The 144179-nt window shown below is 32.2% G+C and overlaps 11 protein-coding genes, 1 long non-coding RNA gene, 1 other non-coding gene and 1 pseudogene across 18 annotated transcripts in view; 8 read left to right on the plus strand and 6 right to left on the minus strand.

Moving 5' to 3' along the window:
* Positions 1-12, minus strand: part of LOC112942131 (gibberellin 20 oxidase 1-like) — a 550-nt pseudogene extending 538 nt beyond the window's left edge.
* Positions 13-2989: 2977 nt separating this feature from the next.
* LOC101244024 (polyadenylation and cleavage factor homolog 4) lies at positions 2990-11501 on the plus strand. Of its 2 annotated transcripts, XR_003248250.2 has the most exons (8): positions 3125-3805; positions 5636-5737; positions 6110-6364; positions 7028-7144; positions 7248-7652; positions 8307-10187; positions 10828-10870; positions 11049-11501. XR_003248250.2 is itself a non-coding variant. In XM_004246516.5 (7 exons), exons 1-6 carry the CDS (start codon positions 3431-3433, stop codon positions 10173-10175), a joined length of 3123 nt encoding a protein of 1040 aa, XP_004246564.1. In that variant the 5' UTR covers positions 2990-3430; the 3' UTR covers positions 10176-10187; positions 10828-11313. The 2 variants fall into 2 exon arrangements, 1 of the variants encoding a protein (XP_004246564.1); XM_004246516.5 differs by having other exon boundaries at positions 2990-3805; positions 10828-11313.
* Positions 11502-13658: 2157 nt separating this feature from the next.
* Positions 13659-14992, minus strand: PSK1 (putative phytosulfokine peptide). Its single transcript, NM_001247868.2, has 3 exons — positions 14792-14992; positions 14622-14683; positions 13659-13984 (listed from the first exon to the last, which is right to left on the minus strand). Exons 1-3 carry the CDS (start codon positions 14889-14891, stop codon positions 13874-13876), a joined length of 273 nt encoding a protein of 90 aa, NP_001234797.1. The 5' UTR covers positions 14892-14992; the 3' UTR covers positions 13659-13873.
* Positions 14993-26777: 11785 nt separating this feature from the next.
* Positions 26778-26858, plus strand: TRNAL-AAG (transfer RNA leucine (anticodon AAG)). Its single transcript has one exon. It is a non-coding gene; the product is annotated as a tRNA-Leu (tRNA).
* A 2073-nt stretch (positions 26859-28931) lies between these two features.
* LOC101243735 (gamma-tubulin complex component 3) lies at positions 28932-32621 on the plus strand. Its single transcript, XM_010327635.4, has 2 exons — positions 28932-31561; positions 31667-32621. The coding sequence occupies exons 1-2, from the start codon at positions 29064-29066 to the stop codon at positions 31974-31976; spliced, it is 2808 nt and encodes a 935-aa protein (XP_010325937.1). The 5' UTR covers positions 28932-29063; the 3' UTR covers positions 31977-32621.
* A 3421-nt stretch (positions 32622-36042) lies between these two features.
* Positions 36043-38407, plus strand: LOC101263453 (PAN domain-containing protein At5g03700). The gene has a single exon (XM_004246850.5). The coding sequence runs from the start codon at positions 36441-36443 to the stop codon at positions 37947-37949; it is 1509 nt and encodes a 502-aa protein (XP_004246898.2). The 5' UTR covers positions 36043-36440; the 3' UTR covers positions 37950-38407.
* Positions 38408-40643: 2236 nt separating this feature from the next.
* Positions 40644-45350, plus strand: LOC104649076 (uncharacterized). Its single transcript, XM_010327634.4, has 5 exons — positions 40644-40784; positions 41869-43491; positions 43794-43903; positions 44107-44283; positions 44355-45350. Exons 2-5 carry the CDS (start codon positions 41886-41888, stop codon positions 45189-45191), a joined length of 2730 nt encoding a protein of 909 aa, XP_010325936.1. The 5' UTR covers positions 40644-40784; positions 41869-41885; the 3' UTR covers positions 45192-45350.
* Positions 45351-47004: 1654 nt separating this feature from the next.
* Positions 47005-50252, plus strand: ACI14 (protein). Its single transcript, NM_001247848.2, has 4 exons — positions 47005-47541; positions 49357-49424; positions 49593-49772; positions 50003-50252. Exons 1-4 carry the CDS (start codon positions 47013-47015, stop codon positions 50171-50173), a joined length of 948 nt encoding a protein of 315 aa, NP_001234777.2. The 5' UTR covers positions 47005-47012; the 3' UTR covers positions 50174-50252.
* On the minus strand, positions 48728-68734 carry LOC112942192 (uncharacterized). Its single transcript, XR_011211755.1, has 10 exons — positions 68659-68734; positions 67939-68540; positions 65082-67851; positions 64905-64989; positions 64732-64798; positions 64011-64615; positions 63827-63923; positions 63286-63359; positions 63105-63163; positions 48728-49242 (listed from the first exon to the last, which is right to left on the minus strand). It is a non-coding gene; the product is annotated as an uncharacterized lncRNA (long non-coding RNA).
* Positions 68735-70662: 1928 nt separating this feature from the next.
* Positions 70663-80488, minus strand: LOC101268712 (dnaJ protein ERDJ2). Of its 4 annotated transcripts, none has more exons than XM_010327632.4 (12): positions 80271-80411; positions 79336-79412; positions 79026-79243; positions 78841-78936; positions 78146-78266; positions 77941-78047; positions 76687-76904; positions 76239-76416; positions 76008-76127; positions 73620-73706; positions 72917-73027; positions 70663-71801 (listed from the first exon to the last, which is right to left on the minus strand). In XM_010327632.4, the coding sequence occupies exons 3-12, from the start codon at positions 79209-79211 to the stop codon at positions 70965-70967; spliced, it is 2061 nt and encodes a 686-aa protein (XP_010325934.1). In that variant the 5' UTR covers positions 79212-79243; positions 79336-79412; positions 80271-80411; the 3' UTR covers positions 70663-70964. The 4 variants fall into 4 exon arrangements, with proteins under 4 accessions (XP_010325934.1, XP_010325933.1, XP_010325935.1 ...); XM_010327631.4 differs by having other exon boundaries at positions 79329-79412; XM_010327633.4 differs by having other exon boundaries at positions 79341-79412; positions 80271-80408.
* A 5396-nt stretch (positions 80489-85884) lies between these two features.
* LOC101268420 (1,4-alpha-glucan-branching enzyme 1, chloroplastic/amyloplastic) lies at positions 85885-104259 on the plus strand. 2 transcript variants are annotated; one of them, XM_004246513.5, is made up of 22 exons: positions 85885-86247; positions 89227-89384; positions 89589-89878; positions 91668-91766; positions 92714-92756; positions 94036-94095; positions 94427-94507; positions 94769-94885; positions 95458-95541; positions 96395-96516; positions 96670-96789; positions 97020-97149; positions 97236-97346; positions 97526-97654; positions 98509-98612; positions 99551-99695; positions 100158-100305; positions 100424-100524; positions 101008-101085; positions 102879-103034; positions 103551-103625; positions 103724-104259. In XM_004246513.5, the coding sequence occupies exons 1-22, from the start codon at positions 86115-86117 to the stop codon at positions 103868-103870; spliced, it is 2631 nt and encodes an 876-aa protein (XP_004246561.1). In that variant the 5' UTR covers positions 85885-86114; the 3' UTR covers positions 103871-104259. The 2 variants fall into 2 exon arrangements, with proteins under 2 accessions (XP_004246561.1, XP_010325932.1); XM_010327630.4 differs by having other exon boundaries at positions 85903-86247; positions 89232-89384.
* A 439-nt stretch (positions 104260-104698) lies between these two features.
* LOC101268132 (growth-regulating factor 3-like) lies at positions 104699-109133 on the minus strand. The gene is made up of 4 exons (XM_004246512.5): positions 108728-109133; positions 107344-107529; positions 106556-106889; positions 104699-105255 (listed from the first exon to the last, which is right to left on the minus strand). The coding sequence occupies exons 1-4, from the start codon at positions 108948-108950 to the stop codon at positions 104853-104855; spliced, it is 1146 nt and encodes a 381-aa protein (XP_004246560.1). The 5' UTR covers positions 108951-109133; the 3' UTR covers positions 104699-104852.
* Positions 109134-123464: 14331 nt separating this feature from the next.
* On the plus strand, positions 123465-126510 carry LOC101267639 (uncharacterized). The gene is made up of 4 exons (XM_004246511.5): positions 123465-123879; positions 125219-125329; positions 125964-126044; positions 126154-126510. Exons 1-4 carry the CDS (start codon positions 123646-123648, stop codon positions 126226-126228), a joined length of 501 nt encoding a protein of 166 aa, XP_004246559.1. The 5' UTR covers positions 123465-123645; the 3' UTR covers positions 126229-126510.
* Positions 126511-141392: 14882 nt separating this feature from the next.
* The window catches only part of TRM27/28A (TONNEAU1 recruiting motif 27/28a), a 5042-nt gene continuing 2255 nt past the window's right edge, over positions 141393-144179 (minus strand). The window contains exons 2-3 of the mRNA XM_004246509.4: positions 143661-143853; positions 141393-142231 (exon numbers count right to left, since the gene is read on the minus strand). Of these exons, the coding sequence (XP_004246557.1) occupies positions 141732-142231; positions 143661-143853 (693 nt within the window). The 3' untranslated portion in view covers positions 141393-141731. The remainder of the gene's footprint in view (positions 142232-143660; positions 143854-144179) is intronic.

Raw genomic sequence — 144179 nt, forward strand, 5'->3', positions numbered from 1 at the left:
ATTAGTGGTCATTGTAAGCAAGGATTTGACTTTTTCTTTTGTTGTGTAATATGTCACAATGGGGAAAAGAAAATAGAAGTTGTTCACTGTGAGGAGCCAAAATGAAGAATTGTATAGTGCTTAAGACACTTAAAATTTGGATAGAAATTCATATGTTATTTGACTCAGATTTTTAAAAAAGGAAATACTATCAAATGTATGTTTAACTATACAAGCATTTTGAATTTTTTTCCTTAAAAAGTTCCAAGTACCAAAAACTGGTCAGAATAGTATGTTGAGAAGGGCTTAACACTGCTTCAGTTAGTGGTAGAAGAATTTTCTTATATTTTGAATCAAAATTAAAAAAGGAAATACATTTGAGCATAGATTTCAATTTTGAGTTTGAAATTTTTTTCCTTAAAAGATTTTGAAGTATCAAAAATAGGTCTAAATAGTTTGCTAAAAATGGCTTAATAATGCTTTAAATTGGGGTGTCATACAATGTACATATATATATCTACTCATAATATATCATAATCATAGGTAGAGATATTTAAAGAATTTTTTCAATTGATTTTCTCTAAATAGATTTTCTTATTTTCCTACAAATAACTTCTATTCTTAAAATAATACTATAGTAAAACCATACCAAATAAATATTGGTGAGACTACACAATATTATTAGTGTATAGATGTATTAATTAAAATAGAAATTAATATTTATTAATTTAAAGAACTAATTGAGATTCAATAAACGTTAATTTATATTACATCAAAATTATTGTAGCTTACTAATTTATGTATCATATTTATTGAATTTACAAGAAACAATAATTTATTGTACATAAAGGATAATGAATATATCAAAACATTGTATCTTATTAAATTATGTATCTTATTTATTGAATTCGTATGAAAAAATAGCATTTATTATACGTAAAATACAATGTGCTCGAATGATTTCATTGTAATTTTTTATTATATGATTCATTGTAAAATAAATTTAAGAATACAATGAGTTATTGTAAAATAAATTTATCATACACAATGTTCATTGTTTCTTAATAATTAAATATTATTCACTAAAATTTACCAAAAAAGTTCAATGTATGATAGTGAGACACATGAAATTTCTTGAAACTATAACCAAAAATGACTTCTTTACAAAAAGTGTCACTAAATCAATAATGACATATAATATACTTAAAACATTATGTGAATACAAAATAAATCATTTCATAAGCACTTCAAAAAGTTTAGTCATGGTAACACCGAAATTTTTGAATGTATTAAGAAAAGTTAGAGATGAGCATTAACTAGTATATGTATAAAGAGAAGGGAAAATTGTATATAATAGCAAACTAATAACCTAAAATAAATGGAATAGCTAGGGTTTGATTTAATTGTGCTCCATAGCAAACGTTAGCTAAAATTTGCCAGCGTTTCTCTCCCAAAAATCTCGCTCGCCACTCTCTATTCTCGCTCGCATCTCTCGCTTTATACACAGAAGTGTATAATTCTGTTTCTGTTTTGTATAAAGCGAGAGAAAATTGTATATACACATGCAAAAATATATATCTTCGTGTTATACACTTAATTATAAAATTTCAAACATTTTACTTCAAATATTGCAGAGAAAAAGACCAACGAATTATACAATTGCGAATTATACAATTTTTTCTAGCTTTATACAACAGAAGTGTATATATTGTGTTTCTATTTTTGTATAAAGCGAGAGAAAAACATATATCTTCTTGCTATACACTTATAATTATGCAATATACATACATTTTAATTCGATTCAACTGTATGCAAAACAAATTATACAATTAAGCGAAATAGGCCAGCGAATTATACAATTTAGGCCAGCGAATTATACAATTGTATATGTATAGCAAATTATACAGTTTTATGTTTGCTATGGAGCGCAATTATGCAAACTTTGCTATAGCATACAAATATGAATTTTTTGTTTGCTATATGTGAAAGTTGTCTTAAAGAGAATCCTAGGCCCACTTACGTGGCCCCACCTTTCAAAACTAGTCTTTCATTTCATGAAAAATTGTGATTTTTATGAAAAATTGTGAATTTTATAAAGAGTTGTCACTTTTATAGAAAGTTATGACCTTTTCGAAGGGTTGTTACTTTTTCAAAGTTGTAACATTTTCGATAAGACACGATAATTATTTCTTCACACTACCCTTTGTTGTCTACAAATAAATGACTTTTCTCTCATTTTAAAACAACAAAAAATTTAAACTTCATCTTCTTCTTCTGGATAATTAAATATTTGTGTACTTTTCTCTTGTTGAATGACTCACTCACACCATTGTTTTTGTGTCAATACACTGGTGAATAGATATGTTCTATCTTGAGAGGATCTATTCCTTTAAACATCTGGTATTAGAGGAGAATAATTTTCTTAGGGGACACTGTGCATTCAATTTACTCATTTTTTCATTTTGTTTCATTTTATTTTTTGAAGATTCAGATATATATTTTTTACAATCATTAATTTATGCTTATATTATTAATTATTATTTTTGAGTATATGCTTTAAGCTTTACTGTTTATGTTGATGCAAAGTTATAGTTATAAGTATTCGTTAGTACAAATTAAATAACAAGCGTTAATTGAGTATTCAAACAACTGAAATTGTTGAAGGTACAGTAAAAGAACTCGTACAAATTTCTAATTTCTTCATCAATATTTGTGTTATTTTGAAAATTCTCTAATAATTAATAACTTTGCATGTCCATATTGACACAATACATAAACATGACGAAGGATATTTACATGCAAATTCGATAATTGAGGAGAAATATTTATCTTGTTTCCCTATTTTATATACAAATAATTTTTTTTATCCTAAGAATAATTATATAAGACAAGATTACGAAGATCAACAAAAATAAGAGAATGGTTTGGAGAGGTGTAAGGATAAGAATTGTGTAATCAAAACGATTCTTTAACGATGATAAATAGATGTTGATCCAATTCACCTAGCTATGTCAGTTCAAACTAGACGGGTCGCCAAGAAAAATAGCCCAACTCAACTCATGGGCTCGAACAAGGCCCATATCTTTTACCCCTTTCTCTCTTCCAATTTCTTCAAATAGCACACCACCCCCAATTGCCCCGACCCATATATATAGGAGCTACACTTTTACCCAAATCAATCAAAAACCCTATCTCCTATTCCAATTTACAGCTGAAAATCCCCAATTGAAGCTCACAATTTCAGTTCTGTATATATATAACGATCAGATTTAGTCTCTTTGATTCGAGTTGTTCTTGAAATTTACATGAAATTAGTAATAAGCAGTGATTTTGTTGTTTGTTTTGATTTTGCGTTTTTTTTAATAGCAATTTTGGATGTAACCGATGTAAAATAGTTTGAATTTAGGGTTAGTTTTTTCTTTTATTATTTGATGATTGTTTGGATAAAGTGATGGAAATGGAGGGTTCTCGTAGACCATTTGATAGATCAAGATTGGAGCCAGGACCTAAGAAACCAAGATTAGTCGAAGCCCCAATTGGAACTGAGCGAGGTTCTAATGGGAGAAGCTTTATTCCTCAACGGGGAGCTGGGAATTCGAGGATTCGAGCTAGTGATAAAGGGGGAGACTCGGAAAACAGTGATTCGATTCGCGGGTCTTTTCAACAGCAGACGCAGCATCAGGAGCTAGTGAGTCAATATAAGACGGCTTTAGCTGAACTAACATTTAATTCAAAGCCGATAATTACAAACTTGACTATTATTGCTGGTGAGAATTTGCAAGCGGCCAAGGCAATTGCTGCTACTATCTGCAACAACATTATTGAGGTGATATTCCGGTTTTAAATGCTACTGTGTCAATGTTGTTGATTTTGTTTAATTTAGTGTGTTTTATTACTTGGTTGTACAGAAGTGAAATCTGATAAAGAAGGCAAAGTTAGATTTATGATATTTTAGATTAGTGCAGCTGGTGTAATGAGTGTTGTAGCTGAAAATAGAATTAAGATTTTGTAAATGATTTCTTGGTTAGTGAGAAAGTTGGTGAATTTGGAACAAATTTAGTCTCTTTATGAAATTATATAAGTTGCTTTGCTATGGTGATGGTGATGTCATGATTATAACTTTAACTGTTAGAATTTTCCATTCAAAGTTATCCGAATAGCGCTGTGAAACAATTCCAAAGTGCAATCACAGTTTCTCCACTGCATTGATGAGAATGATTATATGTGAGACGTTGGGCAAAAAAGTACTTGTATTTCCAATTTCTAAGCTTTCCTCCTGGATGTATCGCAAAGTATCATAGTTCTTTAATTAAAAAATGATTCGTGCAGTTTCTATATGTGACTGGTTAATGTCTGGCCAATACAGACTCAATTCATTTTGCCTTTTAGGTTCCCAAAAGGCCAACACCGATTATGCTCTAACTTTAATGGTGAGGATGATCCAATTCCTTTATTGCTAGGCAGTTTGAAAACATGCACCTTACATATACTTATGATTTGTCGGGCTCACGTCTTTGGCGTAAATCAGATACTCAGCATCGTTGAGGTTCACTATTTAGCATTTGTTGTCAGATGAAGGATGTATCCTGTTATTTAGTTGTATTCTCTGCAAAATTTAGTATGCAAGACATGTCAAGTTCAATCCTTTAAAAAAAACCGAAGACATGTCTTCAAGATGTGCTGTTATATAGAATCTTGCTTCCTGTAGTTTCACAATTTTTGGAAATTTGGATATACTGATCTTGAGCCTTTGCTTTTGGATCAGACATTGAAGGTCTGGCAACTTCTTGATTCAAGTAACTTGTCTGGATTGTGCTTCTTTAACTAGTGGATGCTGTGATTGACATAAACAAATTGCGATTAATTCCAAAATGATAGAGAAAGAATCATCCAGACTCCACTTGTGGGGTTACATCGTGTATGTTGTTGTTGATACAGAAAGAATCACATTCACTCTATGTTGTGTAAATTGTGAATTTCATACCAGAAACATTTTTTAAGTCCAAATTAGATTCTGATTGAAGTTGCAGATGCTTTTGTTTAAATGGATAAAGGAAAGACATCTCTTTGAAAGTCTTCCATCCTTTGATCCGAGTGGTTTTGTTATCTGTACAATATAAAATTTTGCTGTGCTAATATGAAGGATGTCCATGGTTATATTTGTTTTTATGATATCAATTGATGCGATACAGGTATAAGTAAATTTCTGTCTAGATTTTGTTGAATAAATTTTGCTTGTATAAAGAGAAGGTGAAATGAGAGTGCAGTGCAGAGCTGCGGGCAGATCTGGTCATCCCATGTTAACAGCTCCCTTCCCTTAACTGGTTTATTCTATTTTGAAATTGTTCTCTAGCTTTGCCAAAGATGATTTTTATGTTGATACTTCTGCGGCCCAGTTTGCTATTCAGTTTGTCTGCTGAATATTTAAGTAAGTACTCCAGAGCTGTATTGCATGTGCTATCATGGTTTGCAAAGATGTCGGATATAATGGTGCTTATAGTCTTTGCTTTGCTCCTTTGATTAATGTTTCTCTGTCTATTTCTTTTCCCTTTAGGAGTTTCGTGTTTTTGCTTTTACCCCTTGGCATACGATATGCATCAGTCAGTGTCAATGGATTTTACGAACTGATTTTAATATAGCTGGAAATCATTTGCAGGTTCCTACTGAGCAAAAGTTGCCATCTCTATATCTTTTGGACAGTATTGTGAAGAACATCGGGCGGGATTATATCAAGTATTTTGCCACCAGGCTGCCTGAGGTCAGATTTGGATTTATATGTAGTTTGTTGTGATCATGATTCTTGCAACCGTTGCATTTTCTCATCTATCAACTTTTTTCTAGAGGAAAAAGAAACTTTGTAACATACTTTGCTCAGCTGTTGTTACCATTGCCATTCATTTGATGAGATCTTCTCATTTTACTTGGAAAAAAAACACTGTTACGAATTCTTAGTTTTTCCTGTGTCCTGTGAATGTGACATCCATCTGAGTGGATGATGATGTCGAGCACTGTGAATCCTATCTTACCTTGAGTAATCAATTGTAGTTGGGTTGATGTTTCTAGTATAGGGACATAGCTGCATTACTACGAGCTAATACATACTTCATCATCTTTTTTTCGTGTGTTTTAGGTTTTCTCCAAAGCTTATAGACAGGTTGAACCTTCAGTACATCCTGGGATGCGACATCTTTTTGGAACTTGGAAAGGAGTATTCCCCCCTCAACAACTACAATTAATTGAGAAGGAGCTCGGATTTACTACCGGTGTCAACGGCTCATCATCAGGGACATCTAGGCCTGATCCACAGGCTCAACGACCTGCACATAGCATTCATGTAAATCCAAAATATCTGGAGGCACGGCAACGTCTACAGCAATCAACCAGGGTAAGTGAGAGTAGCCATTATGGTGCTCTCTTTGGAATCTATTTTCTCGAGCACGTTATGTGGTGCTGCTACTGTGTCACATGTCCCTAACTTTTCATCATCTCAAATGCTGAGTTTATCCCAGTTCTTGCTCTGCTGTTGAATGAGATTTTGATAGCTGGAGGTTTAGGCACTGTTGTTACCTTCATACAAAACACATACAATACTGCCCTTCGTTTTAAACTTAGCCATGGTAGGGGATACCACAATACCTGAATGGTCTCTCTATCAGAGACTTCTCAGTATTGGGTGAATGCTCATGTAATGGGTTAAGACACTACCTGCCATGTCAACTGGTTCTCAGGAATTAGTGTTAGTGCCTTGGGTTTCCAAAATCCTTCTCTTGAACTGACGCGAACTGTCGCTTCATCTAAAAGCATGTCCAGAGAAGGACACTTATATTTTTCAATTATCTTTTATCAATATTTTTAGTTATTGTGCAACCCCCCCACCCCCACCACCACACACACAAAATCTTGAATTTTGTTTTCTTGGGTCAATTTGTGAAATATTTTGTTGATGGGTGATGGTGGGAACTTGAATGTCAAATGTTTTGTTCAATTGTAAAACACATCTTTCCTGCAAAATACTCTTTATGTTTATAATGTTCTTGTTATAATGAAGGCAAAAGGAGCAGCTAGTGACATCAGCAGTACTGTTAATGTAAATGAGGACGCAGAGAGACCAGAGAGAACGACCAGTGTTAGTTCTGGAAGATCATGGATTGATCCCTCCATTAAGGTAGGGATATGGAGTATGTTTTAACTATTGAACGTCTGCAGATATGCTTGCTTGAACTTTTAAAGTTAAGGAATCTAAGCCAGTTAATATTGCAATATTGTAGCGTGCTCAGAAAGAAAAGTTGAATGAGCATGTTCCTGAGAAAACTATCAGTGCAGCATATGGGGATTCGGATTATGCTTCTGATCTGCCAAGTCGTGCTGCCTTTGGAGTAGGAAGAGGAGGTGAAAGATTTAAAGAACAGGGGTTCGATAAACCTTGGTATGATTCGGGGGCTGGTAAAATATTGAGCCAAAGAAGCAGCTTGGACACTAAGCATGATTTCCAAAGTATACCCCAAAAATCTGCAACCTCTGATGCACATCCACAACTAATACCGTCCTTACCAAATAGAACCAGTACTTTAACGGATAGGAGCTGGAAGAATTCCGAGGAAGAGGAGTACATGTGGGATGATGTAAATAATGCAGCTAAAGACCGGTGGGCATCTGAGGATTCAGATAAATCTGTAAGAGAATGCTTAACCAACATTTATTCATATTAGTACTGGATTCCTTTCTAAAAGGATTACATGCATTTTGCCCACTGTAGTTCTAGTTCTGGACAGATAGTCCAACTTAATAAGAAAATGCAGTAATGATCTCCTTAAAGTTAATAGTGTCTAACCCATGAACTTTTTGTCTAATCATTTTCTTGCAATCTAAATTTTTTGTTTCTAACGCTTGTTAAAATTCTCATGAAACCAGCAGGCTTACTGCTCATCAAGGTCACTTTTTGCTTTTGATAGAAATCACTATTTGTGCACCAACTTCTAGCCCTTCAACATGGATCAGCATATTCTGCCGCTTCTAGCTGCTACTCTCTCTTATATATATAACCTTTTTCTCGACAGCTGAGAGCCCCTTTGGCAAATTTGTCTATCGTACCGATCTATTCTATTTATCATTGTAACTATGAGCTTGCTTTATGATGCCTTAAGTACTGAAAAGTCATTTGTATGTTACTTTGTAATATGCTTACACTAGGTTTGTTAAATTTATGATTCCTAATGCTTTTGTCTCTTTGTTGATTGAGCTAGTTTCATAGTTTCTTCTAGTAGCTACTTTTTAAATGTTTATGCTGTTTTTGACAGACCAACCTTGTTATTTTCCTGAATCTGCAGGACTTAGAAAATCAACTACGGAGACCACAAAGCATAAGGGAGGTCGGGTTAAGGGCTGATAGTGAAGCCTCAGCTGATTCTCCTTCTGCCGAAGAAAGAGGGCCAGCTTCTTTTGGGAATCAAATGTCAGCAATGTGGTCCAGGGGATCACATGCTTTAGATGGAGCTAGGCATTCAGCTTCTGTTCAAGGTGCTCCAGTTCATTCAGAAGGCTATCAAACTTCTTTCAGTGGGTTGTCAAAAGTTGCAAATTCAGTAAGTAGGGCATCTTACAAGTTACAGACAGGTTCAGTCCATGTTGGAACGCAAAATATTGGGCCGATGAATGCAACTCTGGAATCCAGGGGATCCATAGTGCAACAGGGAGAGACTCTCAGAGCTGCCTCTCCCTCTGCTCAGTCACCAATGCATCACCTTCCTCCATCCCCATCACTTATAACAAGCAACAGTAATCAAGTAATTAACAGTCCCGCTGAGCAGTACCAGATGCAAACCAGTTCTCGTTCTGATCCAAGACTATCCCAAATCTCAAGGAGGTCAAATCTAGATCCTCGTAACCAGTATGCCCAGGAATCTCTGACAATGCCATCTCGGAATACCATTTCAGTTAATTCACAAAGACAACACCCTCCAAGTTTGCAGAATTCGTCTGCCTTGTCTTCTTCTCATCAGTTGAGACAGAAGGTTCAGCGGGAAAGCCTGGAATCTGAATATTCTGTACAAACCAAGAATTCAACAGTTCCTGAGATTTCAGGTTTTCCTGATCCCTCTAGCACTAGCAGTTTGTTGGCTGCTGTTTTGAAGAGTGGAGTCATTGGTAATAAATCGAGTTCTGGTACTACGTCAAGTTCTCTTGATAAGGGTGCTCTCTCATCCCAAGCCAGTGCACAGCCTCATCCCGCCCAGTTTTCCACATCTGGGCCTAGGATACCGCCGGCCTCTGTCACTAGTCTATCAATGGACAGAAATGCTTCGAACTCTCCAAATTATTCCCAGAGAAATGTAGAACAGCCACCATTGCCACCTGGTCTGCCTCCAACTCTTGCAGGTACTGCATCATCGCAGACGCCGAATGCACCAAATATTGCTTCCAGTCCTCTTTCAAGTATTTTGAGTACATTGGTGGCGAAGGGGTTAATATCCGCATCAAAGAAGGACCCTCCTATTTATACTCCTTCAGATACACCTCCTCAAACTCAGAACCTTATTCCACCTGCAAGTTCCATTTCAACTCCTGCTTTATCTGCTCCAACATCTTCATCTGTTCCTTCTTCAGCTCATAAGGATGAACTTTCACACTCGAAACCTTCTGCTGAAACTCCTGAGGTCTTACTTCAGTCCATGAAAGAAGAGGCAAAAAGTCTCATTGGGCTTGTATTTAAGCCAGATGTGATTCGGAATTCTCATCCTGCTGTGATCAGTGACCTTGTTGATGATGTTCCACTTCAGTGTGGAATATGCGGTTTTGGATTTAAATTCCAAGTGAAACTTGATAGACACTTGGAATGGCACTCATTGAGAAATCCAGATGTCAAACTGTTGAATAATTCAAGAAAGTGGTATTTAAATTCTGGGGAATGGATTGCTGCATTTGGTGGCCTCCCTTGTGGCGATAAATCTGAAGGGCCAGCTGGAGGTTCTAGTGAGACATCAGAATGTACTGAGACCATGGTTCCTGCAGATGAATGTCAATGTGTGTGTGTTTTGTGTGGTGAGTTTTTTGAAGACTTCTACAATGAAGAAAGTGATGAATGGATGTTCAAAGATGCTGTTTACATGAGTATTCCAAGTGAAAGTGATTGTCAGGGTCCGATAGTCCACAAGAACTGTATTTCAGAAAGTTCTTGTCAAGAGTTGGGGTTTGCCTAGGATATAAAACTGGTAAGTGATATGATGTTAAAGTTGATTTTAGATATTTTAAATACTTCACTAGATACTAATAATTATGAAAGAAGCCTTTTCATGTGGTTTGCTGGTAAATGGGTGGGATCTGTTTTTCATAGATAAGAATCTGCCATCGATTCTTAATGGAAAAACAAATATGTGGTACTTTTCATTGAAATTTTTCCCCAAATAAACTGAACACAAGTTACTTGTCGGCACCTTGAGTAAATTATGGATCTAATTGTCTGACAGCCCCATTTTGGAGTGCGTTGCTCTTAAGAATTAAATGCTTTTCAGAAGAGAGCACTTCCTAAAGTTCTTAAATTCTCGAAGTGCTTTGAATTCAAATTGGTTTTGTGCTGGCAATAAAATGGTTAGACAAGTTATGCTGCCCGTCAGAATTGTTAGTTGAAACTTTTGGACTGGCAATAAAATGGAGGAAGCTTAACTTTTGAAATACAATTTATGGATGCATTATTCTTTTTGATCTTCTTTTGGACTTGTGTACGTGCTTTTAATCTTGCCATCCTTCGTAGTTTGTAATTTGGTATTTATTCGTTCCTTGCAGTTCCTTTATTTCATTAGTAGCCACTGCTGACTTGTATTGTATCATATTGTCCATGGTTTCATTTCTCAGGTGTTGGATGCTTGATTTTTGTCTCTTAATCGAAGACAACCAGGTTCATTTTGAATTACTTGTAATGATTATACATCTTCTTGCTTAGTAAGCCTCTTCCATGCTTTTGTTTGAAACGACAATGAAATGGAAATTCTAGATACTAGAACAGTTTGCGCATCATATCTTCCTCAATTTGATACTTTCTGTCCACTTACAATTGTCCTCAGTGACGTTTTCAGTTTCAGTTATTGATGCTATTGAACAAACTATTGAACAAAAATCATCCAGCTGCAATTCTGTTCAAGATCCAACTTATACTTAAGCAAGCTACTGAGTGTGCATTCACTTTGTTAGAACATTAAGGGCTTAAAACTTTTACTAATTGTCTAGAGCCTCGGCAACTTTGTCCCTTTTAAGTTCTCGGACACTTGGACTATCATTGCAACCATATTGTTGGTTTTAGATAATGGATATTCCCAGATTATGATAGAAGTTCTTTGTTTATTGGGATGTAATTTCATTGCCTGTATGTTTATTGCAAGTCCTTGGTTTTTACTTCTAGTAGAAAGTAGGAGGTTCTTGAAGCTGTCGACTGAATGTTCGTTCACATTAGTTGCTGCTCAAGCTGATGAGAACCTTTACATACACAAACATCTGTGGAATTGTTCATTGTGAATTTTTTTTGTGCTCAACATCACAATCCTCATTTTAGTCTCTCTTACTGCATATTAACTGACGCGAATATGACAGGAGTGCTTTCGAGATTGGGCATAAGAATATGAATATGCTTTGCTCTAACAGTTTTTCCTCTGATGTTCTTGCAAAAAGGGGGGATTAAACTCATGTTACACAATTTTCCAGCTGCAGTTTTCTTCTTTTGTTGCAAATTTTTAGATTTATTTGTTTTACTTCTGTTCATGTTATCCACTTGATCCAAGCATTTCTTCCCTGATTCTCCTATGAACAAAAAAATGGTGTGCTTAGATTGCAAAACATTTAATTTAAACTTCTCATTTCATTGCAACGTACTAGCGTAGTTTCATAGGTGGAGTCTAAGGAAGGTGTGAAGTATCTACTCAATACTCAGGAGTCGTTTGATGTGAAGTATAAGGTATAATAGTCTTATATTATTGTATCTTACGTTTGGTTGAAGTTATTAGACAATCTTGAGATTATTTATCCCATCAAGGGATAAGTTATCTCATATATATAATAGTTTCCGAATAATTTGTTTCTAATCAAACGACCCTTTAAACATCGACTAAAAGGGTAAACTAGTTGCACAATGCTCGAGGCGCTGCCATTTGCTATGATGGCTAACCAACACAATATTCGAAGCACTGTCATTTGTCACATTGCAACTCAAGTGCATCGACTGAGTCAATCATAAAAGCTAGTAATTATGAAACTATTTTTAGCGAGTTTTAATATTATTCATGAATAGGCATTTCTTATGAAATAAGTATTCAAAACTCTACATGTTTAAGATTATATTCTAGAACTAGAAGTCATGGTACCACATAAAATTAGAGTACTATGGTATATTTAGATTCACAAATAATTGTTTTTTCAATAATTAAACCTAAAAATCTCCAAATAATGTGTGAAATGCATAGTATATATTGAACAAGTATGGCTCAATCATACAGCTGTGTTAAAAGACAAGACACTAATACCAATGAATGATTTGTTACATTTGGACTTAAAAAGTAAGAAAAGAGACAAAGGTGCAATAATTGAAGGAATCTGTTAAAGGTCAACTCTGGGTCTACCAATTTTCTTTTAATTGGAATTTGAAATTGATCCCTTTACTCATGCTGTTGTCCCCTTATCAAAGAAACTTCATCATTCGCATACTTTTACTTGTCATTTATTTTTAAAATAAATTTTTATTTAATAGAGATAATTTAATAAAATATCTGTTTTAATAATTATTTTTTTAATACATGTACTAAATCAAACAATAACAAGTAAAATTGAACGAAAGAAATATGTTCTTTCTTTTCGCCAAATAAGTAGTATTTTTCTAATCCACCCCAAATAAAAAGGACATCGGGAATTGAACCTTTGTGGTTAGTTAATTTTTAAAATATATAGAGAGAGAGTGTGCTGAAAGGGCTTCTCGCTCAATGAATCAAAGACACACTAAAATTTTTCCGAAAGCTTTTAGCTTCAACACCTTGTTATCGACTCCGTCACTTTGGGAAAAAAATATTTAACCCTAACTATTTTATCTGGGATACCTCCCAAAAAAATTGATTTAAAAAAGTTCAGTACTTATTACTAAATAATTCGAATTAATAGGACTCATACTCAACAGATTATTGTATAAGTTGAATAAAATAAAATGATTACTTTATTTATATCACAAAAATACAATTTTCGACGGTGTAAAAGTATAATTTAAAGATAACATTTATTTAAAAAATTGGGGTTATCAATTCAAAGTATTGCTGATAGGGAACATATAGTATAACCGACGATTTCTTTTTAATTATTTTTTGTTTTTTTTTCATGTTGATAGCTTTTTAAAATCTGATTAAATTTGAATTTGCGTATTGCGAGATCTACTATTACGCTCTTCTCATAATTTTTTTCATTTTAGTTCTATCCTTTTGTTTCATATTAATTGTTCATGTAATTAACAATAATCATTCCAAATTACTTGTCAACTTATAAAATTAAGATAGAATTAATTTATCTTTTCCTATTTTACCCTTACAATTTATTCCTTTTAAAAGGATAAAACAAGCTCGTCAAGTTTCAAGAAAATTCTTTTAGGAAGTACGTTAATAATATTACCCTTCTTAAAATAAAAATAAATTACTAATATGAAACGAAGAAAATAATAAACAAAGATCAAGACTCAAAGAGTAATAATTAAACTTTTGGCTATCTTTATAATTCTCACAAAACATAGTACTACAATCTTATGATACATCGAAATACAAGTTTTAATAAATTAAAGTTTCTTTTAGTACGTTGTACTATAATTTAAAGTATAGAAAAGAACATTACTAATTAACCATCCTTAAGAAAAAAAATAATATTAATATAAACTTGTTCAATGTTTTGGCTTGTGTTGAGTATAAATATAATCTAAATGAGCCTCTGCAGTCATTCTTCTCTTGAAACAAATTTCATCTTTTTCTTCACATTCTTCTATTCCCATGAGCTATTTCAATAAAAAAAATCAATTCGAAGTTAGAGTCGTATATATGAATTTTTAAAATCGGAGCTCAAAAATTATAATAAGTGTATTAAAGAAAATACAAAAAAAAATTTTATTACTCTATATATATTCTTAGAAGTTATATGTAATATCTAGACGATTCAACAATTTATATATGTACAAAAAAAATTATTTTTGCCATACTTTTTGGAAGAAAATATTTAAATTGAACCCCTTTTTATCTCTTAACTCCGAAATAAATGAAAGGTGATCAACTGAATATTTTTTTTAAAAAAATTATATCGTATATATAAAAAATTACTTTTCCATAAAAAAGAAAAATTCAAATACGAGCTAGCTAAAATCAATAGGCTAAAAAATTACTAGGCCTAAACACAAAAACAAATTGAAATTATTGCTTTATTATTCATAGCAAACAAAATATTTTGATAATTTATCGCTAAATAGAATTAACAAAGAATTTTTTTTACTAATTACAAAATCTTCTCACTAGCTAATTTTTTTTTGTTTTTGAAAGAAGTGAAATCTCAAATCGATAATATGAATTTTCACTGATCATATCGATTCGGATAAGCTCATATACCGTATATAAGGGTGGAAAATAAGAGAAAGAACTTACATCATTGAAATCTTCTTGTACTTGTGAGGAAATTGGATTATTACTAATAATCCCATTAGATTCTGTGAAAAAAATAATAATTAATTAATTAATTACTATTCAACAATAATTTAATTTTTGAAGCTCTATAGAAATTCATTAAAAAATTTAAAATAAAAAAAAATCAATACCTTGAGAATTAATTGTTGGCAATAAACGAGCTGTTGTTGTGTAGGAAATTAGTAGTAAAACCATAAGAGAAAGAAGAAAAAAAATATTTTTTTGCTCCATTTTTTTGCCTTTGATTTATTGATTTTTTTTTTTGCTTAAAATTCTTCTTTTTATTGTCTTTGTGAGGATGAGAGAGAGAGAGAAAAAGAGAGATGAGAGATAGAAGAATAGAGCTGTTGGGAGTTGTATAAATAGCAAGAATTTTAAGAGAATGCCAGCAAAATATTGTGAGTCAAAAGAAGTGTCGTTGTCAAATGAACGGGTTGAGTTGAATTTGAACAGATCAAAATAAGTTGAGTTAATAAACGAATGAAGTAATTTACAACAATGACATTGGAGATTTATGAAGTATTGTCATTGTCGAATGAATGGATTGAGTTAAATTTGAACAGATCAAAATAAGTTGAGTTAATAAACGAATGAAGTAATTTACAACAACGATATCGGAGATTTATGAACTATTGTCATTATCGAATGAATGGATAAAGTTAATTTGAAGAGATCTAAGATGAGTTGATAAACGCATGAAGTAATTTACAATAATGACATTGCAAATAGAATGATTATGAACTTTTGACTATGTTTGCTTCAAGCTAGGTTAAAAATCGAGTTGTTAAACATGAACGTTTTATTTATTGACTGAGTTAGTATAGTATGAAGTTCAAAATTGTGATTAAAGTGAATAGAATTATAGGTCATAAAAAATTTTTAATAGCTCAGTTGATTAAATATCTTAATTGTTATTTTATTTATTACTGTTCAATTTACTAGAAAATCTCCTATGAAAAAAAATCAAAATAATCAGAAAAATCTCCGATAAAAAAAATCAAAATAATCAGGGATTATAACATGACTCGTCCAACTCTATTGAGTTCTTTTTTTGTTTGTAGTTAATAATTAAATAAATTACAAAAATATCAGCAAATTAAATTATATTTTTATGAATTAATTTTATCATCCATAAAAAAACGACAAAAGTCACGTGAATAAATTAAAAGAAATGAAAAGAACTTAAAACCACTCATTTTCTCATTAGTTATTAGTTGCTATCTAATAATGTACGTGATGAACTTCGATACACCACATATATACATCGATCTGAATATATACCTGTAAAAATTTGACACGTATACTATGCACTAGCCAAATCTCATGCAAAAGAAGAAGAATTGGTTGACCATCTTTCGATGAAAAATTATATTTTAAAATTTAAAAAGACGTCTTTCATTTGAGTATAATAAGCTTATGAGGTTGGTCTTATTTCATCGTCGAGAAATGAAAGAAAACTTCCATCTCCAAATTTAACTCAGTCGTAGCTCCCTTCTTTTTTGAGGGGAGTAAAGCATTGTCAAACCAAAATACCCAACAAACATTAGCTCTCCCTAAAAAGGAGGTGATCCAGCCGCACTTCTAGTACGGCTACCTTGTTACGACTTCACTCCAGTCGCTAGCCTTGCTTTGAGCATCTCCCTCCCTGCATTTAAGGCAACGACTCGAGCATGCCCAATGCGTGTACAAGGCTCGAAAACGAATTCACCACTGTATAACTAACCGATTTTTACTAACGATTCCAACTTCGAAAAATTTTATTCTATTAAAAAGATTTAAGTTCAAATTTTATTTCTCTTTTTCTTTTTCTTTTTATCTTCTTATCGTACAAGACCATAACTATATGACTATATATGTATATACCTAGTCTTAATTAATTATTTATTTTTAAAAAAGATAATGCTAAATGATCAGAAAATTTGATCAAAAATTTATAAAGTTAATAATATTTTATTTTTGTTAAATAAATTGATAATTTTTCTTTTTTTAATTAAAATATATTAAATCTAAAATGATAAAAATATTCAAAAATAAAATAAAATAATAGAAAGTATATTATTTTATCATCTCAATCAAAATATAATCAAAATGACTTTTTCTTATTTTAATTATAAATACTTTTGGAAAATGTGGTAAATTTTGAAAGGCCCAAACAAACAGCACCAAAATTGTTTTATAGAATCATGTGAACACACTGCAAGGTCATAGAAAACAGTAATTTACAGATTGTCATAAACAGTGGTCCATATTATGGTTTTTTCTCTTTTTTTCATAAAAAAACAAAGTTTATTGTGGGTCTTTTGAAAAAAAAAAAACAAAAAAACATATAATTAGAATATTGGGATCAAATATTTACTGTAGTAATTACAGAAATGAAGTCAACTAGTCAAAACTTTGGACTTAGGCCAATAGCTCTTTTCAACTAACCTAGTTAATCTCCACAAGACTGTTTTTTTTCGATTTCTACTATATGTTCGATATTCATTTCTTTTTTATAACGATGTTACGAAATTATTTAATTCTATCAAATGTATAAGTTTAATTTTTTTATTAATATTAGTTATCTTATACAAAAGATTGAATTATTTTATAATCTTAGTATAATTTTGGATGATTTGCTTAAAAATAACGAGATTAAAAATATAAATATTATTTCAATAACATTTATATATTATAATTAAGTGGAATATGAAGTTGGTGGTGGGGTGGGAGAGTGTCCGGTGAAAGGAATGCAATCATTTTGCGCTGTTATTTATGAAATTTATTTATTTATATATTTATCGAATAAATTCTCTCTATGCAATTGATTAGGAAATTACTTTTTCTAAAATATATTTTTTAAAAAGACCTCCATAAATATTATCTAGTCCTAACATTTTTTTTTCTATATATATAATGTTTGTATGCATGTGTGTGGAATATAAAAAAACAAAAAAAAAATATTCAAAGAACTTTAATTTTGACTTACACATTAAGGTAGACGTATAATTTATTTTAATTCCACTAGAAAGTTATACATACTTCTGATATTAATAATCATGGTTTATATGATGATTTGTCTTTTTATTTTGTTTTTAACTATTTAACTCTATCTAGAAAAGTATATATTTTGTATTCTTATCTATTTATCAAATATTTTTACATTTTATTTTTTATTTACTTGTTATATTCAACAAATCAAGATCCTAAAAGAATTTTTATTATATGGTCAATTTATTAAAATTGAGTTAATATTTTTTTATCATAATAAAAAAATATAATTATCAATTAATATTGATAAAATGATTAATTTTTATTGTTTATTATTTTTTAATAAATTTTTCATATAAAGTTAAATTTGCCAAGTAAAAAGAATCAAAAGAATATATACTATTTTCTCCGTGCGGTATTGTTTGTCGTGTTGTGCTTTTCGAAAGTTAATTTGACTAATTTTTAAAGTTAAATTAGATTACATTAATTCGATATTTTAAACAAAAAAAATTAGATATTCTAAAACTATATGAAAAGTACTATAAATTGCAATTTTTTGCATATTAATATGATAAAATAATACATCTTCAAATATTAATCAAAATTTTTACAATTTAACTCTAAAATAGAAATTATGACAAATAATACTGAATCGACTATTCAAATCATATAAAAATATTATGTTTGCCGACTTTCTAACCACTAGCATGCCAGAATACTCTATTAAATATTTAAGCAATAAAGTGTAAATGCTATTAATTAACCAAATAATACATAATAAAACAAAAACACACGTTTAGGTTCTATGCATTGTATTAATTATATACAATCAAAACACTTCATTGTTATAAAAATAAAAAAATAAGTAAATTTTTTAAAAATTAATTATTTGATTTTAAAAATAAAATTATAATAAAAAAAATTATAAATCCAAGCATAAAACAGAGAATTGATATTTGAAGATTAATCCTTTTCACACCTCTTTAAAAATATTAATTAAAAAGAGGGGTTTTAGAATTATTTTATATCTATTGATATGTGAAGATTAATCCGCACATCACCTCATAATTAATATAGTAACCATCAGAGTGAAATGAAAAAATAAATATAAAATTGTAAAATGATAAATACTTCCCTCATTCTTTTTTGCTTATATAATTTGAAATTTTTTATCCATAAGATAGTGATTAATATAAATATTTTATAAAAATATTCATATTAATTATTAATTGATATATGATCTTAGGTTTTGAAAAACAATTCAAAAAATAAATAATTAATGTAAAATAGAAAAAAGAAATTCTTTATATGTTAATAGTGTAAATAAAAATAAAAATCTGACTTTAATAAATAAAAATATTTGTTTATTTTGATGTAATTATTTTTTTAAAAATAATAGATAATTTAAGGGGGGAAGGTAATAATCCTGTTCTAGTCCCAAGTTGATATTTGTAGTACTTGTCCATTATTAAAGTGCATAAATTGAATAAATTTTCGAGAATATTTGGTTTGAGTATTAGATATAATAATTCTAAGAATAAAAATGCACTATTATTTTATTTTGTCTTTAATTGAAGATACTAAATTACCCTAAATTATTTATATTTTAGTGACAAATAACTCATCTTATTTCTCTCTATATAATTAATTTAAAATAATTTGTTCCAATAAAACATAGCTTTGACTTTTCATGAGAAGAGCCACCCCATGTATATTATTTTATTAATTATATATATTTAGTAATATCGAAAAACACATCTTAATTGTTTTACTCCAAAAAAATAAAAATAAAACAACACAATCAATTCCTTGATTCTGTAAATTTGTGTCGATAAGATCAAACTATATAGTATATATATCCTTCATTATATATATATATATATATATATATATATATATAGAAGAATTAAAGAACTTTTAAAAGTATTTGCCAAAAAGTCCAACATTGGACCATGAATAATTTATAGAAGAGCCGTACGAACTCTATCTTCTAATTCATATTTAAAAAAAAAAAAAAAACTTGATAAGTCGGTTCATCTACACATTTTATTATTATTAATTTTCTTTTCATAAAATGTATTTTTTTTAATTATGTGATTTTAGATCACTATCTTATTCTCTTTTATCAAAAATCTTTTCTTATCCTAGTTTCGCATTCAAGCGTTTTATTGTCGTGTTTTCATGTTTATGTCTTTTTATTTTAACTGTTTATATGTGAGTAAAAATGTAAGTGGTGCAGTCAAATCACTAACTTGGTGTCTCGTTCAATTTCATCCGACTTAAAAATTTATCAATTGAACATATTGATTATCCATTTGTAGACATGTTTCCATTAAGAGAAAAAGGCCCAAATTATTAAAAATCGATAACATGATAATAAAAAAATCAAAATCATATTCATGTTATGACGAATAAACGTATAACTTATATCATTTAAATATTACTTTAGCTTGTCTCATTTTGACAATTTTTTAAGCTATAGTAAGAACTTTTTAAATTGAAGTATTTTTTATTATAATGTATTTTATTAACGAAAGATTATTTAAACAAACAAAATTATTATTAAAAAATAAAATAAAAATAACTGTATAAATTATAATCCTTGTGTAATTTATTTAATTGGTGTCAATCTTTTCCATTAATTCTGGGAGTTGAGTTGACCTATCATGCAGTACAGTTAAACCTTGTTTGTAATAATTAGATATATTAATAAATATTGAAGTTTCTATTGATGTTATTAATTTTTAATAAATTTAATATTGTTATAAGCTTTAACAATATTTACAAATTCTGCTAAAATATAGTTATTAGTAATTATTTCTACACATATATATATATTACAAACAATTAAACCAGCCGATAAATAATTGACACTAAAAGTGATATAATATGATTGGTACATGTATAAACAATAATATTTTTGCTAAAATTAAGTTGACTTGGAAGAAATATGTAACTTTTCATATTAAGTCCGATACAATTATTAACCTCGAAAACTAAGTATGAAAGTGATTATACTTTATTCATTTCTTTTCAATTGTCATAATATATTTTTTGAGAGTCAGCTTGATTTACTTTTAAAATTAAATTAGATCATATTAAATTGATATTTTAAAATAATATAAATTATAATTTTTTTCATATCAATAAAATTAAAAGAAAATATAATTAATCTTATCGTCTGTATAAAACATTTTTTATTGACCTATATAAAAAGAAAACTATGACAAATTAAAAAAAAAACGAATAATATATTGCTATCATGGATTTTTTTTTAATCTTTTTTGTGGGAATTTACATGAAAGTGTCAAATTAGTAAATTATTAATTATTACTCTACAAAGAATTAGATTTGAGTACTGCAAATATTCTTGTTTAGTGGGTTGGTTGTTAAAATATTGTAATTATTTGCTTGGAAGTGTTTCATTTGTCAAAGAAAAGAATTTTACAATAAAGTATCAACGTGACTACGCGTGGAAAAATTAGGAATTATTAGTACCTTCACATATAACCATAGCATAAAAAATAAAAAATAAAAAATAAAGCATGATGGATATTGTTTTTTTGAATTTACTCATGCACAAAAATCAAACTCCGTATGTGTGAGCTAGATTATTCTTTTCATTATTTTTAATAAAAGCTGAATTAATTTGATACTCAATATAAAACTTATTAAATTATAATAAATTATCATCATATCGATTTTATTAGGCTTTGTTCATGTCGTAAAGACATGAATAGAACTTAAACATGTTAAAGAATGACAAAAAGTCTCACATCGGACTCTTATAAGGCTTGAGCAATCCTCCTCTCTTTGAGCTAGCTTTTGGGGTGTGAGTTAGGCCTAAGACCTAATTTCACATGGTATCAGAGCAGAGTCCGTCTTACCCAATGTTGGGGTCCCCAAAATCAAAATTGCCCATCAAAATTGCCCACGCACCAGATGCTAAGCACTGGGCGTGAGTGGGGCGTTAAAGATTGACAAAAAGTCCCACATCGGTGATTAATGAGATGGGTGGACTCTTTATAAGGCTTGGACACCCCAAAATCAAAATTGCCCACGCACCAGTTGTCAAAATTGCCCATCAAAATTGCCCACGCACCAGATGCTAAGCACTGGGCGTGAGTGGGGTGTTAAAGATTGACAAAAAGTCCCACATCGGTGATTAATGAGATGGGTGGACTCTTTATAAGGCTTGGACAATCCTCCTCCCCTTAAGCTAGCTTTTGGGGTGTGAGTTAGGCTTTTGGGGTGTGAGTTAGGCCTAAGAACTAATTTCACAAAACAGAATAAAAAAGTTTGATATAATCGATTCAACTAATTTAGAATTGAAATATAGTTATTTATTTGTTATACACTCAAATATATATATATATATATATATATATATATATATGAAATTTAATACACTAATTTTTTAGGTTATTATTTCAAGTTTGCAAATGAATTAGATTTTTTAAAACTTCTTTTTAATATATATATTTAGTACTATTAATTTCTATAGATTCTAATGAATTAAATGTCATCAAATCATCAGTTACCTCATCAACTTTGGAAATATTTTCCAAAGTCAAAAAGTAAGACCCCTTTATTTCATGCAAATATTATAAAAAAAATACAATACTGATAGGTCTTCCTCTTAATTTTCTTTGTGAAAAATGTGAACATGTAGTCTTTTCAAAAAGCTTTATTTGACATAGGTAATAGATATATCTATATCTATATCATTCTAATATGATAAGGACAAGAAAAATAACTATTCTAAAGTTTGAAAATAAGAAATGCTTTTGAAAATTAAAAGAGATAAGACATATATAGGGCCGTGTCTCATTCTTTTCACACCACACATGCCTTATCAAATGTTATTATAGTTCATTTAATTCCCTTTTTTGTTATAGTGAATTAAGGAATTAAATATGGAACACTAAAATTTGATCCTATATATAAAAAAGAGGTAACATGATCCACTTGTCGAGTTCTATTTTGATGGTTGTACGTTTTAAAAATTTAATATCTTTCGTTTTAATTTATTTGTTATCCTAGTATTTTGCAATACTTCAGATCTAGGAGGAAGAGACAGAGTTGAAGTACGTACATTTAAATGATCGATTAAAAATTCATATGTCCAAAAGATAAGAATAACAAAAAAAGGTTGTTGAGAAAGATGGACATACTAGGAGAGATGTGTATGAACAAGAATGAAACTATTCATAGCAAGGTATAAGTGATCTCTATCATGGACAAGATGAGAAAGGTGAAAGTAAATAAATTAGTAGATGTGATCGAGGAAAAGATACACATATGCCCCCACGAGGTGTGGGAGATTGGTTATAGTGAGAATGAGAGGAGGTAAAGTTAGATAGGTTGAAGAAGTCTCGGGTATGTGTAATTAGACAGGACATGAGACATGACACATTCAACTTATTGAGAATATGGTTCTAAATATAAAGATACGAAAGTTGGAGATTAAGATAAAGTATTTGTAATAAATTGAACTTATCTAGATATTTCTTTAATTTTCAAGTTTTGTCGGTACTAATCTCCTACAATCTTATGATTTCATTTTAGTATTTCATGTTGTTTCTTTCGATTCGATTATTTATATTGTTTGTGTTGCTAATTCTCATCACTTATGTATTTATTTTATATATTCATTGTTTGATATATTTTATTCGAGCAAATAGTTTATCAATTTTACCTTCGCAGATTAAAAATAAGACTTGGTGTACCCACCTTCCTTAATGGATTATGCTAGATTGGTTGTTATAGTACTCACAAATGAGTGATATTATTATATTAACTTTTAATAGTTTTTCATGTTTTAAATAATAATGATATTCTATATATTAATTACTACCTACCAAATCAAGAGATGCAATATTTTTCAACAAACACCACACATGCCTTATCAAATGATACGTACATCTATTTTCCTTCTATATTTTTTTAAAAATAAATAAATAAATATGAAACACTAAATTTTAAACCTAAAATAAAAATCAAGTGGATTTAGTCTAAATATTATACTACTATTCCAAAGGATCATAATTAAACGTGCCATGAGAAGCTTCTTCCTTAATTTTAGCTTTAAAATCTTTCTTTTTTAAATAGAAAATGTTTTGTCTTTTAAAATTATTAGGACGTTTGCATGACACAATTTTGTGCTTGTATTTTTTTATCTATAGATATTTGAAAATTCATGGTATATATCGTTATACAAATATTTATATATATTATAAAACAGGTAGAGATAGAATCAAAATTTAAAACGTATGTAAATTTTAATTTCTAAAATAGTAATATAAGGTATTAATATTGAGTTATGAATTTAGTTTTTTTTTGTGTAGATTCAGTGACATTCTTAATACATATTCAGAGTTTCAACTGAAATCATTAATTTGAATCGAAATATAGTCATAGAATAATTTTCTGACTTCGTCACTGCTGATAGTTTATCAAGATTTTTCATATCCCTCTTACGCATTCTTGGAGTTTTTTTGCCTTTGTATAGTAGAGATATTAGAGAATATATAGATCTTGAGTTACATTCAATGATTATTTTTGATTTTTTATATTATAATAAGATGAGCTTTAATTGTATAATATGATCATTTAGTAAGTCATAATCTTTTATTGTGAATCACAATTTGAAACATCAATTTCAACATGTCAAAATCATTAATCTTGAATTATAATTCTTTTTTTTTCAAACTTCTAAAGTAATTGTACTCAATTTTGAACCATGGAAAATTAGATCTTCAATTAATATTCCATTCTCTCAAAAATGTCTATATATATATATAGACAATACAAGAGTGATCCTTAAAATTATAGCCACAATTAGGAATGAATATAGAAGAGGGCAAGGGCAACTTAGGTTTCCTCAATTTTTTGTGAAAAGGATGCAACATAAAAAAAATCTTTTCTAAATAAAAATCTTTAATTAATACTTCAGTATTGATTTGACACTCATTTAACAATTAATAAATAGAATTATAATTTTATCACTTTACAATATTAGGTCTCCTCAATTTTTGTGAAAAGGATGCAACATAAATAAAATCTTTTCTAAATAAAAATCTTTAATTAATACTTCAGTATTGATTTGACACTCATTAACAATTAATAAATAGAATTATAATTTTATCACTTTACAATATTAGGTCTCCTCAATTTTTGTGAAAAGGATGCAACATAAATAAAATCTTTTCTAAATAAAAATCTTTAGTTAATACTTCAGTATTGATTTGACACTCATTAACAATTAATAAATAGAATTATAATTTTATCACATTATCATAAAATTGCTTTCTCCGTTAATTTTTACTTGTCCGATTTATTAAAATGAATACTCACTTTTAATACATCAAGAGAAATATATATATATATATATATATATAATTGATTTTTACTTTCAATACTAATTACTTATTTTTTAAATTATTTTTAAGACCTAAGACTACAATTGATATATGTATTATGATTTTAAAAAATTGCTCATAGTATTAAGTCATCTAGTTTAGGGAAATATAATGAAGTGAGAGAAAATCAAAACATCGATAACAAGAGTAACACTAGTCTAATTTTTTTTTTAAAAAAATACCTCTAAATTAAATTGAATAAATAAAAGTAAATGGAGAGAAAAATAGATCTTTTCAAATTGTTATTGTTGTTATTAATTTGTTTGACCATAAAATATGTGAAAACACATTGTCAGTGACATGTGTTGTAATGTCCACATGCATGACAGTGAAAGTCAATTACTTTGGAGGTGAAAAGGTATATATTTCCTTAAAATTTATATCGGAAAGTTAGTTATATGTTTTAATTATGACGATGATTATTCAACACACCTATTTTGATTTTCAACTTAATTTAGCAAATTAAATTACTTGCATTCCATTAGGAAAAATTGTTTATCAATTGATGATTATGCACAAATTATTAGGATGATAAAGTTTGAAGATTTTTATATCATGATCGGAGATTTATTGTGATAATTTATACGAGATTTACACTCAAGAATTCGATGCACAACGTATTTCATTATAAGGTCATATGCATGCCATACAAACACAATATTTTGTTACATTTCAAGGAAGTTTGAATTTCAACATGTTTTTCTTCCATCATTACATATTGGACTTTTATAATAGTTCTATGGTCAGAATATGCTAAACATGCTATATCTTGGGTGGTTTATACAGTAATATATACATTATATATAATTATTATTATTTTGGTATGAGAGAAAATTCAGTGCTAATTAGACTAACTTAGAATTTAGCTTTATTGAGAAATATAGAAAATGATGGCCCCAAAATGGAGATTTGGCTTTATTCATGATTATTTCCATATATAGTGGATTGGTCAATAATTGACATAAATTAGGAGGTATTCCAAGAATTTTATGTTAGACTCTTCGAGTAAGAGTAAAATTATCTTTATATATGATATATAAAAACATAAATTTGAATCGTGAAATTAATTATTACTAATTATATCAAGATAACATACAGTCTTCGTTATATTTCCTTAAAAAATATAAATATGATTCTTCTCAAATTTTTATATGAACGTGAAATGTTTAATTGGTATTACCCAAATTGGTGAAGTTCAAACCACAAATAAGAAAGAAAAATCATAATTCTCCTAACCCACTTAGATGAAATGTCATTGTTCTTCATCATCTTTTGTGGTCTTGGATAAGCCTAAAATAGCTGTTTCTCCTTTTATTGCATCTCTTCATGATTAATGCTGAAATTTAAATAATATCTTTTGACTTGTTATACTTTACCTAAAAAATATAATAATATTTAACTACAAATTTATTATTAAATAATTTTTAATTAATAAATATTTTTTCCGAGTCATTGTACCTATAATTTGAATCAATCGTGATAATTCGAGTCTTTTTTTTATTAAAAGATAAATAAATTATCACCAATAGAAATTAAAGTACTTCTCTATCAGTAATTAGATGTCTTAGAATGTGAATGATTTACCCTCCGACACAAACTTTTCTGCATGTATTCAAATTTAATTGATAACCAAGGAGGTACTGGACACCGGATGAGAAATCGAGGAAAAAATAATTTTTACATAATCAAAGTACATATAAAATGTATAAAGAATAGTAAATGTTAAGTTGAGATGGCCGAGTTGGTCTAAGGCGCCAGATTAAGGTTCTGGTCCGAAAGGGCGTGGGTTCAAATCCCACTCTCAACATTATTATAACTTTTAAATTTTTTAATAAAAAAGCCCAGCCCAATATGCAACTGGATAGGTTTAACTTTGGGCCCAAGTTTTCTTTAGAAAAAGCCCAGCCCAATCTGCAACTTGATAGGTTTAACTTTGGGCCCAAAAAAATTTCGGTTGTGTAGCCCATTATATAATTCAAAATTTGTATAACTTTTGTATAATGTAATTTTGTATAATATAATTTGTATAATTGTCGAAAGTTTAGATGTTTGTGTTTGTATAAATTTTTGTTTGTAGTTTAGGCAAAAATAATACAATTATTGAAATGTACATGCGAATTATACAAACTCATCAGTGAATTAAATAAACTCACAAATTATACAAATGAGGTAGTTAAAACAATAGCTACAATCCGTGAATATTTGAGTTTGTATAAATTGTTATTTCGAGTTTATACAAAAATAACTTAAGCCTACAAACATAAACATGAATTATACAAACTCACCCACGAATAATATGACCGAGACAACTTAAATAGTAGCTACAACTGGTAGATATGCAAATTATAGCTATACCCATGTACTATTTCAAAAGGTTTAAAAATATCCTCTGTTCACCTATTAAGTTTAAAATATCCCTCAGTCAATCTTTTTAGTCTATTATTATATACCCTTTAAACTAACAACTTATATTTTTAAAATAATTTTTATGATTACCCTTTTTGGTCTATCACTTGTGAAGGCATTATCTAAAATATAACTTATTTTTTTTATAATTATTTAAAAGTTGGCTAGTGTTGCTACTTCTTCACTTCTTTTTCTTCTTTGCAACTTCACACAAAATACTTGTATAATTCATATTTAATGTGTTCCTGAATTATTTGTGCATAATCTAAAAGGAAATTTGATTTTCAATTGAAGTGTATATTATAATCTTTAAGTAATTTTTTATTTTAATAACTATCTTTTCCAACTAAAAAAATATTCAATTTCAAAGATAAATTTTAAAGTTGATCTACATTTAAATTTAATTCAACTTCAAATATGAAATCAAAAGCTAATAATTTTTTTTAGAATTAACTTAGTCATTGCAAGACTTTATTCTATATAGTTGTACTTCTATCATCATTACAGATCAAGTTTAATTAAATTGAATTCTAGATACTTCTATTATATCCATCTTTATTAGAGAAATATCTCTGATTAAATCATGATATATTTTGATAGATCAAAGTAAAAAAGTGTATATAGAATTTAAAAAGCAATTACTTATACGCATCTTGAGTGAAAAAAATACTTCATTCATAAATGCAGTAAAAATAACTCAGTAACATATAAAATATGATCATGATATATAATAACATGTCATCAAAGTCGATAATATGTGAAACGTATGACTCACTAAGATTAACCTATCAATCTATCTTTTTAGTATTTATATACATATGTTACAGTAATCAGCTAATTAGCCTTACTATTGGTCATGTCAGCAAATTCTGTTTTAACTGTCAGTTAGTTAGGTACAATTACTGTTGGTCATAGAGTTGGTTAGTTGATCATGAAGTTAGTTGAGAATTAGACTGAATAAGTTAGTACTACAGTTGTACATAAACACATCTCATATGTACACATCAGATCAATCAACATACAAATCATTGTTCTCTTATTTAAATCTCTCTTCTTCTCTAATTCTCCTCTTCTTTTCTAATTGTTCTTAAGCTGTTCTTCAATAGTTGATCTCAATCCAAAAATCTTCACTGATTCTTGCAATTGAGCTAATAAAATATGAAAAAGAACTAAGATAAAGAAAAGAAGAAGAAATCGAAAGCACTTGACTTTAAAAAATGGAAGCTAAATTATACAAATAAAGAAGATATACGATACTATCCTTTCTAGACTAGAATTTCTTGTAATTGAAAGCAAATATATCAAATTTAGCAATAGAGCATTAAAATTCAAAAGTACGCTAAGAGGAAAACTAAGAATTTCAATTTATAATACATAAAAATATCATAATTCCATACTAATGAATTTTTCATCTTTTAAAGTTTCAAACAAATATTTCAATTGATTTATATAAATAAAAAATATAAAGGGAAATATCATTTCCGCGCCCATATTAAATCAAAATTAAAAAAAGAAAAATAAAAATAAAAACTGTTCCTTTAGGCATATTCACCAACTTCTCTCACTTAACTTCACCATCTCCGCCGCCGGCCACCGCAGATCCACCATGGACGACGGCGACCGAAGAGCACTAGATCTAGTGAAAGAGCTAGTACACCGCTTACTTTCCACTTCTACGCCGCCCTCCACCGCCGACTCCCACCAGTCCACTATCTTAAACCCTAACCCTGTCATACCTTCCGATCAACAGTATCACCAAGCGCTAAGATACGCCATTCGCATACTCTCCAGTCGAATGACACCTTCAATTGCTGCGGATGAGTCCGCAATGGTGGAATCCATTAAGCGACGGTTAGCTACTCAAGGTAAATCGTCTGATGCCTTAACTTTTGCTGATGTATATACCAAATTCTCGTTGAAAACAGGACAGGGTAGTGTAAGAAACAAATGGGCTGTTCTTTATTTGCTTAAAACCGTCTCCGAAGATCGGAAAATTCAAAAACACCAGTCTGCTTCTGTAGCACCTAACGGGTTTCTTAGCTCTGCATTGTCGGGTGGTTTACCGGAATTGGTTGGTAGTGAATCGAATCGTAATTTCGGGCTCAGAAATGATAGTTCTAAGGTTTTGAATAATGTGCAGGGTAACATGGATAATAGTAAGGATTCTAGGGGTTTGGTGGGTAAATTGGGTAAAATGGAGAAAGGCTATAGTGATCGTAGTCTGAGTGATGATTTTCAGAGTTTGAATTGTGTAGGTGATAATTCGAGAGTTTTGAGGGGTAAAGGTGAAGTAGGGAAGGGATGGAGTGGAGGGGTTTTGATGGTTTCCAAGGATCCGGAGAACTTACGTGATATGGCGTATAAGGAGTTTGTAAACTTGTCGAAGGAAGAAAATGAGGTATCTGAGGATGTTTTAGTGAGGGATGTGCTATATGCTTGTCAAGGGATTGACGGGAAGTATGTAAAGTATGATAAGAATGAGGATGGTTATGTGTTGCCTGATTGGATGAAAGTTCCAAGGGCTACGAGAAGTGTTGTTAGGAAGCTTTGTGAGCTTGGCTGGTTGTTTAGGAAAGTTAAAGGATACATCTCAGATAGTATGAATCAGTTCCCTGCTCAAGATGTAGGCACAGTTGGACAAGCATTTTGTGCTGCATTGCAAGATGAGCTTTCAGAGTACTATAAATTGTTAGCGGTGCTCGAAGGGCAGGCAATGAATCCAATACCATTGGGTTCAGAGGGTGCATGTTCAGGGAATTATATTTCTCTAAGAAGACTGACAGTTTGGTTTGCTGAGCCAATTGTGAAGATGAGATTGATGGCTGTTTTAGTTGATAACTGTAAGAGCTTAAAGGGTGGGGCAATGGCTGGTGCAATTCACATGCATGCTCAGCATGGTGATCCACTCGTTAATGATTTTATGAAGAGGTTATTGCGTCGGGTGTGTTCCCCTCTTTTTGAGATGGTGAGGAGATGGGTGCTTGAAGGAGAACTTGAAGATATATTTGCTGAGTTTTTCATTGTGAGTCAACCTGTAAAAGACGAGTCTCTTTGGAGAGAAGGTTACCGGCTTCATGCTGCCATGCTTCCTGCTTTTATTTCCCAGTCTCTTGCCAAACAGATATTAAGGACTGGTAAATCAATTAACTTTCTCAGAGTTTGTTGTGATGATCGTGGTTGGGCTGATGCTGCAACAGAAGCAGCAGCAGCTGTTGGAACTACAACCACGAGAGGAAGTCTTGGGTATGGCGAAACTGATGCGCTTGAATCTCTGGTTACAGAAGCAGCAAAAAGAATCGATAAACATTTACTTGAACTTATGCACAAAAGGTACAAGTTCAAGGAACATTGTCTTGCCATTAAGCGCTATTTGCTTCTTGGTCAAGGTGATTTTGTACAATATCTAATGGATATTGTTGGTCCTGAGCTATCTGAGCCAGCTAATACTATCAGCTCATTTAAGCTGGCAACTTTGTTGGAGAGTGCTATCACCTCATCTAATGCGCAGTATGATGGTTGTGATATACGCGCTAGATTAAGAGTTAAGATGATGCCACATAAAACTGGAGATAGAGGGTGGGATGTCTTTTCTCTGGAATATGATGCTGGTGTTCCTTTGAATACAATTTTTACAGAGTCTGTAATGACAAGATATATAAGAGTCTTCAATTTTTTGTGGAAGCTCAGAAGAGTAGAACACGCGTTAACTGGTACTTGGAAGACAATGAAACCAAATTGTATCACTTCCCACTTCTTTTCTAAGTTGCCACAGGCTGTTAAGTCGCAGTTGATTTTGACATCAAGAAAGTGTCAAGTTCTTTGGGATGAGATGAATCACTTTGTTTCTAATTTGCAGTACTACATCATGTTTGAAGTTTTGGAGGTCTCATGGTCTAATCTTGTGAAAGAAATGGAATTATCGAAAGACCTTGATGATCTTCTTGCAGCACATGAAAAGTATTTGTTTGCAATTTTAGAGAAGTCTTTGCTTGGAGAACGTTCTCAGGAGCTTAACAAGACACTCTTTGTTTTATTTGACCTGATATTGCGCTTCCGAAGTTTGGCAGATCGACTATATGAAGGCATTAATGAGCTGCAATCAAGGTATTGATCTTTTTTCTCCATCTCTAAATGAAATTTGGATCCCCCCCCCCCCCCCCCCCAGTATTTCGATGTTTCTAACAGTTTGTATCTCCTTATAAATTACAGGACTTCAGATACATCAATTAACTCTCGTGATAAAGTCAAGTCACGGGGAAAATCAAATGATAAAACTTCAGAACCAGGTTCATGGCTTGGTGAAGGCAGAAAAGCTTTAACTCAACGCGCTGGAGAGTTCCTCAAAAATATGGGAAATGATATGGACGTGATTGGAAAGGATTATACAACCATTTTTGAGGGGTTCATTTCTCAGTTGCCCGTGCAGCAGCACGTTGATCTGAAGTTTCTTATGTTTAGGCTCAACTTCACTGAGTTTTATAGTCAGATACAGCCAATTACAAGAGGGAAACTTTTCTAGAGTCGTGTCTATTTTACACTTACTGATTTGCAGTGCTCTTTCATCACCCGCATCCAGTTTTAGGGAAGAAAACTATGGGGACCTGCATCTGTCGCAGATGTTTCACTGGCTTCTGGAAGTGTTCAGCATGTTTTCATTTGTCGAATCTCTACCATGCACACGATGAAAGTCAGCTTCTTGGCCACCCTAATGCAGGTCTACCAGTTTGCTAGTTATTGTTTCGGTTTAGGTGTCATGTGGACTTCCGTTGAGAGTTTTTCTACATAAAATTCTCTCCAATGCCAGTTCACATCATTCATCGGTATGTTTCTTCCTCTTCAGAAGGGCCTTTTCAGCTTCCAAGACGGGTACTGGATGTTACTAACCATCACGATGCTACATCGTAGTTCTGTTTGGGTTCGATTGATTTTTTTTTTGTTCGTTCTTTTTTGGCTGCTATATCAAGCAGCTCGAAGCTTGTATATCTGTAATATAGTGTTTGTTCTTCAATTGGTAAAATTTTGAATTTCCTTTTCAATGTTTGTACTGTCTTAGTGATTAGAAGATAATGTGTTGCTTCATTTGCCATTGCTTTTGTTGAAATAGACAATTTTGAGTTTTATCTCTTTTATGTAACAGTATATAGAAGCTCTTAAATTCTTGTTATTTTCATTTTTTCAAGCTGCTTGAGACGAGGGTATATTAGAAACAACCTCATCATCACTAGGTAGAGGTAAAATCTGTATATATATATACTATCTTCTCCAAACTCTAATTGTGAGATGATATTGGGTATGTTGTTGTTGTATATAAGCCTCTTAAAGCTAATATGACTTCACTTCTAACAGAAAAAATGGATGATTTGGTCGAATTTTAGGATAACTATTTAGTAAATGATGTTATTTTTATCTTGCAACTTATGTTTTTTTCATAGTCTAGATCCCCTTTGAACAAACTAAAATTATATGATAAAATGTTAATCATGATCTAATGTTTGTATGTTATTGCAAATATTATTATGTATTAGCAGTTTTTTTTTATTTTAAAAAAAACATGTTGAGATGGCCAAGTTGGTCTAAGGCGCCAGCGTAATGTTCTGGTCCGAAAAGGGTAAGGCAGTAGCATACTGTTATGGAACATAATGGATTAATGTCTATTAATCAAATAAATAATTCTTAATAAGCATAATTAAGCATTTTTATTGGAAACCCAAAAATATTTAGTGCTGACCCTAAAAAGTTAGAATTAAATACTAACTTCAAAATCAAATATCACAACAATTACTAAAACTTTTGGGCAACTGGCATAATTTGTTAACATGCATTAATTAAATAAAATAGTCAACAACCACTTGTGAGATAGCCAAGTTGAGCTTTATTGAGTAGAACTATAATATGAATAACACTATTGGTGGGAGATATTTATTACACCATAGTAGGTGAGTCAAATAACACAAACTTAAAAAGATAAACTTTAGGATATATATATTTTAATAAAATATTTCACCATACAATTATTATCTAAAATTATAATACTAATATGAAATATTATAGGACGTGTTAAAATTGCATAATCCGGAGTAGGGCCGTTAACATGGGCTAGGTCTGTTGGGTCAGTCTGGTATAACTCGGAATTTAATAGGGTTGGGCTACGATTTTTGAAGCGCATTTAATAAAAGGACTTTTTAGCCCGGCCTGAACAAGCTTGTTGATTTGTGATGCTTGAGAAGTATCGGCCCGTGGGCCAATAAAAATTAATTAATAAATATTATATAATTTTAAAATTTTAAAATTAAAGAGAGTACAAACTCAAAACAATTAGGTTAATATTTCTATTTAGATATTTATACTTTACGAAGATAATTTATTTGTGAATTTGATTAAAAAGTAATAACATTAACATCATGTAATATTATTTTGCTAATATTTATGATAATATTTTTAAATTATAATTTATAATTTAATTTAATAATTCCAAAAATATTATAATTTTTAAATAAAGTGGGCTGAACCACATACTTGTGGGTTGGGTCGACCGTTTTCTAGCCCACACTAAAAATGAGCTAGCCCGGTCTGGTCCCTATAATGTTGAAACCTGTATGAGCTAACCTATATTGACAGCTCTAATCTGGAGAAAGTGATGTATATGCAGTTAGCTTTATCTCTAATTTTTTTTTAAAATAAGAAAATAATCTAGGCTTAAGTAAAGCATAAGAAAACAAGAAGGAAAAGAGAATATGATAGAAAATACTAGTATCAACAAATAATACGATAGCTGGAATAAGAGAAATAGCATATAATAATAAACTTGGAGTAGAAGAAATAGGAGAAACCAAATTAATAATAATAATAATAATAATAAGGAAAATTAGATAGCGAGATTATCTATTAATCTTTTATCATAATTTCCAATCTCCATACCCTTCTATCTAAGGTCATATTTTCGATAAATTTGACATTTCAAATCTAATTTAAAATTACAAAAATCTCCCTCGTAAAAAAACATCTTGTAAAGTTAAAATCAAACTATCTACTCAAAAAACTTTTAAAAATAAATATTCCAATTCAAGTTTAACGGCTGATTAATTAAATTAAAATTGTTTAAAAAGTCAATTACCACAAATTTTAGGTTAGAAGCTTTGTCCAATTTTTGATCTTTTTTTTTTTCTAGAGTAACACTAATCTCTTTTCAGGTTAACCAAAATCAACAAGATGTGTAAAGATATATATTTACGTAGAAATTAAATGAGCTAGAAAACTAAATTATCATGGTTGACTTTTTACTATATATTCATAATATATTAATAGATATTGTGATGTTCAAAAAAAAAAATATCTTTAAATTATTTAAAATAGATCAATTTTGTTTGATATAATTTCACAAGTGAGATTTAAAAAAGATGATATGTAAATTGTTTTATTTCTATTTTGATTAGACAGTAAAGATCAAATTATTTTTTATACTCTTGAATTAGAAAAGCATATAAATTCGATTTGGGATCCGCATATTCTAATCCTTGCCAATTAAACAGGTACATCCTCGAATAAAAAATCAAGTGTGTAAAGAAAATATATTCGTAAAGAATAAAAAACAACAATAACAAATCACCGAAGTCAAGAAAATAATAACATAAAAAATTATAAAATAGTACGAAATTTATAAAAGAAAATACTAAATGAACAACAAAAATTAAATAATACGCAATAATCAACTAATCTTCGACTTCTTCAATCTGCAAATCTTTCCTTTTTAAAACCATATCCTTTATAATCTCACACGTATAAATTGACTATGCTGTTCATACATATAAAATTATTAATAATAATAGTATTGCTCACACTTAAATCTAACTATTACCTTTATATCAATACATATTTAATTGTACCAAAAAATAAATAATACATATTTAATGTTCAACTATATATCTACCAAAAAAAGGTGATCATAATTATGAGACACGATACATAAATGATGGAGAGAATAAATATTAACGTGATTGTTTGACTTTATAAAATTTTTGACTTTTTAGGAAATCATATTGTTTGTTGAGTAGAATTTAATTCCCAAAAAGAAAAAATCTATGTTCACATTTATGACATTATATATATATATATATTTTGCCTTTATTCATTTTTCTTTCAATTATTTTGTATTCATAATTTAGTCATTCAAATAAATTGGACTTATACTGTGAAGAGCTTAATTGAAATTGAAATTAAATAATTATTATCATTTCATCACTTCAACCTTTAAATTATCAAATACATGGGCTAGTCATAGGTGCGAACTTTTTTGAATAAAGATTAAAATATTAAAAATGACATGATAAACATAAAAAGAAAATGCTAAATGATCGAAAATTTGATCAGAATTTAATCAAAAAATTAAAAAAGCTAAAATATTTTATTTTATCTTAAAACAACTCGATTTTTAATCCATTATATAAAGAAAAATTATCTTAGAAGACATATTATTTGAAATTTACACAAATTTAGTGGCAAATAGGGCATAAATGTAAATCATATAAACGAAAATTATCTTTAGAAATATTTAAGTTACTTGAAATTCATGCAAATTCAAATAGAGCTCAAAACAAAGTTTATATAGACGATACAAATTAGCTAATTAGGGTTATTATTTAATAATTTACAAATCACACATAAATATATAAAAATTATATTACACAAATTTAATACAATGAATTTCACACGAAAAAGATTATATTTAATTTCTATAATATTATATCATTTGCTACACCTACTCAGTTACTCGACTCATTAAACTATATATATTCATTTTGTTGCTTCGAGATCTTCATGATACTCTCTCACAATATAATATTAATCTTTTTCGACCCATTCGCAATTCGATAAGCTTTTTGCTTCTTATTTAAACCCTTTCTTTTTATAGCAAAACATAAAAATTCAAACAATTTTCAAAAAATTTCTTCATGCGTATTTCATTTTTCATACAATTTTCATTTTCATGGACTTAGTTAACTCAATGACTCCATTGAAATTAACTCAATTTTTCATCTTTTTCTCAATATTTTTTCAAATTAAAGTTGAATCTGAAACACCCAAACAGTTTCTCAAAGGATTTAAAGCAAACCCAGATCCCCAAATTTCGAATTTTCAGCCCCTTCTTACTGATTCTACTGGAAATTATTCACTGAGTTTTCTTCGAATGGATGAAAATCAACTCAATCTTGCTATTATCCATGTTAAATCTTTCGAAACGATATGGGTTGCTAATTTGACCCGTTTAGCTAAATGGGCTGACCCGACTGAGCTCCACTTCAATGGCAGCCTTGTTCTGTCTGATTCACGTTCAGGGGTATTTTGGTCAACTTACACTGATGGAGACCGTGTTTGGCTTTCGAATACATCAAATTTACAAGTTCAGAAGGTTGATAATGGAGTGACGTCACCTTCTGTTTTATGGCAAAGTTTTGATTTTCCCTCAAATACCCTTGTGGAAAATCAAAACTTCACTAGTGCCATGACTTTAGTTTCATCAAATGGGCTTTATTCTATGAGATTGGGCTTTGATTTTTTCGGGTTGTATTTTAAAGGTGAATCGGGTTTGGGTTCGGGTTCGGATACGGGTCGGATCTATTGGAGGCACAAGGCATTAGAAGCTAAAGCTGATGTAATGGAAGATCAAGGACATATTTATGTTGTACTAAAATCAAATGGATTTTTGGGTATGTACCAAAATGAGTCAGTCCCTGTTGATATTGAATCATTTAACAGCTTTCAACAACCCGTATCCGGTGTCCGTCGGATCCGGATCGAACCGGATGGTAACTTAAAAGGGTATTTTTGGGACGGGTCGAGTTGGGTATTAGACTATCAAGCGATAAAGGAGACATGTGAATTGCCTAGCCCCTGTGGGGCGTACGGGCTCTGTCATCCAGGCAAGGGTTGCTCTTGCCTGGACAACAGCACGAACTACAGTATTGGCGGGTGTAGCCCGCCGAACAGTGGGGAGCCCCGCGATTTATGCGGGGCCACCTATGATCTTGATCACAAGAGGTACAAGGGGTTATCAAGAAACGGTGTTGAGTTGTCTAACACTGAGTTAATGGACTATAAACATATGGTTTCTTTTGAAGAATGTCAAAGTGCATGTGAAGGAAATTGCACATGTTGGGGTGCGGTGTACACTAACACATCTGGATTTTGCTACATACTAAATTACCCCATACAAAGTTTAGTAGGGGTGAGGGATGAATCCAAGATGGGGTTTTTCAAAATGAGGGAGGGTGTAGGAAAAGATAAGAGGGGGGTGGGGTTTGGGGTAGGGGTAGGGTTATTATGTGGGGCCATATTGGTATTAGGTGGGGTCATAGGTTTAGGGTATTATAGATATATGAAAAGAAAAAGAGAAAGAGGAGTTAGTGGTTATGTTGATGATGATGGAGTAGTAGTTGGACCATATAAAGATTTGGGAAATGCAAGTTTTAGGTCAATTGAACTAATTGAAAGATGAGGTAAGGGATGACATCTTTTGAGATAAAGACCTCATCATCATTACAATATAAAAACTTTTACAATATGGTGGAAGTGGGACACATTTTGAGCTTTTGGCTAGTGGGGCCTACTTTATATTATCATACTATATAGTATTTTTTTTACTATATGGTGGGAGTGGGGCCCTTTTGGGAGGGTTTTTGGCAAAGGAAGAAGATTGATGTGGTCAAAGGACAAAAAGATAGGCTAAATTTGGCAAAATGATATTTATATTATATTCTATGGAATTGGTGAAAGACTACTTGTTTTATATTTTTTTATATTATAGTTAGTTAAAAATGACAATGACTTGTAAATTGTACTTATTTTCTTAGTGATCACTTTCTTATCTACATGGCCAAAGTAGCCAAACTTTTTTTGGAGCTTTGTAAAGAAATTAGAGTGTGATTTTCTTTATACAAAGTATATTCCATATTACATAGCTCTTTCTCCTTGGAGATATGTCACATTTGTCAATATTTTAATGTTTTTTTTTCTTAATGTATCACACTATTGACTTTTATTCTAATCTTCTTCTTTTTCTTTTTTTTTTCTATCTATGTATTTAACCTTTTATTAGTGAACATGAATCTAAATGGAACTTTTTAAAAACATTTATGGGATAGTATTTAGACCCAAAAAAGATATAGAATTTGAAAAAAAAACATGTAAAAAAATAGGAGAATTAATATAGTTAACTTCACTATCATATATACAATTATTATTTGTAATTTTAAAATATTGTGTATCTCATCACTAATTAACTGATTTCTATCATATATTGAGAAAGATACACTAAAATAGGGAAAGAGACTAGCAAAACGTGAGGGAGGCGAACAAGATACTGTATGCATATACATGTATTTGCATGTACCTAGCGTGATTCGCATATATCTAGGATACCAGATACATAGAAGAGTGACGAGCGAGATGGAAGAAAGGTGAAGAAAACTTGTTATATATCCAAGAACATGTGAATACGCTTGGATGCAATGTATATAAAAGAAATTTGTTACCTGTATTTTAAGATATACGCATCTAGATGCACCAAATTTGATAAAATACGTAATATTACAAACTAAAATATACCTAAATAATTATCTCCTAAACTAATGAAATTTATGTAAATTTCCTAAAAAAAAAAAAACTAAACAATAGAATTGGGCTGGGCCACATTACCTCAAGGAAATTGGAGATGGGGAGGGCTTCGTAGCCCTTCACAAATAATCACTTCACTGTTGTCGTTTAAAAAAAAAGACTAAATTTTTGATTTAGCAAACATAAAAAGTATATTTGTATGTTATAATTATAATTTGCATAATTATGTTTCATAATAAATTTTAATATTTGTTATAGAACATTATATTTATATAATTTGCAGGTAAGCATTCATTTGTATTAAAGCGCAATGATTGTATATGTATATCGATTAGATAATTTATATGTAATTATTATGTGTATGTATCAATAATTGTGTTTGTATATCTGCATAAAATTTGAATTTGTATACAATTCAATTGAAATAGAATATTTGTGTATCAAATCCCCCTCGATCGCTTTATACTGCACAAATTATACATTGTAATTTATATAGTTAGTTTTTGTATAAAGCGAGAAAGAGAGAAAGGCAAAAGAGAACTATAGGGGAAAATTTGTATTTGTATAATTATAAGTGTATAAGACAAAAATAAATATATTTGTATTTGTATATACATTTTTCTCTCGCTTTATATCAACATAAACACAATTTATACATTTGTGTCTGTATAAAGACAGAGAGGCGAGAGAAAGTAGCGAGCGAGATCAAAGAGAGTGCCGAGCGTGATTCTGTGGAGAGAGAGTCAAATGACAAGTGTTTGCTATGGATTACAATTAGATAAAAGTGTGGTTATCACATTTAGTTTGAATTAATAATTTGCTATTTTATACACTTTTCAAAAAGCTCAAAATAATCAAAAGTTAATTAAAAAATAATTGACATGTTTCAATCCTCTCTCCACATACTTAAAAAAGAAAAAAAAGTAAAGGAGTAATTACATAAATACACATTTTATTTTATCATAATCTCTAAAAAATTTTACTATATATATATAAATAAAAAAATTCTTCTAGGATACATCACTCTCCTCTCACTGACACGTAACAATCCTCTAGCTGATACATCCATACCTCTCTCTAGGTTACATCCCTCTCCTCTCTAATAATTTTCTCCCCTATGTATCCAGACGTTCTATCTCTGTCTGATACATCTCTCTCCCTGTGTATCCAGATATCCTATACATTCTCTGATACATCTTCCCCTCTAATATACATTCTTTCGCTATTCGGAAGTCCAGTAATATATTCGGAAGTCCAAGTGTAATGTATTCGAAATTCATAAATTTTAATTTTTTTTATAATTTTTTTTAAAAAATAATATAATTAGCTCTTTTAACACTATATTTCAAATATAAATTAATTTCTTATCAATTAAACATTAGCTAAGTGAAGCATGTAGTTTTTTTTTTAATTGAACATTTTTGAACATCAATATGTACTCGTATTTATTTATTTAAAATAATAATATATTCTTTAATAATTAAGTTATTTATTTTTCATTGTATAAAAGTTCCTCAGTGCAGTAAAACTGAGCCCATTTAATGGACACGTGTATACATGCAATCATCTTCTTATACTTCACTTGTAATTACTCTGTGACAACAATTTTTGTCACTTTTGGATCATACACTCACACAAAAAAAAAATAAAAAATAGAGCTCTAATTTTCAAGAACTTGAAATTTCAATTATGAAAATCTAGTTACTCATCAATTGGGGTAAGTTCTTTTTTTTTTTCTCCAATTCTAATTTCCAATTTTTGTTTCACATTATGTATATTGTACTTGAGTTGATGTAATTTATGTTAATTCAAGTGTAAATTAATTTGGTGGACTTCAAATTGAATTTATGGTTTTCTTGATCTTGCCCTTCAACTTGAATCTTGTATGAAGCATGACTTCTTTGCTACTGTACTTTCCTTTTGTTCCATGTTTTTAAAAATTATATGTCTCAATTGAGTCGAGGGTCTATAGGAAACAGTCTCTAGCTTAGGTTAAGGTTGCGTACACACCAACCTCTCTGGACCCCACATATGAGATTATACTGAGTATGTTATTGGTTGTCGCATGAAGATTGTTGCTTTGTTTGTACTATGGTTCTTGAGGGAGGAAATGTATTAGATAATTATGTAATCATGTCATCTAAAAGTTTAATCGGTTAGAGATAATGCATTTTTGTCTACTTATAATATTAAAACCTATACGTTGCTCAAAACTCTTCAGAAATGTTGTGGTGCATTTTAAAATTATCTGATACGAGTGTGGCAACATTAATTTTGGGAAGTTGAGGCAACATAGCTTTAAACACATCTACTCACACAGGCGTTTGATTCTTTTTCGTGAGTCCAAACACTTGGAAGGTTAGAATTTAAATTCAGGACCTCTGTCTACTCTGATACATTGATACCATGTTAAGAAAATGAACCTTAGGCGTAGCTCGACCCTAAAAGCTAGCTCATGATGTGAGGGTTGTTTGCAACAATGAAAGACGACAGTTACTTAATCCATCAACCAATGTAAGAATATTTAATAGTAGCTTGGAACAGAGGAATAATCATTTAGCAAAAACTAAATGAATGAAGGTTGTTAAAAAATGAGTTAAACAAGGCCGAAATCATGTATTTGCTGCTGAGTTTCAGAATTTTGAAGATTATATAAATGATCAGTGTTTTTTTTGTTTTTCTCGGACAAGCATATAGTACTCGATTGTTTAATGTGTAAACAGATAACGTGGTATACAAGTTTTGTGAACAGACGATTTGAATTAAGTGTTTTTTTTTCTTTCCGTGTTAACTTGCTCTAGTGGAGAAAAACTTAGAAATGGCCGAAGATAAAGTTGCAAGCTTGAGGACTGAAGTTTCCGAGTCGGAGAAAAAGTTGGCTGAGAAAATGCAAGGGTTGAAAAGAAAGTTGATCGTTGACGAGATATTTGTTCGTACTCGTCGATTGCCCACAAAAATTATATTAGGCCCGTGTTTTAAGAATATGTTCACTACGGAGCTGTCTCCTCATTACCCGTTGGCTGAAGGAGAAAAGCTACTTCTACACTCGGCGGAACCTGATTGGTTCAAAGATAAGACTCTGAGATCATGGCCTAATGTAAGTGGAATGTGGATTGATTGGGTAGATAGAGTTGAGAAGGCAAAATGGGAGGTGTGGAAATCAGCTGATATATACGACGCCATTCAGTTGTCGAAACATGATATTCCGCTGGACAAAAATCTTCTTTATGGTGCCTTGTGCTATTGGTCGATCTCCACAAACTCGTTTCATTTCAGATTTGGTATGATGGGGCCAACAGTACTAGATATTGTTGCCTTGACAGGACTTAGGCCACATGGTGAGGATGTTAGCGTCCCTCTCGGGGTGGCTAAATCGGCTCGTGATCTTCCCGAGTATACAAAAATTAAAGAATGCTTGACTTACTGCAAGTTTCTCGACGTGTCAATGGGAGCAATGGCAGTGACAGAGGAAGAACATATATCCTTTCTGGTTATGTGGCTCTGCAGATATCTCTTTTGTAATTCTTCGATTACCATGATCGAGCAATGTACAAAACTGGCTCTTGCTCTTTCGAAGGGTAGAAAGCTTGCTTTGGCACCTTTTGTCTTGTCGAATTTGTATCATGCCTGCACAGACATCGTTACGGGGGGATTTGATGATGCACGTGGTCCATTCTGGATCTTGCAACTCTGGCTACAGGCTTACTTTCCAGAACATCAACCTTCAACCTTGGATGACGGTAGCCCTCTCACCTACGGGCATGCTTTGGTTGATGGTGTTTTGAGACCTAAAACATTCAGCCAATATTTTCTCTTCTTCAATAAATGCTCATCTCGAACAGCCAGCCAATTCACGCCTTTTTCGTCTAGGAAGTTTGGGCCTGAATGGTTTAAGAGGTCACTTGATCCTTACTTCCAAAAACTCAACAGAACAGAATTAAAAGACATTTGGGCTAGTTATCTTATTGCTCGAGACCTCCCTTATAGTATCTGCATGGACGAATCTTCGAAGTGCAAATGCATGGTCGAACATTACTCTCCAAATCAGTTTGCTCGACAGTTTGGCATGACACAAGCTATACCCTTCTACCAATCAGCAAATGACTCAATCAGTAAAGAAAATTTTCGGGATGACAGTGAAGAAACTGAATCAAGGTTCTCCCAATTAAAAAGGGAGTTCTCGTTTGTTCCATTTAATGTTAATCCGAGCTCTACTGATTTCTTCGATTTCTGGTGGTCAACTTATATGAACAATCGGGATAAAACTACTACTGCTACTGATGTCCTCAGGAAGATCTCACTGTACGTTACGCCTCTCGGTTCATCAGAAAAGCAAGAAGTTGCTGCTCATAGGTCCAACGGTATTAAAGGCAATTCTCAGTCTGCAGGAAAATTTGTCCGGAATATGAAGAGGAAATATGAAGGTATGATAACCTTCTTGGTAGAACAAATTTTAAATCCCTCTTTGGCTGGTATACTCATAGAATACCTTATTTGTGTTGGTTAAGGAGGACAAAAAATATTGTCCTTCAAAAATGCTGCCAAGCGTGCATCGAATCCTTCAAAAGTAATGCACTTTTTTGGAGGATCCGAGACTGGTGCGTATTTTTGGATAGCTATCAGTGTTCTCTATGCTTCTTATCTTTCCGTTTGATTTGTTTCTTTTTTTTTCCCTGCATTGTGATATCTAGTATTGCTCCCTTATTCATGCCTTAAATGCTTTTAGGGTATAGTATTCCATCACGATCGTTTGTACAGCAAAATGACGAGTCCGGACAACAAAAGAACTCGTATGAGGTGGCTGAAAAGATATCTATAAAAAGTACAATATGCAAGGTAAGACTTTCCCTGCACCTCCCAAACAAAGGTGGATCTGTAGATTTTTATAACATGTTTAGAGAATCTGAGCCGAATGTACTAGGTTCAGCCGAACCTGTAACTTCTACTGTGCATCCGGTCACGACCAAACAGGCTTCTGAGATTGTAAGGGGATTAGCTTGTCCTGATTCCTTCACTTTACTGTTGTTTCATCATTTCAGAAGATGAAGACTTCCGCAATGAAAATGCCGCTACTGAGGACAACTTCTAGCGTACCTTTTGCATCAGCCTTCCTGACAAGCCGTGCTTCTGCTGATGAAGATGAGACTAAGGCTGACGAGCAAGTTTCTGATGCTAATGATACGTCAACCTCCGCCTTATCCTCCACTTCTGAAAAAGTAAGTTCTCGTCTTACTCGTGGCGTTAAGTTTGATTACTCTATCTAAGTTTGGGATCTTTTTGTTTTTAGGAAGGCGAAAAGTGTACAGTTTCCCCATCATTAGCTGAGACTGAAAGCAAGGCATCTGATGTTAGTGAACCACCCGACTGTCCTGTGAAATTTGACAATCTAGAAGACTTCTTTGCTCGAGTTAGCGGACAAATTAAACAAGCTCAATCTCTTGGATTTTCTGCTGATCATTCTTCTCCCATAGACGAAAACACATCCGCCATGCAAAAGTCTACACCGTCAGCAGAAATGCTTGCCACAGCGAAAGAAGACATTGAGAGATTACTAATCATGCCTTCTCAAGACTTGCTTCAACCCGAAAACTGTTCAAAACTAACTGCAGCACTGTCAGTATACATTGCATCATCAGATTTATCGGTTGAGAGAGCACTCGCGTTTGAGAAACTCAAAGAGAACCTTCCGCACCTTTCCTCAACGTACCATAGAGCTAAGAAGGACAGAGAGGATTATTACAAGAAGGCTGCCAAGAAAGTGATCCTCATCGACGAGCTCACAAAGGGTCAAGAACACTACGCCAACCTCAAAGACTACAGCGACAAACTTGAATGTACAACTGATTCCATCAGAAACCAAATCCGCAAGTTGAAAGCAAGTTTGAAGGATGCAAAGACGAAACGAAAAGCCATCCAGGACCAAAAATTGAGTTTGGCTAAAAAGTGTTTTGAAAAGTCTAATGCACTTGATGAAATGGAAGCTGAGTCTCCTGAGATGAAGGAGATAGCCGACTCAGACATAGCCCGAGTGGAAGAGATCTTGACAGAGTTGAAGAGTAAGATAAAATCGAATCGCGTGTGTAAATCGCTCTTTCATGTGAATTTGCTGTCTAGTGATCCGTAGTATAAGAGCATGTAAATGTCATTTTTGTGATGTGTAAAATCTCTGTTTTTGAATGGCATCCTAATGTATTGACTTGTTGGTCCAAACTTGTAAATTGAAACAACAAATGTCCCAAAACATGGTTTTTGGTGAACATGGATAATTCAACATAGCACTAATTTTGGCATGATGACACGGTAAAAATGAATAAGTGTATTATGAATATATTGAAACTAATGCATATAATTAAAATTTGTGCAAACGAATATCATATATTATTATAAGCATGAAGCTCAAAACTTAAAAGTTGAATTACCATTTTACCCCTCTAATAAATTAAAACTTTTATAACTTTTATATATATATATATATAATCTTCTTATTCTCATTTCATAATCTTGTCCTTTCAAATTTCTAACATAAATGTAAATAAAAATAAAAATGAGTAATTATCAAGAAATTAAAGTAGATTCATGTATCTTTAAAATTAAATTTCATCTCTATCTTTTTTATATTTATTTGAACAATAATTCATATGACTTTTCATGTTTCCATAATTTTGTTCTATAAATTTAACTTTTTCAAGAAGGACTTTTATTTACCACTCCTACAATTTTTGTATGTAGGAACTCTAAACATGTGAAATAATGTCACAATTTGAGGTGAAAGTTGTGAGATTCTCTTATGCAGTTACGAGAATAGTTAAGAATTTAATTACTGAAGCATCGGAGCTTGATGTGTTAGTTTTATACTTATTTGTAGTAAGAATTATAATAAGTTTTTTTTGTCTCTCTTCATATAGTTGAATTCTTGTTTTATTAGCAAGTTGCTCTAAATTCATATTTGTATATGCTCAAATGTTAAGTTTCACTATAGAGACAAACAAAATGAAATGCCTAATTATCTTGCTCATGTGTACCTTTTTTTTTCTTTCTTTTCTCCGTACTTATAATTTTTACATATACATTAATTTTCATCTTTAAGAATGAATGTGATAAAATAGGATGTTTACTCTTTTCTTTTCTTTTTATGGAAAAAAAAGGTGAAACATATAATATTAGATTAATGGTGGATAAGTTATGTATGACAGAATTAAATTATATAAAAATAGTAGTTATTCATAAATATCCTGATTTTTAAAATATAAATGATATAACTTTTTACATCTTAGTTTTAAATATTTATAGTTAACTAATTAGTTTAAAGTGTTTGTGGATAAAAAATTAATACAATACTTAAAACACATTCATTAAAAAAGTTGAAAGATTTTGTTTTCATTTACTCAAAGTTAATCTTACACTATCTAGCATTATTCTACCAATAAAATGGAACTATCAAGAAATTTAATTTAGATAGTTGTTATTTTTCCTCTTAGCTTTGCAAACTTATTTTTTGAATTACAAACAAAGTTTATTTTATTAATTTCTCATATTATTATCTCGATGCATTCACTTGGAGGTAAGAAAATTGGAGTGTCACAATTAGTAGTAAAACAAAGTAAGAAATCTCAATTAGACATATTTTATTATTTAATAGTATTATCTTTTAAGAAATAATACACTCATGGATTACACGCGAAATTAGTATATAAAATAAATAGAAACACTTAACATGATATATTTTCTTAGAAAATGGGAAAAATGGTTGAAACTAGTGGTATTAATATTAGTTTGCACATCGGTACATTCACAATAATAGCCCCTTAAGTAATGCCTTAAGCAATTTTAGTCCTCTAAATTTGTAAAATATAGCAAATTCAACCCAAAAAAAATCAGTGAATCAAATTAATCAAGCATCTCCAATCCTCCCATTTTTATAAACACAAAAACATCAAACAAAACAATGGAGGACAATAACCCACCCCCCACAAAACCCAGGGTGGTGTGTTGTATAGGTGATATCCATGGCTACATAACAAAGCTCCAAAATCTATGGTCAAATCTTGAATCTTGCGTTAACCCATCTGATTTTGAGACTGCCCTTATCATTTTCTTGGGTGATTACTGTGATAGAGGTCCAGAAACAAGTAAAGTTGTAGACTTTCTGATTTCTTTGCCATCAAAATACCCAAAACAATCTCATGTTTTTCTTTGTGGGAATCATGATTTTGCGTTTGGGGCATTCTTGGGTGTACTTCCAAGTCCACCTGATGGGTCTGAATTTTGTGAGACATGGAAAGAGTATGAAATGAATGAGGAAAGAGAAGGGTGGTATAAAGGTGAAAGCTTTGAGAATATGCATTTACAAGGGAGGAGATGGGCTGGGAATCATACTGTCAAGTTTAATGCTGTAAAGGGCATTGATTATAAAGGATCTATTTATGATGCTGCTCCTACTTTTCAGTCTTATGGTGTTCCTCATGGTTCTGCTGGTATGATTCTTTAATTTTTACTTTTTGTTGGTAAGTTGAGCTGGTTCTTACGAAGGACGTTACCTTAGATAGGAGGGTTTGGTGATTAGGATAGAAGGTTAGTTGGTAGTCGAGACTTACTTGTTTATCAATAATATTAGCAATGTTTTCATATTTTCTAGTCCTTTGATTTCAATTATCACCTGTGCCTTTTTGTGCTTTATTTCGCATTATTTAGTTGTTGTTACTGCTTTTTTCCCCCTATATACCCTTTTTCGAACTGTTTTATGCTTTCTAAGCCGAGGGTCTATCAGAAATAATCACTCTATCTCCACGAGGCAGCGGTTAGGTTTGCGTATACTCTATCCTCTCCATTAGGTTTGATATTTTCCGGGAGGCTTCTTAGTTTCTTATTATAGTTACACTTATATGTCCATGTAGAAATAATAAGTGTGAGATTTAGAAACTCTTTAATTTCAGAGAACTATCAATTTACTTTAAAGTACAAATCATCTAGTATCGGGAATGAAATGAGTTTTTATTGAGCACAATGAATACATAGGAATAATATGACTGACTCTAAGTTGGGATGGCAGCATATGTCAGTTACTGATTGATTGACTATCATAATATTCTATTTCGATTCTGTATCAGTGAATTATTTGTATTGATTCCTTTTTGGATCACCTACTCCGGTTCTGTATCAGCGCATATGTCAGTTATCGATTGATTGACTATCATAATGTTCTATTCCAATTCTATGTCAGCGGATTATTTGTATTGATTCTTTGTTGGATCACCTACTCTGATTTTGGTGGTGATAACTCAACTTTTTTGATAACTGTGGTGTCCAGGCTAGCTTTCGCGCATCTCAACTAATTCCATGAGATACCTGCCACCTCCCACTAGCAATAGGTACTCTGTAACTCTATCCAGCAAGGCGGACAACTCTGTCCACCATTGCTAGAATAGACGGGAAGAAATCACCTAGTGTTTTGTCTGTGCTGGGATCTGAACCTTGGACCCTCATAGTGCTCAGCCCGAACACTTGGCTACACCCTTGGGTTCGGTGATCACTCAGTTGTTTATCATTGTAATGTGATATATAGTTGTTAATATCAGTAATAAATGTGTAGTAATTTTTTGTTTTCCTCCAATTAAAAAACAGGGGTGTAGTGTGACATGCAGCTCTTTTTGAGTAGGAATGTTCATCTAATACAGGGTTATTCCTTCCTGTCATGCTCAAGATTGTCCCTTTTTTCATATGGTGTTGGGTGGACCTCCAGAGAACTTTTGCTGATAGTCCATTCTGGAGTTCTATTACAACAACATACCCAGTTTAGTCCCACATGGGGGCTTCCCATGACGGTAGTGTGTATGCAAATCTTACCCCTACCTTGGAAGGTGGAGAGTCTGTTTCTGATAGAAAATATCAGGAGTGAAGAAAACAAAACAAAATACTACACAAGGCATGACAAAGCATACTGAATAAGGAACAGGAACTACAACAAAATAATATGATAAACGAATTACAAGGGAAAATATATAGTAATAGAAATCAAAGGAACAAGAACCTACAAGAGTAGTAATATGAGCACTAATATGAAAAGATAAGTGAGAGTGTGAGACTACCTACTAACGTTATACCCTAATCCGTATCTTCCATAATCTGCTGTCTACGGTCTTGTCATCGTAAGCTGAAGTTGCACTTCGTTCTATTGCCTTTTACCAAAACAAAAAAAAAAAAAACTATGAGAATTCTTAGTTCTGCCTATTGCAATATTACATAATCACTTTATATTCCTTCTGTTAACAGTAAGGTTTTACTCTTTACAGATCTTATGAAGGCAGTTCCTGATGAGCACAAGAAATTCCTTGCCAATTTGGTTTGGATCCATGAAGAGGTAATCCGCCCCTTCACTTTTCCGCGGGCACTTTAAGCCAATTTGATTTTTGCTTTATAAATGAACTCAAGAATGCTCTTATATTAATTATGTCATTGAATAGCCAACATGCAACACTAGCAGAGGATTCAAGATTTAAAAAGTTTGTCTCATTCTTTGGCTTTCTAGGACGATGTTACCATAAAAACCGAGGAAGGAATTAAAAGGTGCAAACTAATTGCTGTTCATGCCGGCTTGGAGAAAAACAAATCTGTTGAGCAGCAGATTAACACCTTGAAAGCAAAGGACACGAGGATTCCTAAAGTTGCTGCCCTCAGTGGAAGGAAGGACGTATGGGAAATCCCTCAGGTCACTTCTCTTTAGTACTTCATTCACAAAATTTTCATTGCGACTCCTAGTCTATGTTGCATGGACTCTTCAAAAGTATCCGATATAGGTGCAACAACATTTTTGAAGAGTCTGAGCAACATAGTTTGACGCTAAATATTAATTATATCATGTCTTGTGCTTTCTAAGAAGATCATGCTAAACCGATTCTCCAACTAAATTTGATTGTTCTTGCATTATTTTGTTAATAGGAACTGACTAAAACTCCAACGATTATCGTAAGTGGCCACCATGCAAAATTACATATTGAAGGCCTAAGACTTGTAATAGATCAAGGTGGTGGATTTGAAGATCAGCCAGTGGCTGCAATAGTGCTTCCTTCACTGGAAATTGTAAGGGATACTGACCATTTGGTGAAGTAGATTATGTCTTTTTTGTATATGTTATTGACCCAATAATCAAATTAAATTGCAAAAATAAAGATGACTTTTGAACCAGCTACTAAAGTCTCTAGCACCATAATCAGTTATATTGGCTGTGTGTGTTTAAATCTTTTATTGATGATTATTTGGCTAGACTTTTGTTGAAAGCAAGGTCAAAGATTCAATAGAGAATCATATTATGTTGTTTGGTTGTTGCTCTAAACCATTTGTATAATCCTGAAATTTAGTGGCAGTCTGGCAGATAAATGAAATCAGCTCTATTACCTCATTTCTCTAGGGATTTCCATCTATATAATTTTTATTAGAAGGCTACTCCACTGTCCCAAATGCATCTAGAAATGTGGACACTCAAGGTTAGAACATTTTCAGAAGACAATTCAATGACTTGGAAGTACAAAAAATTGTTGATTTCTTTAGCACACTCGAGCAATTTAGGGCTAGAAATAAGGGAAGATGTTTTTGGTGGTTAAGCAACAACAAAGGATTATGCAAGATTGATACAACTTACAATAAATAGCACCCCTTACAGATCATCTTGAATCAACAACATAAATTACTTCAACTCAAGAATAACTTGCAATCTAAAACTAATGGAGAGTACTATTAGAAGAAGACCAAAAGAGAAAAAACAACTTATCCTGATGAATGAGTAGAAGCGTCTTTAGGGTTTACCTCACAAATAAAATTGCTTGTGAGCACTTTTTTCACGGTATATATATTCAATAGAGACGAAAATGGGCCGGGCCCAGCAAGTACGATCTGGAAATAGTCATCCTCCAATGCAGGTATCCAACATCAAGTTTCTCTTCATTAAATTGTGATTAAAAATTAATTGTACATGCTTGTAATATTTTCACTTCTACATCCCAACTTGTTGAAGCTACCAAAATCTTTTGATATTTTTCCTAAACCGAAACCATTATTGAATGCAACACAAATATCATCAACAAAAAATTTGGCAAAAATGACGTGGGGATTCTGGATCACCAAAAATCTATTGACTATAGTACATGAAAATCGGTAAAATGGGATTTACCTTCTTCGGGGCTCGTTTGGCTTTGAAAATGGACCGTTTTGAATGTCAGAGCCAACTGGCTCCATAATGAACGTCTTATATGACGTCTACGAAAAATTTGTGCAAAATAGACTGCAAAATTTTGGATCACACACGAAAATTGTCAAAAATGGTGTGCTTATAGCACACGAAAATCGTCGAAATGAGGGGTATGCTCGCTTCGGGGCTCGTTTGACCTTCCAAATGGGTCGGACAAGCCGTGATGGCCAACCGTATGCATAGACAAGGTCTTGACGGACGTCCACGAAAAAATTTGGCATTTTTGACGTCGGAATCCAGATCACCCAAAAAATGGTGTGCTATGGCACACGAAGATCATCGAAATAAGGGGTATGCTCGCTTCGGGGCTCGTTTGACCTTCCAAATGGGTCGGACAAGCTGTGATGGCCAACCGTATGCATAGACAAGGTCTTGACGGACGTCCACGAAAAAATTTGGCATTTTTGACGTCGGAATCCGGATCACCCAAAAAATGGTGTGCTATAGCACACGAAAATCGTCGAAATGAGGGGTATGCTCGCTTCAGAGCTCATTTAACCTTCCAAATGGGTCGAATAGCCGTGATGACCAACTGTATGCATAGACAAGGTCTTGACGGATGTCCACGAAAAAATTTGACATTTTTGACGTCGGAATCCGGATCACCCAAAAAATGGTGTGCTATAGCACACGAAAATCGTCGAAATGAGGGGTATGCTCACTTCGGGGCTCGTTTGACCTTCCAAATGGGTCGTACAAGCCGTGATGGCCAACCGTATGCATAGAAAAGGTCATGACGGACGTCCACGAAAAAATTTGGCATTTTTGACGCCGGAATCCGGATCACCCAAAATATTGTGTGCTATAGCACACGAAAATCGTCAAAATGAGGGGTATGCTCGCTTCGGGGCTCGTTTGACCTTCCAAATGGGTCGGACAAGCCGTATGCATAGACAAGGTCTTGACGGACGTCCACGAAAAAATTTGGCATTTTTGACATCGGAATCCGGATCACCCAAAAAATGGTGTGCTATAGCACACGAAAATCGTCAAAATTAGGGGTATGCTCGCTTCGGGGCTCGTTTGACCTTCCAAATGGGTCGGACAAGACGTGATGGCCAACCGTATGCATAGACAAGGTCTTGACGGACGTCCACGAAAAAAATTGGCATTTTTGACGTCGGAATCCGGATCACCCAAAAAATGGTGTGCTATAGCACACGAAAATCATCGAAATGAGGGGTATGCTCGCTTCGAGGCTCGTTTGACCTTCCAAATTGGTCGGACAAGCCGTGATGGCCAACCGTATGCATAGACAAGGTCTTGACGGACGTCCACAAAAATTTTTTGCATTTTTGATGTCCGAATCCGGATCACCCAAAAAATGGTGTGCTATAGCACACGAAAATCGTCGAAATGAGGGGTATGCTCGCTTCGGGGCTCGTTTGACCTTCCAAATGGGTCAGACAAGTCGTGATGGCCAACCGTATGCATAGACAAGGTCTTGACGGACGTCCACATAAAAATTTGGCATTTTTGACGTCGGAATCCGGATTACCCAAAAAATTGTGTGCTATAGCACACGAAAATCGACGAAATGAGGGGTATGCTCGCTTCGGGGCTCGTTTGACCTTCCAAATGGATCAGACAAGCCGTGATGGCCAACCTTATGCATAGACAAGGTCTTCACGGACGTCCACAAAAAAATTTGGCATTTTTGACGTCGAAATCCGGATCACCAAAAAAATGGTGTGCTATAGCACACGAAAATTGTCGAAATGAGAAGTATGCTCGCTTCGGGGCTCGTTTGACCTTCCAAATGGGTCGGACAAGCCGTGATGGCCAATCGTATGCATAGACAAGGTCTTGACGGACAACCACGAAAAAATTAAGCATTTTTGACGTCGGAATCTGGATCACCCAAAAAATGGTGTGCTATAGCACACGAAAATTGTCGAAATGAGGGGTATGCTCGCTTCGGGGCTCGTTTGACCTTCCAAATGGGTCGGACAAGCCGTGATGGCCAACCATATGCATACACAAGGTCTTGACGGACGTTCACGAAAAACTTTGGCATTTTTGGTGTCGGAATCTGGATCACCCAAAATATGGTGTGCTATAGCACACGAAAATCGTCGAAATGAGGGGTACGCTCGCTTCGGGGCTCGTTTGACCTTCAAATGGGTCGGACAAGCCGTGATGGCTAACCGTATGCATAGACAAGGTCTTGACAGACGTCCACAAAAAAATTTGGCATTTTTGACATCGGAATCCGGATCACCCAAAAAATGGTGTGCTATAGCACACGAAAATCGTCGAAATGAGGGTTATGCTCGCTTCGGGGCTCGTTTGACCTTCCAAATGGGTCGGACAAGCCGTGATGGCCAACCGTATGCATAGAAAAGGTCTTGACGGACGTCCACATAAAAATTTGGCATTTTTGACGTCGGAATCCGGATTACCCAGAAAATAGTGTGCTATAGCACACGAAAATCGACGAAATGAGGGGTATGCTCGCTTCGGGGCTCGTTTGACCTTCCAAATGGATCGGACAAGCCGTGATGGCCAATCGTATGCATAGACAAGGTCTTGACGGACAACCACAAAAAAATTTGACATTTTTGACGTCAGAATCCGGATCACCCAAAAAATGGTGTGCTATAGCACACAAAAATCATCGAAATGAGGGGTATGCTCGCTTCGGGGCTCGTTTGACCTTCCAAATGGGTAGGACAAGCCGTGATGGCCAACCGTATGCATAGACAAGGTCTTGACGGACGTCCACGAAAAAATTGGCATTTTTGACATCGGAATCTGGATCACCCAAAAAATGGTGTGCTATAGCACACAAAAATCGTCGAAATGAGGGGTATGCTCACTTCGGGGCTCGTTTGACCTTCCAAATGGGTCGGACAAGCCGTGATGGCCAACCGTATGCATACACAAGGTCTTGACGGACGTTCACGAAAAACTTTGGCATTTTTGGTGTCGAAATCCGGATCAACCAAAAAATGGTGTGCTATAGCACACGAAAATCATCGAAATGAGGGGTATGCTCGCTTCGGGGCTCGTTTGACCTTCCAAATGGGTTGGACAAGCCGTGATGGCCAACCGTATGCATATACAAGGTCTTGACGGACGTCCACGAAAAAATTTGGCATTTTTGACATCGGAATCCGGATCACCCAAAAAATGGTGTGCTATAGCACACGAAAATCGTCGAAATGAGGGGTATGCTCACTTCGGGGCTCTTTTGACCTTCCAAAAGGGTCGTACAAGCCATGATGACCAACCGTATGCATAGACAAGCTCTTGACGGACGTCCACGAAAAAATTTGGCATTTTTGACATCGGAATCTGGATCACCCAAAAAATGGTGTGCAATAGCGCACGAAAATCGTCGAAATGAGGGGTATGCTCGCTTCGGGGCTCGTTTGACCTTCCAAATGGGTCGGACAAGCCGTGATGGCCAACCGTATGCATAGACAAGGTCTTGACGGACGTCCACGAAAAAATTTGGCACTTTTGACGCCGGAATCTGGATCACCCAAAATATTGTGTGCCATAGCACACGAAAATCGTCGAAATGAGGGGTATGCTCGCTTCGGGGCTCGTTTGACCTTCTAAATGGGTCGGACAAGCCGTGATGGCCAACCGTATGCATAGACAAGGTCTTGACGGACGTCCACGAAAAAATTTGGCATTTTTGACATCGGAATCCGGATCACCCAAAAAATGGTGTGCTATAGCACACGAAAATCGTCGAAATGAGGGGTATGCTCGCTTCGGGGCTTGTTTGACCTTCCAAATGGGTCGGACAAGCCGTGATGGCCAACCGTATGCATACACAAGGTCTTGACGGACGTTCACGAAAAACTTTGGCATTTTTGGTGTCGAAATCCGGATCAACCAAAAAATGGTGTGCTATAGCACACGAAAATCATCGAAATGAGGGGTATGCTCGCTTCGGGGCTCGTTTGACCTTCCAAATGGGTTGGACAAGCCGTGATGGCCAACCGTATGCATATACAAGGTCTTGACGGACGTCCACGAAAAAATTTGACATTTTTGACGTCGGAATTCGGATCACCCAAAAAATGGTGTGCTATAGCACACGAAAATCGTCGAAATGAGGGGTATGCTCGCTTCAGGGCTCATTTGACCTTCCAAATGGGTCGAATAGCCGAGATGGCCAACTGTATGCATAGACAAGGTCTTGACGGATGTCCAAGAAAAAATTTGGCATTTTTGACATCGGAATTCGGATCACCCAAAAAATGGTTTGCTATAGCACACGAAAAACGTCAAAATAAGGGTATGCTCGCTTCGGGGCTCGTTTGAACTTCCAAATGGGTCGGACAAGCCGTGATGGAAAACCGTATGCATAGACAAGGTCTTGACGAACGTCCACGAAAAAATTTGGCATTTTTGACGCCGGAATCCGGATCACCCAAAATATAGTGTGCTATAGCACACGAAAATCGTCGAAATAAGGGGTATGCTCGCTTCGGGGCTCGTTTGACCTTCTAAATGGGTCGGACAAGCCGTGATGGCCAACCGTATGCATAGACAAGGTCTTGACGGACGTCCACGAAAAAATTTTGCCTTTTTAACGTCGAAATTCGGATCACCCAAAAAATGGTGTGCTATAGCACACGAAAATCGTCGAAATGAGGGGTATTCTCGCTTCAGGGCTCATTTGACCTTCCAAATGGGTCGAATAGCCGTGATGGCCATTTGTATGCATAGACAAGGTCTTGACGGATGTCCACGAAAAAATTTGATATTTTTGACGTCGGAATCCGGATCACCCAAAAAATGGTGTGCTATAGCACACGAAAATCGTCGAAATGAGGGGTATGCTCACTTCGGGGCTCGTTTGACCTTTCAAATGGGTCGTACAAGCCGTGATGGCCAACCGTATGCATCGACAAGGTCTTGACGGACGTCCACGAAAAAATTTGGCATTTTTGACGCCGAAATCCGGATCACCCAAAATATTGTGTGGTATAGCACACGAAAATCGTCGAAATGAGGGGTATGCTCGCTTCGGGCTCGTTTAACCTTCCAAATGGGTCGGACAAGCCGTATGCATAGACAAGGTCTTGACGGACGTCCATGAAAAAATTTGGCATTTTTGACATCGGAATCCGGATCACCCAAAAAATGGTGTGCTATAGCACACGAAAATCGTCAAAATTAGGGGTATGCTCGCTTCGGGGCTCGTTTGACCTTCCAAATGGGTCGGACAAGCCGTGATGGCCAACCGTATGCATAGACAAGGTCTTGACGGACGTCCACGAAAATATTTGGCATTTTTGACGCCAGAATCCGGATAACCCAAAATATTGTGTGCTATAGCACACAAAAACCGTCGAAATAAGGGGTATGCTCACTTCGGGGCTCGTTTGACCTTCTAAATGGGTCGGACAAGCCATGATGGCCAACCGTATGCATAGACAAGGTCTTGATGGACGTCCACGAAAAAATATGGCATTTTTGACGTCGGAATCCGGATCACCCAAAAAATGGTGTGTTATAGCACACGAAAATCGTCGAAATGAGGGGTATGCTCGCTTCGGGGCTCGTTTGACCTTCCAAATGGGTCGGACAAGCCGTGATAGCCAACCGTATGCATACACAAGGTCTTGACGGACGTTCACGAAAAACTTTGGCATTTTTGACGTCGGAATCCGGATCACCCAAAAAATGGTGTGCTATAGCACACGAAAATCGTCGAAATGAGGCGTATGCTCGCTTCGGAGCTCGTTTGACCCTCCAAATGGGTTGGACAAGCCGTGATGGCCAACCGCATGCAAAGACAAGGTCTTGACGGACGTCCACGAAAAAATTTAGCATTTTTGACGTCGGAATTCTGATCACCCAAAAAATGGTGTGCAATAGCACACGAAAATCATCGAAATGAGGGGTATGCTCGCTTCGGGGCTCGTTTGACCTTCTAAATGGGTCGGACAAGCCGTGATGGAAAACCGTATGCATAGACAAGGATTTTACGGACGTCCACGAAAAAATTTTACATTTTTAACGTCGGAATCAAGATCATCCAAAACATGGTGTGCTATAGCACACGAAAATCGTCGAAATGAGGGGTATGCTCGCTTCGGGGCTCGTTTGACCTTCCAAATGGGTCGGACAAGACGTGATGGCCAACCGTATGCATAGACAAGGTCTTGAAGGACGTCCACGAAAAATTTGGCATTTTTGACGTCGAAATCTGGATCACCCAAAAAATGGTATGCTATAGCACACGAAAATCGTCGAAATGAGGGGTATGCTCGCTTCGGGGCTCGTTTGACCTTCCAAATGGGTCAGACAAGCTGTGATGGCCAACCGTATGCATAGACAAGGTCTAAACGGACGTACACAAAAAAATTCGGCATTTTTGACGTCGGAATCCGGATCACCCAAAAAATGGTGTGCTATAGCACACGAAAAGCGTCGAAATGAGGGGTATGCTCGCTTCGGGGCTCGTTTGACCTTCCAAATGGGTTGGACAAGCCGTGATGGCCAATCGTATGCATAGACAAGGTCTTGAAGGATGTCCACGAAAAAATTTGGCATTTTTGACGTCGGAATCCGGATCACCCAAAAAATGGTGTGCTATATAGCACACAAAAATCATCGAAACGAGGGGTATGCTCGCTTCGGGGCTCGTTTGACCTTCCAAATGGGTCAGACAAGCCGTGATGGCCAACCGTATGCATAGACAATGTCTTGACGGACGTCCATGAAAAAAATTGGCATTTTTGACGTCGAAATCCGGATCACCCAAAAAATGGTGTGCTATAGCACACGAAAATCGTCAAAATGAGGGGTATGCTCACTTCGGGGCTCGTTTGACCTTCCAAATGGGTCGTACAAGCCGTGATGGCCAACCGTATGCATAGACAAGGTCTTGACGGACGTCCACGAAAAAATTTGGCATTTTTGACGTCGGAATCTGGATCACCAAGAAAATGGTGTGCTATAGCACACGAAAATCGTCGAAATGAGGGGTATGCTCGCTTCGGGGCTCGTTTGACCTTCCAAATGGGACGTACAAGCATTGATAGTTAATCGTATGCATAGAATAGGTCTTGAAGGACGTCCACGAAAAAATTTGACATTTTTGACATCGGAATCCGGATCACCCAAAAATGGTGTGCTATAGCACACGAAAATCGTCGAAATGAGGGGTATGCTCGCTTAAGGGCTTGTTTGACCTTCCAAATGGGTCGGACAAGCCGTGATAGCACACCGTATGCATATACAAGGTCTTGATGGACGTCCACGAAAAAATTTGGCATTTTTGACGTCGGAATCCGGATCACCCAAAAATGGTGTGCTATAGCACACGAAAATCGTGGAAATGAGGGGTATGCTCGCTTCGAGGCTCGTTTGACCTTCCAAATGGGTCGTACAAGCCGTGATGGCCAACCGTATGCATAGACAAAGTCTTGACGGACGTCCACAAAAAAATTTGGCATTTTTGATGTCGGAATCCGGATCACCCAAAAAATGGTGTGCTATAGCACACGAAAATCGTCGAAATGAGGGGTATGCTCGCTTCGGGGCTCGTTTGACCTTCCAAATGGGACGTACAAGCAGTGATGGCTAATCGTATGCATAGAATAGGTCTTAAAGGACGTGCACGAAAAAATTTGACATTTTTGACGTCGGAATCTGGATCACCCAAAAATGGTGTGCTATAGCACACGAAAATTATCGAAATGAGGGGTATGCTCGCTTCAGGGCTTGTTTGACCTTCCAAATGGGTCGGACAAGCCGTGATGGCACACCGTATGCATATACAAGGTCTTGATGGACGTCCACGAAAAAATTTGGCATTTTTGACGTCGGAATCCGGATCACCCAAAAATGGTGTGCTATAGCACACGAAAATCGTGGAAATGAGGGGTATGCTCGCTTCGAGGCTCGTTTGACCTTCCAAATGGGTCGTACAAGCCGTGATGGCCAACCGTATGCATAGACAAAGTCTTGACGGACGTCCACAAAAAAATTTGGCATTTTTGATGTCGGAATCCGGATCACCCAAAAAATGGTGTGCTATAGCACACGAAAATCATCGAAATGAGTGGTATGCTCACTTCGGGGCTCGTTTGACCCTCTAAATGGGTCGTACAAGCCGTGATGTCCTACCGTATGCATAGATAAGGTCTTGACGGACGTCCACGAACAAATTTGGCATTTTTGACGTCGGAATCCGGATCACCCAAAAAATTGTGTGCTATAGCACACGAAAATCGTCGAAATGAGGGGTATGCTCGCTTCGGGCTCGTTTGACCTTCCAAATGGGACGTACAAGCAGTGATGGCTAATCGTATGCATAGAATAGGTCTTGAAGGACGTCCACGAAAAAATTTAACATTTTTTACGTTGAAATCCGGATCACCCAAAAATGGTGTGCTATAGCACACGAAAATCGTCGAAATGAGGGGTATGCTCGCTTCAGGGCTTGTTTGACCTTCCAAATGGGTCGGACAAGCCGTGATGGCACACCGTATGCATATACAAGGTTTTGATAGACGTCCACGAAAAAATTTGGCATTTTTGACGACGGAATCCGGACCACCCAAAAATGGTGTGCTATAGCACACGAAAATCGTGGAAATGAGGGGTATGCTCGCTTCGAGGCTCGTTTGACCTTCCAAATGGGTCGTACAAGCCGTGATGGCCAACCGTATGCATAGACAAAGTCTTGACGGACGTCCACAAAAAAATTTGGCATTTTTGATGTCGGAATCCGAATCACCCAAAAAATGGTGTGCTATAGCACACGAAAATCGTCGAAATGATGGGTATGCTCGCTTCGGGGCTCGTTTGACCTTCCAAATGGGTCGGACAAGCCGTGATGGCCAACTGTATTCATAGACAAGGTCTTGATGGACGTCCACGAAAAAATTTAGAATTTTTGACGTCGGAATCCGGATCAACCAAAAAATGGTGTGCTATAGCACACGAAAATCGATAAAATGGGGATTTATCTGCTCCGAAGCTCATTTGACCATCAAAATAGGTCATTTTGGCCGTCTACGTAGCTAACGTATTAACGGACGTCCACAAAAAAATTAGCAAAAAAAGACATCAGAATTCTAGATCACCAAAAAAGATTGCAAATTATAGCACATGAAAATTGGCAAAATGGGGGGTTTACCTACTCCGGATTTTGTTTGACCTTCAAAATGAGTCGTTTTGACTGTCAAGGCCAGCTGGCTCTATAGATAACATTTTAACGAATGTCCACAAAAAAATTGGGCCAAAAATTCATGGACTATAGTACACGAAAATAGGCAAAATGGGGTTCACCTACTTCGGGGCTCGTTTGACATTGAAAATGGATCGTTTTAGCCGTCAGAGCAATATGGCTTCATACCTAACGTCTTAAAGGACGTCCAGGAAAAATTCAGCAAGAAAGATGTCAAAATTCTTGATCACCAAAAATTCATGGACTATATAGCATACGAAAATCGACAAAATAGGGGGTTTTGCTACAACACTCGTTTGACCTTCAAAATTAGTGTTTTGACTGTTAGGGCCAATTTACTCCATAATTAACGTCTTTACGGACGTCCACAAAAAGTTTGGACAAATAAGACGTCGAAATTATGAATCACCATAAAAAGATTGTGGAATATAGCACATGAAAATCAGTAAAATGAGGTGATTACCTGTTTTGGGACTAGTTTGACTTTCAAAATGGGCTCTTTTTGCCGTTTGGAAGAACTAGCCCCATAGATAACATATTAACGGACGTCCACAAAAAATTTGGACTAAATAGACGTCAGATTTCTGGATCACCAAAAATTCATGCACAATAGTACATGAATATTGGAAAAATGGTATTTACTTGCTTCGGAGCTCGTTTAACCTTGAAAATTGGTTGTTTTAACCTTCAGGGTCAACTGACTCTATATGTAATGTCTTAACGTACGTCTACGAAAAATTTGAGCAAAAAAATGTTGGAATTCTGGATCACTGAAGATCCACGGAATATAGCTCGGGAAAATTGATAAAATATGGGATTTACCTGCTTCGGGCCTCGTTTGACCTTCACAATGGGTCATTTTAACCGTCAGGGTCAACTGACTCTATAGCTAACGTCAGACGTCCAAAAAAAATTAGGCAAAAACAATGTCAAATTTCTGGTTCACAAAAAAGGTCATGGACTAAAGCACACGAAAATCGGCAAAATGAGAGGTTTACCTATTTCGGGATCGTTTGACTTTCAAAATGGATCAGTTTGACCGTCAGGGACAACTAGATCCATAGACATCCACAAAAATTTAATACAAAAAAGTCGTCGAAATTCCCGATCACCAAAAATTCATGGACTATATTACACGAAAAGTAATAAAAGGGGGTTTATTTGCTTCGGGGCTAGTTTGCCCTAGGAAATGGGATATTTTGACCATCAAGGCCAATTGGCTCCATAGCTAACGTCTTAACGAATGTCCACCAAAAATTTGAGCATTGAAGACGTTGAAATTCTAGATCACCAAAAATTCAAGGACCATAGCACACGAAAATATGTAAAATTGGGGGTTTACCTGATTTGAGGTTTGTTTGACCTTCAAAATGGGTCGTTTGAGCCAAATCTCTCCATAGTTACTGTCTTAACGGACGTCCCAAAAATTTTTATTCATAAGGACGTCGAATTCTAGATCATCAAAAAAGATTATGGACTATGAACTCGAAAGTCGACAAAATAAGGGGTTTACCTGCTCTGGACTCATTTGACCTTCAAAATGGATCGTTTTAGCCGTTAGATATAACTGGATCCATAGAAACATCTTAATAAACGTCCACAAAAAAATTGGACAAATAAAACGTCAAAACAGACGTTAGGGCCAAATGGTTCCATTAAAAACGTCATAATAGATGTCTACAAAAAATTAGGTAAAAAATACGTTGAAATTCTGGATCACCAAAAAAGATTGTGGACTATATATAGCAATGAAAATTGACAAAATGAGTAGTTTACATGCTTCGGGACTCGTTTGACCTTCAAAATGAGTCTTTTTGACCATCAGGGCCAACTAGCTTCATAGATAACTTCTTAACGTATGTCCATAAAAAGATTGAGCGAAAAAGACGTCAAATATTTGGATCACCAAAAATCAATGGACTATCATACACAAAAATGGCAAATGGGGTTTACCTGCTTCGAGGCTCGTTTGACCTACAAAATGGATCATTTTTTGCCATCACGAGCCAACTGAATCTATAGATAACGTCTTAACGGACGCCCAGGAAAAGTTTTGGAAAAAAATAAGTTAGAATTTCAAATCACCAAAAATTCATGGACTATTGTACATGAAAATCGGCAAGATAGGGGTTTACCCACTCGTGAGCTCATTTGACCTTCAAAATGGGTCGTTTTAGCCGACTAATTGTCTCCAAAACTAACATCGTAACGCACATCCACAAAAAGTTTGGGCAAAAAAAAACATCGAAATTCAGGATAACCAAAGAAGATCATGGACTATAGCACATGAAAATCAGCAAAATAAGGGGTTTACCTTCTCTGAAGCTCGTTTGACCTTAAAAATGGGACGTTTTGACCGTAAGGGCCAACTGACTCCATGATAATTTTTTAACTGATGCCACAAAAAATTTGGAAAAAAAAGACGTCGGCATTCTAAATAACCAAAAATCTATGGACTATAGTACATAAAAATTGGCAAAATGGGGTTTAACTGCTTCGGGGCTCGTTTGACCTTGAAAATGGTCCGTTCTGGCTGTCGGGACAAATAGCTCCGTAGGTAACGTATTAACTGACATCCACCAAAAATTAATCGACTATTGTACATGAAAATTGGAAAGATGGAGGTTTACCTGCTCATGAGCTTGTTTGACCTTCAAAATGGATCGTTTTAGCCGTCAAGACTAATTGGCTGTATAAGTAACATTGTAACGAACATCCACAAAAAATTTAAGCAATAATGATGTTGTAAATCTGGATCATAAAAAATTCATGGACAATAGCATACGCAAAATGGCAAAATAAGGGGTTTACCCGCTCCAGTGCTCGTTTGACCTTCAAAATGGGTTATTTTGGCCGTTAGGGCCAACTCGCTCCATACCTAATATCTTAACGACCGTCCACAAAAAATTTGGGTAAAAAATCGGAATTCTGATCACCAAATAAGATAGTGAACTATAGCACATGAAAATTAGCAAAATGAGGGGTTTATCTAGTCCAGGGATCGTTTGACTTTCAAGATGGACCATTTTGACCGTCAGGGGTAATTGACTACAATGATAACATCTTAACCTACATCCACAATAAATTTTGGCAAAAATGACGTCGAAATTTTAGATCACTAAAAATCCATGGACTATAGTACACAAAAATTGGTAAAGTGGGATTTACATGCTCCGGGGCTCATATCACCTTGAAAATGGGTGCCGTCAGGGCACACAGGCTCGATATCTAACTTCTTAACATAAATCCTAACATATGTCCAAGAAAAATTTTAGTAAATAAGACGTTGAAATTATGGATCACCAAGTATTCTAAGGCACGTGAAAATTGGAAAAATGAAGGGGAGTTTTACCTGCTCCGGGGCTCGTTTGACCTTCAAATTGGGCTGTTTTGGTCGTGAAGGCCAACTGGTTCCATTGCTAACGTCTTAACGGACATCCACAAAAAATCTAGGTAAAAAAGTCGTCAGAATTTTGGATCACCAAAAAAGGATTGTGCACTATAGCACACAAACATTGGCAATATAAGAGATTTACCAGCTTTTAGGCTCGTTTGACCTTCAAAATGGGCTTTTTTGGTCGTCAGGGCCAACTGACTCCATAGAGAACGTCTTAACGGACGTCCACAAAAAACTTGGACAAAAAAGACGTCTGAATTCTGGATCACTAAAAATTCATGAACTATAATACACAAAAATAAAAAAAAAATAGGGTTTACAGGCTTTGGGACTCATTTGACCATGAAAATCAGTTAATTTGGGCGTCAGAGCCAACTAGATCCATAGCTAACGTCATAATGGACGTCCACAGAAAATTTGAACAAAAAAGACATTGGAAATCTGGACCACAAAGAATCTATGGACTATAGCACACGAAAACCAGAAAAAATGAGGGGTTAACCTTCTCCGGGGCTCGTTTGATCTTCAAAATAGGTCATTTTGGACATTATGGACAACTGACTCCATATCTAACGTCTTAACGGACTTTCAAAAAAATATTTGGGAAAAAAAACATCAGAATTCTGGATTACCAAACAAGATCATCGACAATAGCACATAAAAATCAGCAAAATGAGGGGTTTACCTTCTTCAGGGCTCGTTTGATGTTCAAAATGGGAAGTTTTGACCATCAGGGCCAATTGGCTGCATAGATGATGATACAATAGACGTCCACAAAAAATTTAGAAAAAAAAATGTTGGAATTCCGGATCACCAAAAGTCCAGGACTAGTACACGAAAATCGATAAAATGGGATTTACCTGCTTTGTGGTTCGTTTGACCTTGAAATTTGATCATTTTGGTCATCAGAGACAACTTACTCCATAACTATCATCTCAACGGACGTCCACAAAAAATTTGAGCAAAAAAAATGTCAGATTCCTGAATCACCGAAAATCCATGGACACAAAAATCGATAAAATGAGAGGTTTACCTACTCCGAGACTCGTTTAACCTTCAAAATGAGTCTTTATGGTTGTTAGGCCAACTGGCTCCATATCTAACCTCTTTATGGATGTCTACAAAAATTTATGCAAATAATATCGGATTTTGGATCACCAAAAAGATTAGAGACTATACCACACAAAAATTGGCAAAATGAGGGTTTTACCTACTTTGGGGCTCATTTGACCTTCAATATGGGCCGTTTTGGCTGTCGGGGCCAACTGGTTCCATAGATAACGTCTTAATGTGCGTCGACAAAAAATTTGGGCAAAAAACGATGTTCGAATTTTGGATCACCAAATATATATGAACTATAGTACACTAAAATCAACAAATTGGGGGGTTAACATACTCCAATGCTCATTTGACCTTCAAAATTGGTTGTTTTGACCGTTAGAGCCAACTAGATCATAGATTACATCTTAACAAGTGTCCACAAATAATTGGGCAAATAAGATGTCGAAATTTTGAATTACCAAAATTTATGAATTTTATTACATGAAAATCACAGAAATGGGGTTTACCTGCTTCGGGGCTCGTTTGACTTATAATGGATTGTTTTGGAGTTCATGGAAAAACGAATTCATAGATAACGTCTTAACGGACATGCATAAAAAATTGAGCAAAAAGATCGTCAAATTCTGGATCACTAAAAATCCATGGACTATAGCACATAAAAATTGGCAAAATGAGGGGTTTACCTACTCCATGGCTCGTTTGACCTTTAAAATTGATTGTTTTGGCCGTTATGACCAACTGACTCCATATCTAAATTCTTAATGAATGTTCACAAAAAAATTTGGGCAAAAAAGACGTCGGAATTCTTGATCACAAAAAAAGATCGTGGACTATAGCACACGAAAATCGGCCAAATGGGGGGTTACCTTCTCTAGGGTTCGTTTGACCTTCAAAATAGATTATTTTCATCGTCATGGCTAGCTGACTATTTAGATAATGACTTAATGGACGTCCACAAAAAATTTGGGCAAAAAAGACGTTAGAATTCTGGATCACCAAAAATCTATGGACTATAGTACAAGAAAATCAACAAAATGGGGTTTACCTACTTCGGGGCTCGTTTGACCTTGAAAATGGATCGTTTTAGCCGTCAAGGCAAATGGCTCTATAGATAACGCCTTAATGGACATCCACAAAAAATTTAAGCAAAAAAATCATCAGAATTCTAGATTACAAAAAATCTATGGACTATAGCATATGAAAATTGGCAACATTGGATGTTTACTCACTCTGGGCTCTTGACCTTCAAAATGAGTTGTTTTTGTCGTTAGGGCCAAATGGCTCCATTAAAAATGTTATAACAGGCGTCTACAAAAAATTTAGGCAAAAAATATGTTGGAATTCTAGATCACTAAAAAAGATTGTGAACTATAGCACACAAAAATTGATAAAATGAGAAGTTTACATGCTTCGGGGCTCATCTGACCTTCAAAATGGGCCTTTTTAGCCATCAGGGGCCAACTGGCTTCATAGATAACTTCTTAATGCACATCCATAAAAAATGTGGGCGAAAAAGAAGTCAAAATTCTGAATCACCGAAAATCAATGGACTATCATACACAAAAAATGGCAAATAGGTTTACCTACTTCGGGGTTCATTTGACTTACAAAATGGATCGTTTTGTCCATCAGGGGTCAATTGGCTCTATAGATAACGTCTTAACGTCCATCCACAAAAAAATTTGAGAAAAAAAAGTTGGAATTCCGGATCACCAAAAATTCATGGATTATAGTACATGAAAATCGACAAGATAGAGGGTTTACCTGCTCGGGAGCTCATTTAACCTTCAAAATGGATCGTTTTAGCCATCAAGGTCAATTGGCTTCATAACTAACATCTTAATGAACGTCCATAAAAAGTTTGGGAAAAAAGACATCGGAATTCAAGATCACCAAAAAAGATCGTGGACTAGCACATGAAAATCTGTAAAATGAGGGATTTACCTTCTCTGGTGCTCGTTTGACCTTCAAAATGAGATATTTTGGCCGCCAGGGCCAACTGGCTCCATAGATAATGTTTTAACGGACACCACAAAATTTGGGCAAAAAAGACGCTGGATAACCAAAAATCCATGTATTATATTACATTAAAATCTGCTTCGGGGCTCGTTTGACCTTGAAAATGAGTCGTTCTGGCCGTCAGGTCTAAATGGCTCCAGAAATAACTTATTTACGGACATCCACAAAAACGTTGAGCAATAAATACATTGGAAATCTGGATCACCAAAAATCCATGGACTATAGCATACGCAAATCGGCAAAATGGGGGGTTTACCTGCTCCAGTGCTCGTTTGACTTTCAAAATGGGTTATTTTGGTTGTTAGGGACAACTAGCTCCATAGCTAATGTCTTCACGGACGTCCACAAAAAAATTTAGATAAAAAAGTCGTCAAAATTCTGGATCACCAAAAAAGATAGTGGACTATAGCACATGAAAATCAGCAAAATGAGGGGTTTACTTAGTCTGGTGATTGTTTGACTTTCAAAATGGGTCGTTTTGGCCGTCAGGAGTAACTGGCTACAATGATAACATCTTAACGTACATCCACAATAAATTTTGGCAAAAACAATGTCGGAATTCCAGCTCACCAAAAATCCATGGACTATAGTACACGAAAATCGGCAAAATAGGGTTTACATGCTCCATGGATCGTTTCACCTTGAAAATGGGTCATTTTGACCGTTAGGGCACACTGGCTCGATAGCTAACGTCTTAACATATGCCCAAGAAAAATTTTAGTAAATAAGACGTCGAAATTCTGGATAACAAAAACCCATAGACTAAGGCACATGAATATCGGAAAAATAGAGGGGGGTTTACCTGCTACGGGACTCGTTTGATTTTCAAATTGGGTTGTTTTTGCCGTGAAGGCCAATTGGTTCCATTACTAACGTCTTAACAGACGTCCACGAAAAATCTAGATAAAAAAGTCATCAGAATTTTGGATCACCAAAAAAGGATAGTGCACTATAGCACATAAAAATTGATAATATGAGGGGTTTACCTTCTTCTAGACTCGTTTGACCTTCAAAATGGGTCTTTTTGATCTTCAGGATTAACTGGCTCCATAGAGAACGTCTTAACGGATGTTCACAAAAAACTTGGGGCAAAAAGACGTCTGAATTCTGGATCACTAAAAATTCATGAACTATAATACACGAAAATCGGGAAAATGGGGTTTACAGGCTTTGGGGCTTATTTGACCTTTAAAATGAGTTGTTTTGGGCGTCAGAGTCAGCTATATCCATAACTAACGTCATAACGGACGTCAACAGAAAATTTGAGCAAAAAAAACATTGGAAATCTGGATCACCAAAAATATATGGACTATAGCACACGAAAATCAGAAAAAATGGGGTTTAACCTTCTTCGGGGCTCGTTTGATCTTCAAAATAGGTTGTTTTGGACATTATGGACAACTGGATCCATAACTAACGTTTAACCGGACTTACACAAAAAATTTGGGCAAAAAATACATTGGAATTTTGGATTACCAAACAAGATCATGGACTATAGAACATAAAAATCAATAAAATGAGGGGTTTACCTGCTTTGGGGCTCGTTTGATGTTCAAAATGGGACGTTTTGACCGTCAAGACCAATTGGCTACATTGATAACGACATAACAGACGCCCACGATAAATTTAGACAAAAAACCGTTAAAACTTTGGATCACGAAAAGTCTAGGACTATAGTATACGAAAATCGACAAAATGGAGTTTACCTGCTTTGCGGTTTGTTTGACCTTGAAACTGGATCATTTTGGCCATCAGGGACAACTTACTTCATACCTATCGTCTTAACGGACGTCCACAAAAATTTTATCAAAAAAGACGTCGAATTTCTGGATCACCAAAAATTTATAGATACACGAAAATCGGCAAAATGGGAGGTTCACCTGCTCCGGGGCTCGCTTGACCTTCAAAATAGGTATTTTTGTTCGTTAGGGTCAACTCAGTTGATAGCTAAGGTCTTAATAGACATCCATAAAATATTTCGGCAAAAATGATGTCGAAATTCATGATCACCAAAAAATCATGGATTATAGCACACGAAAATCAGCAAAATAGGGGTTTATCTGCTCTAGTGGTCATTTGACCTTGTACATGGGTTTTTTTACCGTCAGGGCCAGCTGGATCCATAGTTAAGGTCTGAATGGACGTCCACAAAAAATTTCAGCAAAAATGACATCAAAATTTTGAATCACCAAAAATCTATGAATTATATAGCACACAGAAATCGGTAAAATTTGGGGTTTACCTACTATACCGCTCGTTTGAACTTGTAAGTGGGTCGTTTTGGCTAACAAGACCAACTACCTCGATAGCTAAGGTCTTAATGAACGTCCACAAAAAAATTGACAAAATAACATCAAAATTCGAGATCACCAAAAAATAGTGGATTATAATACACAATCATTAAAATGAGGGGTTTACCAGCTTAGGGGCTCGTTTGACCTTGTAAATGGGTCGTTTTGACTGTTAGGGCCAACTGCCTCAATAGCTAAGGTCTTAACGGACGTCTTCGAAAAATTTTGGCAAAAATGATGTCGGAATTTTGGATCACCAAAAAGTCATGGGCTATATAGCACACGAAAATCAGTGAAATGGGGGTTTTAGCTGCTCTCAGGCTATAGTTTGACCTTATAAATAGGTTGTTTCGACCATCAAGGCCAACTAGCTCGACAACTAAGGTCTTAACGGACTTCCACAAAAGAATTTTGTATAAATGACGTTGGAATTCTAAATAACCAAAAAATTGTGGACCATAATACAAAAATCAACAAAATGTGGGATTTACCTGCTCGGGGGCTATTTTTTACCTTCTTAATGGGACGTTTTGGCCATCAGAGCTAACTAGCTCGATAGCTGAGGTCTTAACGGACATCCACGAAACATTACGGCAAAAATGACGTCGAAATTGACAATCACCAAAAATTCATGGACTATAGCACAAAAAAATCAGCAAAATAGGGGGCTTACCTATTTAGGTACATTTTGACCTTATAAATAGGTCGTTTTGGCTGTCACGGACAACCAACTCCATAGCTAAGGTCATAATGGACTCCCGCGAAAATTTTTGGCAGAAATAACTTCGAAGTTCTAAATCACCAAAAAGTAAATGGACTATAGTACACAAAAATTAGCAATATGAGGATTTTATCGACTCCGAGGCTCGTTCAACCTAGTAAATGGACCACTTTGGCCATCAGGGTCAACATGTTTCATAGCTAAGGTCTTAACGGACATTCACAAAAATATTCGACAAAAATAATGTCAAAATTTCTAATCATCAAAAATCAATGAACTATAGCAAAAAAATTGAAAAGTAGGAGTCCCACTTTTATTCTTAACTTCTTTTAAGTCATTTAAAAAAAAATTCAAAGTTACTTTCAACTTTCCCAAACATTCTCAAAAGCTAAAAGAATAAACTTGACCAACTTTTAAGCAGATTAAAAATGTCTTCTAATATTTTCTTTTTAGCAGATATACCCAGGCAGTTTATTAAAGCGGGTACATTGAGAACACTAACACAGTGTCGCTAGTGAGATCACCAGACCCAAGTACGAAAAATGTGAGTGAAAACCCCCACTAATTTTGGTTTACAATCAAATCAAAGTAAATTAAGCGTAAGCAGTCACCAAAAGAAAAGCAATTACTGTATAAACATGTAGCTTAAGCATGCGATAACAAGCAAAAATGAATGTCATAACGACAAGAACCATCTATAGTCGGACCAAAAAGGACTAATTTAAGCTCTATAAAGAGTACAATGCTATTATTCATGTCAAATTACAGTACTAACTGTTCTAAGTATATCAACGGAAGAAAGACGGTCCAAAGTATGTAAAGGAGGATAAAACACTATTAAATACTCTTCTTCTTACCTGCCTCTCCACGACCCCAGTTCCCCAAACGTTTGGAGTGAGAGGATGTTTTCTCACTGGTTTCGTCTTGTCTTCTCCCCGGAGAATTGGAATATCATGTCAACGGGGAAATTAGGAGAACAAAAACTAGCCAAGAAAGGAAGTTAGTCGGCTTCTGAACCAGATTCATCAGAACCTGAACTGTTGCCCTTGTTATGGGCAGAGCCATTGGCCACAGCTCCTTTACTCTTTGTTTCCTTTGTATCGTCTTCATCTTCGCTGTATTCACTTTCATAATCATCGAAATCCTCTTCTTCTTCTTCCTCGTCCTCCTCAATTCCATCCTCCATGGCAGGAGTCTCATCTGCTGCGAAACCACCTCTGGTTCCAGCTCTGCTACGTTTCATAACCTTTAACTTTATATTCGACTTTGCATCACAACCAATCCAAGAGTCACATAAGCAGAAAGAGCTCAAGTTGTAGTTCCCTTCAGCTGGAGCTTGGAACTTCCCCATTACCAGTCTTGAACCATTTTTCACTTTCTCAATTGCTTCTTTAACAGCAACATTTATTTCCCTTGCACTTGCACCAGACCCTTCCTTTGACTCCTGAATTGTTTTTGATACAGCAATTATCGATGTAGCTTCATCCATGAAACTAACCTTCTGAGAGAGCCACACATCATTCGAAAAGGAGTCCGCAAGCATCAGCCAGAAATTCTCCTCTTTGTCAAAAGGAAAATATGGACAATGTGGAAGGGCGCGTATCAAGCCACTACCACGGTTAAGAGTGACCCAAGCATGCATGGTAACGATGTCACCCTCTTGAATTCCCTCCTCACCTTCAGTCTCACATGTGATATCAATTGTCACTGAAGGCATCATTTCAAGAACCATCTCCACATCGTGGGATTCACCATTGGAGAACCCAGCAACTTGAGTCAGCAGATCAGCACGTTCATCCGGGGTCATGTCACGGAAGTCTTGAAATGTACGAACTTTCTGTCCATAGAAAAAAGCGTTAGGGATATTTAAAACAAAAGGCTTCACTTGACAAGCCTGCGCTAATTCTTCCTAATGAATACAAGCATGCTGCCACATGAAAGGGGGTAAAAAAAGAGGCTGCACACCATTCGCGTCACAGGTAAAGGAAGAAGCTGCATCAGTATGAATAGAAACATGGAAAATTAACACTCCAGGATAAATTAACCTGAAAGCCGCACAACCAATGTACATATTGAATTCATTAATTAGGACAGTCCACGATATACTTATGACTACAAGAGAAACACCACTAACATAAATATTCCAAGGTAATCCCAAAAGACCTCATAAAGTTATGATTTTCATGGTTCCATAAATGTGAATCAGGTTCACACCAGTTTCTCAGACTTTGCACAAGGAAATAAAGAAAGAAGAAACTGATTAGAGATGTCATTAAGACTTCACAGTGAAAGCATTCATTGCATAGACTAGCCACTGACACACTCAAAGCACATGTCAAACTTTAACTATTGAAAGAATAAATTTGTAACATGCTAAAAGTGTAACAGTAAACTCAAAATTGTCAAAACACCACTTGATCAAAAAAAGAAGCAGAGCATCTTTCATGATACCGAGGAGTCATGAAAGTAACCACCATACAGCTAAGTGCATCAATCAAAACATTCAACCATTATTAAGTTTAAATTAAATTTTCCTGATAAATATTATTGGAGAGTAAAAATTATTGCAGACAAAATATTTGGATAAACCGAAGTACTATCTTAAGAACACTGTATAGAGACAAGTTCAGATAAGCAGCTACAACTAACAATCCTCTGTAATGGAAAATCAACATCCTGTACACTCAAAGTCTGTTGTTTTATTCTTTATTAATCTCAACACATTTTGGATCGTCTCTACTCAAGACCTCTTTTTGAGTTATGTCAACGGGACTAACTATAGAATTCAACGAAAATTTAAAACCATAAGAAGGCAAAAACTTCCCAAACACCACCAACAAACCAATCAGAGATGCAATATAGATGATTAACAACAAACTCCATTCCAACATTCAATAAGAAGCAGATGTGATTAGGAAATTTGAGGTAGAGATGAAAAGCAATAATTGCAACCTTTCTTGCTATCTTTTTAACGACAGCCTCGCTAAAGTGTGGCAGCTGCAAAAATGGTGCATACCCTTCACTGGATCCACCTGCTGCTTTCCTTGCGCTGAGAGGTACTGCCTGAATCAATAACAGTTAAGTGCGTTAGAAATGAGAGTAGGAAAGAAAAACAATGCCAGCTTTGTAAGTAAATGAATTTGAGTAGTTCATTGGACTTCCTAGGTCCTAAACTTTTTTAGAAGGGATGAAAACAGCCTCCGACTCCCAAACAAATAGCTGTCAGAAGTTAAAATTTTGTGCATAAAATCCTCATCGAAACAACTGAGAAATAAAATGAATGCTGACAAGAAATTGACCTTATTATCTTAATGCATGAAACTCAACAATATTTGACACTAAACAAGAATTTGCAATGATGCCCATATGAATATGTATCCATAATTATGTCTATAGATAATATGATTGAATACTTTAAGCAGAAAAACATAGAGCCATTAGAGGATGATCACAGTCAAAATCATGGTTAAGGTACACCAGATGATATCCCACAATTTATCACAAAATTTAATTTTCTTGCATTCTGCTGGAATAGGGAAAAAGAGAAGAAAACGATAAGAAATATGCTGATAAGACGGGTAAGCACAGTTGCACATAATGCTGTAGAAACTAGTGATAATCTTTCAGAAGAGTACTGGTCTCTAGAAAAACTAACTTGAACAATACTCTGAGACAGTTCCACCACTCCTATTGCAGGTCTTAGCCATCCATGCCCCACTGGAGGACGTGGAATAATAGCCATCTGCATGCAACAACACAAACTCCCTCCATTACCATAGAAACTCATATTATGTTAAGCAACAAAAAATACAGGACATATGGACTTGATATAGATTAAAAGAACAGAGCACAAGAAGAATGAAAAGCTGAACAGTCTTATCCATGTCATATAACGCCATTGGCGCTCCCCTTTCCCAAGCCCAGCTCAAAGAAAAACATAATAAATTGGATGTCTCTGAACGATCCAATACCAAGCCACTGTTTAGACTATTTACGGGACATTGCTTGTGTGTTACTTCATTACCTAGACATTATGTATTGCCATATCTTCACAATTTTAGAATGTGCCTACTTTTTTGACATAGTAGTACATTATTCTCATTTCCCTCCCTCCGTCTTCTTTCTCCTATTTCATACTATGTGTGTTATTTTACTTATAGTTAATTATGCTCCAGACATTTGCTGATATATTATGCTTACTTCATACAGTAACAAGAGTAATACTGAAATGAATCAAGTTGGTCCTAAAACCCAGTGTAGACGTTACCAAATTTGAAAGGGCTTCAACAATATGTCCAATAGTCCCCTGAACATCAGGTCCATTATATGATGTTGAAGAAGTGCATTTCTTTTACAAAATGATGCTGAAGAAGTGCATTAACTCACATGATTGAAGTTAAATCCAATTTAATTCAGAACTAGACTTAGCTATTAGTATTAGCATCTGGTTTCGTATTATACTAGTGGTGGCAAATGAGCGAGTTAAAAATGGGTTTAGAAAAAAACAGGTCCTAATCCAACATGCCCATACTTAAGCGAGTAAAAATGGGACCTTATTTTGGTTCAAACAAATGAGTGTGATCCATTTTATATATAGCGGTTATGGGAACTTCTATAAAATTTTATACATTATCAAACGTGAAAGTGATGAAACTAACAATTACTCTTGTAAATAAAGATACTTGATAACACCATTGAATCAGTGGATTTAAAAAGAGGTAGGTTAGTTACAAACTTCTTAATTTGATGCGAGGAATTTTTTTGGATTATTTCACATATTTGGTCTTTTCATAAATGATACTTCTATGTGATATATAATTAACTCTATCACATTGGAAGCTTATTTAAGATCATAAATACCTTGGTACGCAATCTCATAGCTAGCTTTTTAAGTTTTTTCCTTTCTAGTCAGACCAAGTCTTCTGTTTAAACTATCTCACAGTATATTTCTATAGAACACCATTGATGTTGTATAGCGATATATTCTAGTTATTTCCGTACAAAAAGGAAGGTTGGGTGCTTGTGGGGCGCGGCCATCCGGCCTCGAATAGGAGGGGGCAACGCTCTGGATCCTCCCTGCTTGCAGAAATGAATGGATCAGAAAGGAGCTTGGTTCTCTATTTCCGGGCGGTCCCTTTTCAATCCATGATAACTATCACGAAATATTGAATCCTCATCCTAATCTAGATAGTCCTCCACTTCGAGTCGAATAGTGTACTGGGTCGTATCAGACCAGATAGATCTGTTGAGTGAGAGAAAGGGAGAAAGGAGAAGGGGAACTTCAACTAAGAAGGAAGAAGAGGAGGAAAAAAAATGTATGTATGTAATTGTGATGATGAGAGTGTAGTGTTATATATTTATAGGAGTAGAGTGAGTACTGATCTGATAAAGAAAAAGGTGGGGGAAGGGGAATGGTTGCATATGGTGACAGATTTGGCTGAGCAGAGTGAGTGCCACTAGCTGTTTAATTTGTTTGTATGTATCTGCTCTACCCCCCACCCATGTATATGTTTTCAAATTAACTTCTCATTTTTCTTAATCCTACAGCCGAAACAAAAATGCATTAAAACCCAATCCGCAGAACAAGTGACACCAATCTGGTTACCAACTCGTTCCTGCTGCTCCTACAAGTCAAGAAAATAATGCCAGATATGCCAAGGAAAAAAACACTCACGGGGTTTAGTTCGAACTGGAAGAAACCTTGCATTATATATATAAATATATATGCATCTTTGCTAACTAGTTAATACCATGAACCTCTTCTTTCGGTAAGATCAGTCAGCTATATCATAAACATTTAGATCAATAACCATTTTAAAGATAATAACATAATGATTTTCCCCTTTAACCCTTTTTCTAAAACAGCTCGTCATCCTATAAATATTTCCCAACTTGTTAGTGAAAATTTTCCTTTTCTAATGAGTCAGTTACCACCTATACCATGCAAGCAGTAAATGAAAAGCAACGCTACCAATAACCTTATCAAAAAGAAACCAAGCACTGACAGTAGTAATAGGACTACAAACAGAAAGAATGGTGATACCTTCATCAATTCTTCCAGAAGCCGAGGTGCAAGTTCAAGCACACGTCTGAAATCACGCTGTAAAGTTGGAGACAAGGCTGCCGTCTCACGTGTCAATTGTGTTTGAAGCAACAATTCAGTCTGCGAGCAGAAAAGTACTTCTAGCCATATTTTCTTTTCACCAAAAAAAAAAACGAGGACAGTTTTGACAAGGCCTTTTGACCTTGGAAAAAGAGGAGAGACCACTCATACCTTTACTAAAGCAGGATGCTGCTTCCAAAATTTAGCCTGTTCTTGGCGAATATTCTTAAGATCCAGATTTAGCTCACTTCTAACCAGGACAAACAGTCTCTGCAGAGGTTCTTCGTCAGACCGACGAACAGGAATATCCATGAATTCAGAAGCCTTAATGAAAACATCCATGACCTTGCTGCATCATTGAAGCAACATTAGAAGAGACAGAATGGAGTAAATAAAGGCAACATCATCCAGAAAAGCAACGACTACTGCATAGTTGAAGGGAAGAGAGAATTATTTGATTCAAGAAGATAAACTAGAAACCAAAACATGGCTATGCAACCATTACATTTCGACAACATTTCAGCGAGAAAATGTGATTTTCAATATTATGAAGCTATCTACAAACTTAAATGTGTATGTCCTCAAATAGAAAGCAAAATAGACTATTTTTCTCACATACCTTGGAGCTAAAGAAGGTTTCATTAAGTGGTAATATGCTGCTAATGTCGAGTGCATGACGTAGTTTCCAGTATATTTTGATGACCTAGACAAGTATATAACAGAAACTGTCAAGGGCAGAATTATACAGACTCCAACAATTCCAAGCAACAGTATTCCTTCAGATGCTCCATCAATGTTGAGAAGGAACTGCGGGAGGGCAATGCCCATTTGAAGCCCCTGTAGGAAACACAAAAAGAGAAAAAAAGATTTATTAAAAATGAGTACATTCCTCACAAATGAAGAGATCATGTCTCGGACAAAAAGCAGAATGATGCGATGTGGCATTTCATGTCCTCCGACCCCCAAATCCACATGACGATGATCATGTGGGGACCCACATAGAACCTTGTGGGTGCTCGACCACCCATTGAACTCGGCGTGAAATACATATACGTATAATAGAAATACTGTGAAACCTAGAAATTAATTAGTAAGCACTCAGAAATAACTGTTGGATGTGCCTCCTTGGTTAGCAGCCAGGTGCGGAAGTAGCGGTACCACAGGTCGTGTGCTCGATTCTCCAGAAGTAGATCTTTTTTCTATTGCAATTTTCTTCCCCTAATTCTAGATTTATAGTTTATTTTTGCTGACTTACCAAAGAAAGAGAAAAATCGGCATTCAAAAGACTTCAATAAACCTTCTTAAGACTTGAATAGTTTCTAAAACAATATTTGCAACTGAGAAGTTCAGAATTAGCAAGAATAGTCTCTCTGGAAAAAAAATAGTCTTATTTATTTCAATTTCAAAATATGGAAAAAATCTTTTGAGTACAATCGTAATTTGTGCCGAAGATTCCGCCGCCGTGGTTTGTAGCCACATACTCTTTTAACTTTTTGAACTACATGTTCCACCCACTCTCCAAGGAATTGCAAATTTTCTCATCCAAACAACATAATAAATGACTTTTATAAATTTCTAAAGTTGTTTAATTCACTATGTAAAGCTCAAGATATTCGCAAGAGCAAGCAATGTTATTAATACTCATTTTAATTTCAAACTACGAGAAGTCATAGAGTACAATTACAATTTGTGACTTGATGTTTCTTTTGTGATGGTAATATTAAACATAAATTTCTCATTTTTTTCACGATTGCGTTCAAATAGTTCTTGCACTTATACTAAGTGAACTTAATGATTCTATGTTTAAAAAGGTGAAGCACCCACGACCTTCAGATCTTGGATCCACCACTGACGATGATAGAAGTGGAATTACCTGCCGTCCATCGGGATGGCCATATTTTTCAAAATTTTCCCTAGATATCGGATCCGTTAGAGCCTGATAAGCCTTTGAGATGAACTCAACAAAGTATGAGTGTGCCTCTGCAATATAAGAGATAAATAGTCATGGCCAAGTGGCTGCAAATATAGCTCATCACAGTAATACCTAGATATGAACACATGATAGCTGTGTGTTCAACCTGGATCTGGATTTTTATCGGGATGATACTGAATGGAAAGTCTCCGATACGCCTTCTTTATTTCAGAGTCAGAAGCTCCATGTTCCAGTCCAAGGATACTGAATGGCTCAAATATTTGGACCTACAGAATAAAATGTTTAAACTATGTACAATTGAAATCCAAGAGGCCAGTGTGAAGGTTGATAAAGTGGTGCTCATAATAATGCATTCTTAGGACCAATGGAACTTGAACTTATTTTATATATATATATATATATATAAAACTATATATAACCATGAGAATTTGACATCACTAAAAGAATACCTCATTGCTTGTGTAAGTAACACATTTATGATGTGTGAATTCGAAGAATTAACAAAAATGACCTACGGAGACAAACACTAAGAAATTTAAGAACACAAGTGATGTACTGTTGAAGACAGCACTAGATTTAAGAACATGCAAACAATCATTTATAAAATAAAACCAAATTAAGTCCCATTCAAAGGTAGCTTAAAAGCACAAGAACACCTAAACTCTGATAAATTTGCACATATAGACGAAAAAACATATCACATTTTCTGCAAATATTAGTACCAATATTATCTTTTTTTCAACTTAAGGAGTTCTTGGAAAGGGGCCGCCACACGCTTGCATTACCAACAAAAACATGGACATCAAGTTTAAGAAGAAGAACCAGACAAACAGCAATTACCTCAGTGCTGATATGCTTGATGTAATACACTAGAACAGCCATGACGACCCACAGAAGTACAAGGGTCAGATTACTGTATGTTGAGAAGTTTGAAATCTGAAAATCAGAAGTAAAATTATATAAATCCGATTACAGAATTCAACTTCAATATTAAAACCCAGAAACTAGGGTATGCAGAAACTTGCCCGCCTGAATATTGATTTGTGATACTTCCCCGACCGAACACAGACTGAACACTGGCAGTTGATTTTGGCAGCCTTTTTCTTGAAAGCACCAAATAAATTGACTATAGTATAAGGTACTAATGGCAAAGCCATTAAAGTCAAGACAAAGATGGGGAAAAGTGCGCTGTTCTCTTCAGAAGCCCCCATATTGAATTTTTCTTAGAATCTAGCAGACACTCCTGAAATGGTGATTCTTATTAGAGTACAATACATCCAAAATGGGCTCGAACCAGCCTTAATATATAATTTCGAAAATTCATTAACTTCGAACCAAACTTTCTCAAACTCTGCCTTATATCATGACAAGTTCAGCTAAGTTGAGCTAAGCTTGATATACTTCTGAAATGCCTGTTTCGATTGAGCATAACTCGTCAAATATAAGATCATGACAGCATCCAACTCAAGGACAAAACAGTAGTTCAAAACTGCAGAACAACATTAACTACAAAAATGTACATATTGGTTCAACTTCAAGTATTTTCATCATGAAAAGTTCAGCAGAACTACGCTGAGTGCAATTCTGATCCATCATAAACAAGCTAGCAAGATGTTAACAAATTGCAGAAGTTCCCTATCTACTTCCAATAAATTATTTGTTCCAAGCACCCAAGGCTGTAACCTAGTTGTCAATGAGCTGAGTTGAGAAGTTCGAGGTCTCAAGTTCAAACCACAACACACAAAAAAACACCAAGTGACTTCTTTTCTCCTGTCTTAGCTTTGGTTAGACAAAGTTTACTGACACTTATTGCATGTAAGAGGTGGTAGATACACCATGGAATTAACCTAGGTGCGCACAAGCTGGCCAGACACCACGGCTACCAAAGAATTAAATAAATTGTCTATTCGAACTTTATGGACACTTATACCATTCACCAAATGAGCTAAAAAAAAAAAACGTACTACAAATACTCCTGAATATGATGAACCTCCAATTCAACGGAAAAAACTATTATTCAAATTTAACCTAAATTGAACAGAAATTTACAAATTCACGCCTATTTACGTTTCCAACTTCATCAATCCTACTAACGAAAAATAGCTCGATATCAAAGATCAATTCATCAGTTTAATATACATTTGAATAAAAATATCATGTATTTGTTTGACCTAGCAAACTGCATCAAAATAGAAACGAAAGGCTACTCCTATTTGTTTGCCCTACCAAAACTGAATCATATATAAACGGAAACGAAGGAATTGACTCACCGTGAATGCAGATCGCCAATGTTGTAAGTCGACAGAAGTTCGCCGGAGATAATCCCACGGTCGCCGGAGTAGCGCAAAATCGTGAAGCAGCTACCGGGCCGATTTAGGCGGCTTAAAATTGAGCAAATTTAGATCGGCTCCACTTTGCTTTCAACTGAAGTACTCCGTATATCAAATTTTGTGTTATTTGCTATTATAACCTCAGAGTTACCTTTATTATTCAATTTATCTCAAAATATTCCTTATATATGTTTTGACCCCAAAACTATAAATATTACTCGCTTAATGACTCGTGTTATGTTAAACTTGTATATTACGTTATTTTAATAGTAACATCGACCACCTATGAGTTATGACCATTAATAATTTGAGTAGAAAAAATATATGCGTTCATATTACTATATAGTTTTAATATATCTTATATAAAATATAAAATTAAAAATATATTACTAAATTAATTGACCTTCTAAAAAATCTAATTCTAAACTCTTCTTTTTTTTATAAAAAGTAAGAAATACATATTTTAATTGATTTAAAATTAAATAGATAAAGTTATATATTACGAGAGGTGAAATTAAAAATATTTAAATAATTAAAGGACCAGAGATGTTATTATTCCTAAAATTGTTGCATGTATATGTTAATTTTTTGGAACATTAAAGTTTGTTAATTTTGACCAATATGATAAGTCTCATTCCAATTGGTATATTGACTTCATCAGACCAATTACATGCTTACACATCATCTATTTGAGGTGGCTTATAAAATTAGTAAAGTTATTGGTAATTAATGGTAAATTCTTTTTTTAAAAAAAATACACCATATAATAGTAGGTATGTCTAATTAGTTGTTAAATTTTTTTCTTTTGCTTATTTAAATTGGCATATGAATAATTATTTTATCTATTATATCTTAATTAAATTAATTTTGAAAAAATAAAATTGACAAACGTATCATGTCAATTATTATTCTTTTAAGTTTTACATTTAAAAATATACAAGTAATTAAAAACAAATAAAGATTTATTTATAATATTTGTGGGAATCATTTTCCGGGTAATTATTTAGCAATTGATTAGCTTTTTATTTCTCTGGTTATTTATGAACTATTTAGATTACGGTCTAAAAAAATTTGCATAATTTGAGATTTTATGAGAAAACTATATGATAACGGTCCAGACTATTTTATCTTTAATTGTTTCGATTTGAAATTCTTGAGAATAAAAAAATACGATAAAAATTATCATCTTGATAAATAAATTTTACAATTTTCGAATTCAAATTCAATCAATCAAATTATATCAAATAGATAAATTAAACATGTTTGTGTGGATTCAATATATATGATCAAAGTGTTCCATTTATTACCTTTATAAAAAAGATTCACTCATTTAACTCAAATGATATGAACGTAATTGGCATATTATAACACGATCGATGCAAAGGTACCATCACATAAAGGACCATGTATTTTGTTTTCATGATTTAGATATCTTATATTAAAGTATCAATAACTTTGTATAAATATAATGTATTTTTGTATATTAAATAAGGTACAAAAAGAGAATAAATTTAAATTAATGGCCCAACTCAAAAACATTTTTGAATAAATTAATGGACCAATTCAAATAGCACGTTTTAAAACGAGCAACTCTCACATATAATAAACATAAAATTCATATTTATATATTACAGAAAGTTTGAATAATTGTGTTCTATAACAAATATATATATATATATATATATATATATATATATAATTCGCTATACATATATAATTGAAGTGAATTGTATAAAACGAGAAAGAGATAAAATGTATACATTAAGATTAATTAGTTTAGTGTAGTAATGTTAATTTAAAGTTAAATCAAACATAATTTGGGTTAACCTGGATAGTCCGGGTTCACAAAGTAAGCCCACAAGTCCATGGCCAATAGGGTGTTACTTCATCGAAAATGTCAAGCTCATAGAATGTGACAAGTAAGGAACTGATTCACCCTTAATCAAAAGTTTTGATCCGAATATGAGGTATGAAATTTTTGTTGTTGAGAGCACCACCTTTAAATAGCTTTATAGTGCGCGATCTTTTGAATTTGTATAAAACGAGAAAGAGAGAAAGGCAAAAGAGACTTGGGCAGATAAATATTTGTATTGTATAATTATAAGTGTATAAGACGCTTATATACAATTTGAATTTGTATAAAATGAGAAAGAGAGAAACGCAAAAAAGACTTGGTTAGGAAATATACAATTGAATCGAATTGTACAAAACGAAAAAGAGAGAAATTATATACAATTTGAATTTGTATAAAACGAGAAAGAGAGAAAGGCAAAAGAAACAGGCCAGGGGAGTATTTTTATTGTATAATTACAAGTGTATAGGACTAAAATATATATATTTGCATGTATATATACATTTTTCTCTCGCTTTATAGAAATAGAAACACAATTTATACATTTCATTTCTGTTTGTATAAGCGAGAGAGGCGAGGATGGCGAGCGAGATCAGGGAGAGTGTCAAGCGAGATCTGGGTGAGGGAACAGAATTATATATATTTGTACAATTTCCTCCCGCTTTATACAAATACAAACGCGTTTCATACGTTTGTTTTTTTATAAAAAGTGAGAGAGGCGAGCGAGATTGCCACCAAACGAAAGTGGCGAGCGAGATTCCACCAAGGATTGTGGCGCAAAAAGCTATAGTTTGTTATAGGGTACAATTAACTCAAAGTATATTTGTAGCATTTTATTTGAATTAATAATTTGCTATTATATATAATTTTCTCTTTTAAAAATAGGCCCAACTCAATAACATTTTTCCAGTTTCATACCATTTTAATTGAAGTCTAAAAATTTATAACTTAAACCATAAATATGAATTTGCCTTTGGTGTAGGGAATGTTTCACCTATCAATTATTTTTTTTACGTGAATATGAATAAGTCAACTTCGAAAAAAGTATCAGATAACGCATAAAATATGCATGTCAACTTGATCAATATACATAAACACCATATAGAGAGAGTATAAGTGTAAATATTAAGATTTTGTGAAACTTTACAAGATGCAGTCAAATATGCATGTCAACATTTAGATCTCCAGGTAGCACTTTTAGTGACGAGAAAAAAATAAAATGAAACAAGTATAAGTAGCAAAAATATAGATAGAGGGTAAACTTCGATTTTTATTTATTGATGAGATAATTATTTGATTCGTACCTCGATTTGTGCATTTCATTCTCTTCATGTTATCATATCATATAGCAAAAGAAAGTGTCTAACATTGACTTGCTCATACTAAATGATGATTATATTAAATTGATTGATATATGACATATATTAGTATATAGACATTTATCACTTAATTATAAACAATGTATTTATTTTTTTACATCACTAAATTATTTCATCAGAATAAATTTAAATTAATTAATTCGGATAAACAAAATTGGCAAATACCCCATCACAAGTTTGGATTAGTAAAATGAGTTTTGATTTAATAGCAAAGCCAAAGTTTATACTTTTCAACTCATTCAAGTGACATTTAAAATCAAGATATTTATTGACATCTTTTTAAAGTATAAGTGTATATGATGACAAATTAATAGAACTAAAAGAATATCCCATCAAAATGCTTTACAATAGAAATACTCTTAACTTTTAGTAGACATTTTCAAAACTTAAAAATAATATTTAAAAATTCAAATTATGTTTAGTTTTATAAAATATAAAATAGAATTGCTTTTGAATTGTGAATAATTTAAAATGAAAATACTTTTTTTTGACATTTTAAAAAATTCTGATTTCAAAGCTTTTGCTCAATCTTTAACTACAAATTTTAAATATTATGCAACTTAAATATGAATATTAGTTTGTGATTCCAATAGAGATATTGTACATTAAAGATAGAAATAAATAAATAAAAAAGAAAAATACAACAATTCAAGATGAGCGGTAACTGGCAAGTAATATTCATTGTCAATTGAAGGTCTCTAGTTTAAGCTTTGAAAACTGATTCACATGTGATAGCAATCAATTTATTTCCCCAAGTTAAAAATGAACCGCCCAAATTCAGATTAATCCAACTTTAAAATGGTTTTACCCGATATCGAATATCTCAAAGTTCAAGTTTCAACAAACACACAATAACATTCGATGATTTCTTTTCACGTGTTTGAGTCTTGATGGTCACAGTCAGTCAATACACATAACAATCATTACATAAATCGACACATAATCGATCTAAAACAATCTCTTTACTTCTCATAAAATAGAAATAAACTCTACTCATATCAAATTCTCATAAACTGACTTGAACACGATTATTTTTATATAAAGGAATAATGCCACTAAGATGCACAAAAAGATCATAGTGTAAAACTTAAAAACCCCACAAGATAGAAAAAGACAGCTAATCACTTGCACATGGACTTACATTAGTAGCCTTTCATTTCTCATCTTTTTTCTTTTTGAAGATTCAATAATATTATCATTTCATACAATTTTTTTTATATGGGTCCATTTGGCTCTATAGAACTCCACCTTTTTAATGGAAAAAAATAAATAAATATAAGTTTAACGATGGAGAAATTTTTGTGTGGGACCCATATACACCAATCTCCATGCAACCCATCACTATATATTTGGAAGTTTCCACAAAATATGGACTCTATAAACTCATTTCCCAAAAAGAAAAAAGATCCTCAATTTTATTTATATGCATATTTATCACTAATAATTGTGGTTAATTAATAACTTTAATTAATACTACTATATTACTTAATTATGATGAAATTAGAAAGGCCCTTTAAAAAGTTTTTTTTATGCTCAGTGCTGAAATCAGAAAATTTTAAAAGTATATATTAAAAAAATAACATAAATCGTATGATAATTTGAAGCATATTTAAAATTATATTTATCACTATAAAGGAATTTAAAAGTTATAATATATATGTATGCTGTGATTTTCATCAATGTCAGTTAAAATGATTTACGTCTAGTTTAATCTGAATAGAAAAAAACATAATAACAAAGATGTTTTGAATTATTTGGAGATTTCATGTGTTATTTTTCTCCTTATTAATTTTTCCATGTATATAATCTTTTAATTGGAGTAATACTCGTAGCGGATTAATAATTAAAATCTCTCAAGACAGTAATCAAAAGACCACAATTCAAGTACGTAAATATTTTGAAATTTCGAACAAACGGTTTCACAGTTAATATATTATTTTAAAAAATAATTTTAAAATTAAAAAAACGTTTAATCAAGTCTCTCGAAATAATAATAAAAAAATCATAATTCAAATAATAATAATTAAGGATTGAAGATAGAAGATGCTTATTATTCTAAAAATTCTATTGTAAATACGTGAATCATTCTTCTTAAAACTTAAAATAAAAACATACTATAATTATAAATAAAAAAAAGAGTTTATCTTCTAGATCGAGCTCCTCGCATCAGACTTATCTAAACGGATTACCTCTCTTGTATAATTTACGAGCTATTGTATAACGAGTGCGAATTTTCCTTATTATAAAATAAAACATAACATCACATAAAATAAAATATTAAAAATGATAAGAAATATAAAAATCTTTAAAACCCCACAAAGGTATAAATAAAATCTCTGTTTTTTTTTTTCAGTAAATAAAAATCTCTTCCACTCAGTCTTTGTTTCTCTCTCTCTCTTCACGCTTCTCTTGGCGCCTTGAACTCAGCAATTTGACACTCAGTTAGTTACACTCCTATCACTTATCAGATCTCTATTTTTCCTCTTAATTCTAACCAAGGAATGATTAAAAACATAGATTTGTAAAAACCCTAAGGAGAGAAGAAGAAGAAAGATGGTGTATACACTCTCTGGAGTTCGTTTTCCTACTGTTCCATCAGTGTACAAATCTAATGGATTCACCAGCAGTAATGGTGATCGGAGGAATGCTAATGTTTCTGTATTCTTGAAAAAGCACTCTCTTTCACGTATGTCTTTTCACTGAGTTTTGTGGCTCTCTGTGTGTGTGTTTTTTTTCTGTCTTTTTGTGTTTTGTGTAATTGGGGGTTCTTGAAAGTTGGTATTGTGTATTCCCTTTTGAGTATAGTCTTTGAGGAAGCAAAAATGATGAATCTTGATTGACATTAGTAAAGGTTGTAGCTTTTTGAAGTTTGGCTTGTGTGTCTGTGTGTCAAGGTTATTTTTTTGGTTTGTGTTATTGGGGGTTCTTAAAAGTTGAGTATAGTATTTGAGGAAGCAAAAATTATGAATCTTGATTGGCATTAGTAAAGGTTGTAGCTTTTTGAAGTGTGTTAGATGTAATTGAGTTTGGCTTGTGTGTCTGTGTGTTTTGGAATCCTGATGTGTGTCAAGTTTTTTTTTTTATTTTTTTTTATTTTTAATTGGGGATTTTAAAAGTTGGTATTGTGTATATACCCTTCTGTGTATAGTCCTGGAGGAAGCAAAAATGATGAATCTTGATTGACATTATTAAAGGTTGTAGCTTTTTGAAGTGTGGTCAGCTGTAATTGAATTTAGCTTTTGTGTGTGTGTGTGTGGAATTCTGTTGTGTGACAAGGTTCTTTTTTCGTTTTGTGTAATTGGGGGTTCTTAATAGTTGTTATTTTGTATACCCTTTTAAGTATAGTGTCATAGAATCAAAAAATGATGAATCTCGATGACAGTGTTTCCTTTGAGAAAGAAAAATTGTGAGTTTTCATGGAGAAACTTGATTGACATTACTAAAGGTAGCATCTTTTTCAGGTCCTGATATGGGTCGAGGTTCTTTCTTTGGTTTGTGTAATTGGGGGTTCTTAAAAGTTGGTATTATGTACCTTTTTTTTAAGAATAGTGTCTGAGAAAGCAAAATCAATGAATCTCGATTGACAGCATATACTTTGAGAAAGCAAAAAATGGTGAGTTTTCATAGAGAAACTTGATTGACATTACTAAGGTAGCAACTTTTTCAACTCCTGATATGGGTCAAGCTCGTTGTTTGGTTTGTGTAATTTGGGGTTCTTAGAAGTTTTGACAAAGCAAAATTATGAATTTTCATGGAGAAATTTGATTGACATTAATAAAGGTAGTAGCTTTTTAAAGTGTGGTCAGCTGTAATTTAGTTCAGCTTTGTTTAAAGGGGCCCTACATATGGTGCTTTCTGGTGAGATATTTGTTGTTCCACCATATGAGTTGTAAGAATCATAGTGTTAGATTTTTTATTTTTTATTTTCATTTTCAGTGATTAGTTCTTTTTCTTTACGTCTTTTGTTGATTTTGGTGAAAGTTGAGATTTTCATGGAGAAACTTGATTGAAATTACAAAAGTAGCAACTTTTTCATGTCTTGATGTGTCAAGGTTCTTTCTTTGGTTTGTGTAATTGGGGATCCTTTAACGTTAGTGTTATACCCTTTTGAGTATATTGTTAGCGAGAGCAAAATTTTGAATTTTCAAAGAGAAACTTGGTTGACATTGCTAAAGGTTGCAACTTTTTGAAGTTTGGTCAGCAATCATTGAGTTTGACTTGTCTTTAAAGGGACTGTCTTTTTGGTGCTTCCCGATGAGATCTTTATTGCTCTAAAATATAATTTTTCTGTAAGAATCTGTGCTAGGATGTTCATACTTCTTCTTAGTGACTGCCCAGCCTTTTTTCTTTACGTGATGTGTTGACTGAGTGGTGAAAGACTGAAAATTGAGGTTTTTGTCTGAAGAATTGGGACTTCTTTTATTAATAAAGCTGTAACGTAGTTTGGAAATTCAAGTTGCCGAGGAAGGTGTGCTTTTGCACTTGACTAGCTACTAGTGATCTTGACGGCGGAAAATCTTAGAAAGGGGAAGTTTGTTTGCATCAACTGGTGTTATAGGTGCAAGGAGATGGGAGATGATGTAGATCATCTTCTTCATTGTGGTCTTTCCATGTGGTTATGATGTGATATATTTGAATGGTTTGGCACTTCTTGTTCTATGCTGAGAACTGTGAAAGAATTGATATTCAGTTGGAAGAGTGGAAGAATTGAAACTTGGTTCCATTAGCTTTAATGTGGGTGGTGTGGAGAGAGAGAAATAGGAGAACTTTTGATGGGGTAGAGTGGAGCTTTCCTCAGTTGAGAAGTAGCCTTCGGTCTCTTATTTTCTTTTGGTACACCCATAAGAGTTCCGAATTGTATAGAAGATTGGGTGGAGTTTTTAGGGAATCATCTTTTGCTATAGATTCTTTACCTTTTGGTATATCCATTTGTATACAGCCAGGCCTTTGACTCTGTTTATGAATGAATATACATTTACTTGAAGAAAAAAGAAGTGGTGCCAGTCTGTTGTACCTTAGTAGACAATGTTGTTGCAGCATCTTATTAATCCCCTGAAAATTGACTCCCTGAAGGAATAATTTGGTTGATATTGATTATTTTTTTGTTTGTTTAATTCGGTGTTCTTGAAGTCCATTTTAAATCCTTTGACATTGTTAAAGGTGTTTACAAGTGTTGGTCTGGGTTTAAAAGGACCTCTTGTGTGGTGCTTTCTGGAGTGATCTCTCTTCCTCCAAAAGAGAAGTTGCAAGAATCACTGTGTACTTCTTCTCTTGTATGATCAGATTTTTTCAATTTTTCTGTTTTAGTTGATTTATTTATATAGTGAAAGTTGATGTTTGTGGACTTCCTACAGAAGTTTTTTGATATACCTAAAAAATTGTTGTACTGAAGAAAGAGTTTTTTACAATTTCTGTAAGCTAGATGGGACTGTTTGATTCTTAGATCTAGTAATGAACCTTTTTCTTCTCTGAACGTGTAGTTGAAATAGATTGGTAAAATTGTGATAGGAAAAAAGATAATCCTTGATTGCTTCTGGAGCATCACTTCTGATCATAAAAGTCTTTGCTCTCTTCAACCATGATTAATTGACTCTTATGTGGCCTAAGTTGCTCTGAGTAGTCGTCTTTAATGTGGAGATATAACTAATCTGATATATGTATGTAGGGAAGATCTTGGCTGAAAAGTCTTCTTACGATTCCGAATCCCGACCTTCTACAGTTGCAGCATCGGGGAAAGTCCTTGTGCCTGGAACCCAGAGTGATAGCTCCTCATCTTCAACAGACCAATTTGAGTTCACTGAGACAGCTCCAGAAAATTCCCCGGTATGTTACATTATTCTCTACCTGCATGACAATACACTTTTTCTTTTGGGTCGGGGGAAGAAGTGGTAATTTCTTGTGGAAAGCAGTTCGAAATAATTATTTTCCTGAGTCTGCTTGGATGAAATTGTGATTGAATTTTGTTTCCATGATAAATGAATTTGGTGATAATTTTTGTCAATTTGCTTATTACATTTTATGTTTTAGGCATCAACTGATGTAGATAGTTCAACAATGGAACAAGCTAGCCAGATTAAAACTGAGAATGGTGACGTTGAGCCGTCAAGAAGTACTGAAGAGCTGGAATTTGCTTCATCACTACAACTACAAGAAGGTGGTAAAGTGGAGGAGTCTAAAACATTAGATACTTCTGAAGAGACAATTAGTGATGAATCTAATAGGATCAGAGAGAAGGGCATACCTCCACCTGGACTTGGTCAGAAGATTTATGAAATAGACCCTCTTTTGACAAACTATCGTCAACACCTTGATTACAGGTAAAAGTGTTTTTATTTATTGAGTAATTTTCCTATAATAGAGGCAAAATTCATCTATAGGCTATATTGTACTTTTTGCCTGTGATGGTCGGTCATCTGGTGATGATGTTTAGGATTTTTATCTTAGGACTTACATATGCTACGGTTTACCAATTCATTTTTGGCATATATGTGATCTTTCTGTACCTTCTTCAGCAACACAGTTGCAATTATCGGCCATATCATAGGATTGAGAACTCTACCTTTGAGGGTAATATGGCCCTGCTATGCGTCTCGTCAAACTTCAATTTATTTTATTGCCTTGTTAGACAGTATAAACTACAACGGAACAAACAGCCCAATTATTCCTTGTGTTTTCCATAGGCAGACCCATAAGTTGAGCAATCATGGGATGAAACACCACAGAGTTGACCAACCATTTACTTAGCTGTAACCACTACTCCAATTTATTTTTTTTTCGACAAAGGTAACAAGTTTTTGTATAAATCTTCAGCACTAAGGCTGGTGTCCCAAAAATTTACATCACGGAGCTACTTACAACTGAGTACGCTCAGCAACCCAAAAAAAAGAAAATCTATCTCTAGGTCCTATCTCATCTTACAAGGATCCTTAGATGTCTGCAATCGCTACATGATCATCTATATATTCCGAACTACACCAATAGTAAAAATTGATAATGCAGTTCGTTTAAATCCTATGCAGAGGACTGCTAACACTTACAAAAAGGACTGCTAACACTTACAAAACATCTCGAATTTCTCTCCTTCCAAATGGTCCACCATATCACTGCTGGGACAATTTTCCATCTGTTTTCGTCCATGCTACCACTCCCCTCATAATTCCAGCTTAGTAGAGCCTGCCCTGCCCTTTTAGGCATAGTCCACCTTATGCCTCTGAAATTAGTAAACTAGTTCCATAGTTGGCTAACCACTTTACCGTGTAAAAACAGATGGTTGATTGTCTCTGCCTTTTGCTCACAAAAAAAAACATCTTGGACACATTTGTATGCCCTTCTTCATGAGGTTTTCTTGCGTTAGAGCAGCCTCTTTCACTCCAGCCAAGTGAATACTGTCACTTTGTAGGGGATTTTTACTATCCATAAAAGCTTCCAGGGAAAGAAACTGATTTGAGACCCCCGTCTGATTCAAACGCTAGACAGATCTTATATTGTTGTATTTATTTGAAACAGAAACTTCTTCAATATGAATGCTCTTAGCATTTCTGTTTTATCTTTGTCATCAATCTTCTTTTCAGTTGACATGATTCTATGTTAGGTTTTGTTTGTTCTTCTGCCTAGGTTTGATTATTTGCTTTATACATTCTTCATTTTTGTCTCCCAAGTCTAGGTCTTGAAAGACACAATAGGTCCATAGCACAGTAACATGCTTGTTTAATTTCTAGTAGCAGTCTGCCGTGCTTTGTATTTTGGTTCATCAGCAGTCCTGTGTTTTTCTTCAACTTTCCAATTTTACTAACTTGGAGAACCGAATGCTCTCATGTACTTCCAGAATCTTCCGATCACTTCTTCACTTCAGACTGGTGAATTTGGTAAAGGGTGGTTTTCCCTCCGCTTTAAACGTCATTCTTTCTCTGTTGATTTTCTCTTTGTTTGGATGTCCTTACAGTATTGCCTTTGGTCATGCAATTATGGTTTGCTCTTGGTGTTATTCTTTACCTCAGCATTTATCTGCCCCAAGTGGCAGTGCTGTCTTTCTCTGCAGTTCCTTCACCTCGACATGGCCAGCTTCAATCTAAAGTTCTTTTTTTTTCTTATGTTGTCCACTTTTAGGTATTCACAGTACAAGAAAATGAGGGAGGCAATTGACAAGTATGAGGGTGGTTTGGAAGCTTTTTCTCGTGGTTACGAAAAAATGGGTTTCACTCGTAGGTAATAACTGCTTTATTCTTCTTTAAATTTTTTTCCTGGAGGTATTTGAGACATTTCCAAAACCTTGTCAAACATTTCATGCCATAATTTGATTCGTTGATGCCAATTTGGTACTTCGTTGACCCACTCCCATACCTATACAATGTGATTCAGAGGAGTTAAAAAGGTGATCAGCGGTTATAACTGCGGGAAAAAAAGAGAAATTGATTATGTTTGTATTTGGAGACATGCATATAGCAGCGAGTAATTCTTGACATATTCAGCCTTCCTAAAAATAGGTGTTGTCTAGTTCTATCATTCTTTAAATACCATTTATTGTTGAAAGTTTTTCTTGAGTATCTCCTACTTCCCTCCTGTGTTAATTACTCGAGTATGAAAAGGATGCTTTCCCACGAAGGCCTTACGTTGACTAAATTTAAAAGAAAGCATGTCATATACTCCCTCCATCCCATTTCATGTTGCACCCTTTCCTATATAGTCCGTCCCAAGAAAAATGTCATTTTACTGTAATTAGAAATAATTTAACTTTAAAATTCCCCTTTTACCCTTAGTGAAATGATTTATAGCCACAAAATATCTAAGGTTTATTTAACACCACAAGTTTCAGAAGTACTCATTTTTTCTTAAACACCATGCCAAGTCAAATGGTGCCACATAAAATGGGACGGGGGAGTATTGGAATTTGAAGTACATATCTCGAACAACTGGAGTGAATCCTGGGAAGTGACCTTCCAAACCTAATGTAACACCTGATTGTTGGAGGAGAATCTATACAATTCAGTGACATAGTTTTCCCTTTATTGTTGAATCGTTTACTTTCTTTTTTTATTTTCCTTGGATTGTTGAACGTTGTATATTGTAGATGCTCCTCCTTTCCCTTTGTAAGTTTGCTTTCCTCAGAGGGACTGAAGTACCCCATTCTGACCGCCTATGAACTTTGTTGCCAGTGATACAGGTATCACTTACCGTGAGTGGGCTCCTGGTGCCCAGGTTAGTGTTTCATTTCTTGTTTTCTTTTAGATTCCCTATGATAAAAATCCTCTACATTTATCCGTGTCCTCCATAATTCTATAAACCCAACCGGTCATTTCCGAGAAGTCTTTCAGAATTGGAAGAGCAAGCGAAACTAGAAGAGAACATTTTTTTTTGATAAGGTAAGTGGTATTAATAACAGCATCAAGAAGATTCAAGAATTACAAGATTGGCATTTAAGCTTACAAAAAAATCTCAGGCTAACTATACAAACAGTCTAAGCCAGAACTAGTGAGTTAGTAAAATCCTGAAGTTGTTCTGCTGTTACGCAGAATACAAGTTGGACCAACAAAACAAATTTCCAATGCACCTAGCCTTTAAAATGCCTAATGCAGTTGACTCTCCATCAAAACATCTCTTGTTCCTCTCTAACCATATACACCAAAAAATACAAGCAGGTATCTTAATCCAGATCTTCTTGATTGCTTTGTCCACTTTCCATAGGCTCCAACTCTCATAGACCTTAACTGTGAGGGGTGTAGTCGAATTGATGCCAAATAGACAAAAAACATGCTCCATAATTCTGAGGCCACCTCACAATGAAGAAAAAGGTGTCTGGGGGTTTTAGCCTCTTTTTTGTACATATAGCATCTGTTTGGGTACTGGATTTTTCTTTTCTTTATGTTGTCTTGGGTGAGTCATGCCTCATATAGAGGTATCCAGGTAAATAAAGTGACCTTAGGAGGTAGCTTGGTCGAAAACTCTCTCTCTTTATGGATAACAAATTCATTTTCAAGTAAAAAAAATGGAAAGATCAGAACATGGTAATACATCTGATACCAATATGGACTACCTATACCAATTATTGTGCTTTTCTGAAATTGTATGCGCATACAAGGGTTCAAGTTTCGATCGATATACACATTCGTGTACAAACCTTTTCTGCTAGCTAGTAAAGTATCTAATTAACTCAAGATCAGCCATCTAAGTACAATTTTGTCTCAAGGAATGAAGATACTATATTTTTACCTGGCTTTTGTTCTGCCAGAATCCGTTTGGCAACACATAATTGTTGGGTTTATTTCTACCAAAGCTGCACGTTCTGACGTTTTATGTAAACTGATTACTAGAAAAATAAGGTTTAGGATTAGAGACAGATACTGTAAAATAACCTGGAAAGTCATTGGTGGTCTCTACTTTTGTGTCCTTCAGTTATACCAACTTCTGTACTTTGTTTATGATAATATAGGTTTGTTGAAAGTCTGATTGCATGTATATCCTCCCCGTTCTTTTGTAGTCAGCTGCCCTCATTGGAGATTTCAACAATTGGGACGCAAATGCTGACATTATGACTCGGGTATGTCCCCCGTTGTACATACCCAAGTGGTTCTGTTTCCATTTCTGAAGCCTTCTGTTCTTTTCATTCAATTGTCTTTGCTATTCCTTTCACAGTTTCGATCAAATTGCTCGTGTTCTTATTTCTGTTTACCTTTTCATTTACCTCCTTTTTGATTGAGTAGTATAGCCACATGCTCCCCTTTTCAAATTTGCATGTACATGGAAGTCTTTGCAAGAAAATGTGGTTTTCTTAAGATGTTAAAGTAATCTTTCTTGACTTGTTTCCAGTAATGTTAAGCTCTATGCAGTGCTGGAATGTTGCATAAAACTAATTCATAGTCTATAAGCAGAATGAATTTGGTGTCTGGGAGATTTTTCTGCCAAATAATGTGGATGGTTCTCCTGCAATTCCTCATGGGTCCAGAGTGAAGGTATGACCCATTTTCTACGGTGCTCTGATTGACTTTCTGGTATCTTATGCCTTGGCTATCGGTATTACTTATTTCTACCTTTTCGGTTAAAATACTTATGTCAAAGCATGTTCAAGATTATTTTTAAAAAAGTTTATATAGGTCTATTTATTTGTAAACCTGATAGCACCCCCTCCAATAGTTTATAGTCTATGTCTGTCTGATCATGGTGGTTCTATGCAACTATATGCTAATATTTTCTCTTAATATACTGAAATGTAGATACGTATGGACACTCCATCAGGTGTTAAGGATTCCATTCCCGCTTGGATCAACTACTCTTTACAGCTTCCTGATGAAATCCCATATAATGGAATATATTATGATCCACCCGAAGAGGTTACACTCTTCTCTCTATTGTTGCTAATAGCCTATAATATTATCTTGTATTTGGTTCTGCATTTAAAGGAATGTGGTGAATCTTATGTTGCTCGGGCTCTCAAATATGTCGTCGCACCAGTGCCGGATCCTCCAAAAAATGCACTACTTTTGGAGAATCTGACATGCATCTATCAACATTTTTGTAGAGTTCGAGAGTCCAAACAACATAGGGTGAATCTCACTTCTTCATGGTAGAAGAGGAGGCGTATATCCTGGGTTCGAGCCTCAGTGCCACCTATTATCAAAAGAATTTTCTCATGCTTGACCCATGAAAAAAAATTAGATGAACTTGTGAGGGGCATGTTGAAGTAAAATAAACTGTGTTCTTTCTAATAGCTCAAACTTTTAAGCGAGATGGTGACACTTAAATGGAATGGAAAATCTATAGTACTTTGAACTTATATGTGAAAAAACATACCAGAATTCTCACTCGTACTTGTATTCCCTTGCTAATTTCTGCATCCTCACAAATGCTATTTTATTTCTGTCTTTTGTTTTTCGTTTTTATGATTCGTTTTCATTCCTTGTAGGAGAGGTATATCTTCCAACACCCACGGCCAAAGAAACCAAAGTCGCTGAGAATATATGAATCTCATATTGGAATGAGTAGTCCGGTGCGCATCCGTCCTCTTTTCATATAATTTATAATTTATAAATTTTGCTGTATGTGTCCTGGATGTTAACTTTATGAACCAGATGTTAATTTTTTTTATTGCTGTTCTCGAAATGGCATCTGAAGGTCCGTTTTCACATGCCAATGTTGTCCTTTATGAAGAAATTATCTTCCATTATAAAAACATGACGGGATAGGGTGACTAGAACCTACTGAGGAGTTGTTTTTTACTCTTTTACTCTCCTATTGCTGTTCTTTCTGTTTATATGACCTAGTGATCGAGAACTAAAAAAGAGCAGCCCGGTGTACTAAGTTCCCACTATGGGTTCGTGGAAGGGCCAAACTACAAGTGTATATTTTACTCAACCTCATCCTGCATTTCTGTAAGATAGTGTTTCCACAGCTCGAACCCATGACGTCCTGGTCACATGGCAGCATTTACCAGTTATGCCAAGACTCCAGTACGAGATACCTTTTCACTGTACCAAGATTTTTTGACTATTTCCAGATGTTTATATGGACTTCTAACTTCATTTTTGTGATACTTTTGTAAACTAAAATGTTATGATACAAGAGCTGATTCCTCGTGCATATATATTATAGCTGAAACAATCTTATGCGCTTCGAATATTTGGACGCTTTGTCTTTATCTAAAAAGCAATAAAATATTTGGCCCCTTTTTCTATTCCTTGTTCTCCCAAGATACTGGGATAGGATTTAAATGCTACATGCATTTTCGAGAAGCTTTTAGTTAGTTTCTATCTCAATCTCCTTAAGTTTGCTGTTTGTCTGAAGTGTTGAGTGTGTGTTATTATCCTCTTCCCTTATAGATGATTCCATATTTGTGATCTCAGGAGCCTAAAATTAACACATACGTGAATTTTAGAGATGAAGTTCTTCCTCGCATAAAAAAGCTTGGGTACAATGCGGTGCAAATTATGGCTATTCAAGAGCATTCTTATTATGCTAGTTTTGGGTAATTCTCATTTTTTCTGTTTGCATTTGTTTCCCTGGTTTCTCTATATCTTCAGCGAGATGTCTTTCTCATCTAATCACTTGGTGCCGCTAAGTGTTTAAACTGATAATTTTTAGTATTTCTAATGGAACTCGTTATCCCTTTTTGTCACAGTTATCATGTCACAAATTTTTTTGCACCAAGCAGCCGTTTTGGAACACCAGATGACCTTAAGTCTTTGATTGATAAAGCTCATGAGCTAGGAATTGTTGTTCTCATGGACATTGTTCACAGGTATTAGTTGATCTTTTACTATTGCAACTGTGTTTAGTGAAGCTATGGATGTTTTTTTTTTGTCATTTCTTGTTTTTGATTGTTGACGTCTAATTCATAAATGAAAAAAATGGTGTTCCATTCTAGAATCTAATCATAATAATGGTTAGCCTTTTTTTTACTAGCAGTTATTTTCTATTGGCATGCTTTACTTTGTCCTTGACTCACTGGAATTATGCAACCTTTTGCAGCCATGCATCAAATAATACTTTAGATGGACTCAACATGTTTGACGGCACAGATAGTTGTTACTTTCACTCTGGAGCTCGTGGTTATCATTGGATGTGGGATTCCCGCCTCTTTAACTATGGAAACTGGGAGGTACTTTCTTCCGTTGAAACATGAGTCAGCCAGAACTTTGTGCCTCATGTCAATGGGTGTGACAGAAAATATGTTTCTTGTTATAGGTACTTAGGTATCTTCTCTCAAATGCGAGATGGTGGTTGGATGAGTTCAAATTTGATGGATTTAGATTTGATGGTGTGACATCAATGATGTATACTCACCACGGATTATCGGTATAGTTAACTTGACATAATTTTAATAATTAATTGTGTGATCGCAAGTGGCAACTTTTAGACAACAAGGTGCCTAGTAACATCCAAATCAGGGAAAAAAGGAAACCTAGTTTACCTTTATATCATTCTATGGTCTCCAGTATTCTGCTAAATTACTTACCAAATTTTAATTTCTATAGGTGGGATTCACTGGGAACTACGAGGAATACTTTGGACTCGCAACTGATGTGGATGCTGTTGTGTATCTGATGTTGGTCAACGATCTTATTCACGGGCTTTTCCCAGATGCAATTACTATTGGTGAAGATGTAATTAGTTCTTGATCTTGACCTTATGGTACTCAATTGCTCTGAGATCATGAGTAAAATTCAAAGAGACCTATGATCATCAAGCTGGATGATGCCATCAGCTAAAACCACCTATAAAGTATACGAAAAATGAATTTTTTACTTAAATAAAAAACAGCATGGAGAATGAATTTGGTTTTGATTTTTGGGCATACAAGTTTTTGTTCTAAGAGGAGTCTAGTTCACTTTTCAGAAGACTAGGAAAAGTTATTTTTTAGTGGAAAGTAATTACTACTTTTAGGTTTTTGGTGTAAAGAACAGGATATAGAAGAGAAGTTCCAATTAGTGGACTTCATAGGTTCTCTGTAAGTATTTCCTTTTAGTCTTTTCCCTTTCTTATGACAGTTTTTTGGAGGTGGCCAGCATAGCCCTTAATGCTGAGGAATACAAAAAGTTACCACTTTAAAGAAAAAAGTTATTTTTTAGTGCCTCCGAACTGATCCAAATTCTCGTCTTCCTGAACCATGTTCAGAGTGAAATTTGAAGTTTCATCGTCCCCACCTCTAACATAGGTATAGATTAATGAATTCAAGTGGAATCTGGTATAGGAAGTAGAAGCAAACTTCTTCATTTGTAGAAAACATGCATTTTGTAAGGTTCTCTACTTTGGACTTTTGGTACTTTTATATGCTTTTCAGTTTTCAGAGGTTCTTCTTTTATGAAAGAAATATTATTTTTGATAACCTTATGAAAGACATATTTATAATCATTGCAAAATGCAAATTATGCAATGTGAAGAGAACAGACATTTTACTCTATATGGACTGTGACTCCTTATCTTCCCTTAATGCTTCTATTTTTTCTACTAATTTCAGGTTAGCGGAATGCCGGCGTTTTGTATTCCCGTTCAAGATGGGGGTGTTGGCTTTGACTATCGGCTGCACATGGCAATTGCTGATAAATGGATTGAATTGCTTAAGTATGTTTCTAATCTTTATATACTTATCCCTGCCATTATATAGATTTTTTGGGTAAAGTAAATTATATGATTAATACATGGAGACTCAAGCGCAAGCACTGAAACATTTTAATGTGGTCTGCACTGTGTATCTTGGTTGTTGTTCCTTGTGTAAGAGCTCCTTTTGTGGAGCCCTCATTCAACTCCTGAAGTTCTCTCAGGAATGATGCAAGATAAGATTCTTAGTAACCAGTAATCTGAATCACTCAAGAGTCAACAGGATGCTTTCCGGGAAAAAATTACCTGCCTCGGCTCCTTTTGCTTTATTAGTTGTTCTCAATGAGCTGTAGTTCTGATGGTGATGGTCCACTAATCCCGTACATGGATTCTTGCAATCAAGCCATCTTATTCCCTCTTTAGCACTAGCCAAAACCCGTATTTGATTACAATTTCTTGGTCCACATTTCAAAAAAAATTCTAATCTAAAACCATCTGAGCCATTCCTAGCGGGAGGCATAACTTCAACAAAGGGACAAAAGTGGAGGAAGTTTGTTTACCTTGTATATGTAGGAAGCGTTTTTGTAATTTCTCAATGTCTTAGTGGTGTAGCATTTGGTTATTTGGAACTGGTACTACGTTTGAAGTATCTCTTAAGTGGGACAAAGATGCATGAACTCTTGTTGCGAGACATTTTTAGAAAGATTATTCTCAGACTGTTAGTTCAACTTTAATCAGTTGTTTTCAATGTTTACGCTATTACGAGCGAGAGTTATTCCATTGATGTGTTTCAATGTGCCCCAGTATGATGGCAGTACGTGTCTGCTACTTATTTGACTATATGCTCTATCTATACAGAATATAAAATACTCGCTTGCTTTTAGGATTTGCTCCTAGTTTGTGATTGACTTTGATAATTTCCAGCACTTAATAATATTTTTTTTCTAACACTTCTTTTACAGGAAACGGGATGAGGATTGGAGAGTTGGTGATATTGTTCATACACTGACAAATAGAAGATGGCTGGAAAAGTGTGTTTCATACGCTGAAAGTCATGATCAAGCTCTAGTCGGTGATAAAACTATAGCATTCTGGCTGATGGACAAGGTTATACACACTTGTTTATTTGTTCGTTTCTCAGCAATCAAATTGAAACTTAAAATTGGGAATGCCACTTGAAGAAGAACTTTAATTCTGCATCCATTAATTTGAGGGAGAAGTCTACTGTCTTTCACCTACAAGTTCTATTAGATATTCTCTAATTTAAAGAAACTATCAGCTTAATTTCTGAATTAAATTTTCTCTGAGGATGTAACTATACATGAATCCACTGCTTTCTCCCTTTTAAAGTTACTACCTTTTTGTTTCTATAGTAATAATGCGTGAGCATGAATATCCCCTATCCTATAAGAAATATGAGAAAATGAAATTGTTAACAAGCAAATGTCAATTATGAGTTTATGAGGCCCAAAAATAGCGTCTTCAACGACTAGAGCTGTATGCTTCATTGATTTAGTTTATCAAGTTCTCATGTAATGCTTCACCCCCACTCCCAACATTCATTTTCAGGATATGTATGATTTTATGGCTCTGGATAGACCGTCAACACCATTAATAGATCGTGGAATAGCATTGCACAAGATGATTAGGCTTGTAACTATGGGATTAGGAGGAGAAGGGTACCTAAATTTCATGGGAAATGAATTCGGCCACCCTGGTATAGATTGCTAACCCTCCTTGGCTATATATCTTCTCTTGGCTGCTGTTGAACTTTTACAATTTTCTTTCCTGGTATTCTTTATAGTACAGTAATACATTCATTAATGTTTTCTCAGAGTGGATTGATTTCCCTAGGGCTGAGCAACACCTCCCTGATGGCTCAGTAATTCCCGGAAACCAATTCAGTTATGATAAATGCAGACGGAGATTTGACCTGGTTAGCCCCTTACGCTGTTTCTTATCTAAGTTACTCCCTCCTTTTCAATTTGTTTGTGTGGTTTTTGACTTGACATGGAATTTAAGAAGGCAAAGAAAACTTTTGAATCTTGTGGTCTTAAATTAAAAATATGTAGAGTGTATCAAAATGCCTTTTAATCTTGTGGTCTTAAACATGCTTAGGTAGAAAGTTAGAATTAAAGAGTTGCCAAAAAAGGGAAGAGTCATTTTTTAAAAATGGACTAAAAAGAAAGTAAGACAAAATTTGAAACAGAGGGGGTATATGATTACCATTCTAGCTTATTGGTGCATTGATGTGGTGCTAATGCGAATACTCCCTCAGTTCCCAAAACAAATGATGAGGTTTAGAGTACGACGGTCAAAATATACTTGGAACTTTTTCACGGCATTATACCATGTTCGGTTTTAACTATTTTTTCAGTCTTAAACTTTGAGTCCTTATCATCCTTTGCTGGATATTCAGGGAGATGCGGATTATTTAAGATACCACGGGTTGCAAGAATTTGACCGGGCTATGCAGTATCTTGAAGATAAATATGAGGTATATATTTATATTATTCCTGCTTTCTCAGTTTTGTGCTTCTCGATTTCCCCTACCAGTACTCATTTTTTGGAATTTCGGGTCCAAGTTCTTGGCATCTTCATGTAGTGTCGTCTTTTACTATCCATCTAAATACAGTTTGCTGAAAATGCTTGGCCATAAGCCATAATGATTCAGTCATTTACTGTGCTGATTGATGAGAGTTACTTTCCAATTATGTCAGTCCGGTAGATGTGATGTCATTGGGAAAATGCAGTTAAAGTTTTGAACTTGTAGAAATTTTTTGAAATAAAAAGTAGCTACCGACCCTAATTACCAAAGTCTTGACCAGCCATAACTAGTTAATTGGTCTAAGATAGCTCATGGAAAAAATGTAAAGAAAAGGGAAATTGGATTTAATTCAGCCGTAAAAACTAGCTCATGAGGTGAGGATTGTCCAAGACCATATAAGTGAATAACATCCCATTCCATCATCCAATATGGACACAATTTGACGAACAAGCACAAGATTGAACAAATAACTCAACATCCACAAAAAATATAAGAAGAATACAAATACATTGAGTGACATGGTTTCATCACAATCTTAGAATGAAAAACATAGTCATGTCTAGGAATATTCTTACACTTTTCAATTATAATGAAGGAACTAAGAAAAACCAGAAGAAAGTTGTCTGGAAAGGTCATCTTTTCAAGAATCTCCTTTCTTGCCTTCATATTCTTGCTCTAAACTTTGTCAGCTTTACGTTAATTGTGAAATTCCTTATAGATGTCATGGAGCAAGTTTGTGGCGCCTATGAGGGTGCTCAAGCCTTCTGTTAGCCTCCTATTGTGCTCCATTTGTGACTCTTGGCCTTCCGGCTCCACCCCCTGCTTGAACAACCCTTAAAACCTTAAAGGACCTTGTCACAGTGCAACCAAAGGTTAATTGCACATTATCACATGTGACATGCAATACTATCATAGAATAGACACATTTTACCTCCAAATGAAGCAAACATAGTATAGAACATTGTTAAAACTACTCAAATATGAGCATTATATCTGTCCATAGGCCCATCACCTAGTTTCCTGGCTTTACCATTATAGTTAGCACTTCCTTTGTATGGAAACCAGCTCACAGTGCATGTGTGGATTTCTTTCACCATATATCAAGCATAGTTTGTGCGCCAATCTTTCAGAAGAACAATGATTATCGTAACACTCTTCCCTAGAGTTTTAAAATGAAATTGTTAATTTGAGTTTACTGCACCTTAGAGCATGTTGAAGTTTCTGATTGTTCTTTACATATAGTTCTAGGCTTCCACTTCAATTTTTAGACATGTAAATCCCCCAAGGCGCATTCATCTTTTTCTTTAGATTCCCCTGCTCATATCTGTTTTTAAATAACTGTGGTGTCCAGGCCAACTTTTGCATACCTCGACTAATTTTACAGGTCCTGCTACCTCCACCAGCACAAGTACCGGGTATTTGTCCACCAAGGCTTGGACAAATAGGAAGAATCACTCAGTGGTTTTTTTTCGTCCGTTTAGGTTTTAAGAATGTAAAGAAGACTTAAAAATTTTGTGGTCTTAAACTAAAGATCTGTAGAATGTACCAAAATGCCCTTTAATCTTGTAGCATTAAACGTGTCATGTGAAAAGTTGAAATTAAAGAGTTGCTCAAACTAAAAAGCAAGACAGACAAAAAGATAGAAACCGAGGGAGTACTAATGTATTCACTATTCTTTTGTAATTTATTCATATTTTGTACTTCTGTATAATCGACTAATTTTTATCTATTCTTTCTCGCAGTTTATGACTTCAGAACATCAGTTCATATCACGAAAGGATGAAGGAGATAGGATGATTGTATTTGAAAGAGGAAACCTAGTTTTTGTCTTTAATTTTCACTGGACAAATAGCTATTCAGACTATCGCATAGGCTGCCTAAAACCTGGAAAATACAAGGTATGCTGAGTTGAAACCTTTCTTTTCTCCAAGTACGTTTACTCAATCTTTCATTTGAAATGGAAGTCATCACTTTTGTATTAGCGATACAACCAATTAGTTGGACCTACGTTAGAATGAACAAATAGAAAATGACAACTGATGATAGGGTTAAGGTCAGCGTATACACTATCCTTCCCAAAACCCACTTGCGGGATTACATTGTGTATGTTGTATGGTAAGAGGGCTATGAGATTTTGTTGGATGGTAGATAATATTAATGCAAAATGTGAAGGACTGACATTCAATTCAAAATCAGTACTTCCTTGGAAAACAATAATTTTTCGTGCAACTTTTAGTGACAAACTCATCCGCTCTAGTTCGGAGCTGGTCCATTTCCTGAATTTAACAAAAAGGGGCATCGAAATATCCCTCGATCTTTCAGAATGTTGCCTTAAGTTTCTTCGTCAGCCTCTTGATGTGCTCGATGAACTCAATTAATTTGGTGTGATTTACCGCAAAATGTTGCGCCTCTAGGTTGTCTTGGACTCAGATGATCCACCTTTTGGTGGCTTCGGGAGAATTGATCATAATGCCGAATATTTCACCTTTGTAAGTTAAAATCTCCCTTCGTTATTATCTCAGCTTGTGATTTTTAGTTTCGTTTCAGAAAGAGTTTTTCTAATATCTATACAATCTTATCTAAACAGGAAGGATGGTATGATGATCGTCCTCGTTCAATTATGGTGTATGCACCTAGTAGAACAGCAGTTGTCTATGCACTAGTAGACAAAGAAGAAGAAGTAGTAGTCGTAGAAGAAGTAGTAGTAGAAGAAGAAGAACACGTTGAAGAATGAACGAACTTGTGATCTCGTTGGAAGATTTGAACGCTACTTGGTCATCGACATAGAGCTTCTTGACGTTATCTGGCAAATATTGCACCAGTCTTGGCGGAATTTCACGTGACAAAAGGTTTGCAGTTCTTTCCACTATTAGTAGTCCAACGACATACGCAGAGATGAAGTGCTGAACAAACATATGTAACAATCGATGAATTTATGTCGAATCATAGGACGTGCTTCAGCAGGTTTTGCTTAGTGAGTTCATATTGCTTTCTGTAAATTATCATCTAGTAACATCTCTTTTATATGTACAGCCAACTAGAAATCAACTATGTGAGACCTAAAATACAATAACCATAATATGGAAATTGAGCTGATCTAATGATGTTTTATTCGGCTCAAAATTTGTGAACGTAGTTACCTAGTACTTGTTGCTTAGTGGGAGGTATCTCATGAAATAAGCCAAGGTGCATGCAAGCTAGCCTAAATACCACAGTTATCGGAAAAAGATGAGTGTCTAGAAACTTAGAGACATCCAAAAATCAAAGGCGTAAGTTTGCCTTTTGGGTTTAGCTCGTTGCACCGAGCTTGCTTAGTGTGTGTTATCTCTCCTATGTAGTTTGCGAGCTATTGCATAGGAGAGTGCGGTTTTTATCCTGTGCACATCAATAGCAGCTGCGAGTTTTCTCGGTCTGCAAAAGTAAATCAAAAGCTTAAATGAAGCCTAATGTAGGTCAAGTACTTACTCTGTAGACGAAAATTTTAACACTTCCGCTTCTTTTTGGGATTTCGTTGAATTAAAAGCTAACTCAAACGATTATAAAAAAAGGAAGTGTAGTTACATCCTTGTAATCCACTTGTCATACAAACATAGCTAATGCAATGTACCTTTATAGTATGCTTTCAATACAAAAGATGGTAAAAAAAAAAAAGTAACACAACAAAGAGTCCCAAAACACCAATCATTAAAAAAGATTCAACAGTGCCACTTGTCTGATCAAGTGGTAACATAACTAGCCTCTGAGGTGCTGCCACGTGGCAAGTGATGCAAAACGCTCGTTGGCGATGAGCTGGACATCGATGACCTTAGAGCCTCGGCTAGTGGTCCACCCATCGGTGCAACTTGGGTCGATCCCCACATGGAACGTTCAACGTTATGGACTCCAGTACCAGAGTTATGTCTGTCTCCCGTAGAGAGCTTTAACGAGACGTCAGACGAGGAATTTCCGGGCATCGAAATCGAGAGGCTTGTGGCAGAAGCCATTGAAGTAGCATTTTCATTTTCTTCAAGCTGTTGTCTAGGCCAATCATCAAAGAAATGGCGAAGTATTTGGCCACTGGGTTTACTATCATTTTGGGCCTCCATTGGAACTTTTTTCTCAATTATAGATTTCGAAGGCCTACAAATCAAAACAAGAATTAACTTAAATAGTCGTCTAGTCAACAATTGATATATGTATAATCCATATGTAATATGTGTATAATTGTATATAATCTATGTATATACGATTGTCTGTTTGTTAAGATCTCATAATACCCTATACCATATACTTATTTTATATGTGATTTGATCGTATAAATATTTTTTACGCTATCAATACAAGGGGGGCCTTGTAGGCCTTTACAAATACAGAGACAAAGAACAAGTGGAGAGGGTGCAACTATGTACTAAAGGCTAAAGCAAACTCAAGTAAAAAAAACAAAAAATGTGGACCCCTTCATGATTGAAAAAAGATAAATTGTAAATATGATTATGGAAATTGAAAAATACGGCAACAAAACAACAAGATAATCATGACAAATGAAATGACAGGTAACATTGAAAATCAGGATAATATGATACTACGCTAAGTGTATACTAACTAATACTATAGTATAACACTCAACTATCTATTACTCTTCTATCCTTATTCTCGACGTCCAAATCTTTCTATTAGGGTCGTGTTCTTAGTAACCTGGAGATAAATTCTCTCATTCATCTTTAATTAGAGTTCTTAAGGTTTCAAATCTACAGTATGAAATCATCTTTGTACGAGAACATTAAATCGTTAATATAAAACTTTTCAATGCAAATTCAAATTTAATTGACTTTTATTAGGAAAATGTGATAATGGAATATTTAGAAGTAGATAAAGATAAAAGCTATTTGATGAAGATTTTAATTTATATATTCTCCCTTTTGGGAGACAACTATAAATCAAACATTATAACTTTGAGATGTCTCTTTGGAGGTGGTAGGGAAAAAGATAAGGATGGGGTTAAAAGAGAATAATACACACACATAAATTAGTCCCTTTAGAATAAAGTTAAAAGAGTTCAATGCTTGTCATTGCATTATTGAACTTCTTGTCTCCCTCTTTTGCTTAAAACCATTCATGTTTTTAGTGGGAGACCAAAAAAATAGGTTCACAAAGTTATTCGATATTTGTGTCAGTGGAAAGTAAGATATTTCATGAAATTTATTAAAAATGTACGTAAACTGACTTGGACATTATAACTGTAGGGAAAAAAAGAAAAAGACCAATCATGTTGACTTTTGTTAAAAACCATCCGTGTTCTCGTTGAAAGTAAGAAATAAACTAGATGATTTCTTTGTATCTGTTTAAGCTCTAGATATAAGATCATGTTTACTTGAAGATTTAAAACATTATATATTATGAATCCACATAACTTAAACTCTAACATTTTAAAAAGGTGTACCTTTGATTGAGGTGAAGTAGATCAACTGAATTTGCATGTCCAGATAAAGCAAATTGAGGAGTAACCCCGCCATGACTTGTCATGGCGGGGTTGACTTTACGGACTTCACTGCCACCCCTGCTGCTCGTGGCTGCATTGCAGCCACGAGGGGTGGTGGTTGTGGGGATTTCCACTGGCTTTCTTGAACGGTTCCTACCACGATGAACGTGGCGTTCACAGTACTTATGTCCACTCACTACATCTCTTGAACATCTCCATTTCTTACCATCAGTTCTCCTACACCTCCCTGGCTCTGGATCCATATTTGTTCTTCCCCAATACCCTGAGTGTAACACTTCATTATTTACAAAACAAAAAAAAATGTTAGTAACTTTTTGTTCTTGCCATTCAATGTATGACTAATGCTGAAGTCAAGAATTTCGTTAAGAGCATTCAAAATTTTATATATATATATATATATAGTATTTTTTATGTATATCTTTCTAGATGCACCGTATACATTTCAAATCAAATATTGTTCAACTGACTACCCTTCACTGTTTACGACTTCGCCACTACACGTATGTAGATGAAGTAAAAGTACACTATAGTACCATTAGGTCATTCAAAGGATATACACACAAAATGCTCCTTAAAATATTGAAAATAAGATACGCTACCTACTACATGTCTACTACAGATAAAAATGACTTGATAATGTAAAATTTGTTTATACTGACGATATATATTACTTAAACTCTGTAATAAACAATTCGAATATGGAAAAAAAGGGATGATATGTAACTTACTAGCTTGTTGATAATGATGATATTGTTGAGACATGTTATAATAAGGAGATGAATTGCTGAGACTTTTTTTAATAAGATAAAGAAGTTCATGAGGAACAGGAGCACCAGCTAACATATGTTTGTAAATCAAAGCTTGTAGTTCAAGTTCTTGCCACTGAGCTAAGCTGAAGTAACCATTTCCCATACCTATAAGTCCAAAATAAGAAGATAAAATGATTATGGATATGATATATAACAACAAAAAAGCTCTAAACTTTGATAGATACAAGGAGGGAAAAAGTCGATAATTTCGTTAAGAGTGTACAAAATAAAAATACTCATAGTTCAAATAATGTGTGTGGTAACAAATCTACTGTATATAATATGCAAAATGATATTCCAAACTCATAAAGATCAAAAATCTTGAATAAGTTTTAGCGAATAAAAAAAGCTTAAAACTTTAAGAGACTCAAGCCATAGAGAAGTCAGAAATTTCGTTAAGAATGTACGAAAGTTAAATGTTTGATTTTGATCGAATTCAATAATTTTGACTTATACTCTATTAAAAGAAATATACTAAATACATACACAAGTGATATTCCGAACCCATAAAAATCAAATCTTGAATATGTTTCTATGAATAAAAAAAGTTTAAAACTTTAAGAGACACAAGCCACACAGAAGTCAGAAATCTTGCTAAGAATGTACATAAAAGTAATGTTTAATTTCGACCAAATTAAATAATTTTGACTCACACTCTATATATTTTTTAAAAAATCCACTAAATCGATACAAAAATAATATTCCGAACCCATAAAATTTAAATATCGAATGCAAACAAAAGCTCAAAACTCTAGCATATACAAGTGGTGGATAATCTAGTAATTTCACTAAAGGCGTTCAAGATTTAATATATTCATACTTCAACAAAATTCAATATATTATATCCCTTCCGTCCATCTTTACTCGTCCAGTATAACTTAGACACAATTTAACTATACTAATAACAATTGACTTTTGACAGAATCCAATAGCTTTGATTTAAAACTAATTAATGCATAGTTATTTCCTCCGTTCGGTATTGTTTGTCACGATTTTTTTTTTAGAGTCAATCTATAAAAAACTTTGACTAAAGTTTAAATGTATTTTTACTATCATATTAATATACAAAAAAATTGCAATTTATAATACTTTTCATATAGTTTTAGAATATCTAACTTTTTTAGTTTAATATATCGAATCAATGTGATCTAATTTAACTTTGAAAATTAATCAAACTCACTTTCAAACAATTTTAGACAAAGGGAGTAACTTTCTGTTAATATTTCAAACTCATAAAGTTTAAATCTTGAAGGTAAGAATAAAAGACAAAGGGAGTAAAGTAATAGTAGCAGTGTTTACTTACTGGGAAGTTTGGTAGGAGTAAGTGATGAATCTGCAAATGCTGACAATTTATTGATAGGTTCAGATACAAATAAGGGAAGAGCAGAAGAATTAGAATCAGAATCAGAATGTGAATAACAAGAAGGAGAAAAAGAGTCAAGATCAAGAACAAGGTTTGGTAACTTTGTTGATTTTTCTTCTGATGATGATGATTCATTTCTCCATTGCTTCAACTTGAAGTCCATTGATGGGGTTGTGGGGGTTTGTTGTTGAAGTTTAAAGTTTGGTTTTTGATGAAAAAAAGAAGGTTTTTTGGCAGTGAGTTCTTCTGTGGACCATTTTGTGTATGTAGTAGCTTTGGCAGGAAGAGTTCAGTGAGAGAGAAGGGAGGGATAAAAAAGCTGCAAAGTTACAGACTTTGTTGTGAGGCCACTCAATGGATTTGAAAACTAACTTTTAAGCTACCAACACGGGTTTTGGTACACTGGTGGTGAGACTGTTTTATTTTTAATTAAAAAAATTTGAGTTTTTGGTTATGGTGAGATTGTTTTATTTTCAATTAAAGATTTTGAGTTTGAGTTTTTGATTATGGTGCATTGATGGTGAGACTGTTTTATTCTTAATTAAAGATTTTGAGTTTGAGTTTTTGGTGCACTGATGGTGAGACTGTTTTATTCTTGATTAAGGATTTTGAGTTTGAGTTTTTAATTTGGAGAATATTATGTTGGGAGCGTCACCTAGTGGCAGAGTTATCTTATAGTTATGAGGGGCCTTTGGCGGAAAAATTATACTCCCTTCGTTCATTTTATGTGAAGTAGTTTGACTTGACACGGAGTTTAAGAAAAAAATGAAAACTTTTAAAATTTGTGGTCCAAAATGAATGATAGAAATTTGTGTGGTTGTAAATCATTTTCTTAAAGATAAAATAGATTTTTTTATAGTTAAATTGTTACTTAATATAGAAATGTGTTATTCTTTTTGGAACTGATTAAAAAAGAAAATAAATATCACATAAATAGGGATAGAGGGAGTATTATTTATACACGGATAAAATATTTTTTTTAAATATATATAGAAGATGTCGAACCTCCTTCGGCTATTTTGAGTGTTTATTTTTTCAAATTTTAAACACCCTTATTGAAAATTCTGACTCTGCCACTAGTGACATCTCCGAATGGACCTTGCAATGTGCGTTTTGAATTTATTCAGGACTCTAATATTGACTGCGAACAAAATGAAAAACCAAAAAAAGAAAATACTGACTTTTAAGCTTGCGTCTCAACATGTGATATGAAGTCACGATTTTAAAACTATGTTTAGATATGTAATTTGAGACAAAGTTTTAGTAGATTTCATGTTAAGCACTTTAAAATTTTAACCTATAAAGTTTAAATTTTGAATCTATTTGTGAGTGGGTGAGTCAAACTTGCGGTGAATATCAAATTTAGACTTTTTTTTCTTTTTTGGCATATATTACTACAATATAATAGAGATTTAATGGCAATATATAAAATATTTAGCGAGTTTGTAAAATTTTATGTGACATTTATATAAGTGTTGACAATAACTATGCATCCATTGTTGCCCCTAAATATTATATAACAAAACTTATATTATTATCGTTAATTCCTTGATAGTATAATTATAACAAATTTTAGGTATTTTTCATGATTCCATATAATCTTATCAGTAGAATTTAAACAAATGATATGTATGTAGTCTTATTTTTATTTTAAAAACGTAAAAAAAAATATTTATTCAATTCAAATAATACATATAAAAAGTGTTTAGTTAGCTATAATCTTAACTTTCTTTAGAAGGTAGGTAATATTATTATTATTATTATTATTTGGTCAAAAGCTACAAGATTATGATACAAGTATAGGATAAAAAAAAAGTTTAATTAATGATAGAGGTATTTTGGCTTGATGTGAAAAGCCTTTTACAAGTATTTTTCTTTAGAATGGAACAAAATTATAGGTTTTGATTAACTATTATTTAGTTACAACTATCAAGATATTCCCTGTTAATATGTTTCTCTAGGTGTTATTTAACAGAGATAAGATAAGATAAAATATACAATTATTTAAAAAATTTATTCATCTTTTTGTTAATTCCCCACATGCACGTCATGATAATGTCAAGTTCAACAATTTGACTCAAAACTTTTAACTTTAATTTGTGGTCAAATGTCTTCATTTTGCTTCTGATTACTTCATAATCATAAATTCATAATAAAAAAATTTAGTCTATCTGCCTTCTTATCGGATCGGACGATCACGATACTTTTTTAAACTTTAAATTTTTAATCAACAAAAGAATAATATTACTATTTTTGTTTAACATGATATCAAAGTGAATGATTGACCTAGACAATTTTTATGAATCGTAGGCCTCCCAAAAAATAACAGAGACATGCAAAGATTTTCTCAAGTTGGACAGAGAACTAGTAAACACAAAATCATTCATTCTGGCTCAATATTTGTTTGAATAAAATGCTTAGTTACCTCCTTATTTTAGGACAAAGTCAAATCGATACATACATACATACATATATATGATCGTATTTGCAAAAGATAAACCCTAACTTAGATATTTACTTAATTTAAGCACAAAGAGTGAAGCAACTCGTGATAAGCTCGGGTTTAAGACGCTATCTATAGATCCCAATAAGTTCACGTAATTTCGCCTAATAACGTGACACTTGTAGTACTTTCCCACAATCTCATTTTAAGTTTCTTAATTTCATCCGTTTGAATGATCGTTTGGTTGTAAATCAATCCCTTGGACTACTATAAAAAATATATGATCTTATTTATTCGGACATGTTTAACGTATTTTTAAAGTAATAAATTTAATATTTTTGTATATCTAATGAATCTCGTTAACATAAATATTTTTGTTTAAATAAAAGTTATTAAATTTAATTGGATTCGTATCTTCATTTTTAGCCCCACTATATTTCACTAATCATAGTTTTACACCTAGTTATTCGATAATATATATCGATAAAGAAAATAATATATTTAATAAAGATATTTTGGTCTCATAAATAGTGGTATACAGTATAATTTTTTATAGAAAAATCTGAAAAAATAATTAAATAAAAGATTGTAGTGGTGGGTCACATGTCTGTGAGGGAAGAAGCCTATATTCACAACTGACACAAAATGTCAGATAAAAAAGTCACAGTTTTTGGCAGAAATTTAACAGCTTCTCAAGTGGGTCCCAGCATCCCGCCCTTAAATTCGGATTCGCATCGAAAAATTTCTCGAAGGTAAAGTTCTCCCTAATAAAGATGATTTTGTATTCAAGAAAATTCGAATTCGAGACCTGTACGTATTAATCCACCATAAATCTTATTCTGTTCGTTGACCTTTTATTTTGTCAATTTTATATTAGTTTTCCGTTCTTTACACGATTTTAAGAACTCATTTGATACGAAAAATAAAAATGTCAAGTTGTACTAATCAATTTAGGATGTTTATCTCATGCGTTTAGTTGAGTAAAATCCGTGGATCAGCTAACTTATTTTTATATTATATATTTTGAGATTGTAATATCATTTTTATTTCACTTTGAAGATGAAATAACTAATCTCGAGAAAACTAATTTAGTAATAACTTACTTTCCAACCAAATGAGTGATGAGAAATTGTAATTACGAAGGATAATTTTATTAATTTACTACTAAAAACAACTTTTTTAGAACCTGATAAATTTACACACACTTTAAAATAAGTATTAATTATAATGGTAGGATAAATTTTTTTTCTAAAACTGATTTTATTTTGATTTTATAAATTAATCAAATACAATATAAAACAATTATTAATCAAAGTGAACATGTAAGCATGCGATTAGTAACTTAAATTAATCACGTGCTTGCACGTGACTTATTTTTCCAAGATTTTCCTTGTTTTCATACTAAAATTTTGTTTTGTTATCTTTAAGTTCAAACATTAGTATCCATTCTATGCGCTTTAAATATGTCTAACGTTTAATGTTCTAAATTATTATTGCAAAAAGTCATATTTTCGAAATCGTTATCCCAAAGAGGGTCAATCGGTAAAAAAAATAACTCAAATTTAAGAAGATAGATCAAATGAAATGATACTTAGTCATACTGATTTAACATTTAAACAGGTAAATGAAGATAGACTCAAGTTATGTTAGTCTATAATGTGTTGCGAGTAACTCGATAAGGTACTTATAATCAAGATAACATTTATTATATGTCGATTTGTTATGACTTGTGAACAATTTAACAAAGATGGATAGAAAATAACACCAAGTCATACCAAATTGTGCCCCATAGCAAACGTTTATCAGTCGCCTCTCTCCCTAAACTCTCGCTCGCCACTCTCCCATTTTCGCTCACCACTCCTCTACTCGCCGCCTCTCTCGCTTTATAGAATAAAAGTGTATGAATTGTGTTTCTGTTTTGTATAAAGCGAGAGAAAATCGTATATACACATGCAAAAACATATATCTTCGTGTTATACACTTAATTATACAATATACAAACATTTTACTTCGATTCGATTATATACAAATGCAAATTTTATACAGATACTGCAGCGAAATAGGCCAGCGAATTATACAATTGTAGCAAAATACAATTCTCTCGCTTAATAGAACAGATTTGTATAAATTGTGTTTCTGTTTTTGTATAAAGCGAGAGAAAATTTGTATATATACATGCAAAAACATATATCTTCGTGTTATACACTTAATTATACAATATAAAAACATTTTACTTCGATTTAATTGTATACGCATGCAAATTTTATACAGATATTGCAGCGAAATAGGCCAGCAAATTATACAATTGTAGCGAAATACAATTTTCTCTCACTTTATAGAATAGAAGTGTATAGATTGTGTTTCTGTTTTGTATAAAGGGAGAGAAAATTATATATACACATGCAAAAACATACATTTTGTTCCTATACACTTATAGTTATACAATATACAAATACTTTACTTCGATTCAATCGTATACAAATGCAAATTTTATACACATATTGCAGGGAAATAAGCCAGCGAATCATAAAATTGTATACGTATAGCAAATTATACATTTATATATTTGCTATGGAGCGCAATTATGCATAGCGAATCATAAAATTGTATATGTATAGCAAATTATACATTTATATATTTTCTATGAAGCACAATTATGCAAACTTTGCTATAACATACAAACATGATTTTTTTTGTTTGCGATATGTGAAAGTTGTATTTTTATAAATGAAATATATTATTATTATTATTATTATTTATTTATTTATTTATTTATTTTCACACACCAAGATTTGGCCCATTTCTTTTTGTAGAGTTTGAGCCCAGATAAAATATGAGGCCCAATTTTATTTCTGGCCTTTTTGTTATGTATCATCAGGTGTCACATGAGAAAGGTTCAATAGAAAGGCGAAGTAGTGATATACTTGAGAAAATTATGAAGAATAACAAACATTTAGTCTATATTAGGGCTAAAATTTTCTCAATTCTTACTATTCGTCTGGTTTGTATAATTCACCTGCTTTGTATAAATTCAGAATTTATATAATTCGATTCCTGATGGTATAAATCCATAATTTTGTATATTCTTATCCTGGTTATTTGTATACGATTTATCAAAAGTTCATAATAATTATCCTCTTTGTATATTGGCAAATGAAACATACAAACAGAGCTTTGAGAAATCCTTAAATGTATAAATACAAAATTTATATATACTTATCCAATATGTATATTCACATGCGAAAGATACAAATTGCAACCTCCATAGAAAACATCTATGGTGCACAATTATCAAAACTATAGATATATTACACTACTATGTATATTATGTATGTTTTTTCTAAAATTTTCTCTTCTTTCTTTTCATTACGAACAATACACTTCACTTGCTCCTTTGTGTGTCAACTAGCGCTCATGTCCAGAGTGAAGAGGGAGAAAAAGAGTAAACGAAGCAACATAAACTAGCTTCTATTGCCACGTAATAATAAAGCAGGATAGCATTTTACGCTCACATATTTAAATGGGATGAGAAAGTTCATAATACCTTTTTGATAATTTTGGCATGTTTGGAACTATGGGCTATTGGTACTGGCCCAATTATATTAAGATCCATTGAACATTCCAAATATTGAGAGTGTAAAACCAATTTGTAACATTGTAAAAAAAGAAAATAATTAAAAGGTTAAATTGCTAAAATTATTCTGCTTACTTATAGTTTTTGGGAAAAGAATCTGAAAAATATATTAACTTTAGCTTACGATATCAAACTTTATGGAAGACATTTCCCCCTGCAGTATTTAATATTGTATTTTAAAGATGTATATATGTGTCATATGGACACATTATTATTTATAATTATGCAATATTTATGATGTTCATATAGGTGTGTGTGTGTGTGTGTATATATATATATATATATATATATATATATATATATATATATATATATACCTTTAAAATACAACATTAAATACTGCAGAGTGTAAAAGGTCCTTTTCAAAGTTTGATTTCGTTATAATAACTTCGATTAAAATTCAAATATATTTCAGACGTTTTCCCCTAATTTTCAAATATATTTCAAACATTTTCCCCTAATTTTTTAGAAAGCGTTAAAAAAAAAAGTTAAACATGAATAATTAATATATAAGAAGAAGTGAGTAGTAGGTAAAGCTTCAATATCACATAAATAAGCATTTCAACATATTAGAATTTTGTCATCCAACCAATTAACTATGGAATCTTCATAACTGGTTACCAAAAAATTAATAAATGTTCCTCCAAAAATGGTAGTTTTTAATTTCTCGTTTACTTGCGGAGTTAAAATATAATTACTACTAATTTAATAAATTCATATTCGTATTACGTAAAATTAATTAAAATATCAAATAAGTCTAGTTAAGAAATTTATCAATACTCAGGATTGAAATTAAGATAATGTGCTTTACAATTTTATTTACTAGATTAGGGGGAAAAATTATCACGTAACATCTAAGAAACTATTAATTTTTTTTAAAAATAAATTAAATGGGGTCCAATTAAGATTCTTTTGTTAATACAAACAAAAAGAAATTGTGTAATAATAGGTGGAACTAAGGTATCAAAAATGTTGGATTATTCAACTGAATATGATGGTTTAATTTTTTTTTCTGTTTATAAATGATCAAAGATATTAATTGTTTTTTAATTTATTTATAAAGAAACAATAAAGTCATCAATCGTTATGGATAATCCACATGAATAAGACATGTTAGTTGTCTTGTTTTTTCTTCTTCTTCGAATTCTTCGTTTGATATCTGATATTTATATTAAAATTATAACTAATTAAAATGCATGTCATATATAACTTGATCAATTAATGAATACGTGTTTTTTGATAGATTCTTTTCGTGTCGAAAGCTTACAACTGAAAACATCTAATTAATAATGAAGTAATCGTAATACTCACTATTTAAAATACACCTCATTTTCAGGTCTATTGATGAGTTGAGACTTATGAGTCATGACTTCGTTATGAAATATATTAAAGTCTATGAATTAATTATAAATCATAATTAATGGATTTTTAATTTTGACCTTAATTGTGATAACTACTTTTGAAAAGGATGTTTGAATTAATTTTTTGAATCAATTTAGCTTTTAATCTTTTTCCTAAAAAAGTAATCTAAAAGCATGAATTCTCTAAAAAAAAAATTTCCAAATTCTAATTATGGTAAATTAATAGCTTTACTGAAACCAATTTTTTTTTTCAATTGATTTTTAAAAACACCAATTAAAAAAGGCCAAGACAAAGTCTTTTAATTGTTTATCAATTTAATTTGCTATCTTCTAATATAGTATTAGAAAAAAGTATTTAATACCAATGATAATATTTTATTTTTTTGGAGCTAATAATTGAATTTTGGTCAAGAATCCCAGAAAAAAAAACAGTTGGTTAACTACCTTGATATTCAAGCAGTTGATTAATTTTTAAATGAGAATTAAAAGAATAATTAACTAGTACATAATTAAAATACCAAGTACCAAATTAATATTATACATTTTTGGTGTGTCATGACAGAGCAAATGATTGAAGATAAAGTTTTGAAAATGAAATCCAAACTTTGAAGATATATTAATAAAAATAAAACAAGGATTATCATTATTTTGTAAGCATCTTTAATTATGAAGTACTCATAATATATTGCTAACTCTATCCCAATTTACGTGGCACAATTCAAACTATAAAGAATCAAATAATTTAAATTTGATTGTGCAAATTTGGGCATAAATTTTCATGTTATTTAAAATAAAAATTTATATATTTGAAAGTTAGGTAAAAAAAAACACTAAAAGCACAACAATTAAAATTTGATTCTAATATATTTAAAAAAATGTATGAAAAATTACAATTACAATTAAAGACAGACTTGTTTAAATATTGAAACTTGAAATAAATCACACAAATTAAGATGGATAGGGCTCAATTATGTGTCAATTTTTTTAAATATATTCAAAAAAAAATTCAAATTCAGATCGATTCAAATTTCTTTTGATCACCCTTAGAAAAAATAGTCACGAAATACTCGTATACTTATATCGTCATTTCTTTCTAATATATTCTTAAAAAATAAATCTAGACAATTCATAATTACAATCATCATTTAGTCCTTTATTTCACCAACAAAAAGTCATATATACTCATGTTTTTTTATATTGTACAGTTCAAAATTTTAATCGATTCGAACAATTATTATTATCGTTTAGATTTTTATTTCACCAAATCTCCTTAATAAAATTCTTCCTTTTTTTAATGTTTACAACATTTTAAATTTTCATAACCAATATTTTTTTACAAAAAAATAAAAAATAAATAAAAATGATTAGGTTTTGTACAAATAATATCAAAATTATATTTGCACGAGTAGACAAATTAATTAGCACGCGAAATTGATTACTAATTATTACGTGGGTTGATCATCCACCGTTGACGGTCCCACAAAATAGATTCGTAGGGCTATGATCATAGTGATCCATTAATCTCAACCGTTCGATCAAAATTGAAATTTAATTTAAATTTTGAGTCTTAAAAATGTCAACTAATCAAGTAGAAGAAAATGGTCCCAAAGATAATAAAAAAGATTAAAAACTATCAACTTTATTGTTATAAATATTATTTTTTAAAAAAAATAATAAATAATTTTGAATATGTAAAGTACAACTTGACCCCATCATAACCACCTAACAAGTAAAATAAAGTGTTAGAAAAAATAATTTGGAAATAATATGTTTATATTTTATACCTTTTTATGACAGATAACGATTCTTCGAAATAATATATACAAGATATATAATAAATAATATCAATAATTAAAAGTTGGTCACATTTGTTAGGAAAGCTAGCTTAAATTTTCAAATTATTTTCTTTATTTGTATTTCTTATTTTGTGTTTAATATGTTTTTAAAATTTGATATTCGATTTCGCGTAGAGTAGTGTTTTATTCTAAGGGCTCGTTTGATCATGCAATATAGTATCATGATATGAAATCATGAAATGAAATTGAAGTTTTGTTTGGACATGCGATATGAAATTTTGATGTTATATATTTTCTCATAAACATAAAAATTCCATAAGTTCAATATTATCAAACAAATAGAAAATCATAAAAAAATATAATAAATTATTATAAAGTTATTTGTTTTCCACTTAAGTAATTGTTTCATCAATATATTTGAGTAAAAATGAAACGTCTTTCATGGGTTCTTCAAGATTTTATTACTCAAGAATCGTGAAGTGTGAATTAAAAGTGATTATATGTTGGTGAGAATAATAAGTTTTATATCAGTGAGAATAATAAATTTTACAAAGTAATGATGTTATTATAATTTTTTTTACATGTAAAATAAATTTTTAGTAGATATAAATGTGGGGTTGTTTTAATAAAATATAAACTTGTGGATCAATTTTTGTATTAAAATAACTCAAATAATAATATAATATTTTCATATGATCTCATATTATGATTTTTGGAGAATATGGTATCACATTTCACGATACCGTATCATGAGGTAGAATCAGCGTAAAATTATATGTTCAAATGCTGATTCCATCTCATAATACCATATTGTGATATGATATTACATGGCCAAACGCCTGCTAAGTAAAATATTTTATATTGAAGACAATTTTATTGTTATAATTTGAAATGTCCGACTAAGAATATAAAGATGGTTATCATCTCATTATAATCTTTGATATTCGATTAATAAATATACTTTTTTTTTCTTCTTTCTCAAACAATTCTATTATCATTTATTTATTTATCTCTGATTTTTATTCATTTTTTTTTTCTTTTAGTGTTGGTGAGTCATGCATGCCACCCTTTTTCCCATCTTTACCAAACTTTTTTCTTAAGCACCCTTTCTTTAAAAATTGAAATTATTATTATTATTTTATTATTATTTTTTAAAAAAGAACTTACTAAAAAAAAATAATTTTTCAGTACAATAGTTCCCATACCTCCCATTCTTCCAATAGTTGAAAAGACAGACTAGTAAAATGAGAGGGAAAAAAAGAGAGACTAAATTGAAAATAATTAAGTTAGTTTTTTTCAGTAGTTAATTAAATAGAATAAATTTTACTCCTATGTTTAATACTAAGATTTTCTTAATTATTGAATTTTTCTGCAGTTGACTAGACTTATTCAACTCTTCTACTTTGACTTTCTATGATAAATATAGGTGTAAGGTTCATTATAATTTTTTTTCGAAAAATTACATGGTATATTATCAAATTATATGCTATGCCTTTTTTTTAAAATATATTTATTATTATTTAATAGTTTGAGTCTTGTTAGTAAATCTCTGATCTTCGCTTCTAAATGAAACTATCTCATGTAAATTCGAATAAGTAGAGTTAGTAAATTTCACGTATTAAATACATATATATCAACAAAAACAATAATAAAATAATAGTCACGACACAATTACAAACTAGTTAATTAGTAACACAAACTAACTAGTCTTGCAGAGATTAAACGTGGATTATGATGGAATGGTTGAAATTCCTTCGCTCATAACTAAAGATTTTAAAATTGATCTTTCGATATTCGAAAAAAATCGGTTAAAAAGGGCAACTTAATATTAATTAACGCCTAAGCGATTTCATAACTTGAGCTTTTCTCAACTTGCTGTAACTGATCTTACTTTGTAAACTTTAGCCCTCTCTTCCTTTGTAGTTTTCTAATTCGACTAAATAACATCGTAACCTCAACCTCATAATTTAATTATTGCTTTAATACGAATACGAAACACGGAATTAATAAGCCATACGTAAAAGTCTTGAAGAGATAGAGTACTCAAGTGAACAATGTCAAGCTGTCCATTATCTTTATGGCATGCAACAACATCACTTATACGTTACAATTTTGCCTTAGCAAAAGAAGTATAAATAAATTATGAAAACCTTATTGTATAATTAATTCATGTAATGTGAAGTATTGAACACCAAAGCCATGTGGAGTTGGGTAGTAACAACTCAAGAGAAAATATAACAACAATAAAGGTTTTGTGCAGTATGGACCATATATTTTTCCATTAGAGAAAAGTAATAAAATAAAAATATATTTGATTGTAATTTTATATATCGTGTATGTGACACACAAAATTTTACTTTTGAATATCTTTATGGGATAAATACGTTGTTTACAAAGACCCTTAATTTTTAAAAAATGAAAGAAGTTATTTAAAAAAAGAGTTACGAGAAAAATAAATAGCAACAAAATATCAAAATACAAAGCAAAAATAAAACAACCGATAACAAAAATAAAAACGTTTAGCAGAATAAGAAACTACATAATTATCTATATATTATTCCTTACATTTTAATTTGTCGTCTGATTTTGACTTGAAATGAAATTTCAGAAAAATAAAAAAAAGACTTTTTAAATCTTATTATCTTAAACTAAAGATATGTTGAACATATTAAAATATCTTTATATTTTATGGCCTTGACATGTGGGAAATTAAAATTTAAAAATTGTAAAAAAACACATTTTATTTTTCTAAAATAGACTAGAAAAGTAGGAAAAAAATAAATTTAAGACGGAGAAAGTAATACTAATAAGGAGAAGAGTACTAATAATTTATTTTATAGTAAAGGTGAAACAGAATAATATTAAATGGAATAAGATAATATGAGATATTTAAAATTCATTGAATCGTACTAACTTTATGGTAAATGATCGTTTGTTTTGCTGATTCAATTATCTCATAATTATAATTTTTGAAATAGTTTATTCTACTGTGAAAGTGGAATAAAATATTATTAAATGAAATAAGATAATATGAGATATTGAGAATTCAGTTTCGATTAAATTTGTATATTGATAACATATATTTTTGAAATCGATTCTTTTTAATTAAATTTAATATAAATTTAATTTCCAATATAATTATACGATATTCTAGTTATCTTGGTACTAATCAACCCTAATTGGATAAATTGTATCCAATAAATACTATTAGCTAATATATATAATAGTAAAAAAAAGTGAAAAAATGCTTATCTTATATAATGTAAATTTTAATTAATTGGTGTTTGAACGATATTGATGATAAATAAAAAAAAATATGTAGAATAGCAGATAATTAACTTGAGGAAAATAATATGTATTTATTAAGCCGTTGATGAAAGTGATGAATAAATGAAATTTCTTTTTTTTTTAAATTAAAGATTTTGAGTTTGAGATTATTTTTTTATGTGAGACGTTTCTCTTTAAGAATCATATATATGGTGTGAATTTAAGATGAGTAACTTTCACATAAGGCAAACATAAACATTATATTTGTATGTTATAACTATACTTTGCATAATTGTTTTTCATAGTAAAAATAAATATGTATATTTCGCTACACATGTACAAAAATAAATAATTGTATAATTCGCTATACATATACAAAAGATCAATTGTATAATTTGTATATGTATAAAGCGAGAAAGAGAGAAAGACAAAAGAAACTGGGCAGAGTAATATTTGTATTGTATAATTATAAGTGTATAGGACGAACATATATGTATTTGCATTTGCATATACAATTTTCTTTCACTTTATACAAACCGAATCGCAATTTATACATTTCGTTTATATTTGAATAAGCGAAAGAGGCGAGGGTGGCGAGCGAGATCTGGGAGAAGGGAGAGAGGAAACGAAAATATATGTATATATACAATTTCTCTCGCTTTATACAAACACAAACACATTTTATATATTTGTGTTTATATAAAAGCGAGAGGGAGCGAAAGAGGGAGAGTGGCGAGCGACAGTTTGAGGGAGAGAGGAGGCTGACAAACTATTTGCTACTATGACATAATTAAATCAATGTGTAGCTATAACATTTAATTTGAATTATTAATTTGCTATCATATACAATATTCCTTTTATTTAATCTAATAAATCAGTTTTGATGTTGAGTACGAAATAGTTAACTTGAGAAAAAATGCATCTTTACTTAACTAGTAATAAACGCGATTCTTCTATTCTTAATAACATATTTTTGATTCAAGTTTGTTTTGCTTCATATATTTTATATGGTGTGAATCTAAATTGTTCGAATAAGTCAATTTAGATATAGAATACCAAATAGCTAATCAGAAAAAATAACAACAACGACATAAAATGGACAAATAAGAAATAGACAAAAATCTATTCTGAAACTCTAGAAACAAAAACGAAAGGGATTCACAATACTCAATTACAATAATATACACAATATAATTCCACAAAATAGTATAGAGTGTCCCAAATTTTATTTCTATCTGCATTGTGCACCTTTAGAAGAACGACTCTCCGAAATTCTCCTCAACAAAGTCAAATATATTGTTTATTTCCGATAGATTCTTGGCTAAGCAAAATAAGTATATTTTAACTTGAAAAATCATTCATAAAATTTTAACTAATCATACTTTTCGCAGCGACACATCAAAAAAAGATTGAGGAAATATGAAAAAGACAAGATATGATACAATTTTGGACATTTACATAAAAATGTACTGATTACACTTATGTGTAGTAGATTAATCGACAATATAGTGTTATCTTACTTATGATGGTTGGTGTTTGCAAATGTACTTGTTGTATTACTTTAGTTCTTGTTTTTGATCTCCATCCGTAGTTATTATCATTTCATTAATATATTGTAATATGTTCTTTATCGTGTTTCAATTGGTATACTATTTTATTTTTATTGTTGCTCTCTTCTGGTAGCAGTGGCGGAGCCACATTGTCATTAGGGGTTTATCCGTATCCCATTCGACGAAAAATTATACATTTTTATATGAATAAAATTATTTTTCATGTATATATAGAAGATGTTGAACTCTCTTTAATTACTTCATGTGTCCCTTACTGATAAATCTAACTCCGCTACTATCTGATAGACTCCATTTGAACCAAAGATCTTTTGAAAATAACTTTTCTATCGCCACTCAATGATACTCAATAGTAATAAAATCTGCGCTCATATAAAATTTCACCGAATATATTATTATTACCGTCAAATACTTTTCACCCCTCTCTTTTGTGGGTCACACACACACACAACCATTTATTTTTTTTGAAAATATGATTAGATGTGCTGTCAATATAACTTTAAACAATAAGGCCTGTCCATGCCCCTTACCCCCCACCCCACCCAACCCCCAACTCCACCCCCCACCCCACCCCACCCCCTCTCTGTATATTGTACCCTGCAACAGTTAGAACTCAAAAAAAAAGTGAAAAGAAAAAGAAGGGTCCATTCCATTTCCATCATACTACCAAAAAAGCAAAAGCTAAAGAAAAAAAAAAGCAAAAAAAAAGAAGACAAAGTTTAAAGAGAGAGAATTCAAACAAGAAGAAGGGTTTTCTATCTTTGTGGAAAAAAAAAATAAGAAAAAAAAATGCAGAATCAACAACAGCTACAGACACTGATGCAAGCAGGTCAGATTTCAGGGAGTTTGAGTTTTAATGGTAATTTAAGTAAAGAAGATGAAGAAATGTCAAAATCTGCACTTTCAACTTTTAAAGCTAAGGAAGAAGAGATTGAAAAAAAGAAACTCGAGGTTAAGGAGAAAGTTCAAGCTCAGTTGGGTCGTATTGAAGAGGAAACTAGACGTTTAGCTATTATTCGTGAGGTTTGTTTACATTTTCTTGAAATTTTGTGTTGAAAGTTTAGATTTTTTGTAAGTTTTTTTAATTAAAGATTGTTTTTTGAAGTATGGGGTTTTGATTTTTTTAGCTCAAGAACTGTTATTAGCTTTAGAGTTGTCTGTATTGTGAGGTTTGTTTTACATTTTCTTGAAATTTTGTGTTAAAGTTGGGATTTTCTGTATGTTTAAGATTAAAGATATTTTTTTTTGAAGTATGGGGTTTTGATTTTTTAGCTCAAGAACTGTTATTAGCTTTAGACTTGTTAGTATTATGAGGATTGGTTATATTTTCTTGAAATTTAGTGTTAAAGTTTGGATTTTTGTGGGATTTTCTGTATGTTTTAGTTTAAAGTTTGTTTATTGAAATATGGGGTTTTGATTTTTTAGCTCAAGAACTGTAATTAGCTTTAGTGTTAGTATTTATATTATGAGGTTTGTTTACATTTTCTTAAAATTTAGTGTCAAAGTTGGGATTTTTTGTGGGATTTTCTGTATGTTTTTAGATAAAAGATTGCTTTTTTAAGTATGGGGTTTTGAGATTTTAGCTTAAGAACTATAATTAGCTTTAGATTTGTTTACAACTTTTATTTTTTGACAAAAAAAGCTTACAACTTTCTGTTCATTGCCTTAAAGTTGGATTTTTTTTGGGTTTTGTGCATATTTGAAGATTAATTGATTAAAGATTGGTGGGGGGTTGATCTTTAAGCTCAAGAACTTGAAATAGCTTGTTATGAGGTTTGTTTACTGTTTTTGACTAAAAATAGTTTACAACTTTCTCTTCATTCTTGAATTTTGAGCTGGGAATTTAGCCTTAAAGTTGGAATTGTTTTGTGGGGTTTTTCTGCATACTTGAAGATTAAAAATTTGGTGTGTCCTGAGGTTTGATTTTCTTGGATTTTGAACTGGAAGTTTGCTCTTATTTTTTAGCATTTTAGGGAAGGAGGAGCTCCAAAAGAACTCTGATCTATCTAAATCCCTCCTATAAAAATATGGTTTTCTGCATAAATCTAGTTTTGTAATTATATTTTGCCAGTTAACATTAATACAACAATGTGTATAAATTTTGGAAATTTGTACTTTTGAAAAGGGTTGTTCTTGTTATTGTGGAAAAATCAAGATTCGCCAGTTTATACAACAACATACTCGGTGTAATCCAACAATTGTAGGGGTTTGGGGAGGGTAGTCTGTACGTTTCCGAATTTTTGGTACGATATGTGGTAAACTTGGGAATTTTTTGAACTTTTTGTGTGAAGGGTAGTTTACTTCAGATCAAGTTTCTTCCATATATACTAAACTGATGATGTTAAAACTAAATTTTTATCAGGAACTAGAAGCATTAGCAGATCCAATGAAGAAAGAAGTTTCAACGGTTCGAAAAAGGATTGATATTGTCAACAAGGAGTTAAAACCCCTGGGCCAGACTTGCCAGAAGAAGGTATAAATCATATTATTTGCCACTACATTCTTGACTTTACTCTCACCATTTTCTGTTTGCATTATAATATATAGTCTAGGCATTGTCTTTTTCCTATAACAGACCGATCCATGCCAGTTTGTACCCACCTCGACTACTTGCTACATCCAATTAGCTTAGGTATCTCGTGATTTGCTAAGTAAGGGTTGGGCGGATGTTGATTCACTTAACGTTTTTCATATACATAGCCTGTACGATGTACTTTAGCTCGACTTGTGCTTGCTACGTCCAACTAGCTTTAGTTATTAGGTGACTTTACCAACTAAGGGATAGGCCGATGGCATTAATTCACTTCGTGTTTTTCGTCTACATAGCCCGTTTGATGTACTTTTGTCCCTTTCTCATGTTTTAAACTCTCTATTGCTTAAAGATCTTTTTCATTGGCATTTGGGTCATGTTGGCTGGGTAACAATTAGATTGTAGATCTTTCAATCTTTGTTATTCGGACCCTCCAAAAATGCGTAGCTTTTGGTGGATCTGACACACATGTGGCATTTTGAAGAGTCGAGCAACATAGATAAATCGTTGAGATGGGATTTAGTACTTACTGATTTACGGGATTCTTGATTGTGGCCATTTCAATCGGTGACTACAGGAGAGAGAATACAAAGAAGCTCTCGAGGCCTTCAACGAAAAACACAAGGAAAAAGTACAACTTATATCAAGATTGATGGAGGTGAATATGAATTCATTGATGTTCTCGTTTTCAAATTATGTTATTCGTGCGAGTACATTCAGAACGTTTTTCTCTGTGTCTGATCGTAATGTTTCATCGTATGTATTAGCTGGTGGGTGAAAGCGAGAAAATGAGGATGAAGAAGTTGGAGGAGCTGAGCAAGAGTGTAGAAACGATCCATTGAAAGATAAATCACCTTAAAAAAGCTCATCAGTGACGACTAATTAGGCTTGTGTGATATATTTAAGATCTATAATCGAAATTTCTGTTTATTATATGGTTGTTTTCGCGTTTGGTGGGTGTATTCTTTCTTCCTTTTTTCGCGCTTTATGTTGTTCTTTGTTCATTTTTAGGCTTTTGAAGGATGATGATCTAATTTTAGGTGTCAAAAGGGAAGAAATACCCTTGTAAACATGTTTGTAACTAAAACAGGTCTTCTCTCAAGCTATGGATTCTTTTGTTCAATTATTCTCTTCTTTTATATCCCTCTATTTTTCGATGTATCGTTTAGCTTGGTTGAACTTGTATTATGTGAAGAAAAGTTAACGATAAATTTGTCTTGTATTTATGTGATTTAGTTTGGCTCGGCACAAATTTAAGAATGAAAGGAAGTTTTGATTCTTCCTAAATTGTTGGCTTACTTTTGAGTGTTTTAATGTCTCAAGTAATTTTGTATTTGTGGAAATGAAGCAAAATATGTTACGACTATAAAAGCATGTAGCTATTATGTAGTTTTTGGTTCTTTGATTTGTTGATATTTGTTGTTTCGTGTAGTTCGATTGTAGTATTTGTTTTGTTACTAACTCTTGTCTCGAAACTTGTATTACCGTCTTTTTTATTCTATTTTCGTCTAGAATCAATGGTTTGTCAGATGATCAGAAATCATCTCTTTACCTTATCTGCATATATATGCTATCTCTCTTGACTTTACTTTGTACGAAAACATATAAAAACGTATAACGCTTTTCGAAGTGGATGGAAAAAACGATGTCATATAAAATGAAAGAGAGTACATATCAAACAACACTTAAAATATCGAGCAAGAATAAAAGGTATTTATCGTGCATCGGTATAATTTTATCGAAATTTCTCAAAGACTATCATTGCTAATATACTATTCATTTGTGGTCCTTCTCTACAACCAAACCCATCTCTGTGTACTCTATCCCGCGTTAGGAATACTTTTTTACCTAGCTAATTTAAATTCGCGTTAAAAAAATCACTCTAACGAATAAAATACTTTATGTTAATATCAAAATTATTTAATGCACTAAAGTTAGTAGTATAGGAGGGGTCGTCAAACACTTAAAATATCGAGCAAAAATAGAAGGTATTTATCATGCACGTATCTTCTTTGTAACGTTATAATTTTATCGAATGTTCTCGAAGACTATCATGCTAATATACTATTCATTTGTGTTCCTTCTCTTCATCCGGAACCATTTTTGTGTACTCTATCCTGCGTTAGGAATTCTTTTCTACATGACTAATTTAAATTCATGTTGAAAAATTTCGATCTAACGAATAAAATATTTTATATTAATATCAAAATTATCAAATGCATTAAAGTTAGTAATATAGGAGGGGTCTCTAGAAAAGAGCAAAAACTTATTAGATTCCATTGGCCATTGGGAATTAAAGCTATGATTTAAAAAAAATTAAAGAAGTCCAACTTTAGCTATAAAAGCTATAAACTTTACCGAAAAAAAAAAGAAAAAGTAAAAGCTAAATTGATTACTTGCAATATACAATATCTTTAATAGGGATTTTAACCCTATCTTTTAAAAAAATTGACTAACTTTATTCTATGTGACGTGTTTGAATAAACTTAGATAATACTATATAGTAAAATTAATTAATGTATTTTATGAGTTAATTTTTAATTTAATAGTCGAGACTTGAAGAGTTCTTGTTTATAACAAGAAAAAAAAGAAGTCTTCAACTACTTCCTCACACCAAACATGATTTAATTACGATAACGATAAATACAGTAAAATTTTACAAGTTGAGTATAAAAATATAATAGTGTTATCTCATAAATGAGATTAATAAAAGATATAATGCACGCAGACACAAGTTAAGTTTAATTTTTATGAGATGGAAAAGTTAATTCCGCAATATCTTTTCATTGTGAACATATAAAGTGGAGCATATTAGGGGCATGATGAACTTAATTATATTTTATCTTCTACGAGATAATGATAAATTTATTTATATATCATTTTTTTAAAATTTGAGTTATGAGATTACGCTGACTACGTTAATATTCTTAGGAGAAGGTGGAGAAAATAGGAAGGGAATATAACCGTTGGAGTAGAAAAAATTGATACTAAACTTTAACATGGTGCCAATTTGTATAATATTTGGGGATTTGAAATAAAAAATAATAATATTTCTTTTATCTTATGCTCCAACGGTACTATAATTGCTGTCAAACAAGACTTCCAAACTTGGTTGCATGTGGTGTTCAGATTAGTTTACGTATATTTTTAATTAATTTTATAAGGATTTTTTCTTTTTTGTTTTTAATTTTTTTTCATTTTAAGTTAAATGTTATCACATAAATTGGGACCAAAAATTTTTATAATTAGCATAATATAATAAAATTATTATTTTATTTAGTACTACTTTCTAAAAGACATGTCATATTGAATATGAACAGATAAATGTGAACGAAGATAGAAATGACTTCATTTTAAGAATGTAAAAGAGGTGCCTAGAAAAAGCAATCCCTTTTTGTTACATGATGCACTATATCTATTCGTTTTGGAATTTGATTAATTTGTATTTATATTTATATATATATATATATATATATATATATAAAGTGGGCAAAGCTAGAAAACTCAATAAAAGTTATATGAAACCTCTTAATTTAACGTAAAATTGCATTATGTATAAAGAGTTATTAGATGTCGAATCATCTACCATTTTTTGTCTGTTTGTTTTATTATATTTTGTCTCACTTTAAGGGTAGAGATCGAAACTCATACCAAAGGAGATACTTTTTCAAATCTCGTACTCAACGCTTTTAATTAAGAATGAATTGATATTTATCACTCATATCAATCGTTGATGGTAAAAGCAAAGCTTAATATAATCCATTGGGAATTTGAGTTCTAAAAAATGCCCTATATATTAAACCATAAAAGTTTGAATCATTTCTTGTTTCTTTCTTATGCCTTCAATATTTGGAATTTGAACGTTCCCTTGAAAATTATTATTTACAAAACTCAAACACGATATATCTGATTAAAGGAAAAATAACATTTTTTCATTACAATACTCAAAAAGGTCATTTCCAAAAAATGTAAAGCCAAATTAGGTTTAGGAATGTGTAAATTAGGTATATAGCATATTATGTAGTCATATTCTCAAGTTATGGCATAAGAGTGATTTTCATTCTATAACATTTAATATATCAACTTATAGCATTTCTTTAAATTAAAATATTGTAAATATTTATTCTAAATAGGATGAAAAATAAAATTAAAAAATGAATAATTAAAATTAGATAATTTCCTTGAATGTAGTTACTGTTATTAACTGGTAACAAAATGTGCACCTTTTAAGGGATTTTAAAATATATTAATTATAGATATGCACCTTAATTATCTCAATCCGTTTTTAATGATAATTATTTTTGATTTTTTATTCTTAAAAAATTGTATTATGTTATCTTTCCTTCCATAAATGTGTATCATTTTTTTTTCCAGAAATTGAACTATATTCATATGTTCGAATTCTGTCATATTTTATGGTTTTTTTTTTGGAAAAACAATTAAAATTGAAAGTTGAAAAAGTTTAGATTTGATTTGATGGAGAAAATTGTGTCAATTTTAATTAAACATGGTGGCAAATGGAATTCATCAGGTTAGTTTTTATTAATATTTTATTAATATGTCGTATTTTTTTTCCCATGTTATATTGCATATGTTAAATTGCATGTTATATTGCATATGTTAAATTCCCATGTTATATTGCATATGTTTTGCTTTTTATAGCCTCAAGAATTTCAAAGATGCTTATGTCATTCCTGTCGAGCCTATCCCGTGCGAGAGTACATGGGATATACCAAGTTATATTTCAGATCCTAAATTGATGCCGCTAGTAATATAATTAATATCCCGTTCTGTTTGTATTTGAAAGTGTATAGTATTCATGCAAAACAAATTTGTGGAATAATTTAACATTACTATGTACTATATGTCAAATTTTAATATGACATTCATAATTCATATGATTTTCATACATGATTCATACAGTGTTCATATATGTTAAAGTGAGACATATTTTTAGTAATAATCAGTAGTAATTTATATAAAACCATCAGAGTAGTCATAATAAAAAAACTGGAAAAATACATAAATTGTTTATAAGTTAAAAAAAACAAGTCATTCAAATAAATGTACATTGTGCCATGAAGATTTCTACTTCCTGATACAGAATTTTGGAGTAGGATAATTGGTGGTGTCCATAACTTGTTCTTTATGAGTTCGAGGTCCACCCTTCTTGCTAGCAACTGTTCCTGTAACTTCACTTTCACTGATTGCGCCTTCATCATTCTTTGATTTTCCATAATGTCAAAGTCATCCCTAACATTTTCATTCCCCATTATAAATAAGCTTCTCAACAATTGACATTGGATTTTAATGTGATGCAAATTATAAAAAAATTCAAAAGGTGTTTCATCTAGGAATTGTTGAAACTTATCTTGACCTAAAAAGGTCAACAAATCCGCAAACACATTCATGTTAATACATGAAGACAAATGTGTTTATGTCTTCTTCTCCTAAAAAATTGTAAAAATTAAATACATTAATCATACACATATTCATACACATGTAATACTAAATTAATACAGTGAATCATACACAATTCAAACAAACTTACAACATAATATTGAAAAATACATAATTCATACACATAGTATACAAAACATAATGCAGTAAATCATACACAATTCAAACAAACTTACAAAATAATATTGAAAAATACTTAATTCATACACATAGTATACAAAACATAATACAATGTAATCATACACATTTCAAACAAACTTACAACATTCTTTCATACACAATATATTCAACACCAAAATATACAAATCAAAACATAAAGTATAACTAATTATGGATATTACTATTCAACAATATCAAAAAACTTGATACAAAAAAATTTATACAGAATTCATACACATTTTATATATACCGTTAATCATACAGTGAATCATACAAAATTCATACAGTTAATCATACACAATTCATACAGTTAATCATACATAATTCATACAGTTAATCATACATAATTCATACAGTGAATCATACATAAAAAATACATATTTCAGCAATTGATATTGTAATATGAAGTGATCTGTAATTTCATACAGTGAATCATACACAATTCATACATTATTTATTTACACAAAATTTATATTTTAACTATTTTATACCCAAATAACAGAAAATAAAAATAACAGAACATAAAAAAAAAATTTAAAAATTAACTTTTACTAACCTTTGAACTTTTTTTGGGTTTAACTGTTTCTTCTTCTTCTTCTTGTAAATGTGAAGTTATGATTTCAGATGCTCTTGGTTTTTTGGATTTTGATTTTATCAACTCTTCCACAAAATCAGATTCAGAATTTGATGACTCCTCGATTTCTTTTCCTTTCCTCTTCTTTCTTCTTTCTTTCGTCTGAGCTTGCTTCTTCATTCAATCTTCTACTTTTTCTCGGGGTTTCGTTGCCTCTTTTCAACATTGTACGGTTTGTTTATCGCAAGAGTTGAAGATTTTAGTGCTAAAAATGAAGATTTGAATGCAAATATTTGAGAATTCTTGAAGAAGACTGTTAAGAGAGAAGTGCTTTTGAGAGAAAATTTGGTGAAAATAAATTAGGCGTGCGAATTTTGGTGAAAAGTTTTGATAGGCGTGCAGAGGTAATGATTTTGAAAAAGAGTTGGGGAAGAACAAAAATTTGGGGAATATAATTTTATTTTTTTTAGATAACGTTTTACAGTTTTAATAAAAAACTGTAATTGTTTTAGAGATAAAATCCCTATTATTTTGTAGTTATCTTAAAAAGGTAACTATATAATATTTAATTTTAATTACATTAATTAAGAGTTTGTTTAAAAAAGGTAACTTAAAATAATAAATTTAATTAATTACATTGGTTTAAATAAGGTAATTGAATTATTTAAATAAGTTAATTATTATTATAAAAAATTAATGAGAATAATATATTATTTCTTGATATGCTATAACTTGATAATAATATGCTATAAGTAGTTTATTATTAAAAAGTTTGTTTATAACTTGATATTTAACATCTTAAATGTGTGTGTAGTGTTATTTTTATTTTAGGAATATACTCTCTTGAGCCCATTTTTGCATTTTTTATTTGGGCTTTAATCAATCAAGTATCTTGAAGTTGTGTAACCAAAATTCATAAATTTTTTTGGATCACTATTTAAAGCCTAACCAAAATTCATCATATATATACATTTTTTGTATTTTAGTTGTTTTAAAATTAAACTTTAGCAAAGAAAAGTTGTGTAACCAAATTCCAAAGATGGTTCTAGAAAGAAAGACTTTTTTCTCCGTGATCACTGAGAAATTTGTGTTATAAAACATATTTTTTACCCATTACTTGGAAAATATATCGTGAGAAATATATTCTCACTGAAATACTAGGAAACTTTCTAATTTTTCCGTATGAAAACACAACTTTTCTTTCTTTTCTCACTAATTCAATCAAAATATTCGTGATGATATCCATTGAATATTTTTTCTGTAGAAAATATTTCAAATGAAAAAATAGTGATTTTTAGTAACGGATGAATATTGGTTACCAAATGTATAAATCTGTTCAAATTTGGGCTAGTTTCTGTTTGGGCCCATTCACAACTTTTGGGCCAATTTGCTTTGGATCAGTGTTTCCATACAATTGGGCTGGTCTTAGTTTAGAGCATAGTTACGAAATGTATATCATGTATAAATAATTTGCATATATATGAAACATAGCTACAATCATTGTATCGAGAGTATTAGTTGTATCAATAAAAAAGTTGTATTCAGACAAACGATATAATTTGTATCAGATGGTATCTGCCGTGTATTAGTTAGTTGTATCAATATACATATCATATACATTAAAGCGCGTGAAAGACCTGTATCAATGCGTGTATGCTACTTAATCCAAAGTATAAATATGTTTCATAATTTTCTTAAATTATAACTATGTATCATAAATACAACCTAAATATTTATCACCTTTGTATAATCATTCCCTCATTAAAGATGATTGAGTGGATATTCCCTTGGATAGGCTCGGTACGTAATATTCCTGATATATTTTCCTTTAATTAATTTCAATAAAGTTCGAAATCTGAATGACAGAAAAATATTAGATAGACTAAAATTATCGTGATATACATCTCCTTAATTCTCTACAACCCCATTTTACATGTTTTCTTTTAAACTATCATTTTTAAAAAAATAAATTCTGTTATCTTTTTGTTTTTATTATTATTATTATTATTATTTATGTTAGTTAAATAGATAATTGTTAAATGAAGGTTCATTTCATGTAGTCATGAGGTGGGTAGATGGCTAGAGAAGAAGTTTTGAAAATTTTCCAAAATAGACAACCAAAATCATGTAATTTTTTTTTTTTATATTTGATTGAATATTTGGCCTTACCTAAATATTTCACCATATATTTTATGCAATCCAAATAACAATACTCCAAAATTAGGAAAAATATAGAAATAAAAAATAGAGGCTATATGATGACAAAGTTAAAGATTGGGACATAATATGAAAAATAAAAATAGTTATGAAATTCATTTGTTAATTTATTGTTAAATAACTTATAGTTAACAATACTTTTTAATAATTTATTGTCGATTCATAGTTAGATAGAATAAATCGCGAATTATCTATTGTTTAGATGCATGATTTCTGTATCAACAATTTTTAATTTTATTTTTTATAACTAGCTGATTTTTGTTATTTTGTCTATCGCGAATATGAAGTTAACTTTATTTAAAAGTATTTTAAGATTTAAATAATATTCTATATGTTCTATAATAATAAGAGGTGTTATTAATTTGAACACACTACTTAAGAAACTATTATAATTATTTCTAAAAAACTGAGAAGTGATTTTTACTAATTCGTCCCTAATTAAAGAAAAAACTAATTAATAATTCCTTTATTACAAGGGGCAATTTTTTAAGGTAAAATTAATTTCTTCTTAAAATTTTAAAATCACTTATTGTTTTTTTTTTAAAATTAAAATATCACTTAAAATAAAGGAAAATATACTATTATCAATCTTTTTGAAATGACAATTGTGGCCATAAATAGTAAGCTCTTTAATTTATGTTTCATTTCACAATAACATGCCAATACATTTTATTTATTTATTTAAAAAAAATACAGATTCATCGATCATTTTAAATAAAATTATAACGTTGGATAATTAATGTAATCCAGACATATATAATTTAATTGACCCCATATAATATAAAATTTCAGAATATTATTTATTGAATTAACAATTACGAATTTTACCGTTACACAATGCATGAACGGAGTGGCGTACCCGTTCTTATGTTTCATATATATAAATAATATTAAACTCGTATATCTCGATACGAACATAATTACGATAGAATAATTATAATTTCTTTATCTTTAACAATCAAAATCGTATGATTTGAGATCTTGATAAAAATTGAAAGTACCTTACTTCGAAAATAAATCTTAATAATATATAAATTCTAATTTAAAATTCTAGTATGAATATTAAATATCGAGTATCGAGTAAATCGTATGAATATAAAAATAATAGAAAATGGAATAAGAATAAAAATACATATTATATATTATTACATGGATAAAATTGTTTGAATATGCAAAAACAATTTTGTAGTCTAATTAATAATTTATATATAAAAATCTCTTCATTATTAATAACTAATTTAAATACATTGAATCTACTAATATTTTCGTATAATACTTTATAAATATAAAGTTCATTGAAATTAAATAACGGTGCGATAACATGGTATGGCTATCCATTCTGAGCTCTTATTTAGAAGTTAAGAAAATAAATTAATAAAATAAAATAAAATAATTTAAAGGAGATTTTTTTTAATCATTAATCATGATTAGGTAATAATTAAGGTTGTCAGCCTAAGAGAACATCCAAAATTTTGTCAATATGTACACCAAATTAAACAATATATAATCTACCTGGTCCTTTAGTTTTAATTGTGAGATTTTAAATTTTACACGTTTTAAAATAATTAGGAAAAATATTTTTTGCAATATTAATTAAAATGATGTATAATTTCTTTTATTTTAAGAGATAATATAAAAAGTAAATAATTAATAAAAAAATAAAACATGAAAAAAATATGTTAAAGTGGATATTATTTTTAAAATACTACATAAACAACATTTTCATGAAGGGGGCTAAAAAGAATTTGTAAAAAATAAAATTTAATGATTTTGATTTGAGTTTGAAATTTCACCATATATTTTGAAATTCTAAGCACATCACTAGTTTTATGTTTTAAAAAAAATTAAAAAAATAATATAATTTTATTTTTAATCGAAGAAATTCGTGTGTAATTCTCTAGATTCATCTCTATAGATATAATTAGTAAAGAAATGGAAAAATATAATCGTATCTACGTAGAATAATTTTGATTTATGATCTTGTCGACATTGTTTTCTTTTTTTTCACGACCAAATTAAATGAACCAATCACATATTTATTTCACTTACATATGTAGGGTATTGTGTGTCTACACATTTTTTAATATACTTCTGAATATTCAACTTTTTCTATAAAATATTTTGCTATTTAAAATCTACTAATAGTCCAATATTGATTGATGAATTGAATTTTACGTTGCGTAGAGCTTTTTTAAAAAAATAATTCTAATCATTAATTTTTTTTTGATATTTTCAAAATTAGAACTCGAGTTTTTAAATGATTCAAAGTATTATTTGAAGTAAGAATAATGAAATTAAGGAGATAAATTTTGAAAAGAGTATTATTACAGTTTAAACAAATCTAGTAACTTTTGTTTAGATTATAAATTCGTACAAATTTTTTTGTTAAACATGTACCGATATTTAATTATCATTCTAACAATATGGTAATCATAAATTTAATTACAAATTCAGAACAAATAAACTCTAAATTTTAAATTCGATTCTTTATCGAGCTATAATATCACCCCTTTTTGGACGGCTGAAATTAATAGTTAATCCTTTTTAACAGTTGATGATTAGCTGGTCCATTAATCCATGTTTAATTAATTAAGTTTTTGAAAAAGTAGCTTTTTATTTTTAAATCGAAAAGTGATATTTATGTTTTTGCCATACTATAAATATCAACTGGAATTATTTTTAATTCATGTGAGTAAAATGCAATGAAAAATAGTTTTTGGTGTTTTTCCGTAGGCGTTTTATCATAAAAAAAATAAAATTAAATCGCTTTTTTTTTCCTTAAAACTTTTAAAATTAGTTATACTTGATCCTATATTATAGACTATACTTAAAAAAGAAAAATTTATGAAAATGAATAAACAATTTTGGGTATCGTCGATTTCAAATGAAGTGATGATTTTAATTTCTAGGAAAACAAATAATTTTCATGATCAAGAATTTCAAAAATAAAAAAATTAAAAATTAAAAAAATTCAACCTTAAAATCAAATTTTAAAATTTTCACAAATAAATATATATAAATATATTTTTCGAAATTTAACTCTGTCAAACTCCATAAATTCTTTCTTACAATCTCTTTGAGACAATTATACTTCTATGAACTATCACATTAATTAATTTGACAAGACCCAAACAAAGTTTTTTTTATTATTATTATTCTTTTTTAAAAAAAACATAAGCACATTAAATTTAACAGCTGTTTAATTGCAATGTTCACGATAACGAGGAATATTTTTGAGTTTATATAATAAACTCGATTCGTGATACAATACGAGAAATTTGTGATTCTCGTTTCTAGAATAATGAAAAATTTTAGATCGATAAATTTTATTTGAAATAGTATCGACTTACTATGTATCAATGTATTTATTTGATTTGTATATGTTCGATCTAAAATAGAGATAACAAATACAAGAAATATATTATGATTTAATAATCAATGCATTGTATTGAGAATGTTTTTAAACTAAATTATTTATACGTATTTCTAAAAAAAATTTCTTAGTTCTATATTTTTTTGAAAGTTATGAATTTAATAAAGCTTGGTGCTTTAATCCAAAGATTATTTTTTTTATAAAAGGGAAAAAAGTCTAAAAATATTTTAATTTTGACAGGAATTGTTGTTACGATATCAAATTTTAAAAATGACCTTTTATTTCTACACTATTTAATAATAGTGTAATTTAAAAGTATATATGTTCCTACGCGGATACATTACTTTTTATAGTTATGCAATATTTTTTATGTTAAATGTTGGCACATATATATCTTTAAAATATATTATTAAGCAGTGCAGGGGGATAAAATATCCTTTCCAAAGTTTGGTATCGTAACAATAATTTCGATTAAAATTCGAATATATTTTAGATTTTTTTTTCGTTCTAAAAAATACATTGAATATATTTATATAATAAATAAATAAAAATAAAAATTTTAATTCTATAAAATTAAAATATTTTAAATCCTATCTTTTTCAGGATTAATTACAAGTTTGAATTATTTTAGTATCGTGTCAAAGTTTGCTACAATATAATTCTCCTTAACCATACATATGTTAATTAGCTCTTATCCTCTCTTCCAAAAGTTCATCATGAGGCATATAGACTTGTCTTAATGATGGACAATTTTTGTCATGATCTCCCTTTTCATCAAATAATAATAACTAATATATATAAAAAAATATTATGGCCACAACTTATTTATCTTTTCATTAGAATTATAGTATGGTGATAAAATTATTTTACTCATAATTAAATGTATTAAGTTTAAATTTTGAGTATGAATAAAATTTTATTAATCGTATTATTATCGAATGAATTTTGTAATTTACATTCTGATTTTAATCGGAACTCCATATAAGTTCTAGACACCGAATGAAAAGCAAAAATTATTAATTTTTCTATTGAATTTGTTAAAAATATTTGTTGAAACAATAATACCAATTGATTGTGAAGTGCAAAATATTTGGTATGGGCGCCATATATATATATATATATATTGTGAGTTTCAATTTCTTTATTTATTTTTAGTTTTAATTTGTTTTAAACGTATTTTTCTCTTTTTAGTAATTTTTGTCACAATTTTACACATAGTATATTTAAAATTATAAAATTAAAAAATATTTTAATATATTTAATTTATCCTTAATTTTGTAAAGCTATCATATTATCTTAAAAGAAAATTTACTTAATAATTTTTTTAAACTTAAATTAAAATATGACAAATAAATTAAAAGAGGAGAATCTATATTACTCCATTTTGTTCTGATATTAGTCATTTAAGCTATTTTCATAATAAAAAAATTTAGTGGTAACCAGATGCTTCTCCATCATTATCACATTATCCATGTATATTTTTTTCTCATTACTATATAATTAATTCAATATTATGCTTCTTTCATATATCATAAAAAAAAAAACCAATCATGCATGAACATTTGTAATATTTTTTTGTTCCTTTTTTGAAATTAATTCATATATTTTAACTTTATTAATTTATTTAACGAATATAACTCAAATTGATTTGATATAAACATTCTTATTCATAATAACGATGATAAGAGTGAGATATACATATTAATTAATCTAAGACTTTTATTATTATTATAATACTTATGTAAAATGTATTATTCTCTCTATCTCAACTTATATAACATTTAACTTTAAACGAAATTATTTTACTCTTATTGACTGACATGTTTTATAGCCACACATACTTATTTATATTATAATCAAAAATTTTAATTATGTATTAAATCAAATAATATCATATTGAATTAGAATAAAGAAAATAACTAATTATAGGAGAGAATTAGTTGAACTTTGAATTATTTGAAGCATGTTAAGTCAATATTTATTGTCAAAGCTTATTTGTCTGGACTATGGTTTTAAAAATAGGTAATATTTTTTTAAAAAAAATAAATATTGCCACTTTCCAAAGTTATAAGCATGCAAGAAAAGTTCCCTACTAATTATTTTATTATGTGTATTATTATAAAAAAAAATCTTAATGGTTTATATATATATTGAGATCAGTCCTAGCTATGTTTGTCTAATTTGAGAGTAAGCTTGATTTATTTAATAATTTGTCATGTTTGAGCTAGTTTGAACGCATAATTATTTTTAATTATTACTAGTTCTATCAACATAAATATCGAGATATTTATAAATTTAAATGGAGTGTATATGTATATATCGTTCAATATATCTAAGAAATATAAAATATATAACCTAAATATACTTGAAAATAACTGAGATTTAGTGCATTTGATTAAAGACAAACATTTTTTGCTGAAAAATATTTTCCTAAAAATCATCATTTATCTACTTTCTGGTGTTTGACTGTTAAAAAGAATATTTTTAAAATATTTATATATAATTTAGACAATATGATACGGGTGAAAGGGTAAGGGTGAGGAGGAGAGACTATAAACGTGTGACGGCTATTATAAAATTTGTTTTTCTTACTCCTATCAACAAAATTATTTTCCTGAATTTTAAATAAAATTATTTTTTTAAAATAAAAAAATTTCAAACATTTTAACCAATCAAACATGAGAATTGCATAAGATTTTTAAAAATATATTTCCTCCCTACCAACACAACCCTCTATTTATTTTTTAAAAACTCATTATAAAAAATTATATCCATTATTGATTCTTGATAGATTTAGCAACTTAGTACTAACACTATCATTATTTATCCATAACATAAAGCACAAATAAAATTTTATTCTGAACTTTATATTCCTCTCTGCTTTATATAATATAATATTCTCTTTTGATCAAAAAGTTAAAATTAAATAACAAAAGTAAGAAACAAAATTTAAAAGATGTAAACAACAAGAAGCATCTATTCTTATAATATATCCTATGGTTTTCATGTACATTACTTTTTTTTTTTAATATTCTTTACTTCTAAAAGGGTAATTATAGAGGCAACAACCACTTCTTTTTTTAAATGTGACACATCCATAATCTATAGTACAAAAGTATTATTATTCTCTAACTTTTGCTATAACAATTATGAGTCATTAGTTGGATTAGGTCCCATTATCACTTTTAGACATTTTTCCAATTCATAACTATACTATATAATTCACAATGAAATTCTTTAGTATATCTAATTATGTAAAGTATGGTAACTAATAATTGAGAGAATATTTTTGGTTGTTTGCTTTAGTTGTAGCTAGAAAGTATGTATATAAAGATAAGAGTGGATAAGGTTAATTATTTCCTAATAGTTATCGATCCTGAATTATGTTGAGATAGTTGAAATTTCTCCATTCTTAGCTAATGTCTCTCATGTGAGATATAGGTATGAAAAAGATCACGTTGAAGACACATGTCAACCACATAAATTGACATTGCAATATGCAAATTAGTATTGATCAGACTTCAATATAAATATCGAATATTAAGCAAAAATACATTATTTCCAATATGCTATAGGACTAGAATCATATTCTTTTCCTAAAATCTTGTCAAAGAATTGACTTTGATTCTATTATGGAGGAATTTTCTTTTTAAGTTCCAAGTTTATATGAAATGGCATCAATTTGACATCAGCCAGCACTCTTTATAGGGAAAGTTCACAAAAGTTCAATATTTGGTGTCAAGTGAAAGTGACATGATTCCTTTTCAAAGATTAATTAAGTTCAATAAACTCAACTTTCCTTTTTCTTTGTGATAAAAGTATTATCCAGAATAGTTAGAATAATTTACGTGAACCTTGATTATTTATCAAATATCTTGATTATTTGTTGAACAATGTGTGAACACCCTTATTGAGTAGTTCTTTTGCACGTCGTGTCGCGATTACTTACTGAATGCACCTAGACTATTTCGATGATTATTCATTGAACAACTTTCGTGCACCTCGAGTGTTCCACCAGTTATTTGTTGACAAACTTGTTACCGCACGCTAGTATAAGTTTTGCATGACTTAATTTATACTTTAACTATTTCACCGATTACTTAGTTCCTTTCACTAGCATAAGCTTTGCATAACTCTGTTCATCGAGACTTTTTACAAACGTCGTTAAATTTAACTAAAGATATAAGATAAAGAAGAGTGATCACATGTAAAGAAGCATAGTCTTGATACAAAGATTATTTCCTCTAGTAAGAAAATTGAGGGCTATACTTTTTAGTCTCATGAAGTAAAGATAGAATTTACCTTCCCCCCCTCACATGTACATGATAAGTAATTTTTGCTACTAAATACTATTGTCTAACACCCCAAAAGAACTCTTTGGGTTGCACTACAAACTATAGCCTAAGTCATAGTACAATAAGTTAGACTATGATAGATTAAAATACAAAGGAGATCTCTATGTGTTTTTCTTTTGGTCTCTCAATTCGGTGTCCAGAACCAACATTGGTGCTCTGACTAATCTGGATTCGCGGAGAAATGCTTAGGCCAAAACTTTATTGAAATTACCAATGATGTCCACCAAAATGCACTATCTCCTCTGCTAATTCTTCTACTAACAACCTAAAGATTGAAACTTCAACTTCCAATGCAGCTTCTTCCCTTTGTTCATGAAACTTTTTCCAATCATCAAGCTCGGTTTTGAAGTCCGATTCGATCATCATGTCAATGGTGTCTGATCTAACATGTTGCCATGAATCTAACCTCTTGCATACTCTTCCAAAGACAACTTCTTCTTCCCTATTGTTTGAGTTGTTAGTCTCGGTTTTCTCCTCGTATATAAGGTCTGAGACTAGCCTTTTCATGTCGAAAGGGAATGTTACTTCACTTGCAAACGTCTCAAAATCACGGTCTCTGTATGATAACAACGAATCATTATCATATTCGAGATCATTGTTGCCTTCTTCTTCTTCTTCCTCGAGCATTAGTTTCTCGAGCTCAATAGGATCCAACTCTGCTAGCTTCTCGAATCTACGAAGCTTGGATAGAAGTTGTTGTTGTGCTCCTGTTGGCAATGCAACATAATCAACATAAGTTTCACTTATTTTCAAGTGAATGTAGTGAGCAGGGACTCTTCAAAAATGTCGGCTAGTACGTGTCACATCCTCCTGAAACAATGCATATCTAGAGGATCCGACACGTGTAACAACATTTTTGAAAAGCCCGAGCTACATAGATACAAAAGAAAGTAATTAACAACATCTACTCCTTTGTATGTTGCCAGAATAACACTCAAAAGAACCCTACCAATACAATGAGCAACCAATGATAGTAAAAACATTAGTTACTCTGACTCTTTAAAAATATCAACATGTGAGTGTCGAATTCTTTAGAGCGTTCTTGAAAAATTAGACACGAATGCGACAATATTTTTTAAAAGGTAGTAACAAGTTTTACTTGAATATGATTTTTAAACATCTCTATCCCTTTTGACTTTGTATTTATTGTTACTGTCCACCAAAAAAGAAAAAAAAACAGAAAAAGGGATCTTATATTATACAACTATAAATGTGATTTTCAACTGTGAACAAATGGTAAAGAGGGAATGCTAAAAAACAATATAAATGACCCTACTAAATGTACCCTTTTATCATTTAATTAATATGTTTCTCTGAATCATAGCAGTCTGAAAAAAAAACACTGAATAAAGCAGAGCCCAAAATTAGCAAATATATTTGAAATTCAAGAAGTTTGATATTAATTTCTACTCAAAGTTCAATAAATTGTAGGATCAATTAAGTGAATAAACCCCACAAACACTAAATGTAGGGTCATCATACAGTTAAATAAAATTAATAAAAGATTTTAAGTTATATATATTGACATGTGTCAAAAAAATCGCACCGCCTTCATTCATCATTTTTATCATGTTACAACGAAAACTCTTAGTGTAACTAGTATAATTATTAAGATTTTGATTAGTGTTTTTTTTTCATAGAGACTTATTTATAACGATATAACGATGTAAATATATCACGGATGAATTTGTGTATAAGATGAAGTCACATTAAATAGAAATGATGAGTAATATGTCATATTAATGTACAACACACACACATACAAATTGTTTTTATAAAAATTGAAACTTTTTTATGGATCCCACATCAAAATAATTCAAATCTATCAAAATCAACATAATTATGTTTTGTTATGACCTAACAATAATTTAGTATTAAATCCAACCAAATATGTCCTTAGAGAAATCAACATTTCCATAATATTGAAAATGACTTCACAACAAATGATATATTATAACAAACTTACTTAAATTTATTATATTCAATATATTAGGAACTATCTATTATTAGAACATTTATGACATGTACTTATACTACTTAATATTTAATTTACCTAATTTTAATCATTTATCGTAAGTCTCATATATTATCGCGCATTAATATTCAAAATAAGTTCGAGAAAAGAATTTTACGTACTCTGTACAAGTGCATAGTTACAGTCGATACCACAATCATCGTATTCCTCATCTTCATCCTCATCCTCGTACTCGTATTCACGTTCATGTCCATCGTCATCAAACGGAGGATCCAAAACGGAAACGGGGCTACATTGTTCTTTTTCATCTTCTTCTTGTTCAATATTTGACAAATCTTCATAATTTTCTTTGTCCTAAACACACACAAAAAAAAATCAATTATTAAATACAATTAGGTATAAATAAGTATATAAATATCAAGAAAATATAGTATAGTATTTTTTAATTATTTAATGGGATATTTAACTATTAGGATATGAATTATATGAAGTTGATTGCTAATTTTCATTCTATATTATACTCTAGAATTTATTAATAATAGTACTCGTTAGCTCCGGATTTATGTGTCACATTTTTTTTTAATTTGATCGTAAATTTTTAATAGACTTCAATCTTAAAAGATTCTTTGACGAGTCAATTACCTATAACTAATAATTTATAACTAAAAGATATTTATAAT

The sequence above is a fragment of the Solanum lycopersicum genome, chromosome 9 (genome assembly GCF_036512215.1).
Source record: "Solanum lycopersicum chromosome 9, SLM_r2.1".
In the NCBI taxonomy this organism is placed as follows: Eukaryota; Viridiplantae; Streptophyta; class Magnoliopsida; order Solanales; family Solanaceae; genus Solanum; species Solanum lycopersicum.

Bases quoted from the DNA above. Each gene is read 5' to 3' on its own strand.
- LOC101244024 (XM_004246516.5), top strand. From the start codon at position 3,431: ATGGAAATGGAGGGTTCTCGTAGACCATTTGATAGATCAAGATTGGAG. The intron at 6,365-7,027 runs GTAAGTGAGAGT...GTTATAATGAAG, and splicing joins GTCTACAGCAATCAACCAGG to GCAAAAGGAGCAGCTAGTGA. The intron at 7,145-7,247 runs GTAGGGATATGG...GCAATATTGTAG, and splicing joins GGATTGATCCCTCCATTAAG to CGTGCTCAGAAAGAAAAGTT.
- PSK1 (NM_001247868.2), bottom strand. From the start codon at position 14,891: ATGGAGCAAAAAAATATTTTTTTTCTTCTTTCTCTTATGGTTTTACTA. The intron at 14,684-14,791 runs GTATTGATTTTT...TTTTTTTCACAG, and splicing joins GCCAACAATTAATTCTCAAG to AATCTAATGGGATTATTAGT. The intron at 13,985-14,621 runs GTAAGTTCTTTC...TTATTGAAATAG, and splicing joins TACAAGAAGATTTCAATGAT to CTCATGGGAATAGAAGAATG.
- LOC101243735 (XM_010327635.4), top strand. From the start codon at position 29,064: ATGGACGACGGCGACCGAAGAGCACTAGATCTAGTGAAAGAGCTAGTA. The intron at 31,562-31,666 runs GTATTGATCTTT...TATAAATTACAG, and splicing joins ATTAATGAGCTGCAATCAAG to GACTTCAGATACATCAATTA.
- LOC101263453 (XM_004246850.5), top strand. From the start codon at position 36,441: ATGGACTTAGTTAACTCAATGACTCCATTGAAATTAACTCAATTTTTC.
- LOC104649076 (XM_010327634.4), top strand. From the start codon at position 41,886: ATGGCCGAAGATAAAGTTGCAAGCTTGAGGACTGAAGTTTCCGAGTCG. The intron at 43,904-44,106 runs GTAAGACTTTCC...TCATCATTTCAG, and splicing joins TAAAAAGTACAATATGCAAG to AAGATGAAGACTTCCGCAAT. The intron at 44,284-44,354 runs GTAAGTTCTCGT...TTTTGTTTTTAG, and splicing joins TATCCTCCACTTCTGAAAAA to GAAGGCGAAAAGTGTACAGT.
- ACI14 (NM_001247848.2), top strand. From the start codon at position 47,013: ATGGAGGACAATAACCCACCCCCCACAAAACCCAGGGTGGTGTGTTGT. The intron at 49,425-49,592 runs GTAATCCGCCCC...TTGGCTTTCTAG, and splicing joins TGGTTTGGATCCATGAAGAG to GACGATGTTACCATAAAAAC. The intron at 49,773-50,002 runs GTCACTTCTCTT...TTTTGTTAATAG, and splicing joins ACGTATGGGAAATCCCTCAG to GAACTGACTAAAACTCCAAC.
- LOC101268712 (XM_004246514.5), bottom strand. From the start codon at position 79,211: ATGGGGGCTTCTGAAGAGAACAGCGCACTTTTCCCCATCTTTGTCTTG. The intron at 76,905-77,940 runs GTAATTCCACTT...TGTTTCCTACAG, and splicing joins GCCATCCCGATGGACGGCAG to GGGCTTCAAATGGGCATTGC. The intron at 73,707-76,007 runs GTATCACCATTC...TGTTGCATGCAG, and splicing joins TTCTGGAAGAATTGATGAAG to ATGGCTATTATTCCACGTCC.
- LOC101268420 (XM_004246513.5), top strand. From the start codon at position 86,115: ATGGTGTATACACTCTCTGGAGTTCGTTTTCCTACTGTTCCATCAGTG. The intron at 92,757-94,035 runs GTTAGTGTTTCA...GTTCTTTTGTAG, and splicing joins AGTGGGCTCCTGGTGCCCAG to TCAGCTGCCCTCATTGGAGA. The intron at 97,347-97,525 runs GTATAGTTAACT...TAATTTCTATAG, and splicing joins ATACTCACCACGGATTATCG to GTGGGATTCACTGGGAACTA.
- LOC101268132 (XM_004246512.5), bottom strand. From the start codon at position 108,950: ATGGACTTCAAGTTGAAGCAATGGAGAAATGAATCATCATCATCAGAA. The intron at 107,530-108,727 runs GTAAGTAAACAC...TTGGACTTATAG, and splicing joins TACTCCTACCAAACTTCCCA to GTATGGGAAATGGTTACTTC. The intron at 105,256-106,555 runs GTACACCTTTTT...TTTGATTTGTAG, and splicing joins CTACTTCACCTCAATCAAAG to GCCTTCGAAATCTATAATTG.
- LOC101267639 (XM_004246511.5), top strand. From the start codon at position 123,646: ATGCAGAATCAACAACAGCTACAGACACTGATGCAAGCAGGTCAGATT. The intron at 123,880-125,218 runs GTTTGTTTACAT...AATTTTTATCAG, and splicing joins GTTTAGCTATTATTCGTGAG to GAACTAGAAGCATTAGCAGA. The intron at 126,045-126,153 runs GTGAATATGAAT...CGTATGTATTAG, and splicing joins TTATATCAAGATTGATGGAG to CTGGTGGGTGAAAGCGAGAA.